Raw genomic sequence first — 141081 nt, 5'->3', positions numbered from 1 at the left:
TGATAGCCTAAATTTAATGTATGTTTACATTATACCATATTTAAAAAGTAAAGCTGTGGGAGTCTTCCCTTTGGCAGTGCATCTGCTAAAATTGGAGCAATACAGAGAAGATTAGCATGGTACTAGCAAACCAAATTCAACAGTACGTTACAAGCATTGTACACCATCACCAAGTGGAATTTATTACTGAGGTGCAACATATAAGAATCAATCAATATAATATGCCACATTAACAGAATAAAGGACAAAAACCACATGATCATCTCAACTGATGTAGAAAAGTTAGTTGACAAGATTTGACACATTTTCATGATGGAAACACTCAACAAACTAGAAACAGAAGGAATCTACCTCAAGATAATAATAAAGGCCATCTATGAAAAGCTTATATCAGCCAGGCATGTGGCTCACGCCTATAATCCCAGCACTTTGGGAGGCCGAGGTGGGTGGATCACCAGAGGTCAGGAGTTCAAGACCAGCCTGGCCAACATGGCAAAACCCCATCTCTACTAAAAATACAAAAATTAGCCAGGCGTGGTGGCACATGCTTGTAGTCCCAGCTACTCGGGAGGCTGAGGCAGGAGAATTGCTTGAACCCGGTAGGGAGAGGCTGTAGTGAGCTGAGATTGTGTCACTGCACTCCAGCCTAGGTGACAGAGCAAGACTCCATTTCAAAAGAAAGAAAGAAAAGAAGGAAGGAAGGAAGAAAGGAAGGAAGGAAGGAAAAGAAAAGCTTATATTGAGCTTCATACTCAATGGTGAAATACTAAAATCTTTTGTTCTAAGGTCAGGAAAAAAGCATGGATGCCCACTTTCACCACTTTAATTCAACATAGTATTGGAAGTAGTGGCCAGAACAATTAGACAAGAAAAAGAAATAAAAGGCATTCAAATTGGAAAGGAAGAAGTAAAATTATCTTTGTTCACAGATGACATTATCTTATATGTAGGAAATCTTAAAGATTCCACAAAAACTGTTAGAACTGTTCAGCAAAGTTGTAGATTACAAAATTGATATGAAAAAGTCAGTTGCTTTTCTATACACTAACAATGAACAATACAAAAAGAAAAGAAAACAATTCCATTTACGATAGCATCGAAAAGAATAAAATACTTAGGAATAAACCTAACCAAGGAGGTAAATGATTCGTATAATCAGCTGGGTGCGGTCGCTCATGCCTGTAGTCCCAGCACTTTGGGAGGACAAGGCGGGTGGATCACGATGTCAGGAGTTTGAGACCAGCCTGGCCAACATGGTGAATACCTATCTCTACTAAGAATATAAGAATTGGCTGGGCGTGGTGGTGCACACCTGTAATCCTAGCTACTCAGGAGGCTGAGGCAGGAGAATTGCTTGAACCCATGAAGCAGAGGCTGCAGTGAGCTGTAATCATGCCACTGCACTCCAGCCTGGGCAACAGAACGAGACTGTGTCTCAGGGAAAAAAAACCAAAAACGATTTGTACAGTCAAAACTACAAAACATTGCTGAAAGAAACTAAAGGAGACACAAGTAAATGAGAAGACATCCCATGCTCATGGATTGCATTACTTAATGCTGTGAAGATATTCATGCTACCCAAAGTGATGAATAGATTTCAATACAATCCATATCAAAATCCCAATAGTATTTTTTTTTTTCAAAATAGAAAAAAAATCACCCTAAAATTCATACAAAATCTCAAGGGACCCTGAATAACCAAAAAAAATTTGAAAAGGAAGAATAAAATTGAAGGAGTCACACTTCCGGATTTCAAAAGATATTACAAAACCACAGTAATCAGAACAGTGTGGTACTGGCATAAAAACAGATAAATGGGCCAATGAAGTAGAATAGCCAAGAAATAAACCCTTGTATATATGGTCAAATGATCTTTGACAATGGTGCCAAGATGACTGAATGGGGAAAGAACAGTGTCTTCAATAAATGGTTTTGAGAAAACTAGATAGCTGGGCCCTTATATTACACCATATATAAAAACTCAAACTAGACTAAAGACCTAAATGTAATACCCCAAACTATAAAACTCCTAGAAGAAAACATGGGAGGAAAGCTTCCTGATACTGGATTTGGCAATGATTTCTTGGATATCACACCAAAAGCATAGGTAACAAAAGCAAAAATGGACAAATGGAACTTAAAAACTTTTGTGCATCAGAAAACATAATCAAAATGAAAAGGCATTTTCTTCTCCCTGTGGAATGGGCAAAAATATTTTAATATTATATATCCGATGAGGCATTAACATTCAGAATATATAAAGAACTCCTGCAACTCAACAACAAAAAAGTCAAATGACCCAATTTAAAAAGGGACTTGAATAGGCATTTCTCCAAAGAAGATACACAGATGGCCAACAAGCCTATGAAAATATGCCCAACATCACTAACCATTAGAGAAATTCATACCAAAACCACACTGAGATATCACCTCAGGATAATAGGATGGCCATTATTTTTTTAAAAACAGCAAAACCCAGAAAATAGCAACTGTTGATGAGGGGATATCACCTCAGGATAATAGGATGGCCATTATTTTTTTAAAAACACCAAAACCCAGAAAATAGCAACTGTTGATGAGGATGTGGAGCAACTGGATCCTTTTGCATTGGTGGTAGGATTGCAAAATGGTGCAGCCACTATAGAAAATAGTATGGCAGGCGAGACGCAGTGGCTCATGCCTGTAATTCCAGCACTTTGGGAGGTCAAGGTGGGCAGATCACCTGAGTTGGGAGTTCGAGACCAGCCTGACCAACATGGAGAAACCCTGTCTTTACTTAAAAAACAAACAAACAAACAAACAAACAAAAACAGCTGGTAGCACATGCCTGTAATCACAGCTACTTGGGAGGGTAAGGCAGGAGAATCGCTTGAACCCGGGAGGTGGAGGTTGTGGTGAGCCGAGATTGCAGCATTGCACTTCAGCCTGGGCAATAAGAGTGAAACTCCATAAAAAAAAAAAGGAAAGAAAATAGTATGGCAGTTCCTCGAAAACTGCCAGACTACCGTATGATTCAGCAATACCACTTTTGGTTATATATCCAAGAGAATTGAAAGCAGAGTCTCAAAGAGATATTTAAGAGATATTTGTGCTGTCATGTTCATAGCAGCACTATTCACAGTATCCAAGAAATGGAAGCAACCAAAGTGTCTACTGAGGGATGAATGGATAAACAAAATGTGGTATATACATATAATAGCATATTATTTAGACTTTTAAAAAGGAAGAAAATCCTGTTACATGCTACAACATGGATGAACCTTGAGGACATAATGTTAAGTGAAACAAGCCAGTCACAAAAAGACACATACTGTATGATTCCATTTATATGAATTATCTAAAATAGTCAAATTCATAGAAACAGAAAATAGAATGATAGAAACTAGGGTCTGTGGGGAGGAGTAAGTGAGTTGTTTAATAGGTAGGGAGTTTCAGATTTGCAAGATGGAAAAGTTCTGGAGATCTATTTCACAAAATGTGAATATGTTTTACTGAACGGTACACTTACTATGGTTTAGGTGGTAAACTTTTTATGTGTTTCTAAAAGTCACAATAAAAAAAACCCCATAAACCCATGTAAGCTCCATGATGACAATAGTTTTTTGTCTGTTTTATTTTCTTCTATATGATCAGTGTTTAGAATAGCATCTGGGACAGGGTAGCCTCTCAGTACATATTTGATGAATGAATGAATGAGAAAGTACAAAGACTAATGTGTTGCCATTACTTTTTATCCTCTTGTTAAGTGAACTACAGCAAGGGAAAGTTAAGTTTAACTGAAGATATTATTAGCATAGATGAAAGACACAGAGACAAAGGCATTTAGAAATATCACTTTCAGAGAGGAGAAAGGAAAGTTGATAAACACTTGAAAAGTTGTTCAACATCATTAGCCATTAGGGAAATGCAAATCAAAACCATGAGATACTTCTTCACACTTATAGGATGGCTATAATAGAAAAGTCAGACAATAATGAGTGTTGGGAAGAATATGGAGAAATTGAAATCCTCATACACTACTGGTGGGAATGTAGAATAGTGCAGCCACTTTGGAAAACAATTTGGCATCTCCTCAAAAGGTTAAAAAATATAGTTACTATATGACCCTCAATTCTACTCCTAGAGAAAAGAAAACAAGAGAAAAGAGAACATATGTTTTATAAAAACTTTTACACAGCTGGGCATGGTATTGTGTGTCTATAATACCAGCTATTCGGGTGGCGGAGGCAGGAGGATTGCTTGAGCCCAGGAGTTTGGGACCGGTCTGGACAACATAGGAAGACGCTGTCACACACATAAAAATCTTTACAAAGCCAGGTGTGGTAGCTCATGCCTGTAGTTCCTGCTACTTGGGAGACTGAAGTGCGAAGATCACTTGAGCTCAGGATTTTGAGGCTGCAGTGAGCTGTGTTAGCACCACTGTACTCCAGCCTGGGTTACAGAGCCAGACCCTATCTCTTAAAAAAAAAGTCCAAAAAGCTTTCACATAAATGTCCATAGCCATATTATTTATAACAGCCAGAAAAAAAAAATGGAAACAACCCAAATGTTGGATAAATAAAATGTGATGCATCTATACAATGGAATATCATATGGGAGTGAAAAAGAGTGAAATACTGATTCATGCTACTATAGTACATGAAAGAATCTTGAAAATGTTAGTAATCAAAAATACTATGTATTGTGTGATTCCATTTATATAAATGTCAGAATAGGCAAACTCATTGTATTGCTCCATTCTTGCACTGCTATAAAAAACTACCCGAGACTGGGTAATTTATAAGGAAAAGAGGTTTAACAGTGCTAAGAGTTCTGTGGGCTGTACAAGCCTCTCCTTTTGAGGAGACCTCAGGAAACTTACAATAATGGCAGAAGGTGAAGGGGAAGCAGGTACATATTCACTTGGCCAGCAGGAGGCAGAGGAAGGCACTACACACTTTTAAATGAGCAGATCTTGGGAGAACTCTATCACAAGAACAGCAAGGGGGAAGTCCACTTTCAAGATTCAATCACCTCCCACCAGGCCCCTCCTCCAACATTGGGAATTACAATTCGACATGAGATTTGGGTGGGGACACAGAGCAAAACCATATTATTCTGGCCCTGGACCCTCCCAAATCTCATGTATTTCTCACATTGCAAAATACAATCTCTCCTTCTTAACAGCACCCTAAAGTCTTAAATCATTTCAGCATTAACTTAGAAGTCCTCAGTCCAAAGTCTCATCTGAGACAAGGAAAGTCCCTTCCACCTATGAGCCTGTAAAATAAAAAACAAGTTAATTACTTCCAAGATACAATAAGGGTATAGGCATTGGGTAAATACTCCCTTTCCAAAAGGGAGAATGGCCAAAACAAAGGGGCTACTGGTCCCATGCAAATTCAAAACCCAGCAGGGCAGTCATTAAATCTTAAAGCTCCAAAATTACCTCCTTTGACTTCATGTCTCACCTCCAGGCCACATTGATGCAAAGGGTGGGCTCCCAAGGCCTTGGGCAGCTCTGCCTCTGTGGCTCTGCAGGGTACAGCTGTTGTGGCTGCTTTCAGAGGCTGGAGTTGAGTGCCTTCAGCTTTTCCAGGTGCATGGTGCAAGCTGTCAGTGGATCTACCATTCTGTGGTCTGGAGGACGGTGGCCCTCTTCTCATAGCTCCTGTAGGCAGTGCCCCAGTGAGGACTCTGTCTGGGGCTCCAACCCCACATTTCCCTTCAGCACTCCCCTAGTAGAGGTTCTCCATGAGGGCTCTGCCCCTGCAGCAGATTTCTGCCTGGATATCTAGGCATCATCATACATCCTCTGAAATCTAGGCAGAGGCTCCCAGGCTTCAACTCTTGCCCTCTGTGCACCTGAAGGCATAACATCACATGGAAGCAACCAAGGTTTTTGGCTTGCACCCTCTGGAGCAGTGGCCTAAGACATATCTGGGGCTATTTTAGCCATGGCTGGAGCTGGAGCCCCTGGGGCACAGGGCACCATGTCCCAAGGCTGCACAGAGCAGTGGGGCCCTGGGCCCAATCCATGAAACCATTTTTCCCTCCTAGGCCTCTAGGCCTGTAATGCGAGGGGCTGCCATGAAGGTCCCTGAAATGCCTTGGAGACATTTTCACCATTGTCTTGGCTATTAACTTTCAGCTTCTCTTTACTTATGCAAATTTCTACAGCCAGCTTGAATTCCTCCCCAGATAATGGGTTTTTCTTTTCTACCACATGGCTGGGTTACAAATTTTCCAAACTTTTACACTCTGCTTCCTTTTTAAATATAAGTTCCAATTTCAGATAATCTCTTTGTGCATGCATATGAGTGTATGCTGTTAGCAGCAGCCAGGCTACATCTTGGAACACTTTGCTGCATAGAAATTTCTTCTGCCAGATACCCTAACTCATTTCTCTCAAGTTCAAAGTTCAACAGGTCCCTGGAGCAGGGGCACAATGCCGCCAGTCTCTTTGCTAAAGCATAGTAAGAGTAATCTTTACTCCAGTTCCCAATAAGTTCTGCGAAAGAAAAATACACTTTGGGGCCCCAAAATCACTAAGCTAAAGGGAAAAGTCAAGCTGAGAACTGCTTATGGCAAACCTGCCTTTCATTGCATTCAAAGTCATCCTTATGCACACTGAGATAAATGCATATTTGATTGCCTCCTTTGGAAAGGCTAATCAGAAACTCAAAAGAATGCAATCACTTGTCTCTCACCTACCTGTGACTTGGAAGCCCCCTCCCTGCTTGAGTTGTCCTGCCTTTTCAGACAGAACCAATGCTTATCTTACATATATTGATTGATGTCTCATGTCTCACGTCTTCCTAAAATGTATAAAACCAAGCTATCCCCCAATGACTTTGGGCACATGTTGTCAGGACCTCCTGAGGCTGTTCATGGGTGTGTGCCCTCAACATTGGCAAAATAAACTTTCTAAATTTACTGAGACCTGTCTCAGATATTAGGGCTTCACAGTTTCTCATCTTCATCTGAGACCTCCTTAGCCTGGACTTCACTGTCCATATCACCATCAGCATTTTGGTCACAATGATTCAGCAAGTCTCTAGGAAGTTCCAAACTTTCTCCCATCTTCCTTTCTTCTTCTGAGCCCTCCAAACTTTTCCAACCTCTGCCTGTTACTCAGTTGCAAAGTTGCTCACACATTTTCAGGTATCTTTATAGTAATGCCCCTCTTCTGTGGTACCAATGTTTTGTATTAGTGCATTCTCACAATGCTATGAAGAACTACCTGAGACTGGTTAATTTATAAGGAAAAGAGGTTTAATTGTGCTCATAGTTTTGCAGGCTGTATAGTTTTCTGCTTATGCAGAGGTCTCAGGAAACTTACAACATGGCAGAAGGTGAAGGGGAAGCAGGCATATCTTCACATGGCCAGTGGGAGTAGGAGGAGGTTCTACACACTTTTAAACAAGCAGATCTTGGGAGAACTCTATCACAAGAACAGCAAGGGGGAAATCCACCCCCATGATTTAATCACCTCTCAACAGGCCCGTCCTTCAACACTGGGAATTACAATTCGACATGAGATTTGGGTGGGGACACAGAGCCAAATCATATTACTTATAGAGACAGAAAATAGATTAGTTACTTCTAGAGCTAGGGGTGAGGCCATATGTGGGAGATGGAGAGATATGGCTAGTGGGTACAGAGTTTCTTTTTGGAGTGATGAATGTATTCTAAAATTGATAATGGTGATGATTACACAACTCTAAAGAAAGTAAAAACCATTGAATTGTACAATTTAAGTGGGTTGAGTTGTGTGGTATGTAGATCATATCTCATTAATACTGTTTTTTGGTGTGTGAAAAAAAGATATAAAGGAGTCAGACTTTAGGAAGATCAACTCAAATATCTGTGCAGCATTTAAAGGATTTTTAGGTTTTTAAAGAAAATAAAAAGCAGGTAAGATTGCCAGTTTGTATCTATCTGTTCATGGTGGAAAATGGTAACTTTTTATCTTGTTCATCCTAGTCACAAACATTGTGATGTTACTTCATACATAATCATTCTAAAAAGCAGAGATAAACTTCATTTTTTTAAAGATAAGGAGTGAACACTTACAGGAATTACTTAGTTTGGGGACTAGAACTAGATGGGGTGACCTCATCATTGTTGTTTCATCTAAGGGTACAAAGTACTTATTTTTCCTGACTCTGGTATTTCATAATGGAAGCAGGGCAAAGTGTCAGTTGGGCTTCTACACTGGGAGCAATAAGAAATTTCTAGAAAAACATCTGAGATGTTTCTGTAAATAGCAGAATTAGCATGTGTGCTAAACTAGTGGTTTTTACACTTTTTTTGTTCATGTGTTCCCTAAAATAATTTAGAATTCTTGACTGTGAAAATTCAAACATATATAAAAGTAGAAGCAGTAGTATAATTAGCACCAATATGCCCGTCACTCAGATTTAATGACTCTCAAGATATTGTCATTTTTGTTCCTTCCTTCTTTTTCTTGTTTTCTTTGCCAAAAGATTGTAAAGCAAATCCTGGACATCATGTTAGTTCTCCCCATACGCCTCAGTACACATCTCTAAACACATCATTTCTTAACCACAGTGCCACATCATATCAAATAGTAAGATATTTTTGGTTGCCTCCAAAATGTCTACTTAGTTGGTTTATTTGGATCAGGATCCAAACAAAGTTTAAGCATTACTTTTTAGTTTTATGTCTTAAGCTTAAATATCTCTTACTCTAGAGAAGGCCCCTGTTTTTTTCTCTTCTTTTCATACCATTGACTTGTTCAGGAATGGCTGTCTTATAGAATGTTCTACATTCTGGATGTGTTTGTTTGCTTCCTTGTGGTGTCATTTAACTTGTTCATTTAACTAGAGCATGCATTTTTCAACAGAGATGATATTGGATATTTACTAGAAAATTACCTTCTTTTTTTGTTGTTGTTGAAACAGGGTCTTGCTCTGTTGCCCAGGCTGGAGTGCAATGACATGATTACAATCACAGCTCACTGCAGCCTTGACCTCCTGGGCTCAAGTAATCTTTCTACCTCAGCCTTCCCAGTGGCTGGGACCATAGGCACATGCCACCATACCCACCTAATTTGTGTATTTTTTGCAGAGATGGGGTCTCACTATGTTGCCCAGACTGGTCTCCTGGGCTCAAGTGATCCTTCTGCTTTGGCATCCCAAAGTGCCAGGATAATTTTTTTTCTTAATCTTGTATTTCTGTTTTATGTTTTACCCCAGTTTTATGTTAACGTTATCCTTATCTTTGAAAGTATTTTATTGATCATACTTCTTTGCCACAAAATTACTGACTAATATGGCAGGTTGCTAGATGTTCCCCAATGCCTTTCTCTCCTTCTTTTGTAGTATTAAAACTGCTGATGGGGCTGGGCGTGGTGGCTTACACCTGTAATCCCAGCACTTTGGGAGGCCGAGGCAGGCAGATCACCTGAAGTCAGGAGTTTGAGACCAACCTGGCCAACATGGTGAAATCCCGTCTCTACTAAAAATATAAAAATTAGCCAGGTGTGGTGGCAGGTGCCTGTAATCCCAGATCCTGGGGACGCTGAGGCAGGAGAATTGCTTGAACCCGGGAGGGAGGTTTCAGTGAGCTGAGGTCGCACCATTGCACTCCAGCCTGGGGAACAAGAGCAAGACTTCATCTCAAAAAACAAACAAACAAAACAAAACAACAACATCAAAACAAAACAAAACAAAACAAAAAACTGCTGATGGAATGGATCAGGATCACTTTTCAGTGAATTTGTCAACTTTGGGGTTTCCAGACCATACAGGTAGGTTACATTTGAGCACTAAACCCATGTAAAGGAATGCCTATGCTTATAAACTGTCATGAGAGAGTTTTCTTTTTTTCTTCCCAGGGGCCAGAAAAAGAAATATTTCTTTATAATCCATCTTGTTACTCAACCTTAACATTTGGAAGGGCTTGGCTTTGTGGAGAGGTCTAAATTTTAAATTCCTGCCTTACATGGGTCTAAGTCCTCCTCCGCTAGTGTTAAACTTTAAACCCATGATTACTGAGAGAGTACGAGCATAAGCATACTCTTATTTTCCAAATTTTCAGGCCTCTCTTTGTTTTTGCTTCTTCGGGGAATTCCCTTACTCTCTTGCAAGCGTGGATCTGAATTTGAAAATACGTTTGTTAGATTTTATCCATAATAACTAGATGTTTTGAAGCCCAAACATTTTCGTATGATCTTTCTTGTGATGTTGCTTTGGAAGTCTCCATACTTCTCTTATATCCCTCCTTCTGTTCTCCTCTGCCCAAAATATTTGTTCCATAGCAGGTACAATTATCTACCATTATCAAACTGTTTACTTCTTTGCCTTAAGTGTAACTTGGCTCTTCCCCTAAAATCACTGTTCACTGTTTGTCCTTTTTTTTTTTTTGAGACAGAGTCTTGCTCTGTCGCCAGGCTGGAGTGCAATGTTACCATCTTGGCTCAGGGCAACCTCTGCCCTCAAGTAATTCTCCTGCCTCAGCCTCCCAAGTAGCTGGGATTACAGGCATGTGCCACCACACCCAGCTAAGTTTTGTATTTTTAGTAGAGATGGGGTTTCACCATGTTGGCCAGGATGGTCTGGATCTCCTGACCTCATGATCCGCCCACCTCGGCCTCCCAGAGTGCTGGCATGACAGGCATGAGCCACCGTGCCCGGCCAACTCACTGTTTGAAATAGCTTTTTTCCCCACATAGTCCAGACTCTAACTTACTGTCTTTTTTCATATCTGTACTCCCCTAGACTCACACAATAACCAGCTTCCTTTAAAACATGTGCTGAATTACTTTATATCCTTTCTGTGCACACTCCCTTATTTATTTAGGGCCTGATATGTGGGAAATTTCAACATCTCTGTGGATGGCCTCACCCACACTCTAACCTCAAGGCCTCTTGCTTATTCCAAACATGAGGAGCTATGCAATCTACTCCACGATGGCCACCCACTCCCAAAGCCACACCTGTGTTCCTTGTCGTCACCTGAACTAGACTATTTTAGAATTTGTAATCCCGGACATATAATTTACTAACCGCAAGCTACTCACCCTCCAACCGACTCACAATCTGACACCTGCACATTATTCAGCCGTTTAATCTCCTCAAACATTTCCCAAGTCCATTAACTCCCTTGCATTGTTCCACTTCTTTTTTTCCCCATGGTGCTATACTCTGCCCACATTCCTGCCAGCAACCTTAACTTCTTAGCTTCCTTATCATTCCACAGCATCTACTGTGCATAGCCTCTACATGGGATTAATCTGATCCTGAACCTTCTCAATTTCTATACTTAAAGTAAAAATAAAGGTAAATGGGTGCCACTGGTACACGGTCTCTGGCCTCGCTAGGGTCTCAGGACTGTTTTGGTAATCCAGACACTGGACCAGTGCTTCCTTGAGTTGAAGATGGCAGGCCCATAGAATGAGAGGACCCTGGGTGCTTCAATTAATGCTCAGAGAAGAGCTATTTACTGACCATGTTGGTCTTCATTTGAGCAAGAAAAAAACTTCAATTGTGTTTGAGCCATCAAGCATTTGGTATCTGTTTGTTGTAACAATTACCATTACTTTAATGAATACAATGAGATAATGTTAATTTTCATCAGCAATAAGAGAAAATGTTATTTTATTCATTTATTTATTTTAGATGGGGTTTCACTCTTGTTGCCCAGGCTGGATTGCAATGGCACAATCTTAGCTCACTACAACCTCCGCCTCCTGGGTTCAAGTGATTCTCCTGCCTCAGCCTCCCGAGTAGCTGGCATTATAGGCATGTGTCACCATGCCCAGCTAATTTTGTATTTTTAGTAGAGAGGGGGTTTCACCATGTTGGTCAGGCTGGTCTTGAACTCCTGACCTCAGGTGATCTGCCTACCTCGGCCTCCCAAAGTGCTGGGATTACAGGTGTGAGCCACTGAGCCTGGCTGAGAAAATATTATTTTAAACCAGCAATATAAAATTTAATTTATTTCTTTCTTTTATTTTTCAGGCAGGGTCTCACCCTCTCGCCCAGGCTGGTCTCGAACTCCTGGCCTCAAGTTATCCTCCTGCCTCAGCCTCCCTAAGTGCTGGGATTACAGGCGTGTGCCACCACACCTGGCCTAGGAAATGTCCTTTCATTTTTGCTTCTCATCTCCCTGGTCCTACCTGCCTTATCCCCTATAGGGCTCACTAGTTTTAGTTTCTCATGTATTCTTCAGAGTTTCTCTATGAGTATATAAGCAACTTTGAGTATAGTTTTATTCTCCCTTAAAACAAAAGATAGCATGTAATCCCAATTTTATACTTTTCTTTTATTTCTCCTTTTCCTTCTCCTTCCTCTTCCTCTTTCTTTTCCTCCTTCTTCCGCTCTTCCTCTTCCTCCTCCTTCTCTTTCTTCTTTACCTTGCTCTGTTGCCCAGGTTGGAGTGCGATGGTATGATCATAGCTCGCCGCAGCCTTGAACTCCTGGGTCAAGTGACTCTTCTGCCTCAGCCTCCCAAGTATCTGAGACTACAGGCATGTGCCACCATGCTCAGCTAATGTTTTTAATTTTTTTTTTTTTTTGACGGAGTCTTGCTCTGTTGCCCGGGCTGGAGTACAGTGGCGTGACCTCGGCTCACTGCAAGCTCCTCCTCCTGGGTTCACACCATTCTCCTGCCTCAGCCTCCCGAGTAGCTGGGACTACAGGTGCCCGCCACCACGCCCGGCTAATTTTTTGTATTTTTAGTAGAGACAGGGTTTCACCGTGTTAGCCAGGATGGTCTTGATCTCTTGACCTCGTGATCCACCCGCCTCAGCCTCCCAAAGTGTTGGGATTACAGGCGTGAGCCACTGCGCCCGGCCTTGTTGTTTTTAAATTTTTTAATAAAAATGAGGTCTTGCTGTGTTGCCTCAGCTACTTTCAAACTCCTGGCCTCAAGCAATCCTCCTGCCTAGGCTTCCCAAAGAGCTGGGATTACAGGTGTGAGCTGCCATGCTCAGCTTGCCTTTTTGTCTTTAACAAAATATATTGGGGAATTGGGGAGTTTTCCATATTTACACACAGAAATTTCTCTCTCTGTCCAGCTGCACAATATTACAGTATGGTTATACCATAATTTTTGCCAATCACTAAGAGATTGGTTGATAAGATAATTGCTTAATAAAGAAATTAGGGTATACTTTGTTTCATAGCTTTGGGGAACAGAAGCCCAAGGGAAGAGCAGCTTGCCCAAGAAGCAGTAGCAACAGACACGTGCCTGGAGGGAGCATGATAGCATCTGCCACGTGGAGGAGAGCATGAGCCATTCTCCAGCACTAGAGAAGATGGCATTGCAGCCAGCAGGAATGTGGCATCATTCTAAAAGCAGTGAGAATGACACTAATGCTGTCTCCGAGTTCACCACTTCCCTCTCAGGCCTGCACTCAACCCCTCTACTGCTTATTTCCAGTGTTTCTGCATTAACTACCACCTTCTTTTTAAGAACCAATGAATCTCAGACATTCCCATGGCCCAAACTCTCCCTTTCCGACACCATCTTAACCGTGCTTCAGTAAACATGAGTTGTCAACTCTCAAATGTGTGTCTCTAGTCTAGACTTCCCTTCTGAACTTTAGACTTGCACATCCAACTGCCTTCTCCCATCTGCACTTAGAGGTCGCTAAAGTTTTACCAATTCATCATTTCCACGCTCCCTCCAGGCACCTGTCTGTTGCCACTGCTTCCTGGGCAACATGATTCCTTTTTTTTTTTTTTTTTTTTTTTTTTTTTTGAGACGGGGTCTTGCTCTGTTGCCCAGGCTGGAGTGCAGTGGTGCAATCTCGGCTCACTGCAAGCTCCGCCTCCCGGGTTCACGCCATTCTCCTGCCTCAGCCTCCCGAGTAGCTGGGACTACAGGCGCCTGCCGCTGCGCCCGGCTAATTTTTTCTATTTTTAGTAGAGACGGGGTTTCACCATGGTCTCGATCTCCTGACCTTGTGATCCACCCGCCTCGGCCTCCCAAAGTGCTGGGATTACAGGCGTGAGCCACCGCGCCCGGCCAATTCCTTAGGATTTTCTACACATAAGACTATGTTATCTGAAAATAGAGATCATTTTACTTGTTCTTTCCAATCTGGATGCCTTTTATTTCTTGCCCAATTTCCCTGGATAGAATCTCTGGTATGATATTGACTATAAAGATGAGAGTAGGCGTCCTTGTCTTATTTTTGATCTTGGGATAAAACATTCATTCTTTCATCGTTAAGTATGATGTTAGCTGTGGGTTTTTCACAGATGCCCTTTATCAGTTTGAGGAAGTTCTATTGTTGATTTTTAAATAATGAAAAGTTGTTAGATTTTGTCAAGTGTCTTTCTGCCTCTATTGAGATGGTCAAGTGGTTTTTATCCTTTATTCTATTAACATAGTGTGTTATGTTAATTGATTTTACAATGTAAAACCAATCTTACATTTCTGGACAATTCCCAGGTGAAAATGGTGTATAATTCTTTTTACATGTTACTGGATTCCATTGACTAGTATTTGGTTGCTTTTACATCCATAGTCATAAGATATATTGGTATGTAGTTTTTTGTGTAATATGTTTGTCTGGTTTTTGTATCAAGGTAACATTGACTTCTAGAATGAATTGGGAAATGTGTAATATTTTTCTGTGTTTTGGAAGAGTTTGAGAGGATTTGTAGAAATTATTTAAATATTTGTTAGAATTCACCAGCAAAGTCATCTGGGCTTGGGCTATTCTTTATGAGGGTGTTTTATTTTATTTTATTTTTTTAGACAGAGTCTTGGTCTGTCACCAGGCTGGAGTGCAGTGGTGCAATCTCGGCTCACTGCAACCTCCGCCTCAGGGGTTCAAGCAATTCTCCTGCCCTAGCCTCCTAAGTAGCTGGGACTACAGCTGCGCACCACCACACTCAGCCAATTTTTGTATTTTTAGTAGAGACAGGGCTTCTCCATGTTGGCCAGGATGGTCTCCATCTCTTGACCTTGTGATCTGCCTGCCTTGGCCTCCCACAGTGCTGGGATTACAGGCGAGAAGTTTTAAATTACTAATTTAATCTCTTTACTTGTTATAGGTGTTTTCAGATTTTCTATTTCTTCTTGAGTTAGTTTTGGTAGTTTGTATCTTTCTAGGAATGTGTCCATTTCATCTAAGTTATCTAACTGGTTGTTTTTAGTATTCCCTGATAATTCTTTTTTATTTTTGTAAGGTCAGTAATAATGTCCCTCTTTCATTTCTGATTTTAGTAATTAATCTGCTTTCTTTTATTGGTCATCTAGCTAAAACTGTCAATTTTGTTGATCTTTTCAAAGAACCAGATTTGGTTAGACTTTTTTTTTTTTTCTCTCTCCCCCTTCTCACTCTCTATTTCCTTTATTTCTGCTCTAATTTTTATTGTTTCTTTCTCTCTCGCTCTCTCTCTTTTTTTTTTTTTTTTTTTTTTTTTTTAATGAGATAGGGTCTTGTTCTGTTGCCCAGGCTGGAGTGCAGTGGTGCAATCATGGCTCACTGCATCCTCGACCTCCCAGGCTCAAGTGATCCTCCCACTTCAGCTTCCTGGGACTGCAGGTACACACCACCATAGCCACTAATTAAAATTTTTTTTTTTTTTTTTTTTTTTTAGAGATGAGTTCTCACTATGTTGCCCAGGCTGGTCTCAAACTCCTGAGCTCAGGTGATCCTCCTGCTTTAGTCTTCCAAAGTTCTGGATTATAGGCATGAGCCACCATGCCTGGCCTATTGTTTCTTTCTTCTTGCTCTGGGTTTAGTTTTATTTTCTTTTCTTGTTTTCAAGGTGGAAGTTTAGTTTATTGATTTGAGATTTTTCTTCCTTTTTTAACATTGACATTTATAGCTAAATACTTCCCTTTAAGCACTATTTTAGCTCTATCTCATAAGTTTTGGTATGTTGTATCTTCACTTTCATTCATTCTTTTAAAAATATTTTCTATCTCTCTATTGATAATATTTGTTGGATGAGACATTGTCAACATACCTTCCTTTAATTTTTTAAGCATGGTGTCCTTTAGTTCTTTGAACATATTTACAATAGAGGCTTTGAAGTCTTTGTTAAGTCCAACATCTGGGCTCCTCAAAGGCATTCTGTTGCCTGATTTCCCCCTTTTTTTTTGGGTCACACTTTTCTATGTCTTTACAAATCTCATTATTTTTGTTGAAAATTATGCATTTCAGATAAATTTTATAGATTCTGGATATTAATCCCCCTCTCACCTGGGGCCCGTTATTTGCTTTTTTATTTCTTTAGTGACTTGGCTGGAACAGATTATTGAAATCCATTTCCCTCATAGTGTAATGTTGCTCCTTAGAGAGTGAAGCCTTGGCCATGCACATAGTCCCTCTGATGAGCTGAGATGACTGGAATTTTAGCAGGGTTCTCTTTAATTATGTCTTCTCTGGTTCCCTGTTAAGCTTCTTTCTGGGCTGACTTTATTGGTAACATATCCAGCTGTTAGCCGCCAATAACTAGGGCATAAATTGCTCCATCACCTGATTCAACTAGTCAGGTCCCTTTGCTGGGGCAGTCTTTGAGGCTTGCTTCGAGCCCAGGAGAGCTCTGCTTAGCTGTCTCTTTCCCTGGTTCTCTGTTAAACTTCTAGCTGGTCTACCATTTTATTTGTTGCTAGTAGTTTAATGGAGCTAAGAGCCTCCTCCTAATTGTTTACCACAAAAATCTCCACTGTTTTTGACAGCACACTTAGGCATGAACTTCCTCACATTTTCCTCTAAATAAAGTAGTGAGTCCTTTTCTTTTCTTTTCATTTCATTTCATTTCATTTCATTTCATTTCATTTCAGACAGAGTCTTGCTCTGTCGCCCAGGCTGGAGTGCAATGGCATGACCTCGGATCACGGCAACCTCCCATCTCCTGGGTTCAAGTGATTCTCTTGGATCACCCTCCCGAGTAGCTGGGATTACAGGCGTGTGCCACCATGCCTGGCTAATTTTGTATTTTTAGTAGAGGCGGGATTTTGCCATGTTAGCCAGGCTGGTCTCAAACTCCTGGCCTCAGGTGACCCGCTTCCATCGGCCTCCCAAAGTGCTGGGATTACAGACATGAGCCACTGCACCTGGCTCAGTAAGTCCTTTTAGAAAAAGCCTCTGAATTTTTTATTCTTATGGCCTTCTCTCCCCCTGGACAGAATCTCTACCACTACCTCAGAGTAGGGGTCCACTTCTTCTGAAATGATACACCTGCCTTGCTCCACAAGTGGAGCCTTGGATTTGGATGGTAGCCCATAGTCTTTCTAGCCTGCTCCTCCTGGCATAAAACCTATGAGTGAGCTGGTGTGGAGGTAATTGAGACACAATTTTCTGAGTCTTCTGTGCCTGGAAATAGCTTCTGCCATACAAGAGGGGACTGGCTTTTGGAAGGAAACCCCAATTGAATCCCCTACCTCAACTTCCGAATAGTAAAAGAGTTTCTGAATAGTAATGGAAGGTGAAGTATGCTGAAAGAAAAGAGATGAGAGACCAGTTAGGAGGCTCTTGTAGAAGTTCAAGAGAGATTTGAGGTTTCTTTGGATTTGAGGTTGAATCCAAAGATCCATCTCTAGCAGTAGAGATGGTTAGAAGTGGTCTGATTCAGGGTATATTTTGAAAGTTGAGCTCACAGGACTTGCTGATGGATAGAATGTAGAAGGTGAGAGAAAAGATCAAAGATGACTATTCTCCCAAGCCATTCCTTTAACCATACTTGGCCATTATGAGAGTGGAGAAAGAAAACAAGCCAGAAACTTTCTTCTTGGAGATTTGGCTAAAAACCAGGTTGTAAAGCAACCAGTCAGCAAGTATTTGCCAAATGCTTGCAGGTGGCAATCGATTCGTTCATAAGCTTCACCCTGTGAACACATGTGTTGCCAGAAAGGGGTCCTGATCCAGACCCTAAGAGAGTATTCTTGGACCTCATGCAAGAAGGAATTCAGGGAGAGTCCATAGAGCAAAGTAAAAGCTAGTTTATTAAGAAAGTAAAGGAATAAAAGAAGGGCTACTCCATAGGCAGAAGAGTGGCATGGGCTGCTCAACTGAGTATACTTGTAGTTATTTCTTAATCATATGCTAAACAAGGGGTGGATTATTCATAAGTGTTGTGGGAAAGGGGCAGGCAATTCTTGGAACTGAGGGTTCCTCTTACCTTTAGACCATATAGGGCAACTTCCAGACATTGCCATGGCATTTGTAAACTGTCATGATGCTGGTTGGAGTGTCTTTTAGCATGCTAATACATTATAATTCATGTATAATGAGCAGTGAGGATGATCAGAGGCCACTTTCGTCACCATCTTGGTTTTGGTGGATTTTGGCTGGCTTCTTCACCACATCGTGTTTTATCAGCAGGGTCTTTGTGACCTGTATCTTGTGCTGACCTCCTATCACATCCTGTGACTAAGAATGCCTAACCTCCTGGGAATGCAGCCCAATAGGTCTCAGCCTTATTTTGTCCAGCCGCTATTCAAGATGGAGTCACTCTGGTTCAAACACCTCTGACACATGCAGCTCTTCAGAAAACCAGCCATCATTTTCAGCCTCTCTTGCCACAATAATATTACTATAAAAAATACAAGTCAACTTCACTTTTTGAGTCTCTGCTTTGCCCACCCCCTCACTTGTGCTAACCTACTCGATCCAGCACTTTTGAGCTGTTGGCTTTAAGATTCAGCTTCCCTTATTTCTCTTAAAGAGGAAACTTTTAAATGGTGGCTCTGTCTTACCTGGATCTGTAAGGATGTCACTGTGTTTCCCAGAGTAAAAGCTTCTGTTATTGGCTGAATATGCCCTTTTCCCCCCAAATACTATATAAAGGATGAGCCCTTTACATATAATGCAGATAGAATCAAAGTCTTCATTCACTAAGCAAACATTTATTGGGTGCCTACTATGTGCCAGGTATTGTGCTAGGCATTGATTATACCATAGTAAATAAGACAGTCTTTTCCGTCAGAGAGTTCAAAGAACATGCAAACTGAATGGTTTGATAACAGTGTTATATTATATAAACTATGATTATGTAAATCGTATAGCAGTGACTTCCAACAGGGAGTGGGGAGGCAAGGCAGGCAAGACTTTCAGAGATGTTGAAACATGGAGGATCAAAAATATTAGCCAGAAAAGTTGGGAGTGGGACAAAGTAGGGTACTCTACGTAGGAGAAATAGCATGATCTAAAATCCAGAGGAAGATGTGTATATGGTAACTTGGTAGATCTATGGATATGAGTTGGGTAGAAAGTAGAGTCTAAGAAGGAGGGATAAGAGAGGGAGACAAGGGTCAGATCATGAATGTAGCTTTCTAAATGACATTAAGCAATTTAGACTTTCTGAATTTTTAGTACAGTGTAGATACTGGATTGATGTTGGCAGTTTGGAGGCAGGATGACAGTCAGGGAAGAGGTGATGGTGGCAGGAACAAGGCAGGGAGGAGGAGGTGAAGGGAAAAGAGAAGCAGATGAACTTAAATGCTGACCAGGTAGAATCAACAGTTCTTGGTGAATGACTAGGGGAAGAAGTCAAGGGTAAAGTTCAGGTTTTGGACTTGGCAAAAAGTTGGAAGGTAGGAAAGAGACCCAGGAAGGATGAGGAAGCTTGGCATGGTCTGGTCTGGAGGAGGGGAAAATCATGAATGCAGTGTTTGGACACTGAATCTGAGGGTCTTTTGAGATGTCAAATCAGTGATAGGATATACAGATCTGGAACTTAGAGAAACCTGAGCTGGGGATATACATTTGCAAGTCATCCACATGTAAGTGGTGTTCAAAATCATGGGGATGGGTGAGATTGTCTAAAGGGAAAGCCTACAGTGAAAAAAGAAGAGGCTCTTCTATGCCTGGGCCTTGAGGAACTCCAACACTGAATAGCTGTGTAGAAGAGGATATTCTATAAAACACTGAGAAGTGTCCAGAGAAGTGGAAGAAAAATTGGGATACAGTGTTTTAAGGAGAAAATGGTCAATAAGGTTAATTGTTGCTGAGAGTTCAGGTGAAATGAGAATTGGAAATTATCTGTTGGAGTGAGTGAGCACCATGGAATTTAATTTTTATTGTTTCCTGGAGCTGGTTCAGGGGACAGAAGGGAGCAAAATCCAGATTGGAATGGGTTGAGGAGGAAGTGGAAGGTGAGAAAATAAGGCCCATGAATGCAGACAACACTTTAGGGCAGTTTGGCCATGAAGGTGAAGAGAGAGAGGCTAGTAACTGGATCAGGATATGGGAACGAGGGTGGGGGCAGGGTGGGGGGGTTTCAAGAAGGAAGATCATTAGGTTAAAAAAGCCAAAGAGAAGGATTTAGTGGAAGAGAAGTTCAGCAGAGAAGAAGCGAATAATAAAAATGTTCAGTTCTTGAGAAGGTGGGAGAGGATGGAATGCAAAGCCGTAATGGTGGGACTGGCCGCCAACAGCATATGGAACATCTGTACCATAATGTGGTAGAAGAGGGAAGACGGGCTATGAAGGGAATTTATATGTTTGGCATTGGAGAGTTGAGAAGTTCCTGTCTGATGACTTTTTTTTCCCCTCTGGGAAGGAGCAGAAGAAATGTGGTCAGGAGATGAGGAATGAGATGATCCATAAACTGAGGTAGGTGATCATAAGTTTCACATGAAGTAAGCTTCCCTTGCATGTGGGTCTCTGTATTCAGCATTTGCCTTGCTGGGGCTTAAGAGAAGACAGGGCGTTAGGTCCATCCAGGATTATGATTGCTGGAAACAATTCAGCATTTCCCAAACGAGTCTTTCTCAAAATACTCTCCTGACAGATTGTAATAGGTATGTTGAGAAAACAAAAAATGTTCCCTGGTCAAAGTTTGGGAGAATCGCTCTATTCTCTATTCTCTCTCTCTCTCTCTCTCTCTCTCTCTCTCTCTCTCTCTCTCTCTCTGCTTCTTTATTTCTCTTTCTATTTGATGGAGTCGTGCTCTGCCACCAGGCTGGAGTGCAGTGGCCAATCTCAGCTCACTGCAACCTCTGCCTCCCAGGTTCAAGCGATTCCCCTGCCTCAGCCTCCCAAATAGCTGGGACTACAGGCGCGTGCCACCATGGCCAACTAATTTTTGTATTTTTAGTAGAGACAGGGTTTCACCATGTTGGCCAGGATGGTCTCAATCTCTTGACCTCGTGATCCACCTGCCTCGGCCTCCCAAAGTGCTGGGATTGCAGGCGTGAGCCACCGCGCCCGGCCACTCTACTCCTTACTTAATGTAACTCCAGTTAAATTTAATATAATCAAGTTTTTCAAGTTTATTTGCATCCAGATTGCTTTGTGTGCTGCATCTGTAAAGGCTTCATAGCTTGGTTTATGATACATCATGAAAGAACCAGGGGCCTTTTTTCCTTTGAACATGTTTCCATCATCAGCACTTAACCATCGAAATCCACATTGATTTAGGGCAGAGCAAGAGCTAAGGCCTGAAAGATGCCTCAGTCTTTTTTTTTTTGAAATAGAGTCTCGCTCTGTCCTTCAGGCTGGAGTGCAGTGGCGTGATCTCCACTCACTGCAACCTCCGCCTCCCGGATTCAAGCGATTCTCCTGCCTCTGTCTCCTGAGTAGCTGGGATTACAGATGCCTGCTACCATGCCCGGCTAATTTTTGTATTTTTAGTAGAGAGAGAGTTTCATCATGTTGGCCAGGCTGGTCTTGAACTCCTGACCTCAAGTGATCCACCTGCCTTGGCCTCTCAAAGTGCTGGGATTACAGGTATGAGCCACTGCGCTGGCCGGTACCTCATTCTTCATGAAGAGCAGCTTCATGTGTTTACTGCATGTACGTTTCTGTCATTAAAACACAAACAATAAACTAGCCTCCTTATTGTCCTTTTAGGTTCATAAGAAGCCCGCTTGAAAACTGGTCAAGGGGCAGGCACAGTGGCTCATGCCTGTAATCCCAGCACTTTGGAGGACTGAAGCAGGAGGATCACTTGAGCTCAGGAGTTCGAGACCAGACTGGGCAATATAGGGAGACTCCCCCATCTCTACAAAAAAGAAGAAAAAAAAAAAAGAAAACTAGCCAGGAAAGCAAGCCAATGCCCATCCCACACGGTTAGGTTGAGGGTTGGGGATGGGGAGAGGACACTACTCAGAGTTACTTGTATTGTTATTATTTTTTTATTATTGAGAGAGAGTCTCCTGCTGTCATCCAGGCTGGAGTGCAGTGGTATGATCCCAGCTCACTGCAAACTCTGCCTCCCAGTTTCAAGCGATTCTTCTGCTTCAACCTCCCGAATAGCTGGGATTACAGGTGCCTGCCACCGTGCCCTGCTAATTTTTGTATTTTTAGTAGAGATGGAATTTCGCCATGTTGGCCAGGCTGGTCTCGAACTTCTGATCTTAAGTGTTTCACCTGTGTCAGCCTTCCAAAGTGCTGGGATTACCAGCATGAGCCACCGCACCTGGCCACTTGGGTTATTTTTTTACTACTGCAACTAACTGACGTTGTCATAGGTCTTTACGGTTTGAAAATTGCTCTTCTATGTGTGACTTACTTAATTACAATTAATTATTGTTGAGCAAGGAACATAGTTGGGGGTTTGACAAATGAAAAGGTATGTTGAGAAAAAAAGAGAGGGGCTGGGGAAGGAGCTGAAAATATTAGGGACAGTGGATTCAATCATACATTCTCAAGGGAAGTGACCATGGAGTGGTAAAAGTTGGTTCTTGGGCAGGGGGCAAAAACCCTTAGATATTACAATGGTTTGTAGTCCTTCAGAGGGCCAAAATACATAAACAAATCGACAGTATATTTGTTTTGTTTTGTTTTGTATTGAGACAGGGTCTCACTGTGTTGCCCAGGCTGGAATGCAGTGACACAATCACGGATCACTGCAGCCTCGACCTCCCAGGCTCAAGAGATCCTCCCACCTTGGTCTCCTGAGTAGCTGGGACTACAGGTGTGCACTAACACTCCTAGCTAATTTTTGTATTTTTTTGTAGAGACAGGGTCTCACCGTATTGCCCAGGCTAGTCTTGAACTCCTGAGCTCAAGCAACCCACCTGCCTCAGCCTTCCAAAGTGCTGGGATTATAGGTGTGAGCCACTGCGGGGCCCAGTGGTATATTTGTGATATTAAAATTTTGTATGGGGCGGTGGTGGCGATTAGGAAAACAATGTCTGCAAGGCTTGCTGGAGTGGTGATTGGGGATGATAATGAGGGAGAAAAAAAAAACAAAAAGGTTGAGAAACACTAGTCTCAAGCCTGCAGTGTCTACAGAGCTTTTTGGCATTCATGAATGGTGTCTCTGTTCCCAGTCACTTATACATGTTTGTCTAGCACATTTGCTTCAGGTTTCATTCATCCTGCCCATTTTCCCTGAGGCCCTAAATGATCACGTTTTGCTTCTTTAAACCCTTTCCTCTTCTGGCCACAGGTGCCTGAATTAGGGTGGACATGAGCCATGACTAGTTAAGGCACAGCAAGTGACTGGTCCCAGGAAGGCTGACTGCACCTCACTTCCTCTCCTCAGTCTTTTCTTGGTTCACCTTGTGTGATGCAGCTCTGTGGTTTTGTAATAGCTACTCTACTACTCTCCTCTTGAGATGGTTACCAATGGAGTGGGTATCAAAAAGCCCTGGTTATATCTCCCCAGTCAGGACATTTGGGCTGGTGGCACATCCATTTGAATGAGGTTGGATGAGATGAAAGGGAAATCCATTTGAGTCATCAGCTCTTTATCCTTATCCCTGGTTGGTGTAGAGTGGGGGTTTTCAACAACTGCACGATTGACGTTTTGGAACAAATAATTCTTTGTTATAGGAAACTGTCGTGTGCTTTGTAGGATGTTTATTTAACAGCATCCCAGGCCCCTACACAGTAGATGCCAGTAACACCGAATCGCCCGCTCTCCAGTTGTGACAATCAAAAATGTCTACAGATAAATAGATAAAATTATTGTCAATTAAAAATAAAATATAGTCGGGCTTAGTGGCTCATGCCTGTAATCCCAGCACTTTGGGAGGCTGAGGAGGGTGGATTGCTTGAGGACAGGAGTTCAAGACCAGCCTGGCCAATATGGCAAGACCCCGTCCCTACTAAAAATACAAAAATTAGCCAGGTGTGGTGGTGCACACCTGTAGTCCCAGCAACTCAGGAGGCTGAGGCAGGGGAATTGCTTGAACCCGAGAGGCAGAGGTTGCAGTGAGCCGAGATCACATCATTGCCCTCCAGCCTGGGTGACAGAGTGAGACTCCATCTCAAAAATAATAAATAATAATAATGATAATAATAATAATAAAATAAAAAAGTCTCCAGACATTGTCAGGTGTTCCCTGTGGGACAAAATTGCCTCCAGTTGAGAACCACTGTTGTAGGTAGAGAACCTAGAAGATCAGGAAGTATAAATCTCATCATTTCAGTATGATCAGAAATGCCATAGAGGGGTTCAGATCAGAAATGGGAGAAAAGCATTGTAACTATGATAGTCACAGCTAATGCTGAGTGAGTGCTCGCTAAGGATGTTCCACACATTGACTCATTAGCCCTCCCAGCAACTCCAAGGAGTTGTCCTGCTGTTATTCCACCCATTCTATACTTGAGGGATTTAAGACATGGGGATGTTGAGGGAGCTTGCCTGAGATCACCTAGCTGGTAATAGCGGAGTCACCCAGGCAGCACGGTTCCAGTGCCCAAGTGCTCGCAAGTGCATAACCTCTCCTCTTACTATCACGGTTCTACTTCCTTATCCTCCAGGGGGCGCAGCACAGTACCAAGCACACAATAGGTTCTCATTAGACTCATTGATTCTGTCCATATTGACTTTGACATCTCCTGGGGCACTCTGTTCCCAGATCTCTGCATGGCAAAAGCTCCCTTACTTGGAGGGGGTCTCTGCTGCAATCTCACTTTCTCTGCGAAGAGGTCTCCTATTGCCTCTGTAGAATAGCACCCTCCTTCACTGCCAAGCCCCTTCTCTTTATTTTTCTTCATAGTACTTAGCATCTGACATATATTTTTTGTTCTCTTGCCCCCAACAGACTAAAATGTCTGTTGTATGAAAGGAGAGGCTTTGCCTGTTGTGTTTGCTGCCGTATCCACAGCACCTAGAAGATTCCTAGGCATATAGTAGATACCCATTGGTTGTGTGAAAAAAATGAAAACATCCCTTAGCCGAGTGCTGTATTCAAATTTCCTTACTCTGGTTATTGGTTACACTTTTCCTTGTCACTGCATTGAAAAAAACAAAGCAAAACAAAACAAAACAAAAAAACACAAAAAAACCTTTCTCTGAATGACCAGGGACCTTCATCCAGAAGTGGGGCATAACCCTTGACACGAGGGGCAGTGTGTTGGGGACCCTCAACTAATGCCTATCAGAGGTCTATTGTTAACTGGACTAGGTCACTCAGAGTTCATTTTTACTTTTGCTTTCTTGGTCTGTGAAAGTTATTCAACAGAGTCGTGATAATGTACATAGTTAATGAAGTCAATTTATATTTAGCTTGGGTATAAATCACATAGTAAATTATAAATGATATTTTGAGAAACATATTACAGACAATTCAATGGCAGATTTTTGCATAAAAATTAACAGACATTGATTTTCTCTCTCTCCATAACCACTATTCATAAGCTGAAAAAATGTAGTTTTAATGAAAGTGTATTAAAAACTTAGCAACTGCTCTCATTCTATAGAACATGAAGTCACGGCTGGGCATGGTGGCTCATGCCTGTAATCCCAGCATTTTGGGAGGCCAAGGCAGGCGGATCACCTGAGGTCAGGAGTTCAAGACCAGCCTGACCAACATGGCGAAACCCCGTTTGTACTAAAAAATACAAAAATTAGTCAGGCGTGGTGGCGGATGCATGTAATCCCAGCTACTCGAGAGGCTGAGGCAGGGAGAATTGCTTGAACCCAGGAGGCAGAGGTTGCAGTGAGCAGAGATCACGCCACAGGACTCTAACCTGGGTGACAGAGCGAGACTCCATCTCAAAAAACAAACAGAAAGAAAGAAAATGAAGCCACATAGTAACTACAGATGGAAACAGAGTTAAGTTACTGTTGACACCCCTTTGCCTAAAACCTATTCCCCTTTCACCATCCAGATAATTACTTATAAATTTTGAGACCTCCACTCCCCGACTCCCAATTACAAACAGTAGGAGTTGGAGGAGTTGCCTAGTTTGGGATTTTGTAAAGAAATCTATTGCTGCATTGCAATTAGGCAATTCAGGCTGTTATGGTTACATTAGACTTGAGAGAGGCTCATTCCCTAAACCCTAAAAATTAGCTTTGAGAAATTTGATCAATTCACCCCTAATCTGGGTTTAAACCCATGTACAGACTCTATGCAGCTAGACAGGCTGAGGTGGAAACACCTTTCTGTTGTTGGGGGTTGGGGATGGGACAGATGTCTCTGAATTAGGAGGGATGTCTTGTAGAATACCATCCTGTATGCTTGTCACCAGTTCTCATGTCCCCAGACGCCTCATATCTCACAATTGTTGCCACTCTCACCACTGAATCCCAGTTCCAGCCTCCTGAACACTTCAACAAGACACTGTGCCATTGTTCACTGCAGTCTTGTTCAACACTGGGTCAGGCTTTTAAGATTATATAGCATTTTTTTTTTTTTTTTTTTAGGCAGTCTCGTTCCGTCACCCAGGCTAGAGTGCTGAGGCGCTGTCTCAGCTCACTGCAACCTCCGCCTCCTGGGTTCAAGCAATTCTCCTGCCTCTGCATTCCGAGCAGCTGGGATTACAGGTGTGCACCACCACACCTGGCTAATTTTTTGTATTTTTAGTAGAGGCATGGTTTGTCCATGTTGGCCAGGCTGGTCTCAAATTCCTGACTTCAAGTGATCTGCCCACCTTGGCCTCCCAAAGTGCTGGAATTACAGGCATGAGCCACCACACCCAGCCTATATAGCATGATTTTATATTATGCACTCTATGCTGTATAAAAATGCCATGATATTATATATTCTTTAAACTTTTTGGCCTAGGAGGATGGGGTTGAATGAGGGATTAGATGATACACATATAAAAATGAATTTAGACCAGAGTTGTCCAATCAAACTTTTGCAATGGTGGACATTATATCTATGCTGCCCAATATAGTAGCCACTAGCCTCACGTGGCTATTGGGTCCTTGAAATGTGGCTAGTGTGACTGAGGAGCTAAAAATTTATTTTTAATTAACTTAAATCTAAACAACTATTGGTGGCTAGTGGCTACTCTATCAGAGAGCACAGATATTTTCTTCAAGGGTGTGGCTCTTAGATTCTGGACCTCATTGGATATCTCAGACTTGGAATGCAGGCAATTTAAAGCTGTTCTAAAGTGGATCTTGAATAACTCTGAGACTTCTGTGTGGCTAGTCTCTTTTCTTGTATTAAGATGGGGTGATCTTTTTGGAGAAGGACAAGCAGGCATCACATAGGGATGGCTCATAAAGAGGTTGCTAACTTTAAAACAATTCAGACAGAGACCAGACTTTCAGAAGGGAAATCAGAGGTAGTTGAGTCTACCACTGTCTCTTTCCTCACTGGCCCTCTTCACTGTGTTCACACCGTCATCTGCTGTTCTGGTTTTATTTTTAATGCTGGGAAATTTTACTCTGACATTGTTTAGGGGGTAAACATTTGCCTTGTAGAGGCAAGCGTTTGCCTGGGAGATCCTAGGCTCTTAGGAGTTTTTAAAGATTTGGACATTAGAATAAATTAGCTTCTTTAAAGCCACATGTAAATTAACTTCAAGAGACCCAGCTGGGAAAAGTAGCTACTGAAGTATCTCAGGCAGTGGAGAAGCTCAATCACTACTCGGCCGAATGGAGTGCAAGAGTTCTGACCCGACATCCAGGACGCTTTATGAAGCTCGTCAAAAGGTGGCAACAAAAAGAAAGAGAAAATGACACAATCTCTCAGACTTGGACAAAGTGAGATATTTAAAAAGTCAGGACTCAGAGGTCCACGGAATTCCAGACATATAGGGAGCTTCTTTCTATTCTTTCCAACACACGGACATCACCCGTGTCAAGAGCAAGTGGCATACATACTCTGCGTTTGTGGAAGAGTCACCTTTCTTGGAGCAAGAAGGCGAACAGTGTTGCTGCCTGGTGCAAGGTGCGCTAGTGCCAGGCTAGCCATGGAAGAGTCACCAGAACTCCAGCCCCCATACTGGGGGATTCTGATTCTAGCAGATTTGAGGCAGTGCCTGGCAATCTGCATTTTTTAACAGGTGAGATTCTATTGTAAAACTAGATCTGGGGGCTCCTGCCAAGATTGGTAGTAACAACTTTTCTTATTGGGAGAAGTGGCCAGGAGGAGCTAAATAGCACCAGTCATACTAGAACTGAGGTCCTCTGGCTAAGGGATCAGAGTAAAAAAACTCTCTGCCCAGACCCTAGGTGACACATATGGCATTATCACAACTTATACCTCATACAAGAAAGAAAGGGCTTAGCTGCTGATTGTCTCTTTTCCACCAGTTCTTGAGAGGGCATAGACTTAGTTCATCATCTGAAACCAAACATTATCTTAGCAACTTTCCATATAAATGGGTGATAGATAATAGCAAAGGTGTTTAAAAAAACCAATAAAGATGATTACATCTATTCTTAGCTTAGGATCCCATAAGAATGAACATTTACTGCTAATAATTAAGAAACATCAAAAGGGACATTCTAAACAGAATCTTATTTTGGAATTTTAGTATTAACAGATGGCAGCTTCACAGGTCAAATTCTCCTATGTGATAGGAAAATGCAGAGGGGAAGTGACATTCAAATGCAGCCCAGGCACCCTGTGAACTTAAGAGCTTGCTCTTTTGTGCAGAGATTTTGTTTCATATTTCTGATTACCGATAGCTGTGATGATCAAGCTCACAAGTAGGCATCCAACCTTGTTCCCACTTCCTTCCTTGAATCCACTGGGAACTCCGAGGGCTCAGAATTTGCATCTCTGTGGAAAATGCTGGTGAGCTCTTTGGTGAAAGATCCATTCCCCATTGGGCAAGATGTGGACAGGGAGGTTTATGGATCAATTCCACTGATACCGTGTCATGCTTAATAGGGCTCCAGGCCACAAAGTCTCTGAAGTCTGCCCAGACAGGAAGATCAAGAAAAGAAGAAGAGCAATACCCTGTTTCACTGGTGGGATGTGCTGCTCACATAAGGTTCCCGAGTCTGTTTTCTAGACACAAGCATGGACACAAAAATCCTTCTGCTTGAGCATGTGTGGGCACAACTCACACTCAGTGTGATACCCACAGACATGTAGTTAAGGCTCAGAGATGTAGGCAAGGCTCAGAATCATTCAGAGAAAGTGACTGAGGCTGACACCAGGTGGAGGCAAAGCCTTCTCAACCCTCTTAGTGGTTTTGCTCAGGGACAGTCCATGTAGACAGAAGATCCAGCAACAGGTTTCTCTGTTCTTGTTCAGATCTGACGTGGTGGTAGCCCAGCAAATTCATGGCATCGCCACAGGCTTTCTGAAGTCGAGAAACCTTTTCATAGGGCAAAGACCAGCGCCAAGCCTGGGAGACATTTAGGGCATCCCTGGCATTTGTTTGGAAGGCGTGGTCACCCATGCCCTTGCCTCGGGTGATGTTATGCACCCAGGTATGAAGATGGGGCAAGAATTCCAACCCCACGAATTCATACATTCGGGAAGTCTGGGCCACAGGGGCTCGGACCAGGTCCTCATAGCGCACGAGCAGGTAGCGTTCCTGCAGGGCCTTGGGCAAGGACTGGATGGTCTTGTAGATCTCCAGGTGGCTTTGGCAGATGACCTGCATCACATAGTAGGGTTGGTCCTCCTCCTTGAGTTTGTGCTCATGCTGCCCCATCACAATGCGACTGTCAATCATGAGATCTCCCTTTGTGCGTTCTCGGGAACGGAACACGGCCCGGGGGTCCCGGACCAGGTGCACGATGTGCAGGTTGAGGGAAGGGTCTTTCAGCAGCGGGTAGAGGGACTGCAGGTTGAAGAAGCGCACCTCCTTGAGCACCACGTGGCTGTAGGAGTGGCAGGCCTTCTCCACCACCTCAAAGGGCTGTTGACTGCACAGGAGCCTGCAGTGAGCCTGGGGGATGATTTCTTCTTGTGGGATGATGTCACAGGCAGGTGCTGAACACAGGGCCCGGCTGGTCTCCCACTGGAAGAGGCTGGACTGTCTCCGGGGACCAGGTTCCATGTAGGCATCAAAGACGCTCATGTCACACAAGAACACGGCCCGTATCAGATCCCGCACCGCCATGTGAAGCGTCCAGGCGGTGCTCTGCTTGAAGGTCATCCACACATGCCAGGCAGGCTCCATCAGGTAGAAGACATCTGGGTGCTGCCCAAAAAGCTGCCCCACAAAAGAGGAGCCAGAGCGCCAGGAAGACAGAACCAGCACGTGCACGTGCATGCGCTTGGGCTGTTCCTTCATAGACAGGGAGCTGATGTTGTGGCTGTTCATATAGAAGAATAGAGCCAAGATGGCCATCTGGAAAACCAGAAATAGCAGGAGCTTCATTTTTTTAGGCAGTAGCATTGTGCTGAAGTGGCAGACCTTTAAGGAACAAATAGAAAGGGTGGAGTTGGGCTGCTGTTTTACTGTTTGCCTTCTATTCCCCTTCTGGCCAAAGCCACCTGCTCTCTGACCCTCCACCAAGGAGCAACATGGGAAGCCAGAGGATTCCTGCCAACAGTGGCGCCAATTCCTCTCCACATCATTTCCTGTCCTTTACACTTAGTGTGTTGATACATTCTCCTTCAGGGTCTTTAATTCCTCCTTCCTGGTCTTTCTAAACCAAGCCGCCTTGCCCATTGGTTTACCAAAAATATCTGAACTGAGCCATATGTAATCAACATAAGGAAATGGCTCCATCATGGTGCCCTGCCGACAAGGATGTCTTCAGACAGGCCATGTAGGGGAGGCTTCACCTCAGTCTAACTCAACTCTTGGTTGAATGCCTTGTGATTCCTGCAGAAACAGAGGGAGATAAGCCACCTAGTGGAGAACTGCCTCGAGGCCACTGCTTACTCATCCCTCCATCATAAGGGAGACTGCAGCCAAGACTGTGTCTCATCTCCCTCCCTCACTGCAATTAAGCACAGGACTTTCCACTCCAGTCCCTCAAAGGATAGGGCTGCAGGCTGTACAACTGCTTGGCTTTAGTTGGAATTGTCTCCTCAAAGGCAGAGCCAGGTGCTCATGGTGCCTGTCACCTATTTATCTGCTAGCTGGTGTTCTGCCATCAGTGTGCAGTGAAAAGTCTACTTCCAGCACCTGACCTCACCTGCCCATTTCTCACCCTGCCCTAGATAGCAAATCCTTCTGATTTGGTGTCATCCCGTGGGACCAAGGCCATGGGGAGTTGATCCAATGTTGACCTTGTATCTGTGTAGGTAATAAACTGTCTGACTCTATTTGAGCTGAATTAGAGTTATTTGAGCTATTAGAGTCTCCTTACCTGCCAACTCTAAGAAAGCATGGCAAGTCAACCTAAGTGCCACAGATCTCAGAGCTGTGTCACTCTCACCGGTGATACTTGTGACCCATGACTCCCACATTGCTGCTTGAGGCATGCTTGATTACGTGGGACAGCCTACTCAGGGCAGCTCAGTAGAGTTGGGCAAGCGTGTATCACACAACCCTAGGGAGTGCCATCCCATCAATAATTTAGATATTTATTTTCAAAATGTTTTTTTGTAGGTGACAGTAAAGTATCTTGATCCAACAAAATAAATATATTAAGGCTAGGCGCAGTGGCTCATGCCTGTAATCCCAGCACTTTGGGAAACTGAGCTGGGCAGATCACTTGAGGTCAGGAGTTTGAGACCAGCCTGGCCAACATGGCAAAACCCTGTCCCTACCAAAAATACAAAAATTAGCTGGGTGTGTTGGCGCATGCCTGTAGTCCCAGCTACTTGAGAGGCTGAGGCAGGAGAATCGTTTGAACCTGGGAGACAGAGGTTGCAGTGAGCTGAGATCACGCCACTGCACTCCAGCCTGGGTGAAAGGCTGAGACTCCATCTCCAAAAAAACCCAGAAATAAAACAAAACAAAAAAAAATAAGTATATTAAGATGGTTTTCCTGTTGATAGACAGTAAATATCTAGAGAAAGGAGTCTCACTTTGTGATTCGTACGAAGTCTCATACTGACTGAAGGCAACATTTTGCCATCAGGGCTTGCTTTGTGTGAAAGGACCGCGGTTCCCAGTGCTATGCTAGAATGTTATTCCAAGGGAGATTTTAACCTCCTTCCCACATGACTTTGTCATTCTGGGTGACCTTCTGACATAAATAACTATTGGGAGAGAGAATAGCTATTGCACATAGTAAAATATTCATAGTAGTAGTAAGGCATTCATTTGTATATCACCATATACACAAGAAATTCTCCCTTCTGGCTTTAGTAAAAAATAGAGGCTAGATTTCCAGATGGTAACTGGGGCTGGGTTTGGGGGTCAGCTATTTTTGTGGTGGCAGGTCTTATACCATTTTTTTAAAAAGTTTTTATTATTTATTTATTTATTTATTTTTGGCAGAGATGAGGTCTTGAAATGTTGCTCATGGCTGAGCACAGTGGCTCATACCTGTAGTCCCAACACTTTTGGAGGCCGAGGCAGGTGGATCACATGAGGTCAGGAGTTCCAAGACCAACCTGGCCAACATGGTGAAACCCTGTCTCTGCTAAAAATACAAAAATTAGCTGGACATGGTGGCTGGTGCCTGTAATCCCAGCTACTTGGGAGGCTGAGGTAGGAGAATCACTTGAATCTGAAAGGCGGAGATTGCAGTGAGCCGAGATTGTGCCATTGTACTCCAGCCTGGGCAACAAGAGCAAAACTCTGTCTCAAAAAAGAAAAAAATAAAAATGTTGCTCAGGCTGATCTTGAATTCTTGGCCTCAAACAATATTCCTGCCTCAGCCTCCCAAAGTTCTAGGATTACAGGCATGAGCCACCATGCTCAGCCTAAAAAGTTTTTAATAGGTAATAGTCACATGATTCGAATTGTTTTGAAAAGTATCTACAGACTTGGAATTTAAAGCAAGTGTTTTCTCAGATTCTGTATGCAGGAGGGAGAAAAGTGCCTGCCAGCCTGCAGCTCAGCCTGACACACCCCAGGCTTTTAACGTATGTCACTGTGGAGGGGAAATCTTTTTTTTTTTTGAGACGGGGTCTTGCTCTGTCGCCAGGCTGAAGTGCAGTGGCGTGATCTCGGCTCACTGCAACCTGCCGCTCCCGGGTTCAAGTGATTCCCCTGCCTCAGCCTCCTGAGTAGCTGGGACTATAGGCTCGCGCCACCAGGCTCGGCTAATTTTTGTATGTTAGTAGAGACGGGGTTTCACCATGTTGACCAGGATGGTCTTGATCTCCTGACCTTGTGATCCGCCCGCCTCAGCCTCCCAAAGTGCTGGGATTACAGGCGTGAGCCACCGCGCCCAGCCAGGAGGGGAAATCTTATGAGAAGCACTTGTGCCTGTGAGAGAGGCCTGTAGTCAGAAATTAGGAACTTCTAGAGCTATTTGTCAACATGGGTAGTGACATATCTTTAAAGGGGTCATAGTATTTTTCCAGAGGAAAGAAAACCTAAGAATTTTACTAGCTGACAAATTAGTCCTCTCTTCTTTACGTACTGACAGCTGCTATTTATCTGCTAGCTGGTGTTTTGTCATCAGTGTACAGTGAAACGTCTACTTCCAGCACCTGACCTCACCTGCCCATTTCTCATCTTGCCCCAGATAGCAACTAAGTTTGTTTGTTTGTTTGTTTGTTTGTTTGAGACAGAGACTTGCTCTGTTGCCCAGGCTGGAGTGCTGTGGTGTGATCTCGGTTTGCTGAAACCTCCGCCTCCCGGGTTCAAGCGATTCTCCTGCCTCAGCCTCGTAAGTAGGTGGGACCACAGGCACACACCACCACGCCCAGCTAATTTTCGTATTTTTAGTAGAAACGAGGTTTCACCATGTTAACCAGGCTGGTCTCGAACTCCTGACCTCAAGTGGTCTGCCTGCCTCGGCCTTCCAAAGTGCTGGGATTATACAGGTGTGAGCCACTGTGTCTGGCCTAAGTTCATTTTTTAATGTGTCTTTTCAGTTGCTTTATGTGTACACAAGAACATTCAAATGTGTATGTGTTCTTAATTTTTTTCCTCTTTAAAATGTAAAAAAAAAAAAAAAAAAAAAAAATTCAAGTTATCTGTTCTGTGCTGCCCTTCATTTTTAGTTGTCAATATGTCTTAGGGAGCATTCCAGGGCAGCTTGTAAAGCAGTTCCTCGTTCCTTGTTGCTTCGAAGAAGTATTATATGGATTAACCACAGTTTATTTAATCAGTTTCCTCATTGATGGGCTTACAAGTTGTTTCCAGTCTTTTGCCATTTCAAATGCTTCAGTGATGACCTTTATGTTCACACACCATCACACATGTATGTAAGATCACACATGTATGAAGGCAGCCTTCATACTGATCAGAAACTATTATCTATGTCCAGGGCTCCAGAGACCTGCGAGAGTGGATTTTAGGAGAGAAACTGGGCAGCCACAAAGGAGACTCTTGGCCCTTATAGCTTTCTTCCTGAAGGGAGAGCATGCCTTGCCAGTTCGTGGGTTTTCCTTGGAAGTCCCCTGAACCTTCTGGGAAGTATGAAATGACTCAAGCCAAACCTTGGGTGGCAATAGCAGAAAAACCCCTTTTCTTGCATTCATAATAACAGTGCTTTTCCTCTGGGTGTGCCAAAAAGATCCAATGAGGATCATCTCACCTTCATGCCTGAAAATCACTTGCTATACGCCAGGAAAATGTCAATGAGTGGTCATTCCTGCCCTGTAGTCTTAGCCCTGTAGATTAGAACAGGACCGGCTAGGCTGGGCGTGGTGGCTCACATCTGTAATCCCAGCACTTTGGGAGGCCTAGGTGGGTAGATCACGAGGTCAGGAGATCGAGACCATCCTGGCTAACACGGTGAAACCCTGTCTCTACTAAACATACAAAAAATTAGCTAGGCGTGGTGGCAGGCACCTGTAGTCCCAGCTACTCAGGAGGCTGAGGCAGGAGAATGGCGTGAACCAGGGAGGCAGAGCTTGCAGTGAGCCAAGATCGTACCACTGCACTTCAACATGGGTTACAGAGCAAGACTCCATCTCAAAGAAAAAAAAAAAAAAGAACAGAACCAGCTAGGATGTGCTCCTAGTTCTTAAAACTTGAGTGCAAGAGGAAAATGATTAGAAACTAGGCTATTATTGATCATGGTCCAAGGATGTCCTTCCTCCCCGCAAAGACTGAAGAGGTGACTTTAGCAAGAGACTTCTCCTAAGGGCAATGTGAGTACGAGAAAAAGTTTGGAACAAAAATAGGAAGCAATGGAGCAAAACCAAAAGGAGAGGAAAATGAGAAGAACTTAACCTGTATACACTTATAAGGAAATGGTGATAGAATTTTATAAGCAGGGCTTATAATTAGGAAAAAGCTAACATTTCCTAGGGATTAGGAGAATAGACCTTTCAAAGCGACACCCTCCCTTCCTCCATCCAACTTGGGGCCAGTTCTGAGTCCTGTGCGGGGGCTTGATGGCTATGGGCCCTCCTTGCCTGCCAACTGCTGCTGGCCTGAAGCCCGTTTCCTCCCCAAGCTGGAGCTGGGCCTTCTAACTGCCCCCAGTTGTTCTCAGGTGTTAGTTGTCCACGGTTCTGAGGCACTCCCATGGAAATCCTCTGACTTATTTTTCTTTCCGTGAGCACTTGCCCTGGCTAGAAAGCGTAGCTTTTGTGAAGCAAGTTCCATCCCTTGTCACTGAGCCTCAAGACACATCAGGATCTAGACGACACATGATGGGCTGGCCAGAGAGCCAGGGGATACTTTAGGATGTGTCTTGGGCAAAACTCGTTTCTGAAGACTGTAATGAGCAGCAGAGGCAGATGCTCCTGGGCCCGGGCAGAAGCGAGGTGATGCGAGTCAGGGCGCTTCATGGAAGGGGACTCTTCAATAGTGTCCTCGAATCCCGCTCTCCCATTGCCAGAATTCCCAGCTGTTCGTCTCTAGGGTGACCTTTGACGTCGACCTTTCTATTCTGTCTCTCAGCATCTCCCCATCACCCATGGCTGCCCAAAACTACCTTTTTCTTTTTTTTTTTTTTTAATTACTATTTTTTTTGAGATGGAGTCTCACTCTGTCAGTGATCTCAGCTCACTGAAACCTCTGCCTCCTGGGTTCAAGTGATTCTCGTCCCTCAGCCTCCCAGGTGACTGGGATTACAGGCGCCCGCCACCATGCCCAGCTAATTTTTGTGTTTTTAGTAGAGACAAGGTTTCGCCATGTTGGCCAGGCTGGTCTCAAACTCTTAACCTCAAGTGATCCACCAGCCTCAGCCTCCCAAAGTGCTGGGATTACAGGTGTGAGCCACCACGCCTGGCCCAAAATCTTTTTGTTTTCCTTTTTTTTTAGAGTCAGGGTCTCACTCTGTCGCCCAGGATGGAGTACAGTGGTGTGATCATAGCTCATTGCAGCCTTGAACTCCTGGCCTCAAGTGATTCTCGATCCTCCTGTCTCAGCCTCCCCAGTAGCTGGGATCACAGGTGTGTCCAATCACACCCAGATAATTTTTTTATTTTTCACTAGAGACTGGACCTCGCTATATTGCCCAGGCTGTTGTCAAACTCCTGGCCTCAAGCCACCTTCCAGCCTTGGCCTCCCAAAGTGCTGGGATTACAGGTGTGAGCCATTGCACCTGGCCAAAAGTATCTTTTTAAAGCACAAGTCTATCAACTTCCCTCTTAAAAATCCTTCAATAAATTTCCAGTGTATATGGGATTAAATAAACATCCCCACGCTTTGCACCTGGGGTCCTTCATGGCCTAGTCTTGATTTCGCATCACTCCTCTCTGTTTTAGTGCCTTAGGCTCCCGACTTTCAGTTCTTCCCAACTTGCCTTGTGATTTAAAAGCCCTGAGATTTTTGCAGGACAGCCACTGTTCCTTCAAGAATCTGACCACAGCCTGCCTTCTCCCTGAAAGAAATTCTGTCTCTTCCTCCTGAGATTTTTTTGTTTTAATTTTATTTTTTAGACAGAGTCTTGCTCTGTCACCCAGGCTGGAGTGCAGTGGCACCATCTTGGCTCACCACAACCTCCGCCTCCTGGGTTCAAGTGATTCTCCTGCCTCAGCCTCCCGAGTAGCTGGGATTATAGCGATGCCCAGCTAATTTTTGTATTTCTAGTGGAAACGGGGATTTGCCATGTTGGTCAGGCTGGTCTTGAACTCCTGATCTCAGGTGATCCTCCCGCCTGGGCCTGCCAAAGTCCCGGGACCACAGGTGTGAACCACCGCAACCGGCCCCCTCCTGAGATTAATTTGTTTCCCAGACCTTCTATTATCAGCCTTCCATCTTGACAGTAAAAGGCTGTATGAGTGCCTCTCTTTTCTCTGGGCCGCTATAGCTTAAGGGAAAGGCTGTATCTTATCTTACAGGTAAATAACAGTTCTACAAATGATCAGGGCTCGGCTTATTAAACACTTGCTAAATAAATGAGTAAGTGAGTAAATAGATGAGCGTGGGCTCAATCTCCTGATCAAGATCGCGCCACTGCACTCTAGCCTGGGCGACAGAGCGAAACTCCGTCTCAAAAAAAAAAAAAAAAAAAAAAAAAGCCACACAGCAATTGCTAGAAAGCAGAAAACCAAAGGAGCTCCTTTAAGAGAATGAAACGTAAGTATCCGTTTCTGAAATGCACACGGGACACTCTTCAGCATCACTGACTAAAATTTAGGCTGTTGAATGGAGCAGTGAGCACATAACCCATGCCGTCTCAGTTACTTGGACCAAGCTACTAATAAAGTCAGAGGCATGGGTTGGATGCAATATGGCACAGTAACCCTCAGTCCAAAAAACAGTTACTATACCAAGCATTAATTAAAACCAGGAGGGAAATTATTTTTCTCTCCCTGTATGAAAATTAGTTTTAGAAAACATTAAAAATATAAAAACCGCATTGCTGGGTGACAGGCTACCTTGCTGGAATCAGCTCAGTTACTACGCTGACAAAGCAAAAGCAAAAAACAAAGCAAAACAAAAAACAAAAACAAAACAAAACCCAACCTCAGCACATTCCATCATCACCACCCCAAAAAATTAATTTAAAAACATGTTGCCCCAATGATGGGTGAGCGGTATCATCTTAAAACACAAAGGACAGCCATTTCTGAGGAGTCAAGAGAACCTCAGGATCTTGAAAACACCACCAAAGAGGTGGTGAGAAGGGAGAATCTATGTTTGGCACAGGAACCACGAAGGTGCCGGATGGGTGACCTCAAGCAGCAGCTGATTAGAGAGAGCTGAATTATAGATGTCCCCCAAATCGGTACCATGTAGCCTTGTAGAGACAAAATGGGAAATTCTGAGGCGGGGCAGGAAACCAGACAGATATTAATTTAAGAAGTCTGGATTCCAGTCACTGGATACATTCCTAACTTACACTTCCCAAGAGATTATGCTCCTTACAAGTAGAAATTAGATACAGCAGAAGATACCTTGAGCAAAGAGAGAGAGAATGGGGTTGGATTGGGGAAACTGGCATCCTCACAAATAGCCTGAAGACCTAGGAAACCTCTGGATATAGGCACCTGGGTAAAGGGTGTCCATATAACAAACTCTCCCTAGACAGTGTCAGGAGGATTGGACCTGGGTCCCGCCAGGGCTGTGCGACTAGTGCCAAGGACAGTGCATGGCACATAGTAGGTGCTCAAGGAACATCTATCAACAAATGACAAGTGAACATATATTGTGCAGTGTTTTTTTTTACTATATGAGACCCAGAAAGGAAGATTGAGCAAGATACTATAAACCAAAAATAAAATTCTAAGTTCCCCCAACCATCTGAAAGGACTTCCTCCTCAGCCAGGACTTTTTTTTTTTTTTTTGACATGGATTCTTGCTCTGTTGTCCAGGCTGGAGTGCAGTAGCATGATCTCGGCTCACTGCAACCTCGACTCCCCAGGTTCAAGCGATTCTCCTGCCTCAGCCTCCCGAGTAATTGGGATTATAGGCACGTGCCCATGTAATCCCATGCCTGGCTAATTTTTTGTATTTTTAGTAGAGACGGGGTTTCACCATGTTGGCCAGGCAGGTCTCGAACTCCTGACCTCAAGTGATCCACTGCCCCAGTCTCCTAATAGTGCTGGGATTACACCCGTGAGCCACTGTGCTCAGCCAGGGGTCTTTTTAAAATTTAACTTGAGAGACTGTTTCAGGCCATGACAAGAAGTGGGGGTCTGACATGCCTCATTATACCTCTCCAGCATTAACACCAACACAGACCTTAAGTCTGATAAGAAACATTTTACAACCTATTCTCTCTGAAGCCTACCACCTGAAGGTTTCCTCTGCAAATAAGAACTTGGGTCTCCACAATCCGTTATCTTAACCCAGACATTCCTTTCTATTGATCTCAGGTCCTTAGATAAACTCAACCGTCAACTAGAAAAATTTTAAATCTACCTATAAGCTGGAACCTCCCACCCATACTTTTTTTCTTTCTTTCTTTCTTTTTTTTGAGATGGAGTTTTGCTCTTGTTGCCCAGGCTAGAGTGCAATGGCAGGATCTCAGCTCACTGTGGACTCCACCTCCCGGGTTCAAGCGATTCTCCTGCCTCCACCTCCCGAGTAGCTGGCAGTACAGGTGACTGCTACCATGCCCGGCTAATTTTTTTTGGTATTTTTCGTACAGACGGGGTTTTGCCCTGTTGGCCAGGCTAGTCTTGAACTCCCGGCCTCAGGTGATCCACCTGCCTCAGCTTCCCAAAGTGCTGGGATTACAGGCGCGAGCCACCGCACCTGGCCAGATGTATTTCTTAAATGTATTTGATTGAAGTCTCATGTCTCCCTAAAGTGTATAAAACCAAGCTGCACCCTGACCACCTTGGATACATGTTCTCAGGACCTCCTGAGGGCTGTGTCACGGGCCATGGTCACTCATATTTGGCTCAGAATAAATCTCTTCAAATATGTCACAGAGTCTGACTCTTCATCGACAATATTACATTTATTTTACACATAGAAAAGTATTTCAGTTCCAATTAGAAGTTTCAAACTTGTCCAAGGCCATGCAAGATAGACGTATCTTCTACCTTAGCTGATATGCTGGCACCATAACTTAATCATATTGCACATGGGCATGGTGTTCCCCATTTTTAAAGCCCTTTTAGCTGCAATTATGATAATGATCCAGTTAGATATTTTAGACAGTGATGAGCCATTTCCTCATTTTTCAGAATAAATAAACTAAATTTTAATTGGCTCATCCGGGATAATAGCCCTTTCTGGATCAGAACCCAGGTTTTGGGGGTCCCAGGGCTGAGAGTTTTCAATGGTCACACTATCCCTCACCTGAGCTAGAGAAAACCTACAGTTCCTTACACCTCCTGCCTTCCACTCCCCAGCAGAAAACAGAGGAGAAGCTGCAGGAAGTACAGAAATGTGAGCTCCAAAGCCGGGATCTGAACTAGTCTGTTGCACCAGGGGACCATCTACAAAATATACATCAGAACAGCCTGATCTGCTTTCTGGGCTCTTTTGGACCCATTTAGGGATAGAGCTGGTGGGGCTCGGGGCTGCTGGTGAGCAGCTTGTGTTTTAGTTTGCCCAGAAAATTCCCCAGGTGATCTGATTTATCCCCTCTACGCAAACCGCCTTCGCCACTGTAATCTCCAGCTTAGCTGCCAGAGGTTATCTGTTACTCTTGCTCAAGCAGCTCTGGGATAATGGCTCTGCATTGGAGTCGTACACAGAAATTCTCTCCTTACCTTGTGGCTTGGGCTTCCCTGCTGCTTTTGAGAGGCTCACTGCTAGCCGGGCCGTGCGCTTTTCTCCTCTGACTCACCAACTCCCCTCTTGGCTTCCTCCTCCTACTTGCTTTTGCATAACCGTCCCTACTCAGAGCACATTTCACTGTCCTCTCCCTTCTGCCAAAAACAAAAAAGGACCCACCTTGCAAGATGGGCTTGAGAAAGCACTCGCTCCCAGGAAGCTGTGAAAGTAACAGCTTTAACACTGGTGAGACTCGAGGGGTGGGGAGACTGCTTGAGGTGGGCTGGGAGAAGCAAAGGAGGAAGCATTTTCCCCCAGACTGGAGGCATCCTGGGATGTTGACTCCTGAAAGGCAACTGTGAAGGTCAACTCCCTTGGGGGAGAGTAGGGAGGGGGGACAAAAGGGAAAGAAAGAGGGAGAGAGACCCAGGGAGAGCTAGTAGATGAGGCTGATAGGGAAATTTCTTGACACTTACAACCGGACAGGCTACAAAATCTCAAACCTGATTCCTAGACCTTATCTTACCTCCGAGGAGAAAATGTGAAAGTTATTTCTTGCATTGCATCTGCCTGCTCACTCCACCCTGGGTCTAGGGAGGTAACATTTCTCAGCCTCTGTGTCGTATTCAATATCTTCACCCTTTCTACAAGAGGTAATAAATATTTTCTGGGAGGACCTAGATGTACTGGCTTGGTGGTACAGGAGAAAAAAAAATCCCATTTAAGAAAAAAAGAAACAAGTTATCATTAAAGATTACAACCTCTCCCTTGCTGTGTGCCCTTGGCCAATCACATACCTACTCTGTGCTACTTTACACGGTTGTCATGAGTCTGAAACAATGGATGCCCATGAATGAACGTAAATTGTGGTGGAGAATGGAAGCCTCAGACTTTCAAGTCCAAGATCTTGCCGGGCAAGTCATACCACCTCTTTGAGCCCTAGAATATTATCAGTGTTAAATAAGGGTAACAATATCTATCTTACAGTATTGTTGTGAATGTTAGGATTAATGCGTGAAGCTCCTAACACAATATTATGACAATATAAGAGTTAAAAAGTGGTTGTTACCATCGAATAATAATGCCTCCCCACCCCCGCACAACTCAGCTGCCAGTTCCTTTTCCAGACCTTGGAAGAGAGAGAGCAGGCAGGGATGTGTGAGCTCTGAGATGATCTTTGCCGACTTCCATCAGCTGAGTCCACTAAGCACAAATGACAAGAACCTGTGGTGCTTGCCTTGAATTGATTTCAATTGTGTGGCTCTTCCTCCCTTCCTGTTTCTCTCTGGCAGAGAGAAGAGAAATTTCTCTTCCTCCAGTGAAGGACTTTGGGCAGAGGTGTAACTGGAAGCGCTGGAACTGGGCAGTTGGTAGTTTTGCTTTTATGGACAAAGAGATGATTCAGGTGCTGGCACGACACAGCGAGATGGCACAAGGCTTCATCACGCATACTCAGAATAGTATGTAATAAATGAAGTTTATTTCTGGAATTTTTCCATTTAATATTTTCAAATCGTGGTTGATGATGAGTAGCTAAAACTGGGAAGCAAAACCGTGCATAAAGGGGGACTCCTGTAGTTTTACTCCAGCCCTTTCTAACGTTCTTTTCGTGTTTTTTCAGAGCCTTCCTAAATATAGTGAGGTCACTCAAATACACCATAACCCCAAGTAATTCAGATCACCTGCCATCTTTCCCTTGCTAGGAATTCATGCTGGCAGAATGCCATCAGCCAAAGAAAGGCATCATCTGGCCACTAGTATACAGTGGTGACCAGCATATTCAGATACTGGACTTCCAAGGGTCTACCACATTCCACAGCACTGGGAAGAAATTTGAATGTTGGTGTCTGATATCCAGGCCTTCCTGTGGAAGTCCTGCAGCCCACGTCTCTAAGGCAGCACTGTCCAATAGCAGTCTCTGTGATGATGGAAATGTTCCATATCTGCACTATACAGTAGCCACTGCCCACCTGAAACGTGCCTAGTGCTACCATATTGGATCATGCAGTCAAGTAAGAGATCTGATCTTTTTCTTTTTGAGTTTCCAAAATCTGATGACAGATATAGACCTCTGTAGAAAAACGTACAGTTGCTCATAGTAGAAAAATGTACAGTTGCTCATTTACAAACACAAAATCATATGCAATGCCAAGGAATCCCAAGTTTAAAATCCCTACAAAAATCTGTGTGTACTTGAAGTGATTTAGACAATTATCTCCTGGGGACCACTATTCAGCAGAGTGGCTATTCTCATCTTTGCCCTTGGAAGTTTACCATCTTTACTGTCTGGGGACCCACCTGAGTGGTGAAGAGGCCTGGGGTCAGCTACTGACCTAGACTCTGATTTTCTCAGGGGTCAAAAGGATCTTTCTGCTGATTATACTACCTACTTCTGCTACCTTACCCTGACCATCACTCCAAATGAGAATGCAGTTTCTTCACTTCCACACTTACCTACATATATTTTCTGTCCCTATTGACACTAAAAGGACAGTGATGCTTCCTTGAGTTTCTTTTCATGTAGGGGCTCTAGCATTCCTCATTTTTTTACTCTGAGCATCAGCCTGCAATGCAGATATCCGGGCCTGAAACGGTTGAGGAACATGTCACTCCCTACATTGGTCACCAACCCTGTTTTGCTTACCAAAGCCAGTGTCAGGCCTGACTAGGTCACTGGCTAAGTGGCTGAGTTTAGAGAATAGATTCTGGAGGGCTTTGTAGTTTGGCTAAGTTTCTGAAGGCTGTAGAGACTAGATCTTAGCATCATAGGGAGCCAGAACCTTTGGAAGAAGTGTCTGCAAGCCAGGAAGGAAATCTTGGTTGCTGTAAATCCTATTATCAAATGGGTAATTGCTTTCAGTAGAACTTGCTTCCTTGAGCTGGGCCCTGGTGGTGGACATCTGTGTAGGGAATCCGCCAGCAATAGGATGTCCCTTATCTGTGTTAGAAATATTTATTTCAACAGTGGGAGAATAAGTTGGACTAGAATAGATCAAGATTAGCAGAAAAATGAACACAGTTTTAAGTTTTTCACTGGTTCTTGCTTTCTTGTTGCTCCTTTGTAAAGAAGAGAGGATAGGAAAATAGGAAATAATGAGCTAGGAGTTCCTAGTAAAGTTCAGGCATCCCTTGTATGTCTTTAATGGTTCAGGAACATAACATTGCTGCATAATTGTGGCTTTATCTGGAATCAGTCTCCTGAAATTCTATCTCTGGTCTTCCAAAAACTGTCAGAGACGGCTTCAGGTGACCCGTGATGATTTAGTCAAGGAGTTTCTGGAGAGGAAATCTGGGGAGACTATCAGTGTGTCTTCCAGTGGACTGTCACCTCATGTATCACATTGATCACCAATGTCTGTCTAAAGGTAAAATAGCCTTTAAATAGCTGTCAAATTTGCCCTCCTTCTTTTTATGTCAACAGCCACTGTCTTCGGTCTGCCTTTCCATTTTTTGTTTGTTGCTTGAATTTCTGCCAACAGCCTCTCACTTTTTCCCATATCTCCAATCTTACCCCCTCCAGCCTTCCCACTCTACCCTGCAGCTAGAGTGATCTTTCCTAGGATGGATCGGATCCCCAGCATTTCCCTGATGAAAATGGTGCAAGGGAGCTCATTAGAGACACAGTACAAATTCCTCGAGATGCTTAGTTAGGCACCTTTTAAGAGTTGGTGTCTCTCGGCCGGGTGTGGTGGCTCACGCCTGTAATCCTAGCACTTTGGGAGGCCGAGGCGGGCAGATCACCTGAGGTCGGGAGTTCGAGACCAGCCTGGCCAACATGGCGAAACTGCGTCTCTACTAAAAATACAAAAGTTAGCTGGGCATGGTGGCATACACCTGTAATCCCAGCTACTCAGGAGGCTGAGGCAGGAGAATAACTTGAACTCGGGGAATGGAGGTTGCAGGTAGGTGGGTAGATGATGTGCTGGGAATTTATAGAAATTCCCTTTTTATTGCTTTTATTTTCCTAGTGAGTGAGGGGATAAGGTTGTCAGCTGAGTCTGAGGATGGGGAAGGAGTTATGGAAGCTTGAAGAGAGAGAGGAAGGTATGGAATGGCAATCTATGAGAATACGTCAGTGACTCTGCTAGGGTAATGAAGTAAGATAGACGAGTGAAGCTGAAGGCCAGTGGTCATAAACTTAAAGTGAAAGCAGATAGCAGAGGTGTGTAGTTTTTCCAACCAAGTTCGGCTACTACTTCTTGTGTGGGGATAGGTGGAGAGTTAGATTTGAGTAAGACCTCTGCGTTTCTGGAAAAGTACAATGAAGTATTAGAGAGGCAAGGGAGCCTAGGGGATATTCAAGGGCATAATTATAATAATGAACCATGGACTCTAAGCTGGTTAAGAGGAGAAAGAAGGACAGAAAGTTTATAGCTGAGCTAAGTTGGAGGGCAAGTTGCTTGGGAGTGAGGAGGTCAAGGATTTGAGACATCAGGGCTTTGAAAGTATCATCTCTAAGGATATTGAGTTCACGTAGAATTGTCCCAGGAGTAGAGTTGGAGAGTGGCAGGGGTCATATGACTGTAATGAGGGCAGTATAGTCTGGTTAATATCAGAGTCAAAGCTGGAAAGGTTTAAGAAGGAGGGAGCCAGAATAATCTGGAAGCAGCAATGAAGAACAAGAACACCTATTCCACTGTGGAGCGTAAGAGAGAAACAGACACCATCTGAGAGGACTGCAGAGAAAGCAGTGTCTTCAAAGGAGACCTAGTTTCCTTTAGAGCAAGAAAATGAAGAGGAAATGAAGAGACTTTGAGAAAAGATGGATTTTGTGGATCCCAACAATGAATTATTGAGGGTGTCAGGGGATGGGGAGGGTGGGAAATGGGGTTAGAAAATGAGATGTTTGGAGCCATTTGGGATTTGGGATGAAATGCAAAGGATCCTGGGCTACTTGTGTGACTGGCATAAATCAGAATAAAGGAAATAATAACAGATAATGATGGCCTCCAGGAAGATAGTGGTGGCCAAACTGAAAACTTGGGGAAGGGCAGTGTGAAGAACCTGCCGGGAGAGGCTAGGGTGCTCCCTCTTTACTCTTGGCAATGGTGATGTGGAGGCCACGGTAGAGGTGTTGTTGAAACTCTAGACATTGAGAAACCACATTACTACTTCTCCAAACAATGCAAAGCATCTGGAGTCAGCTTGGTTGAAGGAACAAGAGTTTTGGGCCAGGCACAGTGGCTCATGCCTATAATCCCAGCACTTTAGGAGGCCAAGGCGGGTGGATCACCTGAGGTCGGGAGTTCGAGACCACCCTGACCAACATGGAGAAACCCCATCTCTACTAAAAATACAAAATTAGCCGGGTGTGGTGGTGCATGCCTGTAATCCCAGCTACTCGGGAAACTGAGGTAGGAGAATTGCTTGAACCTGGGAGGCGGAAGCTGTGGTGAGCCGAGGTCACGCCATTGAACTCCAGCCTGGGCAACAAGAGTGAAACTCAGTCTCAGAGAAAAAAAAAAAAAAAGAGTTTTGAGGGAGAAAGAGGAGATAGATCATGGAGCACTGAGGGAGTAGGTAGTTCTCCAGGGGATATCACAGGAGTTCCTGGGTGTTGACCTGTGTGACATGAAGTCATGTAGTCATACAGTTGGGGCGGATACAGTGGCTCAAGAATACCATCGGGTGACTTATTTCTACGGACCATCAACTTCATGCTTATTGCCTCATGGCCAGGAGACAGCTGTGCACATCTAGGGCTCACATCTACATTCCAGACAGGAAACTGCAGAAAGGTTAATAGCTGCAGGGCATATGCATCACATAAAGTAAAGATGTGAAAGCACTTCAATCTCCAAAGCTCTTGGTTCATGTGGGTTGCTCTGCTTAAAGCGCCCTCTCTCCTTTATGGCCTGGCTAACTTGCATCTTCTCTTTCAAGATTCAACTCAAGTCAGCATCACCTTCTCTGGGAAACCGTTCCTCATGTCCCTAGGCTGAGTTAGGCGCCCTGGTCTCTGTGCGGCAGATTGCCATGATGACCTCCATTCTCCCATCTTTTTATCCATACCCTATGATGTATAACTCTGCCTGGAGTCTCAGCTATGCCACTCGCTTTGATGGTTGGGATTTTTTTTTTTTTTAGATGAAGTCTTGCTTCTTTACCCAGGCTGGAGTGCAATGGTGCGATCTCGGCTCACTGCAACCTCCGCCTCCAGGGTTCAAACAATTCTCCTGCCTCAGCCTCCCTAGTAGCTGGGATTATAGGCATGTGCCAGCACGCCCGGCTAATTTTTGTATTTTTAGTACAGACAGGGTTTCACTAAGTTGGACAGGCTGGTCTTGAACTCCTGACCTCAAGTGATCCGCCTGCCTAGGCCTCCCAAAGTGCTGAGATTACAGGCATGAGCTACCATGTCTGGCCTGTTGGGATGTTTTTAAGCAGAGGCTTAAAAGTAACTTGTGCAGTTGGATGTGTTCTTGCTCTTGTGTCTAAGTCACTGCCATGAGATCATGCCTGCTGGGTGAAAAGCAAGGGAAGCACATCCAAATTACCACAGTTGTCCTAGCTGAAACCATCCTAGATCAGCCAATGGCAGCTAACCACCAGACACTTCAGTGAACCCAAGCCAAATCAGCAGAACCTCCTAAGCGACCACCCTAGATGCATGAGAAATGAGATTTTTATTGTATACCACTGAAGTTTCATGGCTGGTTGTTACTCTGCATTCTGGTAGCCTTAGATAATTGTTGCAGAGTCCCTTCAGCATAGCTGTGTCACAAGCCTTAGCCATGTCTGTCTTCCCAACTCATGTTGGGAGAGAATCACCTTTTATCTGTGTATATCACCTCTTGTCTGTATATATCTAGCACTCAGCACAATGCTTGACCCATAGAAGGCACTTGGTGAAAGTCTGGGAAAGGAAGGAATGAATGAGCCTTTGTTCAACCTTAAAAAAGGAAACTTTTTTTTTTTTTTTCTTTTTGAGACAGAGTCTCACTCTGTCACCCAGGCTGGAGTGCAACGGCATGATCTCAGGTCACTGCAACCTCTCTCTGCCTCCTGGGTTCAAGCAATTCTCGTGCCTCAGCCTCTCGAGTAACTGGGATTACAGGCATGTACCACCATGCCCAGCTGTTTTTCTTTTTTTTTTTTTTTGAGATGGAGTCTTGCTCTGTCATCCAGGTTGGAGTGCAGTGGCGTGATCTTCGCTCACTGCAACCTCCGCTTCCCGGGTTCAAGAGATTCTCCTGTCTCAGCCTCCTGAGTAGCTGGGACTACAGGCGCCTGTCCCTATGCCTGGCTAATTTTTCTATTTTTAGTAGAGACTGGGTTTCACCATATTGGTCAGGCTGGTCTTGAACTCCTGACCTCAGGTGATCCACCCACTTTGGCCTCCCAAAGTGCTGGGATTACAGGCATGAGCCACCGTGCCCGGCCTAATTTTTGTATTTTTTTTTTTTTTTTTGAGACGGAGTCTCGCTCTGTTGCCTAGGCTGGAGTGCAGTGGCCCAATCTCGGCTCACTGCAAGCTCCGCCTCCCGGGTTCACGCCATTCTCCTGCCTCAGCCTCCCGAGTAGCTGGGACTACAGGCGCCCACAACCGCGCCCGGCTAATTTTTTGTATTTTTAGTAGAGACGGGGTTTCACCGTGGTCTCGATCTCGTGAGCTTGTGATCCGCCCGCCTCGGCCTCCCAAAGTGCTGGGATTACAGGCGTGAAAATTTTTGTATTTTTAATAGAAACAAGGTTTTGCCATGATGCCCAGGCTCGTCTCAAACTCCTGACCTCAAGTGATCTGCCCACCTTGGCCTCTCAAAGTGCTGGGACTACAGGCGTGAGCCACTGCACCTGGCCGGAAAAGAAAACAAAACAAAACATGAAACTGCAGAAAGGTTAATAGCTGCAGGGCATATGCATCACATAAAGATGTGAAAGCACTTCAATCTCCAAAGCTCTTGGTTCATGTGGGCCACCGCGCCTGGCCTTTATTTTTCATTTTTAAGACAGTCTCATTCTGTTATACAGGCTGGAGTGCAGTGGTGCAATCACAGTTCACTATCACCTTGACCGCCCGAGCTCAAGTGATCCTCCCACCTCAACCTCCCAAATAGCTGGGACTATGTGTTTTTATTTTTTTGTAGAGACAAGGTCTCACTCTGTTGCCCAGGCTGGTTTTGAACTCCTGGGCTCAAGTGATCCTCACGTCTTGGCCTCCTAAAGTGTTGGGATTATAGGTGTAAGCCACCGCATCTGGTTGCTTTCAACCTTTGAGCAAGGGAATGACATAATGAAGTGTTGGGTCAATCTAGCTGCTAGATTCTAGCAGTATGGTGGAATGGTTTTTGCAGAAACATGTTGAACGTCATATCAAATAATTTAATGCCAAAATACTATTATGCAGATGTACCCATTTATTTAAAAATCACGTATCTCTTAACGTCTAGATTGATGCGAGGATGCAAATGAACAAGAAATCATTTTAAGATCATAAAGTTTGCTCTTCTCTTCCTGACAGTCATCTAGTTTGTGGCCTATTGTAAGTCCATGAATTACTTGGTTTTTTTCCGGGTATTGGGTTGTCCTCATTTTCCTTTGTTGTGCCTTTGATACTCTCCCTTGGGTCCTGTTGGTCTAGTTCCTTGAAAAAATAATTATAGTCAGGGGTAGAGGTCAGAAGTAAGAATGAATGAGACTCCATGAAGCCAAAAACTAGAATCAACATTGGGATAAACTGTTCTAAGCTCCTTTTCCAAGGACACAGTTCACCCGAGTTATTATAGCATTTACCTTTTGGGTGTGAGGATATTATTTTGCCTTTGAAGTGTGTTTTATAATCCACTGATTGGACACGTTGCTATATTGCTGTCACTATTTCTTTTTATTCAAGAGGAACTTACAGTTAGGAAGGATAAATAACTTTGTCCAAATTATTTTGTTATGTTAGTCACAGAAGCGTGTCTTTTCATACTCCATGCCTCTCTAAGACCTGCTGTTTCTTCTAGAATGTTCTCTTCCCCACCTGACTCTTATGCCACCTGCCAAAAATTCAGCCTTCTAAACCCTGTTCAGACATGCCTTTCCTGCGTAACCTTCCCTTCTCCCCGTGCCAGTTCTTTCTTCCTGCCCCCCAAAGTAAATTGTGCAAACCTCTGTAATGATGCACATGCGTTTAATAGGGGTCTTCCCTTTTGTGCTCCTAGTACCAGCATCTAGTACACAGTAGGTGCTTAATTAATGTCGGATACAAGGGGAGAGAATCTAAAGGCAAAGAGGAAAATTTTAAACTCTTCCAAAATCTAAGCAAAAGGTAAAAGAGGCAGCACCTAAAACCAGTACCTCTTGGATTAATTTTTTTCTTTAAGATGTTGGGGAAGGAGGCTTCTCAGTCCTCCCGCAGCCATCAGGGGGTCGTCGTGGGGTCGCTTTCCCGGCTTCACCTCAGGGGCTCCCACGCGATCTCCGCAGCCTCCCTGACACCTTACCAGGGCGTGATCTCTCCCAACACCTCCCCGCAGCCCCTGTGCTCTACACAGTGCACATGCGCTGTGCGCCTTGTTGCGTTTCACACGCTGATGCACCCTCTTCTTTATTCCTCTTTGTCCTTTTCTCACATTTCCTCGCCCAGGAACTTTATTTTCACCCTTAGAGGACATCTGCCTTTCTGGCCACATCCTCCACCCAGCGCCTCCCTGGAGAGCTGGCAGAGCCCCACTGCGGCGCCGGGAGGGGGCTTCTGAATCCTGGGCTGCGCTTTCTCTTGGCACGAGGCGTTTTCCTTCCAACTTCTCTAATGCTCAATCGGGCAGTGAGGACTCAAGGAACGTGAGCACAATTTGGTTAGGGGGCGAGGAGGAGGCCTACCCTGGCAGGGAGGCCGGCTTTTCCAGCTACTTCTAGCTCCTTGCAGACAAACCACTGGTACCCCAGGCTTAGGGCTGAATCCTGTAGGTGGATAGTCCTGGGGTCTCACGCACAACCCATGCCAGAAGAATGTTTTTATTTTCTTATTTTTGCTCACTTGCATTTTTTGGGGGGCAAGGGGGTAGGGTCTTGCTCTGTTGCCCAGGCTGTAGTGCAGTGGTGTTGTCATAGCTCACTGCAACCTTGAACTTCTGGGCTCATGTGATTTTCTTGCCTCAGCCTCCCAAGTAGCTGAGCCTACAGGTGTGCACCACCACTGGAAAGAAGATTCTAGAAGAAACACCTGGCCCCCCCCCTTTTTTTTGGTTTTTGGTTTTTTTTTTTGGAGAGATGTAGTAGTCTTGCTATGTTTGCTCAGGCTGGTCACTCCTGTATTTTCTAATTTTTAAAAGTGCACATGTATTTCTTATGTGATAAAAACCCTTAAATGCAAAAATATCTTCTTTGGTAGTAGGGATCCTTTGTGCAGCAGACTTGGCGGAAATCTCAAATATTCGTTGAAAGCGCATAAAAGAAAGTGTGCATCAACTTTATCCCGAATCCCGCCTCTTCTGAAGTTGTAACTCAGATGCAGCCTTCTCATAAAACATTTCCTTATATCCTCAATTACATGGGCCTACAAAGCCTTATCTGATCTGGCCACGCCCAGCCCATCCCTCACTTACCCGCTCACCTCCTGCTGTTTCTCATTCCTGAGGCTCTGAAACCTTGGCCTGTTCCTCTGGGTTGTTCCTGGCACACTGGAGAAAATTGATTAATATTTGTTGAATGAGTGAATGAATGTGACCTCTTCCTGGTTTGTATCATTCGGACAAAATCTGTTCTGTTCTATAGTTAGGTATTTGTCCTGTGTCCCCTACTGTTAAGCAACTCGAGCCCTCTTACACCCTGTGATATGACCCACGCGGTGCCTGGCACAATGCTTGGTATGTAGTAATAACAAATATTAACAATAACAGTAGGAAGAGTTGTTACTTGAGTGATTACTAGGGGCCAAGTACTGTATTAAACATTTATAAGTATTACCCCATTTATATATTTAATGACCATGAAGATACCCAGATTATAGGAACGCATACAGCCATAAACGTAGACTTCTATTCTTAGCGCTGCTTTACAGTGGAGGAAGCTGAGGCTTAGAGAAGTTAAGTAGCTCACCCAAGGTCACATTGCTAAGACGTGGCATTACAGGAAAATGCAATCCTAAATTATTATCAGATCCATAGTTTTCAAAGTGTGGTCCAGAAACCTTTTCAGAAACCTCCAGAAACCCTTTCAGGAGGTCTGTAGGTGCAAAATCATTTTCATAATCATGCCAGGACATTGTTTGCCATCTTCATTCTCGTGTGTGTGTATGGTGGTTTTCCCGACGCTATGTGTCATGTGATATCAAATCACCTTGAACGCAGAAGCAGAAAGGAGAATCCCGCTGTCTTCTATTAAGGCAGACATTAGATTTTCAAAAATGTAAAATAATGCTAATCATTCTGCTTAATTTTTAAAAGATAAAATATAGTTATTTTTAATAAAAGCATTTATGTCAACATGTAATATGTTCATAATTGTCATTTTTCAATAAATTAATAAATATTTAAAAATTGTCAGTTTTGATTTCCAATGTGGTAAGTATCTATAGAGAGGAGCCCATATAAACAAAAACACTATAGGATTCTCAGTATCTTTCCAAGTATTAAGAGGCCCTGAGACCAAAATGCTTGAGAATAGATGTATTAGATAATATTTGTTTCCTCACAGCTCTAAAATTTAAAGGTTCTCAACTCCTGGGGCAGTTTAGATAATTTGTAACTGGTCTAAATTCTCAGTCTGCAGATCAGCTTGGAAAAGAGGGGTAGCCCTGGGGTCTGTCTCCATGCCTGGTCCTGTGTGGTCTTGGCTACCTGGATTTATTCTGGTCTTAACTCCTCTGTGAACTTCTGGAAACTCCCATTCCTGTCTTGGGCTCACACATAGCTCCCGAGAAGACTCATTATTTCATTCCTTTGTGCCCCATATCCCCCATTCTCTTTTATGCTTATGTGACATGTCAGATTTTACCTTGATCCTGGAATAGACCTTTCTCCTAACTTTCTATACTGTCTTACAGAACAAAGGTTTTTTGTTTTTGTTTTTCCAATATCCAAACACTTTCTGGATTCTGGATAAGCCCTGAATGGCTTATTTCCTGTTGCCATGGTATGTATAGAATTATAACATATCTTACGTTCTAAATTATTTCTCATTGATTACCTCTGGGAAAAGGAACTGGGTGGCAGGAGAAAAGAGGTAGGAGGAAATCTTACCTCTTTTGTAAAGCTTTTGTATTACAGAAATTAAATTTAAAATTTTGTTCCAAGCAAAGCAAAAACAACAAACAACAACGAAAAAAAACCATACACAAATATCTCCTGAAGGCCAGGCGCGGTGGCTCACACCTGTAATCCCAGCACTTTGGGAGGCTGAGACGGGTGGATCACGAGGTCAGGAGATCGAGACCATCCTGGCTAACATGGTGAAACCCTGTCTCTACTAAGAAATACAAAAAACTAGCCGGGCGAGGTGGCAGGCGCCTGTAGTCCCAGCTACTTGGGAGGCTGAGGCCAGAGAATGGCATGAACCTGGGAGGCGGAGCTTGCAGTGAGCTGAGATCCGGCCACTGCACTCCAGCCTGGGTGACAGAGCGAGACTCCGTCTCAAAAAAAAAAAAAAAAAAACTCCTGAAATGTGATTATGTCTGGAACTTCCTTGTTTGGTGGGGCACTCCTTTCAGGAGAGGATCATTTTACAGGGTGGATTCAGAAGTACAAAGCATGTCACAGGTCACTGTACTGTGAAGAAGGAGGTGCCGTTTAGAATGGAGACTGCCTTTGGGAACTTCAGGTTTTGGGTTTTTTTTCCCCCTTCAGATATCTGAATCATAGTTTCCTGGAATAAACTAAGAATATGAATTGGCCTCTCTTTATGAACATTATTTAAAAAAGTCTTCGCCCAGGCGCAGTGGCTCACGCCTGTAATCCTAGCACTTTGGGAGGCCGAGGCAGGCAGATTGTCGGAGCTCAGGAGTTCAAGACCAGCCTGGGCAACCATCTCTACTAAAATAGAAAAAATTATCTGGGTGTGGTGGTGTGTAACTGTAGTCCCAGCTACTCAGGAGGCTGAGGCACGAGGATTGCTTGAACCCGTAAGAGTGAGGTTACAGTGAGCCGAGATCGTGCCACTGCACTCCAACCTGGGCGACAGAGTGTTTTAAAAAAAAAAAAAGTTTATGTGCTATAAATTTAGATATACAATTGCTTCTTGGCCTTTTGGCTAACATCAAGTGTAAACTTAGATATAAACAGTACTATATATTACATATAATCTACATACTGAATCTACTTTATACTTTTTATTTATTTGTTGGTGTTTAATTTAATCAGTGATTTCTTCAGGTTTTGCTTTTATTGTTTTCTCCGTATTTTCCTGTGCTGATGCATTTGGAGAAAGCAGGTAAATGCAGGTTCTATTCCCAGCCAGGTCACCTATTTGCTGTGTGATCTTTGGCAAGTCTCACCATGGGTCTCCATGACCCATACCTGTTGCACAAAGGTGAGACTTGCCTTTGAGGGACATTTGAGAGGGAAACAGAAGATCCAGGCAGCAAAGTCATTCAGAAAGGCAAAAGTGCTATTCAAAACCTAAGTAGTACTGCTAACTCTTCTTCATGCTGAGGACTAAACTATGATTTTTAAATCTTGCCCAAATTCCTATCTAAGAGTTCTGAGAATCATGCTCTACAAACCATAAATTCTCATCAGATGGGTTTTATTTAACTTTATATATCATGACTTACTTTCCAATCTGATTGTGGCATAACATTATGTGACAAAGAAGAAAGTCAAAATATTTTACCCCAAAACTCGTTTCTTTGCCATGTTTTGAAATGGTCCTGCAAAGCTGTCCTTTGTGGGGGAAAATGTGCATCTAAAGAATCTCTATTAACATAGTTAGATCTTTTTCTTCCAGATCCTCCCAATCTTGAAGAGATTAAGTAAGAGTCTAGCACCTTTTAAAGGTCTGAATAGGAAACAATTTGTCATCTATTGTCTCTAAGGGCAGCCACTATAAGACTTCAAAAGAACCTTGGTCTCCACAATCTTTTATCTTAACCTGAACATTTTCTTTCTATTGATCCCAGGTCTTTAGACAAACTCAACCAATTGTCGATCAGAAAATGTTTAAATATACCTTTAGCCTGGAAGCTTCCCACCTCTCAACCCGCTTTGAGTTGTCCTGCCTTTCTGAACCAAACCAATGTATTTCTTAAATGTATTTGATTGATGTCTCATGCCTCCCTAAAATATATAAAACCAAGCTGCACCCCGATCACCTTGGGCACATGTTCTCAGGACCTCCTGAGGGCTGTGTCATGGGCCGCGGTCACTCATATTTGGCTCAGAATAAATCTCTTCAAATATTTTACAGAGTTTTGACTCTTTGTGTTGACAATGCTTAATTCTCGAAATACCTTGAGAAAAAAACAGGAAATTAGATATTGATTCCAATTTCAGATTAGCACAGTAAGACATTAAGGAGTGTTCTCCAAGTTTCAAAGCAAGTCAGTAACGGTTGAGACTGCTGTTATCTGCCTTTTCCCAGTCTTTTGAGGAAATATTCTCAAAGCAAGGGGTCAGCAGTCAGTGGTCTTCAAAGTGGGAAGAGCAGAGTGGACAGTTCTAAGGGACTCCAGTTTTAGATCCTCAGCTTCATGTGTGGTCTTCTGGGAATGGCCCTGGTTGCTTGTGCAGATGCTCCTTTCCCAAGTGCCTCCTGTAATCTGTTCTCTTGCTTTGCAAAAGGAGTGCATACCCTTACCCTGCCCTGAATTGCCCCTGGGAGGCAACAACTCTGGGGCACCAAACAAAGGGACACTTTCAAATATGGACTTCTGAAAAGGCTCCTTTAATAATCAAAGGGGAAGGGGGGAAAACTTGCCTACCATTTACCTTCCATTGTCTTGTACATTTTCCTATTGGGAGGAATTGGCCTGCAAGTGGATATTCTGAATTGAATATTGTGGAGTAGGAATAGTGGAATAGAAGTTATTTCACCTCTTCTGAGAGAGGTTCCAAGATGGCCGAAGAGGAACAGTTCCAGTCTACAGCTCCCAGCTTGAGCAATGCAGAAGATAGGTGATATCTGCATTTCCAACTTAGGTACTGGGTTCATCTCACTGGGGCTAGTCAGACCGTGGGTGCAGCCCACAGGGTGTAAGCCGAAGCAGGGCAGGGCATCTCTTCACCCCAGAAGTGCAAGGGGTTGGGGAATTCCCTTTCCTACCCAAGGGAAGCCATGACAGATGGTACCTGGAAAATCAGGACACTCCCACCCTAATACTGCACTTTTCCAACAATCTTAGCAAATGGCATACCAGGAGATTATATCCCATGCCTGGCTCAGAGGGTCCCATGCCCACGGAGCCTTGTTCACTGCTAGCACGGCAGTCTGAGATCAAACAGCAAGGCGGCAGTGAGGCTGGGGGAGGGGTGTCCACCATTGCTGAGGCTTGAGTAGGTAAACAAAGTGGCTGGGAAGCTCGACCTGGGGGAGCTCACTGCAGCTCAAGGAGGCCTGCCTGCCTCTGTAGACTCCACCTCTAGGGGCAGGGCATAGCTGAACAAAAGGCAGCAGAAACTTCTGCAGACTTAAATGTCCTTGTCTGACAGCTTTGAAGAGAGTAGTGGTTCTCCCAGCATGGAGTTTGATATCTGAAATGGACGACTGCCTCCTCAAGTGGGTCCCTGACCCCTGAGTAGCCTAACTGGGAGACACCTCCCAGTAGGGGCCGACTAAAACCTCATACAGCTGGATGCCTCTCTGAGACGAAGCTTCCAGAGGAAGGATCAGGTAGCAACATTTGCTGTTCTGCAATATTTGCTGTTCTGCAGCCTCCCTCCACTGGTGATACCCAGGCAAACAGGGTCTGGAATGGACCTCCAGCAAACTCCAACATACCTGCAGCTGAGGGTCCTGACTGTTAGAAGGGAAACTAACAAACAGAAAGGACATCCACACCAAAACCCCATCTGTATGTCACCATGATCAAAGACCAAAGGTAGATAAAACCACAAAGATGGGAAGAAACCAGAGCAGAAAAGCTGAAAATTCTAAAAATCAGAGCGCCTTTTCTCCTCCAAAGGAACGCAGCTTCTTGCCAGCAACAGAACAAAGCTGGATGGAAAATGACTTTGACGAGTTGAGAGAAGGCTTCAGACAATCAGTAATAACAAACTTCTCCGAGCTAAAGGAGGATGTTTGGACCCACCGCAAAGAAGCTAAAAACCTTGAAAAAAGATTAGACGAATGGCTAACTAGAATAAACAGCATAGAGAAGGCCTTAAATGACCTGATGCAGCTGAAAACCATGGCATGAGAACTACGTGACTCATGTACAAGCTTCAGTAGCTGATTCGATCAAGTGGAAGAAAGAGTATCAGCGACTGAAGATCAACTGAATGAAATGAAGTGAGAAGAAAAGTTTAGAGAAAAAATAGTAAAAAGAAACAAACAAAGCTTCCAAGAAATATGGGACTCTGTGAAAAGACCAAATCTGTGTTTGATTGGTGTACCTGAAAGTGACGGGGAGAATGGAACCAAGTTGGAAAATACTCTTCAGGATATTATTCAGGAGAACTTCCCCAACCTAGCAAGGCAGCCCAACATTCAAATTCAGGAAATACAGAGAACACCACAAAGATACTCCTTGAGAAGAGCAACTGCAAGACACATAATTGTCAGATTCACCAAAGTTGAAATGAAGGAAAAAATATTAAGGGTAGCCAGAGAAAAAGGTTGGGTTACCCACAAAGGGAAGCCCATCAGACTAACAGTGGATCTCTCAGCAGAAACTCTACAAGCCAGAAGAGAGTGGGGGCCAATATTCAACATTCTTAAAGAAAAGAATTTTCAACACAGAATTTCATATCCAGCCAAACTAAGCCTCATAAGTGAAGGAGAAATAAAATCCTTTACAGACAAGAAAATGCTGAGAGATTTTTGTCACCACCAGGCCTGCCTTACAAGAGCTCCTGAAGGAAGCAGTAAACATGGAAAGGAACAACTGGTACCAGCCACTGCAAAAACATGCCAAATTGTAAAGACCATCAATGCTAGGAAGAAACTAATGAGCAAAGTAACCAGCTAACATCATAATGACAGGATCAAATTCACACATAACAATATTAAACTTAAATATAAATGGGCTAAATGCTCCAATTAAAAGACTCAGACTGGCAAATTGGATAGAGTCAGGACCCATCAGTGTGCTGTATTCAGGAGACCCATCTCACGTGCAGAGACACACATAGGCTCAAAATAAAGGGATAGGGGAAGATCTACCAAGCAAATGGAAAACAAAAAAAAGCAGGGGTTGCAATCCTAGTCTCTGATAAAACAGACTTTAAACCAACAAAGGTCAAAAGAGACAAAGAAGGCCATTACATAATGGTAAAGGGATCAATTCAACAAGAAGAGCTAATTATCCTAAATATATATGCACCTAACACAGGAGCACCCAGATTCATAAAGCAAGTCCTTAGAGACCTACAAAGAGACTTAGACTCCTGTACAGTAATAATGGGAGACTCTAACATCCCACTGTCAACATTAGACAGATCAATGAGACAGAAAGTTAACAAGGATATCCAGGAATTGAACTCAGCTCTGCACCAAGTGGACCTAATAGAACTCTCCACCCCAAATCAACAGAATATACATTCTTCTCAGCACCACATCACACTTATTCTAAAATTGACCACATAGTTGGAAGTAAAGCACTCCTCAGCAAATGTAAAAGAACGGAAATTATAACAGACTGTCTCTCAGAGCACAGTGCAATCAAACTAGAACTCAGGATTAAGAAACTCACTCTTTGTGGCAATAAGATACCAGATTATAAACAGGACCTAATGCTGTGCCAGGCAAGGGTTAAGTTATGCACTCCTACACTTAAAAAATCAACTATGTAATCCTTTGGGTATACCCAGTAATGGATACGCTAGGTCATAACATATGGTACATCAGGATTTCACTTTGAGGAATACGCCATACTGTTTTTCCATAATGGTTGAACTAGTTTATCCACCAACAATTAACAAAAAGTGTTCCTATTTCTCACATCCCCTCCAGCACCTGTTGTTTCACCACAGGCTTTAATGATGTGCCATTTCTAACTGGTGTGAGATGGAGTATCTCATTATTAGTTTTGATTTGCATTTCTCTGATGGCCGGTATTGATAGGCATTTTTTCATGTGTTTGTTGGCTGCTTATGAATGCTGCTTTTGAGAAATGTCTATTCATATCTTTGCCTTACTTTGATGGGGTTGTTTGTTTTTTTTCTTGTAAATTTGTTGGAGTTCTTTGCCTTGGGTTCTGGATATTGGCCCTTTGTGGATAAGGTAGATTGCAAAATTTTCTCTCCCATTCTAGCCAGGTTGCCTGTGCATACATTATTTGGTTTCTTTTTGTGTGCAGCCTCTTTAGTTTAATGAGATCCCATTTATCAATTTTGGCTTTGCTGCGTTACTTTTTAGGTGTTTTCAGTGATCTTTTGCCCATGACTATGTCACAGATAAAATTACTACCTACGGTTTTCCTCAGGATTTTATGGTAATGGAGTCTAACATTTAAGTCTCTAATCCATCTTAGATGTTACAAGTATAAGGAGTAAGGAAAGGATCAGTTTCAACTTCTACTTATGGCCTGTAATTTTCCCCAACACCATTTTATTAAATGAGGAATCCTTTCCCCATTTCTTGTTTCTCTCAGGTTTTGTAAAGAGATCAGATGGCTGTGGATGTGTGGTATTTATTTCTGAGGACTCTGTTCTGTTCCATTGGTCTATATCTCTGTTTTGGTGCCAGTACTGCTGTTGCGTTGCTGCGCCCAGCCTTGTAGTATAGTTTGAAGTCAGGTAAGCGTGATGCCTCAGCTTGTTCTTTTGACTTAGGGTGTCTTGGAGATCACGGGCTCTTTTGGACATATGAACTTTAAAGCAGTTTTCCAATTCTGAAGAAACTCATTGGTAGCTTGATGGGGATGGCATTGAATCCTATAAATTACCTTGGGCAGTATGGCATTTTCGATATTGATTCTTCCTATCCATGAGCATGGTATATTCTTCCATTTGTTTATCCTCTTTTATTTCAGTGAACTTGAGTGGTTTGTAGTTCTCCTTGAAGGTCCTTTACATCCCTTATGAAGTTGGATTCCTAGGTATTTGGATTTCTACTTTTTGAAGCAATTGTAGATGATTCATTCCTTGGTTTGGCTTTCTCTGTTTGTCTGTTACTGGTGTATAAGAATGCTTTGTGATTTTTTGCACATTAATTTTGTATCCTATGAGACTTTGCTGAGTTGCTTATCAACCCAGGAGATTTTGGGCGGCTGAGACAATGGGGTTTCAAATATACAGAGAAATCATGTCATCTGCAAATTAGGGACAATTTGATAAATTATGCTGCTCTAAAGAGACACATGCTGCGTATGTTTGTGCAGCCACTATTCACAATAGCAAGACTTGGGAATCAACCCAAATGTCCATCAGTGACAGATTGGATTAAGAAAATGTAGCACATATACCATGGAATACTATGCATGCATAAAGGGATGGGTTTGCTTTGTCCTTTGTAGGGACATGGTTACGACTGCGGAATCCATCATTCTTAGCAAACTATCACAAAGGAACAAGAGAAAACCAAACGCATGTTCTCACTCATGGTGGGAACTGAACAATGAATCACTTGGACTGGGAGGGCATCCACACACGGGGGGGCCTTCTATCATAGGAGGAGAGGAGGGATTGCATTGGGAGTTAGCATACCTGATGTAATGACAGGTTGATGGGTGCAGCACCAACAAGGCACAGGAAATATACATATGTAACAAACCTGCGTTATGCACATGTACCCTACAACACAGTATAATAATTAATAAATAAATTCAAAAAAAAAAAGAAATCTAAAAAAAAAAAAAAATCCAACTATGTTCTAACTGACACAAGGTTTTTCTTTTTCTCTGGCAGTTAAACAAGCACTGGCCTCAAGATAAGCAATGTTAAAATAATCTGCAGCTCATCTACCACCAGGCACCAACTTACTGAGTCCACCTATTCCACAAGCCATAACTACAGCTTTGATTGGACAAGAGGCTGATTTTAGTAACTTTCTCCAGCTAAGAGATCACAGACCATGGACTGGTTCTGGCTGGTTTACAGAGGTTGTGCACTTGAGGGCCTTTATGTCCCAGCTTCACCTTTTTATGTAACTGTAATAAATTTAAATGTTAAGTCTCCACCCCAAGGTGAACATGGGTCATAAGTTACATGCATGTTTGTTCAGTATGCATGCATTAGGATCACCTTCATGAATATCCATAGTTCCTCCAGTAACCTGTCGAATATATGTAATTGGCCAACCCACTCAGCTCAAATTCCTGCCTTACCCCTCCCTCCCTCAAAATGCCTGCTTCTGGGCTTTGACAAAGGCTACATTCCCCAGCCTGTTAGGATGCAGGCTGTAACCCTTTATAAGAAATAAAGTCTCCTTTCCAAATTTGGAGATCTTATGATTTTTCAGTTAATACAGGAAAGATTAAAATAATGTAGCTCTTGCTGGATGCAGTGGCTCACACCTGTAATCCCAGCACTAATCAGTCAGTCTTATGATCTCGATCTTAATATTAATGCTGGTCAGTTGTGAATAAACTACAAAAGGGAGGGGATATAATGGGGCATGTCTGACCTCTTGTCCCATCATGGCAGGGAACTCAGTTTTTAAGATTTCTCTGGGGTCCCCTTGGACAAGAGAGGGTCTGTTCAGTGGTTAGGGAGTGATATAGTTTGGATGTTTGTCCCCTCCAAATCTCATGTCAAAATGTGATTCCTAATGTTGAAGGATGGGGCCTGGGGGAGGTGTTCGGGTCATAGGGGCTGATCCCTCATGAGTGGTTTGGTGCTGTCCTTTCCATAGTGAGTGAGTTCTCATGAGATCTGGTTGTTTAAGAGTGTGGCACCTCCCCTCTCTCTCTTGCTTCTAGTCTCACCATGTGATATACCTGCTCCTGCTTCACCTTTCACCATGATCATAAGCTTCTTGAGGCCTCACCAGAAGATGAGCAGATGCCAGCACCATGCTTCCTGTACAGCCTGCAGCACTGTGAGCCAATTAAACCTCTTATTATTTATAAATTACCCAGTCTTAGGCATTCCTTTATAGCAACACAAGAATGGCCTAATACAGGGGGCTTAGAATTTTTTTTAGTTTAAATTCCTCCTACTTTTATTTTTTATTTTTATTTTTTTGAGACAAGGTCTCACTCTGTTGTTCAGGCTAGAGTGCAGTGGCGTGATTTCAGCTTACTGCAGCCTTGACCTTCTGAGCTCCAGTGATCCTCCCACCTCAGCCCCCCAAGTAGCTGGGACTAGAGGTGCACGTCAGCTCATCTGTAAGCTCTTCTTTTAGTAATGTATCTTACAAGATGTGTTCCATAATTTGTTTCTCAGTAATTTTAATAGTATTCCTCAATAATGCCTATTAACACTTTGCTATAGTTCGTTTTCCCTCCAAATCTCATGTTGAAATTTGATCCCCAGTGTTGGAGGTGGGATCTAATAAGAGGTGTTTGGGTCTCGAGGGCAGATCTCTCATGAATAGCTTAGTGCCATCCTCAGAGAAACACGTGAGTTCTCAACCTCTGGATTTCTGCAAGAGCTGGTTGTTAAAAAGAGTCTCGTATCTCCCTCTCTTTTCTCTTGCTTCCTTTCTTGTCATGTGATCTCTGCACATGCGAGCTTTCTTTTGCTTTCTGCCATGACTGGAAGCAGCCTGAAGCCCTCACCAGATGCAGATGCTGGCATCCTGCTTCTTGTCCAGCCTGCAGAACTGTGAGCCAAACAAACCTCTTTTCTTTGTCAATTACCTGGCCTCAGGTATTCCTTTAGAGCAACACAAACAGACTAAGACACACATTTATTTGAATTTTAAAAGTCAGTGCCGGGCGCAGTGGCTCGTGCCTGTAATCCCAGCACTTTGGGAGGCCAAGGTGGGCGGATCACCTGAGGTCGGGAGTTCGTGACCAGCCTGACCAACATGGAGAAACCCCATTTCTACTAAAGCTACAAAATTAGCCGGGCGTGGTGGCGCATGCCTGTAATCCCAGCTACTCAGGAGGCTGAGGCAGGAGGAGGCGAGGTTGTGACGAGCTGAGATCATGCCATTGCACTCCAGCCTGGGCAACTAGAGTGAAACTCCATCTCAAAAAAAAAAAAAAAAAAAAAAAAAAAAAAAAAAAAAAAATTTCAGAGAGAAATTAACTCTGATTATTTTATTGGTTTGAAAATGAGGATCAGAGTGTCCAATTAGGTTATATGCTGGGTATTTTTCATAGGTGAAATGAAATAGGTTTCCAAGGCTTTTTAACAAGAATGTATTTAAAATATGGGATGAGATAAAAATATTTTTATTGAAAAAATATTAAATTGGTGATGGTGGTTTGATATAAATATTTTGATTTTCCAAGATTTTTTGAGGATTATCAGGTTAAACAAGATATATCTTAAGTGAAAGAATAATAGCAGGCTGATGCACTGTAATCTTAGTGCTTTGGGAGACTGAGGTGGGAAGATTGCTTGAGGCTAGGAGCTCAAGGCGAGCATGGACAACATAGTAAGACCCCCATCTCTACAAAAATAAAAATAAAACAATTTAATGGGGCGTGTTGGTGCATGCCTGTAGTCCTGGCTACTTGGGAGGCTGAGGCAGGAGAATCACTTGAGCTCAGGAGTTCAAGGCTACAGTAAGCTGTGATTACACCACTGCCCTGCACTACAGCCTGGGTGATACACAAGACCTTGTCTCAAAAAAAAAAAAAAGAATAACTGATATAATTAACTATAATTACCTGTCTCAAAATTAATAATTAATAAGTCTAATTAATAAAATAATTCTCAAAATTAATAATATAATAATGATAATTTCTGAAGTTGAGTATACTAGTTTCTAAAAATTAAGAAAGTGGTGACTCTAACAACTAGGGAACAAATTCTTTTGCAGGTTTCCATTTACTGACTTTCATGAAAATTGAAGGAGGATCTCTATTTCATAATGATGGATCCAGGTCATATCATTGATAGCTGCTGAAACCATTAGCTGAAAAGCTAATAACACTGAACCCACTGCACACACCACCTGGGAAGGATTCTTGCCAAAGTATAAAATCTGAATCTGACCAAGCCTTGAGATCTAAAGATCAATTTTCAGGAAATTCAGGGGCCAGAAGAGCATGTTAAACAGTAAGCCAAGGAGATGCAAAGAGACTTAAGAGAAATATCAGCCAAATGCAATTTGTGGGCCCTGTTAGGGTCTTGAGTTAAAAAACCAACACTAAAAAAGAAAAGAAAAGAAAAGAAAGAGAAGAAAAACCAACACTAAAATCTAAACCAAACCAAAACAAAAATATGTGTGAGCCAATTAGGGGAAATTTGCACGTTGGATGGATATTGAATGACTTGCATTTCTTAGGTGTACTGGTTTATAGTTATGTTTTCAAAACATCCTTATTTTTAAGAGATATACATAAAGTATTTACAGATGAAGTAAAGGTATGTAACCTGGGATTTGCTTCAAAACAGTTCAGCAGTGATGAAGTGGCGTGTGGTGGAGAGGAGATGGGAAAGGTAGAGATGAAACAAGATTGGCCATGGGTTGATGATAACATTGTTGACTCTAGTGATCGGCACATAGGGATTCTTTTTATTTTTCCATATTTGTGTAGACTTGAGCTTGTCAATATAAAAATTAAAGAATAAATAAAAACAAGCCTAAAAAACAAATTAATGCATTGAAAGAATACCTAATCTAGCCATGAGCTGATAGATCACTAAAGATACATTTTTGAGGAGGGGTGTGGTGGCTCAGGCCCGTAATCCCAGTGCTTTGGTAGGTGGAGGTGGGAGAGTCACTTGAGGCTAGGAGTTGGAGACCAACCTGGGTGAGACCCGTTTCTACAAAAAAACTTTTAAAAATTAGCCAAGTGTGGTGGTGTGTGCCTATAGTCCCAGCTACTTGGGAGGCTGAGATGGGAGAATCGCTTGAGCCCAGGAGTTCGAGGTTACAGTGAGCACCATGGCACTCCAGCCTGGGTGACAGAAGGAGAGACTCTGTCTTAAAAAAAGAGATAATTTTTTTTAATGATTAACAACTGTGTGATTTGGGACATAAAACTCAAAAGGATTGAGTGACTGACACTGACATCTCAAAACTCTCCATTTCCATCTTCTTGTTTGTGTAGACACTGCTTATATTTCTAGAAACAAAATTTAAAAATAGAGTTTATGCTGAACTCTCATTCTAGCGTAATATTTATCCACAAATGTGTAAAAAAAACAGAAAAAATCCCCACCCAACCCATTAAAACATCTGTATTTTAACAAATTTTTTATTTTTGTGTTTAATGATTATTTATGTTATTTATCTAATACCAATAATAATAACCAATCCAGAATAAGTTTCCACTATTTGAAGACTCTGGTGTCAGTAGAGTTTTTAAAGGTTTCTAATTTAAATTATATAGATATTTTATATATGATAAGATAATTGGGAGAAGACTTTCAAACCTAAAAAATTATACAAGGTTGAAAGTTTGTGGAGTGGTGTAATGGAAACATAATTTCAAGGAGGAAAAGGAGTGATATAAAATGACAGTTAAAGAAAAGATTGTTCATATACTTTTTAAAATAGGCAATCAAGTCTGAAATTAATAGTGCATTAAGATTGTGTGGCTATATTTAAAAGAATGATGCAACAGTTTTATTTTAAATTAAATCCTTTGCAACTATTTATACTTATGTTTGAAAATATTAAATATTAGCTAAAAACACATGGGGGATCTGGGTTTATTTTCTTTTATGGATTTTTAAAATTGAATAAAATTCATATAACATAAAATTAACCATTAACTATTTCAAAGATTACAATTCAGTGACATTTAGTACATCCACAGTGTTGTACAACCATGATCTCTTATTTCTGAGACATTTTCATCACCTCAAAAGGAAACTCTGTACCCCTGAAGCAGTTACTCTCCATTCTGTCACACCCCCCGCACCCCACAACTGCTTGTTTGTTTTCTGTCTTTATAGATTTATTTGTTCTGAACGTTTTGTATAGGTGAAATCATGCAGCATGTGGCCCTTTCTGTCTGGCTTCTTTTGCTTAGTATGTTTCAGTACTTCATTCCTTCTTATGACTGAATAATATTCAATTGTATGAATACACCACATTGTATTTGCTCATCAGTTGATGGACATTTGGGCTGTTTCCATCTTTTCGCTATTGAGACTGGTGCTGCTGCAACAAACATGCCTCTACAAGGTGTTTGTTTGAATACCTGTTTTCAGTTCTTTTGGGTACACAGTATTCCCCCTTTCTGCTATTTCAGTTATTCTTGGTCATCCATGGCCTGAAAATTTCAGAAGTAAACAATTTCTAGGTTTTCAATTGCATGTCACTCTGAGTGGTGTGATGCAACCTCTCCCTGTCCCACTCTGTCCTGCCTGGGACATGAGTCACATCTTTGTTCAGCGTATCCACACTGTCGATGCTACCCATCTGTAAGTTACTTGGTAGCTGTTTTAGATATCAGATCGACTTCATCACATTGCAGAGCTTGTATGCAAGTAACCCTTATTTAATGGCCCCAAAATGCAAGAGTAGTGATGCTGGCATATTATTATTGTTCTATTTTATCATTGTTGTTAATCTCTTACTGTGCCTAATTTATAATTAAACCTTATCATAGGTATGTATGTATAGGAAAAAAACATGGTGTGCTATGCACGATTTGGTACTATGCATGATTCCACGTATTCACTGCGGGTCTTAGAACCTGTCCCCTGAGGATAAGGGGGGACTACTATATACTTAGCAGTGGAATTGCTGGTAATTTTATGCTTAACTTTTTGAGGAACCACCAAACTTTCCCACAGCGATTGCACTGTTTTACGTTTCCACCAGTGATGCACAAGGGTTCCAATTTCCCCACATTCTCCACAACTCTTGTTATTTTCCATTTTAATTATGGCTGACCTAGTGGGTGTGAAATAGTATTTGTCTCTTTTTTTTTTTCTGAGACAGAGACTTGCTCTGTTGCCAGGCTGGAGTGCAGTGGTGCGATCTTGGCTCACTGTAAACTCTACTCCCCGGTTCAAGCGATTCCCTTGCCTCAGCCTGTGGGCAGCTGGGATTACAGGTGCCCACCACCACGCCCAGCTATTTTTTTTCTTCTATTTTTAGTAGAGATGGGGTTTCATCATGTTGTCTAGACTGGTCTCGAACTCCTGACCTCAGGGAAGCCGCCCACCTTGGCCTCCCAAAGTGCTGGGATTACGGGCGTGAGTCACCACGCCCAGCCTCTGTTTTGGTTTTGATTTGCATTTCCCTAATGACTAATGACATTGAGCATCTTTTCATGTGTTTGATGGCCATGACTACTTAAACTAAATTTTTAATGAAACTGTTTTAATTGGTATGAAAGCAAAAAAAGGTTGCAGACCATGGCTTATAAGTGAGAACATTATAATTTGGTTTTCTGTTCCTGTGTTAATCTGCTTAGGATAATGGCCTCAAGCTCTATCCATGTTGCTGCAAAAGACATGATCTCATTCCTTTTTATGGCTGTGTAGTATTCCATGGTATAGATGAACCACATTTTCTTTATCCTGTACAATGAAATTTGAATGTCAAAGTGAGTCCCTTGCACACAGTGAATGTTTCCCATACTGGTTTGTTAGTTTGTCGTGACAACCAGAAGGGACCTTCTATCCTTGCAGATATTCTTTAGTGAGAGTTCACTGGGAAAGACACTTCTATGCCAGGCTGGAGGAAAGTGAGGGAACCAGGAAGCATGTGGGCAAATGGATTTGTGGCTGGCCAAAGAGTTGTGAAAGTAAGAAAGGAGAGTCTCCAGACTCTAGGAAAGCAGGGAACACCGTGAGTGGCAATCTCCCCAGGTGCATTGCTAGATCACTGGATAGCATCCTACTCCTATATCCCTACGTGCTCCCTAACACGGAATCTGGTGCATAGTAGGTACAGGTGTCTGTTGAATCAGGCTGGTCACTATTGATCTCTGTCCCATGATGGCTCTGTCGACTCCCCCTTGTCTCCTTGATAGGAATTAAGAAGTAGACATCTTGGGTGCTGCTCCTACTCTGCCCTCATCCCTGCCCATCTCAGTCTGACATCCTCCATGTTTCTGCATGAGTTCCTATCAGTGTGTCCCTTGGATCACTAGTTTTAGTGCTAAATATCCCCGATACTTTTGATTTCATTATTTCTAGAAATCCTCTTCTTCCTTGTCATTTCTATTATGTTTGTGCTACCTATAGGCATGGCTGTGTTTGGGATCCTAGAATCACACCCAGTCCTCTGTGGTAAAGAAGAAATTGTGAGACTATGGCATTTTTTTTTTCTTTTTGCTGATAGACCTTTACTGCAGATGTTTTGTAGGTTTATCTGGGGTTATTCACTGCCTCTAAGGCTCCTCTGCAGAGGGTATAAGCCTGCTTGATAGCGTTTTGAGAGCCAGGTGGGAGAATGGGGCTGGGGCAGTGGAAAGGCCTTGTGATGTTTGTCTGTTCAGCATGCACACTTTTAATCATCTCCTTGTTTTAAATCCACTGTCTCCATCTGGCCCTCTGCTGGTTTTTTCCCCAGAGAATAAAGCTCCTGTATTGCACGGTTTGGGAGGAGAGGTGTCTGGCCTTTGTAGGTGGAAATGAGATCGGCGGGTCCAGTTGATCCTTATACATCTGTCACATGGCTCGCCTCTGCCTTGTGAAGTCTCTGATGCCCGATCCCTGAGCCTTTCCACTGGGTGAATCAGCTTGCTTCCTGGTATCACCCAAACTGTGTGAACATCTCTCATCTGCATTTGTCTCCTTTCTCACTCTCTTGTCCTTGTGAATCTGCATCCTTTTTGTCCTTTAAGTGTCATGTTATGGGGCTCAGGAAATGCCCGTGTTCATTCCACTCATATCTAATATGCAACTATTCCTTAAAATCAAGTCCATGCAATGTAATATTCTGCAGCTGTTATGGGAATAACATATATCTACATGTCTGGACATGCTAAGTGGGTAATATAAAGCGTTAAGTGAAAAAAGCAAGTTGTAGGTTGGCTTGTATAATACGACACGATTTGTATTACAAATTTTAAATATTATCTATAAATACACATGTGTATACACATATAGTGTATATATATACACATATATAGAAAGTAACATATATTTTCCTAGCATTATCTGAGATAATATAAATAAATGTCAAAGTACTTATGGAGAGCTAGTGGAGTATTTTCAGGTAGCCAAGATATTTAAATATTTCATGTAGCCTAGACTGGGCCAGGCGTGGTGGCTCATGCCTGTAATCCCAGCACTTTGGGAGGCTGAGGTGGGAGGATCACTTAAGGCCAGGAGTTTGGGACTAGCCTGGGCAATATGGTGAAACCCTGGCTCTACAAAAAAATTTAAAAATTAGCCAGGCAAGGTGGCATGCACCTGTAATCCCAGCTACTTGCAAGGCTGAGACAGAGGACTGCTTTAGCCCAGCAGGTCAAGGCTGCAGTGAGCGGTAATGGTTCTCCAGCCTGGTCAATAGAGTCTCTCTCTCTCTCTCTCTATATATATATATATATATGGGACTGATTTAAAAGGCTAGGCATTCTGGTGAATGTAAAATTAACTCTGAGGGTCATGCAGCCTGGGAGCCTCATTCACATTGTGTTCTATATGCCTGGTTCGCCCTAGAGTTTCACAATCGCAGTGGCCCTTCCTGGGAGGTCCCCAGTGGGAGAAGCTGTCATTCTGTGAAACATTAGGGAGTGTCCATTTGCAAAGGAGTTGCTTCTCTCACATGTAATTCCGAGTGACCTGTGCCCCAGGATGTGTGTGTTTCACTGTGGTTAATGATCCTCTTGAGCTATGCCAGGGAGGCCAACTCACAAGGTGAATAATGACAGCTAGACTTCTATTTACAGAGATGCCAATTCTAGCACGTTGTGGGAAACCTAGATTTTCTCATGAAAGCAACTAGCTCTTCCTTCCTCCAACCACCCTCACCTCCCAAACAAACAACTCCCATATCAAACAAGAAGAAATGGAAAATTTTCAGTTCAAGCTCAATGGCACGAGGTTGAGAGGAATTTAGCCACATAATTGAATGTTCTCTAGGAACAGGTCTCTAGCAGTGGTTCTCAAGCTTTACTGCATAGTATAATCACCTGGGGAGGTTTCAAAAATCCCATGCCCAGGCCGAATGCATATGGAGAGTTGTATCTTTGGACAGGGTTTCTCCACGTTGGCACTATAGACATTTGGGAACAGATAATTCTTTGCTATAGGAGCTCTCCTGTGCACTGTGGGTTGTTGAACTGCACCCTTGGGCTCTACCCACTAGATGCCAGTAGCACACTTACCTAGTTGTACTGACCAAAAGACATATCCATGTATTTCTAGTAGTGGGGCAAATCACCTAGTTGAGAATCACTGTTTTGTGGGGTGGGTCCCAGGCACTATATTTTTTTTAAAAAAACTTCCGGCCGGGCGCGGTGGCTCAAGCCTGTAATCCCAGCACTTTGGGAGGCCGAGACGGGCGGATCACGAGGTCGGGAGATCGAGACCATCCTGGTTAACACGGTGAAACCCCGTCTCTACTAAAAAATACAAAAAACTAGCCGGGCGAAGTGGCGGGTGCCTGTAGTCCCAGCTACTCGGGAGGCTGAGGCAGGAGAATGGCGTGAACCCGAGAGGAGGAGCTTGCAGTGAGCTGAGATCCGGCCACTGCACTCCAGCCTGGGTGACAGAGCAAGACTCCGTCTCAAAAAAAAAAAAAAAAAAAAAAACTTCCTAGGTGATCCCAATATGCAGGCAAGTTTGAGAACCAGTGCTCTGATGGATTTTTCCCTTCAGAAGCGTAGCCTGGTGGTAAGTCCCAGACATTTTGGAGTACGTTTTTATAAACTGTGATATAATATTGATTCAGTAAGAACGGATATATTCTGAGCCAGATGAGTGGATCCACTCATCCTATCTAGTAGACGTCTGTTCCTTTCCATCAAGGGCAGTATGGAAAACAAACAGGCTGTGAACAACTTGATGAGCCAGATGAAGGGTGTCATGAGCCAGATGAAGGGTGTCATGAGCCAGATGAGCTTATAGAAGACAGAGAACCTTTACAGCGAACAAGGTATGCAAACTAATGAAAGGCCTAAGCAACACTAGAAAACCACAGGGGGTACGTTATTGGTGACAAGATAATGTCTATCACTGACTGGAGGTCCTCTGTGGATCAAAGTCTTCTGCTAGAGAATCTATTTACATGTCATCAAATAAGAAGGAATCTAAGTTAATAATAATAGTAGTAGTAATAATAAATAGGGCTGATGTAAAGAACACGCATGTCAATACTTCTGAAACATGTTTTAACCTTAACTGTTGTATATAAGCACTTACATAATTTGAGTGCTTCTCAGTCTCACTGTGGCAGGAATTGTAGATGGGCTCACGCAAACCCCCCCTTTCCATCTTCTTACTACTATGGAAGCAAGAAAGTAAAAAAACTTCCCTTCCAGATTCTTCTGCTGTTAGGAGCAGCCATGTGACATAATTTTGGCCATTAAGAGTGTAAGCTCTATGAGGACCAGGGTTTTTAAATTTTTTCTATTTTGTTCTCTGCTGGCCAAAACTCATCACATTGTACACTCTAAACATCTCTGGTCTATTGTACATTAATTTTAAACCCAATAATGTACAAAATTAAAGAGCAATTGTTAAGAAAATCCAAAGGCAAATTACAAATTGGAAGGAAACATTTTCTTGGCCCTGAAGGAAGTTGAGGTAAGGATCCCGAGGCACTGAGACCCTGTGCTTAAATTTCAGGTGAATTGCAGAGCTAGCTGAAATTTATCCTGCTGACACTAGATGTCACCATTGTGCTATGTAAATGTAGCTGCTGTTCAGAGTGCTGTTTAATATTCAGGATAGAGTCAGGCTCTTCAAATGGTTGAAGATTGTTAATTTTTATTCCCTCTTGATGCCAGAATATGGACTGGTTCAAAAATGATGACACTAATAATGATGGAGGAGAGCAAAGATCACCTGGTGGCCATCAAGCAGACCATCCGGAGGCAAAACTCCTTGTCTGAGGAATTAGGAAGTAATTAGACTTCCCTATTATCTAAAGCTGGCATCTGGTACCAGACTTCTTCCCCCTAAATTTATAAGTAACCAGGAGTTCTATACATCTCCGAAATCCATGCACGTTGAAACTCTAGCACCTAATGTGGTCCAAATTACCCTTAAGCTCCTGCTTTAAGGTCCATAAATACCCCTAAGGAAAATCCACCAGCACGCTCAGTCCTGTCTTGCTGAAGTGCCCCACTGCACTCTTCTGCAGTGCTCTTCTATCTAATAAAACTTACCTTTTCAAATCTATACTGTAAATTCTTTTTTATCACCTGTAAGCCAATCACTTTCCATTGCTGGGGCTCTGATACCTCGCCTGGCAGGGATCAGAGAAGTTTGTACAAGGAGCAACAAATAAGATAATTCTACCCAGTGTGAGACCACATTTACATTATTAAAGCAAATAAATATGCAAAAAAGATTCAAGCTATGTTGGAAAAGACCTAAAATTAAATATTTGAGATGAAGTAGGCCGGCCGCGATGGCTCACACCTGTAATCCCAGCACTTTGGGAGGCCGAGGCAGGTGGATCACGAGATCAGGAGTTCGAGACCAGCTTGACCAACATGGTGAAATGCTCTCTCTACTAAAAATACAAAAATTAGCCAGGCACGGTGGTGGGCGTCTGTAATGCCAGCTACTTGGGAGGTTGACACAGGAAAATCACTTGAACCCAGGAGGCAGAGGTTGCAGTGAGCTGAAATCGTAGCACTGCACTCCAGCCTGGGTGACAGAGTGAGACTCAGTCTCAAAAAAAAAAAAAAAAAAAAAAAGATGAAGTAGGGCATAACATTGCAAATCACTAACTAGATGCAAACTTTGGGTGTGCTTGGGGAGAAGAGAAGAGGGAAGAGAAAGATCTCAGGAATGAACAAAGAAGCTCAAGGGAAAAGTAGCTCAGAACACCACCAATGACAATTAAGTAAAATAAGAAAAAGTATGAGGATGGTTAATTACTACTTCAAGGTAACAGGCTTGGGAGGGAGAAACAGATTAAAATGGCATGTTGAAATTCTGAATGAAGTTGCTAAGACACTTGAACAAAAACACAGTCAATTCACAGAATTGCAGAACTTTGTGTACAGAGTGAAAAGATGGGAAGAGAACAGTGCTAGCACACTGCATTGGGCTGTTCTTGCCTTGCTATAAAGAAATACCTGAGACTGGGTAATTTATACAGAAAAGAGGTTTAATTGGCTCATGGTTCTGCAGGCTGTACAGGAAGCATGATGCTGGCATCTGCTCAACTTCTGGGGAGGCCTCAGGAAACTTACAATTATGGCAGAAGGTGAAGGGGGAGCAGGCACATCACATGGAAGGAACAGGAGCAAGAGCAAGAGACAGAGTGAGGAGGAGCCATATCCTTTTAAACAACCGGATCTCAGGAAGACTCACTCACTATGGCAAGGACAGCACCAAGGGGATAGTGCTAAATCATTCATGAGAACTCCACCCCTATGATCCAGTCACCTCCCACCAGGCCCCACCCCCACCACTGGGGATTACATTTCAACATGATATTTGGGCAGGGACAAGTATCCAAACTATACCAAACACCATCTTTAGAAAACAAGGCACTGGAGCCCAAACTCCACACATGCTAACTCTCCATGAACTGCCAATATGTTCAAGGAGCCACTCACTCTCTCACTTGCAGGTCTAGCATCCAAATCTGTACATGATAGGGATCTTCCACAAGACAGGAGCATGAAAAAGAAATGTAAGAGATAAAAAACAAGAACGTATAAAAATAAAAGCTAATGTACTTAGCTCAGAACAAAGAACTAAAAACCAAGGTGTCACTTTGGTCTGAAACTTTTTTTTTCTTTTTTGATGGAGTTTTGCTCTGTTGCCCAGGCTGGGGTACAGTGACGTGATCTTGGCTTACTGCAACATTCACCTTCTGGGTTCAAGCCACTCTCCTGCCTCAGCCTCCTGAGTAACTGGGACTACAGGCGCACACCACCATGTCCAGCTAATTTTTATATTTTTTAGTAGAGATGGGGTTTCACCATGTTGGCCAGATTAGCCTTGAACTCCTGACCTTAGGTGATCCGCCCGTCCCGAGTGTTGGGATTATGGGCATGAGCCACTGTGCCCAGCTGGTCTGAAACTTGTAGGACAAAGATATGTAATGAAATCTCTGCAAGTGAGCTGACCAAAGGCCCTTCCTCCTGTTTGGTGTTGATTAGATTCCAGAAGATTTTTTTGGGGGGTTGTTAGATTCCTGTAGCTCATTTTCATTTTATTTCACCTTACTATATGAATCATGTTCTCTGTGAGTAGGCCAAATCCTGAGGATAAATTATTTCAAAGGATCATCTTGGAATCAGAAGAAAACTATTTGGTAAATTTCTGTTATAATACACTTAATCTGATTCCAGTGCTGAAGGGCCTAGTCTAGGGTTTTCAACTCTAACTTTTTTGTTTGTTTGTTTTTTTGAGAGACAGAGTCTCGCTCTGTTGCCCAGGGTGGAGTGCAGTGGTGTGATCTCAGCTTACTGCAAACTACACCTCCCAGGTTCAAGAAATTCTCCTGCCTCAGCTTCCCAAGTAACTGGAACTACAGGCGTATGCCACTTTGCCCAGCTAATTTTTGTATTTTTAGTGGAGATGGTGTTTCACTATATGTTGGCCAGGCTGGTCTCAAACTCCTGACCTCAGGTGATCGGCCTGCCTCGGCCTCTCAAATCAAATCTTACTTTTTAATAGAGGCTTTTACTGGTATAAGCAGAAGAAAGAGAAAACAATTTTTCTAATACTGTTTGATTTCATTTTTTACATTTAAGCCTACTGTGATAATTTATTTAGCTGTTAAAAAGTCTTAGTTTTTCATAAACTTCCATAATTTTATAAAACTTACAGTTATCTTCCAAAGTTAATTTGGAAATTAATTTTACACCCCAGAATGCTATTTCCAAGTGAATTAGCATCTTAGGTGGTGGTTAAGTCCCTACGTGGAAATGAAAATCAGTTTTTCCATAATGGAGCAATTTTGTTATATGTATATGTCAGTGCAACAAAACAATTACAATATTAGCAAATACCAAGTAAAAAGTTTCTTCCATTTCATTCTCTTTATTAAGACAGCAGGTATAATGCAAGAGAAATTAATTACAATATAATGCAAGTTCTATACATGTAAATATTTTTTGTCTATTTTATTCACTGCTTTATCCCCAGAACCATACTTGGCACATAACCAGTAAAATCTTGATAAATATTTGATGAATAGATAGCCATTGGAGAATTAGGAGTTTATTGAAGATGTTATGGAGGAGGCCTCCTGGGAATGTCTAAGGGCTTTAAAACTTGATCTCTTAAACTATGGTCATTAATAACAAAATATAGAGAAAGCCAAAGGTTGGTTAATGGATACAAAAGGAGAACTAGATAGCAGGACTGAGTTCTATCTTTCTAAAGCATAACAGAGTGATTATAATTAACAACAATTTATTGTATATCAAATAGCTAGAAGAGTGGATTTTTAATGTTCCCAGCACAAAGAAATGATAAATGTTTGAGGTGATGGATATACTAATTACCTGGATTTGATCATTACATAGTGTATATATGTATTGAAATATGACACAGTATCCCATAGGTATGTACAGTTATTATATATTAATTAAAACTAATAACAAAAGCAAAAATATAGTTTTGCATTCCACATTCAAGTTTTATCTCTAGTTCGTCTACCATAATTACCCATTACCAAGGTCTTTTTTTTTTTTAATCCAACACATTTAATGAAGAGGCAGAGAGGGAGACTGAGTTTTCTGAGAATATTTAGTAAATATTGAAAAAGAGAAAAGGGAGAACAAAGATGTTTAAGAAGAGTGTGCGAGGAGCCCCTAGAGTTGGACTTGAATAAAATAAAATCAAGCTCCTGGATCAAACTACCAACTCATACTAAGCTTGGTGGGGAACAAGGCAAGATGTTAAATAACACCACAGCCAAACACAGAATGGGAGAAATTCTGTAGGACAAATAACCCAGTGTCTTCAAAGAACAAATGTCATTTTTAAAAGGAGGACAAATTGTTATATATACTTAAGAGACTTAAGAGACATATTGCTAAATGAAGTATGATGGCCTTGTTTGGATCATGATTAGAAAGAGCACCTGTAGACTGGGCTAGGTGGCTCACACCTGTAATCCCAATACTTTGGGAGGCCGAAGTGGATGGATCTCTTGAGGTCAGGAGTTTGAGACCAGCCTGACCAATGTGGTAAAACCCTGTCTCTACTAAAAAAATACAAAACCATTAACTGGGCGTGGTGGTGCATGCCTGTAATCCCAGTTACTTGGGAGGCTGAGGCAGGAGAATTGCTTGAACCAAGGAGGCTGAAGTCACAGTGAACCAAGATCGTGCCATTGCACTGCAGCCTGGGGAACAACAGCAAAACCCTGTCTCAAAAACAAACAGACAAAACAAAAACAAAAACAAATCCACCATAACAAAAAACAAACAAAAAATCCACCTGTATAAAGACATTTTTGAGACAATCAGAGAAAATTGAATATGGCTGGGTATTAGGAGGTATTAACAAGTCTTAATATAATTGTATTATCTTTATTCCCTTATCTTTATCTCCTAGAGAAACACAGTGAAGTACTGACAGTAGAAATGATATGATGTCTGAGATCAACTCCAGCAAAACAGATAAACAATAACAGCAAAAGTGTGTGTACGCATGTTTACGTGTGTGTTTGTAGGAGCAGATGCAATGAGATGGGCACCACTGTTGAAGTTGGTGATGATGGATGGGCACCAGCGGGTCCATTATACTACTTTACAGTGTAACTTTTAAAAATCTAAAATTAAAAGTTTAAAAAGTATGGGCCAGGCACGGTAGCTCACGCCTGTAATCCCAGCACTTCGGGAGGCTGAGGTGGGTGGATCACCTGAGGTCAGGAGTTCGAGACTAGCCTGGCCAACATGATGAAACCCTATCTCTACTAAAAATACAAAAATTAGTTGGGTGTGGTGGCGGGTGCCTGTAATCACAGCTACTTGGGAGGCTGAGGCAGGAGAATCTCTTGTACTCAAGAGGTGGAGCTTGCAGTGCTGAGATCGTGCCACTGCACTCCAGCCTGGGTAACAAGAGTGAAACTGTCACAAAAAAAATTTTTTTTAAATAGTAAGGAAAACAAGAAAGAAAAAAACTCCAGGCAACTCTAAAATAATAAGAATGCACACAGAACCATATTTAAATATATATATTTTAAACGTGGGCATGTGTATATTTGTGAGAAAGGGACAGAAGTGTGGCCTCAGAACTTCCAGTTGTGAAAGGTCAAAGAACATAGGCAAGAGGAGCAAGAGGAAGGACGGCTGATTACATCTCCCAGAAGTTTCCGCTAGGTGGTACTGTTGTGGTCCTTATTTTATTAATATAATTTTTTATTAAAACTCTGCTGGTTTGACACAGTTGAACTCCCATTCCATAAAACCCTACTTCTGTGTCTTCCAAGATTCTACGTTCTCCTGGTTCTCCTCTCTTAATTTGAACCTATGTCATGAGAGGGTTCCTCTTCCTGTTTCCTTGTAAAATGTCATTGCTTTCTAGGGTTCCTTCCTTAACCCACTGCTTTCGTCTGTGGTGCTCAAACACTAAAGTGTGTCATAATCATCCAGGGTACATATGAAAAATACAGAAACTTAGGCCCCTATTCTATTTAAATGAACCATCTGGGTCTTTGAAATTGTAACCGAAGGCAGGTCTGGTCGCTTGTTGCTTACAGAATCCAATAACAAGAGCGAGGAATGGTAGAAAGAAAGTGACATTATTTACCAAAACTTGCAGTGGGGAAGTGGCCAGATTCACATCCAAAGTAACCACTTCAAATTTTAGGCTGAGGACAAGGGCTTAAAAAGGGGAACTTGGAATGGGAGGCATGTGAAAAGGGTACTGAGTACAAGGTCTGCGTGTCTTGTTCCAGTGGCTATCTTGAGCTGTGGTCCACTTGGAGTGTGGGCTGGTATCATCTCAACAATGGCCAGGTTGTTGACTAACTGCCTTGAATTTCTGGAATTTCGCCTCTAGGTCCCTATGCTTGGTCTGTTTCAAGATTAACCACTGGAATTCCTAAGTAATCACATAATTAGATACCAGCATATAGTTAGATAAATGTGCATGTTGTAAGGAAATGTATGGTGAGAAAGCGAGGGACGTGGTGTTTCAAAGAAAGTAAATTTCAAGGCTATATTTTAAGACTAAGGAGAAGAAAACAATGATACATGCAGTAAGCTTCAAGGTTATATCTTCTTTATTTTTTGAGACAGAGTCTCGCTCTGTCGCCCAGGCTGGAGTGCAGTGGCGCGATCTTGGCTAACTGCAAGCTCCGCCTCCTGGGTTCATGCTATTCTCCTGCCTCAGCCTCCCGAGTAGCTGGGACTACAGGTGCCTGCCACCATGCCCGGCTAATTATTTTTTATTTTTAGTAGAGACGGAGTTTCACCTGTTAGCCAGGATGGTCTCTATCTCCTGACCTTGTGATCCGCCAGCCTCAGCCTCCCAAAGTGCTTGGATTACAGACGTGAACCACTGCGCCCGGCCAAGGTTATATCTTGAGACTAGGGAAAGAACAGAAAAAAGAAAAAAAGGTTTTAAAATGCATTTTCAGGCTAGGCTGTTTGGTTACAAATTCTCTGTTGGCTTGGTGTGATCCCATCTGGTCTTACATCTTTATCCACCCATATCGGGCTTCAGACGATATGTCCAACTAGATGTGTTTCCATGCAGACACCAAAAATTCATTATTGCTTGTCCACCTCTCCCTTTGAAACCTCACCATCTACTCAGTTATCCCAGGCAGAACCCAGTATAATTTTAGCCTTCCTCCTCTGACTCACCGAATAATTAGAGTTACAATTCTGATAATGGTTTATATTAATTGAGTTTGATGTAGAACAAGTGTACTCTCATATGCTGCTAGTAAAGGGGAAATTGGTACAAGCGTGCTGAAAACCTGCATCTGACACAGAGACTTAAGAGACATATCGTTAAATGCAGCATGAGGACCTTGTTTAGGTCATGATTAAAATAAACCACCGGTAAAAATATATTTTTGAGACAATTAGGGCAAATGGATTATGGCTGGGTATTAGAGGATATTAAGAATTGTTATTAGCTGGGCATGGTGGCTCATGCCTGTGATCCCAGCACTTTGGGAGGCTGAGGCAGGGGATCGCTTGAGCCCAGGAGTTCAAGACCAGCCTGGGCAACATAGCAAGGCCCCATCTCTAAAACATTAAAAAAGGAAAAAAAGTATTAATAGTAATAAAGTTGTGTTATATTTTTGCTTATACCACCTGGTCTGGTGTCAGTTATTGACTGAGGCGAAATGTGTGATATCCAATGACTCAGCAAATTCACTTATAGGTATATTTAAGAAAGATAAGAGCTTATAATTATCTTATCGTTAAGAAAGATAAGATAATTGACTTATAGGTATGTTTAAGAAAGATAAGAGCTTATGTTTAAGAAAGATAAGAGCTTACCAGATGTGTTAAAATTTTTATTGCAATTATTCATAAATAATCTTCAAGGTTATCCATAAGAGCCAAAAAGTAAAAAAAAAAAACTATATGTCCATCACAGTAGATTTTTTTGGGTAAAAAAAATGTGGTTTATTTAACAATGAACCATTAAACAATGATAAAAATGAATGAACTATAGTTATATCCAATAAATGAATCTCAAAGATATTATATTAGATGAAAGAAACAAGCTGCATGGTTCTATTACAATGTGGTTCCATTTATACAAAATTTAAAAACAGGTAAAGCTAAGGTGATGGAGGTCAGAATAGCGATTATTTTGGGGAGGCTATTAACTAGGAAGGGGTATAGGAGAGAGATTTCTGGGGTGCTGGGGACGTTCTTTATCTTGATCTGGTTGGAGTTACATATATAAATATTCATCAAGTTGTACACTTGAGATTTGTACTCTTTACTGAACTTAAATTATACCTCATCTGAGCACAGTGGCACGTGCCTATATTCCCAGCTATTTGAGAGGCTGATTGGGGAGAATCACTTGAGTTCAGAAGTGCAAATCCAGCCTGGGCAACATGGAGAGATCCCTACTCTAAAAAATAAAAATAAACCTCAGTAAAAATGAAACAATCAATTAATTAGAAATGTAGTAAATATTTACAATAAGTTAGACATGAAAATAAGTTATTTTCATATGTTGTTTAATCCTCTCAACAGCCTACAAAGTAAGTATTAATATTGTACTTATTTTATAGGTGAGAAAATTGAAGGCACAGAGAATCTAGGTAGCTTGCCCCAAATCACAGTTAATCAATGGAGGCTTGGAAACATTAGTTTGACTTAACATATTTCAACTTCTTCACTATGAGACATAGAACTACATATCTGAGGCAGTGATAGAGTGCTTATGTGTGTATACTGAGGCCAAACTACCATGGTTTGAATTCTGGCTCTGCCACATAGGAGCTGTGCATGACTTTGAGCACATTATTTAATCTTTCTGTGTTCAATTTTCTCATCTGTAAAATGGGAATGGTATCATCATATAAGGTTCTTTGGCCCTTATTTCAGAATTTGATGATATTTCCTCTTACAGTTACTGTTGCTCTTCTCTCTTCCTGAAGGGACTGAGGTCAGAGAGCTTGTGTCCATGGTGTGAGAGCATAGAAAGGCATATTGGGACTTGGAATACCATCTAGTATATTGTTCTGGAAAGCCAGTTTGATATGTTGGAAAGAATCTAGGGTTTAAGTCTTAAGTCTGCTACCTATTATATGCTGTGGCCTTACTGAAACTCTTTGAGTCTTGATTTTCTCTTACTCATGATTCATTCTGCATTGAGTGCCTATATTATCTGTCTTACTCTCCCTTACAGTAAGGGAGTATAATCATTTATGTCCAACTCTTTATTCATCAAAAAATGCTTATTGATCATGAACTGTGTTATAAACACTATTCTAGAAACTCGGGATACAGTCATGGCCAAGATAGAAAAGCTTCTTTCTTGAGGAGTTTACATTCTGCAGAAAGCCTGAGGGTTGCTCGTGAAGACCTGGGTCATGGTCCCATTTGTCCAGACTTGTGTTGCGGAAGTCCCAACCAAACAGCAAGTCCAGCTCGTCATCCCCTCATCCTGGAAGTCGTCAGCTCATGATGAGCTAGCCATTTTGGCACTCTGATCTCCTAAGAACCAACCCTGAACTGCCACCAGGCTTTGCTTATACTATCTGGTCTGGTAGTAACAAGTGTACAGATGCCCAAACCCACTGAGGTTTATAACCATTTTCAAATGTTTTAATTAAAAAGGTTGAGCACTGGATTAACTCCAGAGCCTATTCAGGCTCAATTCCTAAGCTATTAATAATCAGTAATATATAGTGAGTGTAATAATTACTAATATCCAGTGAGTGTTTAGTATGTACTAGACACTGTACTGATTTACATGTACTAACATCTAATCCTCACAACGATCCCGGGAATAAATATTATTATTATCCTAATTTTAGAAATAAGGAAATAGTGACACTTACAGGTTAAGTAATGTACCAAAGGTCACAGAGTGGTCCTTTGGCCTTTGAAACAAAGCATCCTGATGCCAGGCTGTGCTCCTTACCAATGTGTCATACTGTTGTAAAGGAGATGGGACTGAGAAACTCTAAGTCCCCTGTTTGTTTTGTAATTCTGTGACAGTGATCACAAACCTTTTGACAGTCCAGCAAAATTCTGGCCAGAGTTCTCTTTTGTGGACCCAGAAAGCCATAGGCACTAACACTGTAGAGCTATCTCTCTTACCAAGCCTGGGATAGCATATGCCCTGTGCTTTTGGCATTTTCTTTTTCATTTAGAGGGCAAGGAGGGCAAGGGTCTGAGGAGTCTTGAATGTTGACTTGGACTCCAGGGGTAGTGGCAAACCATTGGAGGTTACAGCGCATAGAATTAAAGACTCCCCGAATGGTATAATCTGACTGGTTCATTTTACAGAAAACAAAAGCTGCTCACAGACACAAGAATCTTCGTCAATGGCCTGTGAGTGGCAGAGCTTGTGAAAGGAAGTTGATTCACTGAGAGTGAACCAGAACTCAGGAAGACCAGTAAGTATCCAGGAAACAACACCACCATCTAGGCCTGTGGTGATGGCGGTATTATCATGAATTCCTTCCTGACAGTCAAATGCTTCCGGGCAGAGGCGATAGTTTTCCTGACCCACCCAAATGGATAATGACCCAGGCGTGATATTCCTCAGGAGAGAAAAAAGTGTGTACGAGGAAAGGAAAGGGATGTCTCCCGATCGTAAACACCGATATGCGGACAAGTTGCACCTTAGAAAGAGCAGCCGTGCGCATGACGCACTTCCGGCCTCCAAGCGACCCACGCGGGTGACGCACTTTCGGCTCCTAGCGCCTCTGGCTAGTAGTGCACTTCTGGCCTCTGTTTTGAGTACGCGCTCAAAGGGGCCAAGGTGCGAGGACTCACGGTTCGGCGGAGCTTGGGTTGGGAGTGAGACAGCATAGCAGTCCAGACTGGTCCCTTGAGCATAGCTCACACAAGGGGACGGGGAAGGGCGTCACTGTACAACTGTGGCTGTGTGGGACCTGGGTTTGCTTCTTGGAGGCTGTACAGCTGCAAGCTTTACTGCGCACACACTGGAGCTACAGAAAGAAGCCCCCAAGGATGGGAGGATGACAGAAATGTCTGCAGATGGCACTGGAGCCAACTAAGAGATGGCCCCACTCTTAGTTGGGGACAGCTTAAGTCTTTAACCAAGGCTGTTACAGTGTCCGTTTCTTTTGAAGAGGCAGATTTGGAGACCTGTGTACAAACAAATATCATTGTCTCGTAGTCTTTTTTATGTTTTTGTTTGTTTTGTTTTGTTTTTGAGACCAAGTCTTGCTCTTGTCACCCAGGCTGGAGCGCAATGGCACCATTTCTGCTCACTGCAACCTCCGCCTCCTGGGTTCAAGTGATTCTCCTGCCTCAGCCTCCCGAGTAGCTGGAATTACAGGCGCCTGCCACCACACCCGGCATAAGCCACCGTGCCCGTCTAATTTTTTGTATTTTTAGTAGAGATGGGGTTTCACCATGGTAGCCAGGATGGTCTCGATCTCCTGACCTTGTGATCTGCCCACCTCGGCCTCCCAAAGTGCTGGGATTAGAGGCGTGAGCCACCGTGCCCGGCCACAAGATACTCTTTAGAAGGGAATCTCTCAACATTTAAAAAAATCTAAGCAATAGGCCGGGCGCAGTGGCTCACGCCTGTAATCCCACCGGCTGGGCGTGGTGGCGGGTGCCTGTAGTCCCTGCTACTCGGGAGGCTGAGGCAGGAGAATGGCATGAACCCAGGAGGCAGAGCTTGCAGTGAGCCGAGATCACGCCACTGCACTCCAGCCTGGGCAACAGAGCGAGACTCTGTCTCAAAAAAAAAAAAAAAAAAAAAAAAAAGCCATAATCATATACCATACTCTGGGTGTCATGATGTGATAATACTCATAGCTTCAGTTAAAGATAGTGTAAGAGTTAGAGGGAGAGCTGGATAGTTAGGCTGTGAGGTAACCAGAAAGAAAGGTGGTTCCCATTGGAATCTAAGGAATGGTCGAAGCTTGAAAGTAATTATGTTTGATGGTAGAGACTGTGACAGACATGAGTATGAGTATTGTATTAGTTCGTTATCACAGTGCTATACAGACATACCTGAGACTGGGTAATTTATGGAGAAAAGAGGTTTAATTGGCTAACAGTTCCATGGGCTGTACAGGAGGTATGGCTGGGGAGGCCTCAGGATACTTACAATCATGGTGGAAAACAAAGGGGAAGTAGGCACAATCTTCACATGGCCACCAGGAGAGAAATAGCAAAGGAGGAAATGCAACACACTTCAAAACAGCCAGATCACATGAGAACTCACTATCATGAGAACAGCAAGGGGGAAATCCGCCCCCATGATCCAATCACCTACCACTATCCTCCTCCCCCAACACTGAAGATCATAATTCAGCATGAGATTTGCCTGGGGACACAGTGCCAAAACATATCAAGTATACATTTCCTTAGAGGTGATATATTGGCTGGGGAGACATGTTGATGTGAATTAGCTATTATTATTAATAATCTTGAAAACTCTGGGAGACTTTCTAGACAAATGAGAGTGGAAATTTTCTTCCTTCCCACTCCCTGCAAAACAAAAACAAGTTATTCCCAACTCTTTTTGTTTTTTATTTTAGCGTTCTCATCTTCTGCCCAATAATATATTCAATTCTTCACCAAGTAAACACACAGGTTCCCATGTTTCTAAAGCCTAATAAAATTAACAATAAAGACTTGTTTTTGTTTTATATCCAGACTTAGTAGTCATTTATGTAATGTAAATATCCAGAATAGGCAAATTTATAAAGTAAGAAAGTGGTTGTCTAGAATTGGGGGAAGAAGAGAGGTGTGTACATGTGTGTCTGTTAATTTTCTATTGCTGCTGTAACAAATTGCCATTAGTGGCTTAAAACAACACTAATTTATCTTAGAGTTTTGGAGGTCAGAAATCCAAAGTGGGTCTCACTGGTATAAATTCAGGATTTAGCCTAAGGAGAGAATCTGTTTCCTTGCCTTTTTCATCTTCTGGAGGCCACCCACTTTCCTTGACCCTTGGCCCCTTCCTCCATCTTCAAAGGCAGTGAAGTTGGGCCAAGTCCTTCCTGTGCTGTCATCTTTGTGGTTCTCTTTCAATTCCCTCTTTCACGTTCAAGAACTCTTACGATTACTCTGGACCCACCTGAATAATACAAGATAATCATTTTTTTTAAGACAGGGTCTCGCTTTGATGCCCAGGCTGGAGTGAAGTGGCTCAATCAAGGCTCACTGCAGCCTTGACCTCCCAGGCTCAAGTGATCCTCCCAACTCAGCTAGTAGCTGGGACTGCAGGCATGTGCCCACACCTGGTCAATTTTTGTTCCTTTTTGGAATTTTTTTTTTTTTTTTTTTTTGGTAGAGACAAGGTTTTGTCATGTTGCCCAGGCTGGTTGGAACTCCCAGGCTCAAGTGATCTGCCCACCTGGGCCTCCCACAGTGCTGGGATTACAGACGTGAGCCACTGTTCCTAGCCCCAAGATAATCTTAAAGTTGGCTGACTAGCAACCTTAATTCCACCTGCACCTCAATTTCCCTTTGTCATGTAACCTAACATACTCACAGGTTCTAGAGATCAGGACATAGACATTTTTGAGGAGAACAAAATGCCATTCTGCTTACCAGAGGGAAAGTGAACAGTGACTGCTGATGGTTATGCGGTATCCTTTGGGGAGATGAAACTGTCCTGAAATGGATTGTGGTGATGCTTGCACAAGTCTGTGAACATACTGAAACCTACTTAATTTTATACTCTGCATGGATGAATTGTATGGTGTGTGAATTAAATGTTAATAAGGCAGGTGTGTGTGTGTGTTCAGTATTTCTAAAACTAAATTCTTTCCCTTTCTTGTCTGAAACCAGCTCCTCTTCTTCAATTCCTGATCTCAGCTAATGGCACCTTCATCTATCAGGTAATCCAGAATTCATGGCCATCACAAATTTCTCTGACTGCCTTGTATTCAGTCATTTTAAAAAATGTCCACCGTTTTCACTTCCTAAATAGTTACTTAATATATCCCTCTTCAGACCTGGTCTGTCTGTCTTTTTTTTTTTTTTTTGGAGATGGAGTTTCGCTCTTATCGCCCAGGCTGGAGTGCAATGGCGCAATTTCAGCTCACTGCAACCTCCACCTCCCAGGTTCAAGCAATTCTCCTGCCTCAGCCTCCCAAGTAGCTGGGATTACAAGCGCCCACCATTACGCCCGGCTAATTTTTGTATTTTTAGTAGAGGCGGGATTTCACCACGTTGACCAGGCCGGTTTCAAACTCCTGACCTCAGGTGATCTGCTGGCCTTGGCCTCCCAAAGTGCTGGGACTACAGGCTGAGCCACCGCGCCTGGCCCACTGACCTGGTCTTTCTTAATGTGTCTGGGTCTTTACCTCTAAGGAGGGCAGCTTTTTTGTCCAACTTCCCTTTGGCAATCTGATGACACCTTCAAAACCAATGAAAATACAATTAAACAGTTTTTTAGAATTTGTGATACAGAAATGTAAGTGCATCTTTACCAATGTGATGAAATGAAATGACAAGACTTAAAAGGTGGGCCTCTAACAACAAGAATAATTTCAAATTAGTGACGAGAATAGCCATATTCTGAGATCTGCATCAACTGTAATGTGATATGAAAATATCTGTGATTTCTATCGATGACAGTCACATGTGCGGCCGATACTACTGTAGTTTGTTGCCAACATATAACAGAAGAAAATGCTAAATTTCGGTTAGAGATTAGCGAAAACAATGATATATTTTTTTTCCTATTCAAGGTCTCTGAGGATCCCCGGGGGTGAAACTCCTCCTGGCGGGTAAAAGCACACAACCACTGAGAAGAGCGCTGCGGCATCCTAGAGAGGACGCGTGTGAGGCTGGGTGCAAGGCCAACGTAGTGACGCACTTCCGTTCACGGACCGTTTTCTGTTTTTCCTGAGGTGAGTGTTGGGATTTGTCGCCCAGGAGTCCTTGCTAGGCTCAGGCACTTCACCTGTAGAGAAGGCAGTCGGCTTCGTCCCTGATGCCTCAGTGGAGGGAGACAGGGCGGCCCCTCCAGGTCCCGGGAGCGGAGGCTGCTCGCGGCCCGTCCCGGTCTCCATCTGATGCCTTCGCTCCCCCTCGCCCGCGTCGGCGCCTTGGGAAATGTAGGCTGTGGATATGGGTGGCTGGATTGAAGGGATGCCTGTGTTCTCGACGCCGCCTAAACCCATCTGCTCATTGGGCCACAGCTGCTTGCTGAGCAGCAATGTGCCAGTTGCTGCTCTAGATTCCGGGGATGCAGCGGTGAATGAGGCGGGGCGTGGGCCCCGCCCCCAGGAAGCTTTCCGCCCAATGGTAAAGTCATATATTAATCAAATCTGGTCATTTCACTCCACCTGCCCGTGACTTAGTGCATGTAGATCGAAGACCAAGTTCTTGACTTGCGCAAAGCGTGGCTTTGTCCCTTGTGACTTCTTCAGCAACATCTAGCAGCACACTCTCCCTTGACTGCTACTACAGTCTTCTTGATCCTTGACTTCTAGAACATGATTTTGCGTATGCTGTTATTTTGTAAAGATTTCCTTCATACCTTAGTTAATTTATATTCTTAAGCTTTCCCATCCAGGTTAGTTTCCCCTGGCAGTGATAAGTTGTGAACTTAAAAGTTATTTGAGAGAATCTTGATTAATGTGTCTTTCCTTTAGACTAAGCTCTGTGCGGGACGGGGTTGTGCCCCTTCTCTCTACTTCATCTCTTGTGTGTCACACGTGGCCTTGTATGAAATATGTATGAAATAAATATTTGTTGAATGAAGAAAGCACAAATCAATATATAATTTCAAGCTGGGTTAAGTGGCATATAGGAAAAGGAATACGGCATGAGTGGAGCGTTTAACAAGGGCACCTGACCTGGTCTGTAGAGAGATCATGATGTGAAGATGAAGGGTGGCTAGATTACTGGAGAGAATGGCAGGCGGAGAATCTCAGTTACAATGGTTCTGAGGTTGGAGAAGAGTAGTTCATACAGAAGAAACAGCAGGTATGAAGGTCTTGAGTTAGCATAGAGGAAACAAGGCCATTGTAACTAAACTAAGGGAAAAGAGGAGGGTAGTACAAGATGAGGCTCACAGAAAACAGCATCATGCATTGAGTCCCTGTAGGGAAGATAATGGCTTTTTATAGAATATTGCTGTTTAGAATACAAAGTGTCTGTAAGAGATGATATAGTTAAAACAATAACCCAGATGTCTTAGTGTGTTGAGGTGGCCCTTCAGGGTCCTTTGGTAATCAGTTTCTGGTTTTCACAGCCCTTGAATGGGGCAGTGAACAAAAAAGATGCCTGCTCCAGGTCCAAGTAAAGGAAGACTTACTCTGAGATTTTTCCTGAATTTTCTTGGCTATTCTTGTCTATTATTTTATATTAACCTTAAAATCATTTTGCCAGCTTCTAAAAGCATTCCTGTTAGGATTACTATTGGATAGAATTTAGTATAGTTATTAAAGACATGACTTGATGGGGTGCGGTGCCTCATGCCTGTAATCCCATCACTTTGGGAGACTGAGGTGGGCGGATCGCTTGAGGCCGGTACTTTGAGGACTAGCCTGGGCAACATGATGAAACCCCGTCTCTACTAAAATTACAAAAATGAGCCAGGTGTGGCAGCACATGCTTGTAATCCCAGCTACTTGGGAGGCTGAGGCAGGAGAATTGCTTGAACCCGGGAAGCAGTGGTTACAGTGAGCTGAGATCGCGCCATTGCACTCTAGCCCAGGTGACAGCAAGACTCTTGTCTCAAAAAACAAACAAAGAAACAAACAAAAACATGACCTTTGAAGCCTGGTAGATCTAGTGTGGGATCTGAGTTCATCCATTCACTAGCTGAGTGATCTTGGTAGAAGAAATTATTCTGTTAGCCTTGTCTTCTCATTTGGGAAAAATTAAAGGTTCAAAAGATTGTTGTGAGGACTAAATAAGAGAATATGTATTTTTCATCCAAAAACATGATACTTGCTGTTTTTAACCTTTTACGTTCTCAGTCAAATTAATTTTAAAAATAGAGGTCTGAGATTCTTCTTGTTAGGTTTTGCTCTGAGTTTATTGGTGTCTTTTGCTTGTTTTGCTCTTCATTTAGCTTGGTGTTGGTGAGGACATGCTCTGGTGTCCTAGGACAAGTTACTTATTCTTTCAAAATCTGTTTCCTCAGAATTAAAAACCTCATGGTATGATGTGGATTAAAAAGTACATATTTATACACCACTTACCCTGTGAGCATTTAGTAAGTGATTGCTGCTTGTTATTGGCAGATTTATTGCTTTAAAGAGAGCATTTTACTGGGCTGAGCTCACTGTTGGTTCTCTCTGTTTCTTCCTTCAGCCTTTGCCTGCTAGAGGGAGCCCAGGTCATGGCAGCCATACCTCTGAAAACTCGACACCAGGTGAGCAGTGGATTCCTGAGGTCAGCTTTATGGAGGTCTGATTTGAAGGAAATGAGGGGTGGTGGGAGGTGGATAAAGGTGATTCTGGCAAGTCTTAGGGCCAAAACAGTAGGAAAACCCCTGAGCCCAGGAGTTTGAGACCAGCCTGGGGAACGTGGCAAAACCCTGTCTCTACAGAAAATACAAAGATTAGCCAGGCATGGTGGTGTGCACCTATAGTCCCAGCTACTCAGGAGGCTGAGGCGGGAGGATCACCTGAGCTGGGAGGTCGAGGCTGCAGTGAGCTGAGATTGTGCCACTGCACTCCAACCTGGGTGACAGAGCGAGACACTGTCAAAAACCCTATTCTTTTCTGTTCAAAAAAGAACAACAAAAAAAAAAAGAGAGAGAGAGAGAGAGAAAGAACCGAAACCAAAAGAAAAAAAACCCAAGAAGCATGAGGCTTGGTTGGCAGAAGCTGTTACAGATTGTCTTGGAGCTATAAAGATGAGCTAAAAGAGCTACCCAGCAGCAGTTTAATTCTAGAAGCATCATTTTCTAGGAAAAGCCATCGAGGAGCAGAGTGGATTGTGCCAGGAGAGTCTGAGCTCCCTCTACAGGATGCTCTTCAGCACAGGCAGCGCAGCCCTTTGTACAAGAATCGAATGGGAGTTGGATGAGATAGGCCCATCAGTGCAAACCATGACTCTGTGCTTGTTTCATGGGCATAAGGTTTGGGGCAGGGTGAACACATGTGGGAACAGATAGATTGGCTGGGAATAGGGAGTACCTAATAGGAACAGATGGGTCCTGAGATACCATTTGAAGCAAATTGTCCACTTGTAGGTACAACACTAAAAGACTGAAAATATTTACTAAATCAAAAAGATTTTTGCCCTAGGAAGGTTAACTAATAAGAGACTTTTTTCCTAGAGTTTAACAAATGTTAAATAACATTTTATGACAGTAAATTTTATATCCTAATGGAAGCTTTTCTGGTAGTGAGAGAAGTTCCAGATTTTTCGTTGTAAAAATAGTCATATAATGGTCTAATATCCAGTTCTTTCACCTTTTCTCATTACCCATCCCTCACAGGACTTTCCCTCAAGCCCCTACCTGTCCCCTCTGCCCCACAGTCTGGCCCGGAGCCAGAGGATTGGCTCTGTGGCAGCAGGAACCTGTTGTTTTAGGAGATGGTGACCTTCGAGGATGTGGCTGTGCACTTCACCAAGACAGAATGGACTGGACTTTCCCCTGCCCAGAGGGCCCTGTACAGAAGTGTGATGTTGGAGAATTTTGGGAACCTGACTGCTTTGGGTAAGGCCATTTTCCTCCTAGGACTCAGATCTGCACTTTTCCAGTTTCCTTCCTTCTTTTACAGCCTGGGAGGAGGGGTGTGGAGTGGAGAGGAGAGGTTGTCTCTTGTGTCCTCCACTGAGTGACTGCAGAGCTGAGGCTCAGTGACCAACTTCAAAGATTGCTGGGTAGGGAGAGGTCTTGGGTCACTTTGGTCTCTCAATGAAGGGAATTACTGTCCCCTGGTAAGAGTATGTCCCATCTTCCATGGAGCTTCCAAGGTAGTAGTTGTTGTCTGGGGAAGGGCGTGTCCCCTTCCCTGTGTTTGCTTATACCTTGTGGATCTCACTGACTTACTTATCCTTGAGTGTTTTTTTTAGGAAGAAGTAACAAATGCTCAGTTTCCTCTTGATCAGAATCTCTTTGGCCTTCTCCAGTTGAGAACCCTCTTCTATGAGTCTTATTCTTACTGAGACTCCTGGGATTTTCCTTCTTTTGACACAGCAGATACAGGGCTGAAAAGTACCATTTTCTTCTGTTTTCAGGGTACCCAGTTCCCAAACCTGCACTGATCTCACTTCTGGAGGGAGGGGATATGGCTTGGGGCCTGGAAGCACAGGATGATCCCCCGGCAGAGAGGACCAAAAACATCTGTAAAGGTAGGTGAGGCAGATTTAGAACCAACAACTGTAGAGTTTTATGGAGCACTATATTTTAAAATGAACCATGCTGGGCAGGATTTAAATAAAATAGATGATTTCACCTAATAGGTAAAATATGAAACCTTTTCCACCAATCTTAACTCTTACCAACATGTAATCACTCAGTATGTCTCATCTGCAATCCTTGAATCCATTGCTCCTTTCTGAGTTTCAACATTGCCTACTTTAGTTGTCCTCCTTGGTTGGGATGGATTTATTCAGGAGCAGTGTTTGAGCAACTTGCCATGTACCGAACTTTGTTGAAGAAGTTCTGGAAGATACAAGTTATGGAGACAGATGTAAAAAGCGAAAAAGAAAAGTATTAAGTGCTATTGGGAATGGGATGGAGAATGTGAAGGTAAAATGGGCAAGATCTTCCCAAAAGTTGGCCATAAACGGGGAGAGTTGCGTCATATAACACTAGGAAGTCATGGCATGGGAGGAGCTTTTTGAATTCATAGAAATTCAAAGCTGAGCACAGAGTGTGAGGTTCCTTTAGAATAGGCAAGTGGATAACTAGAGCAGGCCATTGAGAAGGTGGGTGGAGAGTCTGAGATAAAAGACAGGTCTGAAAGGGTACTCTAACACAGCTGGGTTGAAATGACCCCCAGGAAGAAAAAAGGAAGGCTGAATCTTAACCATTAAGGGATATTTAATTTCAGTGAGAGAAGGAAGAGAAAGTAGACAGTCAAATAGTCTGATGGGGGCCACCAAGAGCAAATAGTGAGATTGAAGGCAGAGGCAGGAGTTTCAGAGCAGGTGGTTTGCAGAGAGCAAGTAACATGGAAAATGGTGAAGCTGGCACAGCACTTCAGCCTCTTATTCTAAGAATCTGAAAAAGAATCATCAAGACAGACAATTGAGAACCTGGTGGTCTGTTCTCACATGCTTCCTCTCTCTGGTGATGATTCTTTTTCAGACTCTTGATTACCATGTTTACTTCAATCTCAGATTACTCCTCTCCCAACATTCTCCTTCGGGGTTCCCTTACTTACACTCATACGATGAACTTGATTAACCATCACATGAGTCCCAGGTAACCCAAATTAATGTTAAAACCAAGCCCAACATTTCATATAAAATAGATTGACTTTAACTCATTCAAAATGTCATCCAATCTTTACGAACACAAATGCCATTTTATGGGCTGTTTGTCTCCTTTTTGCTGATAGGAGAAAGAATACTATCAGTCTAGGTGTGTCTAAGTAAACTGTTCATCCCTTTTCAAATAGTCTAGGATGGTAGTTTCTCTGCATGTTTGAGTTTCAGCAGTTTTAGGGCATTTCCTCATCGTATGTAGTCCATCTGTGGGTCTGCAGTTAAGAACCTCTGGACTAGGTAATCTTACAACATATTAAGAATAATGCTCTCTAAGCACTTCTATGTTTTTCTTTTTCTCTGTCTTGCCACAACCCAGTGTCCTTAATGTTCAATGTCTTAAGTCTTTTGGGACATCTGCAGGGTGTGAGTTTTTAAAAAGAAAAACAATTCATCCTTTGCCTTTGCTTTCTGATTGATGCTGTTCTGTTTCACTTTCTGATGCTGAGTATTGCCAGCCCCAGCGTCACTACTTGTTCTTAAGACCTGTGCCTTTGGCATTTTGTAGGCTGTAAGTAGCATCAATTCGAAAGATATTAGATCATGCCAGGGACAACCAGAAGTCATTCAAATATTAGAGTGGAAAAGCTTAGGAAGGAGTCTCATGTGTGATGTGTCCACTGATACTCTGTTCCACCTCGATGTTCTCTGCCTGTGTGATACTTGGCACTTTCATTTTAACAGCCTTTTCTTCCCAGCGTGCTGATGTGAAAGTTGAAATGATCTCTTTTAAAGCCTTACCATTTTCAATGCTCTATTGTTTCTAGCATAGTTCTCAGGTGGCATTATTTGTGTTTTCTATCTCTTATGTCAGATGTTGAGACCAACATTGACAGTGAGTCCACATTAATCCAGGGAATTTCTGAAGAAAGAGATGGGATGATGTCACGTGGTCAGCTGAAGAGTGTCCCTCAGAGAACTGACTTCCCAGAAACATGTAATGTGAAAAAGCACCAGAACATCCCCACAGTGAAAAATACCCGAGGAAAGGTTCCAAGAATCCCCTGTGCAAGGAAACCTTTCATATGTGAGGAGTGTGGGAAATCCTTCAGCTACTTTTCTTACTATGCTAGACACCAGAGAATCCACACTGGGGAGAAACCTTTTGAGTGTAGTGAGTGTGGAAAAGCCTTTAATGGCAATTCTTCATTAATTCGGCACCAGAGGATTCACACTGGAGAGAAACCCTATCAGTGTGAGGAGTGTGGGCGAGCCTTTAATGATAATGCAAATCTGATCAGGCATCAGAGAATCCACAGTGGGGACAGACCCTATTACTGTACAGAGTGTGGAAATAGTTTCACCAGTAGTTCCGAGTTTGTTATACATCAGAGAGTCCACACTGGGGAGAAACCCTATGAGTGTAATGAGTGTGGCAAAGCTTTTGTTGGTAATTCACCCCTACTTCGGCATCAGAAAATCCACACTGGAGAGAAACCCTATGAGTGTAATGAGTGTGGCAAAAGCTTTGGAAGGACTTCCCATCTAAGCCAACATCAGCGTATTCACACAGGGGAAAAGCCTTATTCTTGTAAAGTATGTGGACAAGCCTTCAATTTTCATACAAAACTAACTCGACACCAGAGAATTCACAGTGAGGAGAAACCCTTTGACTGTGTAGATTGTGGAAAAGCCTTCAGTGCTCAGGAACAATTAAAAAGGCATCTGAGAATTCATACTCAGGAGTCTTCCTATGTATGTGATGAGTGTGGAAAAGCCTTCACTAGCAAAAGAAATCTTCATCAGCATCAAAGAATCCATACTGGAGAGAAACCCTATGAGTGTAGTAAGTATGAGGAGGCCTTTGGGACTTCTTCCCAGCTAGGTCTTCTTGAGCATGTCCACTCTGGAGAGAAGCCTGTGCTGGACATTTGTCGTTTTGGCCTCCCAGAATTTTTTACCCCCTTTTACTGGTAATAGTATACTCCAGTAAAATGTACTGAGTGGATTCCATCTTCTACTCAGGAATGGAATGTGTGACACAGGCCTGACTCAGCCTCTGATCCATCCCTCAAGCCACAGTTACTGATGCAGATGTCAGTAGATGCTCCAGTTAGAGTCCCAGGATTGCAAGAGCTAATAGGAAGAAATATTCTCTGCGCCCCCACACCCCCATTGGTTTTAACGCTGAGAAGAACTCCTAGACTCTCACAGAGGCTGAGAATGAAGTCCTCACAGCAAAAAAGCCATCTGAGAATTGGAGAGCAGTCAAAGACTGAAGATAATGTTTGAACAGCCACATTAAACCATGCCTGAAGCTAAAAATACATACGGGTTTTTGAATTGCAGCAGCCAATAAATTCCATTTTCATTTGTTTGGTTTTGGCTTTGGCACGTTTGAGTTAGGTTTTCTTCCTTTGGAACAGAATTTTGACTTAAACAGTGTTGTCAGTGTAGCAGTTGTTTGAAGTCTTCAGGGATAACATACCCGATGGAGAAATGTTTTGTGTGTATGATATGTGGGAAAGTCTTTAGTTATAGTCATGGCAGCTCCTAAACCCCATGATTGTGATGAGATTGGGAAGCCCATTGTAACACTGGAGAGCCCAGGTTATATCAGACACCACCAGTAGATAGAAGTTCTAACAGCTGTGTAACAAAAATCTCATTGTACTACAAAATTATGTCTGCACCAGTGACTCCATTCTCAGGAAGAGTCTTAACTAGGAAACTAAAAGCTTTCACTCTTAAAGCTTTCATTTTCTGTTTATTCAGTTTTTCATTTGGAATGGATGCTACTCTAGGCCTTAAACTGGGAAATGCCAGGCTATTGTAGCTATTATAGCTTGGCATTTGCCATCTTAATTCCTAGGACAGCATGCCCGCTTTGCCCTTTGCCCTTTGCCCTGGCTAGGGAGCCAAGGAAATGCCACGGTTCTCGGTCATAAGACATACTGCAGAGATCTCTCAGTAGGAAAACAGCTGGCCCTTTGGTGATGAATGTAAACTGCACCCTTTTTTTCTCACATGTGCCCTTCTGCTGCCAGCCAGTGTTGGAATCTCCCTACCCAATTCCAGACTTACTTACTTACTCAGTCTAGCACCTGGGTGGCTTCACCACCTCTTCCTTACTTGTCAGCAGATGGATGAGCAGTTGTATCATGTGCTTGGGTTGATCAATGAATGATAGACTTGGGGAATTAAGTAAACACTTTTTAATTGAAGTATAACACAAACACAAAAATGCATGAGTCAGCCAGGCGCGGTGGCTCACACCTGTAATCTCAGCACTTTGGGAGGCTGGGGTGGGCGATTCATGAGGTCAAGAGATGGAGACCATCCTGGCCAACATGGTGAAACCCCGTCTCTACTAAAAATACAAGAATTAGCTGGCGTGGTGGTGCGTGCCTGTAGTCCCAGCTACTCGGGAGGCTGGGGCAGGCAAATCGCTTGAACCTGGGAGGCGGAGGTTGCAATAAGCCGATATTATGCCACTACACTCCAGCCTGGCGACAAAATGAGACCCCTTCTCAAAAAATAAAATAAAACCGTGAGTCATGGTTGTACAACTTGAATTTTTACAAAGAACATAGCCTTATACTCACCAAGATAAATTAATAGAACACAGCACCTTACAAGTCTCCCCGTACCTTATTATAGTCCGTACAGAACCTCTACCCTGACTTCTATCACCAGAAATTATTTTGCCTGTTTTTGTTCTTTTGTGTCAATGGAATCATCAGTACAGATTCATTCTCATTGCTATGTAGTATTCCATTACATGAATATACCACAATTTATTGCTTATTGTTGGTGGGCATTTGGGTTATTTCTAGGGGGATCTTTTTGAAGGCAGAAAATCTGAAAGCCACTCAGAAAAAAAACCGGTTAAAGTAACCATGGTTAGGGACTGCTTCAAATGGTGCTGCATCAACCCAGCTGCCCTGTAGTAAATAACAGCAGATATATATATATATATATATATATCTTTTTTTGGTACTTAACATGTGACAGAGACTTTCCTAGTCACTACACACATTTACTCTATATGATGACTTTATGAAGAGTGTGCTATAATTAGCTCCATGTTACAGCTGAGAAGACATTAATTAGGTTTCCTAAGGACACAATAGTGGAGTAGGTATTCAAACACAGGTAGTCTGGTTTCAGAACTCATGTTCTAGCTGTTGTGCAGTATGGCCCTATAGAAGTTGTATGTAAAGTATGTGACACTGTGTCTTGGTAAAGGAAGAGAGATTGTTGGAAGAAACAGATGTGGTCCTTAGGGGTGGAGGCGAATATTAGGATCAAGTCAAGATGGGGAGGCTGCATTTGGTTTCACACAATGGGAGGTGGAGAATTGGCATCAGAGAGGAAATGATAGGTTGAGATAGAATCATAAAATATGTCCAGTACAAACTGTCCCACTAGAGTTGTCATTGAGGGAGGTAGCATGCCTCTAGTGGGGAGAGGATCTGGTTCTTAGTACTGCCTCCCTGTCTTATTGGCTGTGTACCTCTCAGCACCGTCTGAAAATGGGTGTCTTCATATCATGTACCTGAACCAGAGAGCTGGCTCTGCTGAGGTCCAAGTGAGCTTTGTACCTGCCGCCCCAACCACCCCACTTCAGCTTTGAGGTATAGGGATAGCTAAGTGAGGTTTGTTTCCTTTTCTCTGTTCTTCACTACTGAGTAGTTAGCTCCCTTGGCCCCTGACCCCAGTGCCACTGTCAGGAAGCCCCCTCAAATTGAGTAACTGTCCTTGAATCAGTTATGATTAATGTATTAGTTTGCTTTGGCTTAACAGAAATCGATTCTGTCAGTTCTAGAGGCTAGAAGTCTGAACACAATTTCCCTGGGCAGAAGCAGTTTGTCAGCAAAGCTACATTCCCTCAGAAGGCTTTAGGGCAGAATCTGGTCTGTCTTTAATCTGCTGGTGGCTGCCGGCATTCCTTAGTGGCAACATCACTCCAGTCTGTGCTGTCTTCACATCACCTTCTCTGTGTCCAATCTCCCTGGTCTCTCTCTCATAAAGGCATTTGTGATAGCATTTAAGACTCATCCAAATAGTCCAGGATAATTCCTTATCTTAGGACCCTTAATTTAGTGACCCTGCAAGAACTTTGCCATTTAGGGCAACATTCACAGGTTCCAGAAATCGGGACCTGCTATCTTTGGATGGCTGTTACTCAGCCCACCACCGTCACTGAGGTTCGTCTGTATATATCAGAAAACCCTAAACAAGACACCCTAATACAAGATAGAATTTTTCTCAGGAGTCTCGAGATAGCCCAGGGCAGCTAAGGGAGTTCTACAGTGTTAGTGGGGACTGAATCTCCTTCCAAAGTACCACTTGGCCATCCTCAATGGGGCCATTATCCTCATGGTCCAAGGTGGCTGCTAGAACTCCAGCCATCAAGGGCTTGTTCCAGACAGTAGAGGAAGGGGAAGAAGAGCATGCCACTTTGCCTTAAAGAAGACTTTCTGTAAGTACCACAGAACACTTCCAGTTAAATGTTTATTTCAAGAACTTAGTCACATGACTATACCTGGCTCCCGAGGACACTATATCCTTCAGTTGAGTGGCAGTGTACTACATCAAATAACTTCGAGACTTTGTTTAGGAGGAAGAAGGAGAACAAGTGTTTGAGTGGGTAGCTAGCAGCCTCTGCCATGGCGCATGACTGCCATCGAATTCTACATGTCTAAAAGCTTTGGATAAGGAAAAAAAATTGGTGTACAGTTGGCTGTGCTATTTGAATTTCAGTGTGCATAACAACTCTAGGATAGGCGCTATATTTATCCCCAGTTTACATGTTGGGAACAGTGAAATGCAGCAGATTGATGGGAGAACAGAGCAGATGCCTCTGAGATGCACGCCCATCACTTTGGCACACCTCTTGCTTTTGCTGTAGCTGTGGTGAACAGTTGTATGTGAACTTAGATCTCCCCTTGCACTGCTCAGACACTCCACATGCCTTCTGACATTCTGCCTCAGGCACTTTTCCAGAGCTCACTCAACTAGGAAGCACAGCCTGTGAATACATAGGGCAAGTTAGCAATCCCAGAAAAACCCTTAATGATGCTGGACAAGAGCTTGAGGATAAAGGTTCCAGTTTCCCATCTTTCAAGTGGACAATTAGAGGAGGAATTCTTTATTCTTTTCTGGAGGTCCCAGTGCTCATAGCATCAACCTTTAGAACATTTTATATTGTCATTTCCTCCTATCCTGTCTCACTCCTTGGGCTGTTTTAGTCCTGCTTCCTGGGATCATCTCCTGAATAAATGTGCATTCGAGTCCTTGTCTCAAGCCCTGCCTTCAGGGAAACCCAAACTAAAGGAGTGAGACAGAACTTTCAGGCAATAAGAATGTGTCTTATATTCCAGTAGTGAATATTAGTCTACTCAACTGAAATTCTTTAGATGTTAGAGGATGGCCCAGATGAGCATTTTTGTGATGAAATCCTATTCTGTTTTCAGTGGTGGCTGCACATTTCTGATTTCTACTTCAAAGAAGCTTCCTCTCAGAGCAACTATGCTGTGGGGCACAAAGTCTATCTGTGTGTCACTGAAGTGCATAATCTTAGATAGACTAAGTTGTTTAAATAACTGTAGCTCTGTGTGGCCAGGAGTTAAAACATGGTAAATATCACAGTTATCAACTTGTAAGGAGGACCTGGCAATGAATGTCCCTCAGATTATCAACTAAAACAAGCACTTGGAGCCATGCAGATAAAATAATCCTTAGAAGTGTGCCACATACAATAAATGATTTTATTATTACTCACTTTTTTTTCTTTTTTTTTTTTTTGACACAGGGTCTTGCTCTACCACCCAGGCTGGAGTGCAGTGGCACAATCATGGCTCACTGCAGACTTGACCGCCCAGGCTCAAGTGATCCTCGTACCTCAGCTTCCCTAGTAGCTGGGACTACAGGCATGTGCCACCACACCCAGCTTTTATATATATATATAAATATATATATATATATATATATATATATTTTTTTTTTTTTTTTTTGAGATGGGGTCTCACTTGTCACCCAGGCTGGAGTGCAGTGGCATGATATCGGCTCACTGCAACCTCTGTCTCCGGGGTTCAAGCGATTCTTTTGCCTCAGCCTCCTGAGTAGCTGGGACTATAGGCAAGTGCCACCACGCCTGGCTAATTTTTGTATTTTTAGTAGAGATGGGGTTTTACCATATGGGCCAGGCTGGTCTCGAACTCCTGACCTTGTGATCCGCCCACCTCGGCCTCCCAAAGTGCTGGGATTACAGGCATAAGCCACAGTGCCCAGCAGTTTATGTATTTTTTGTAGAGACAGGGTTTCACTATGTTGCCCAGGCTGATCTAGAACTCCTGAGACCAAGCAATCCTCCCACCTTGGCTTCCCAAAGTGCTGGAATTACAGACATGGGTCACTGTGCCTGGCAACAATTATTTGGTGACTTCTGTGTGCTAAGCAACATGCTAGATGATAGCACATGATGACAGAACATGTTACTGATGAACAACATGGAACTTCTCTCCAGTTCCTGGTGCTACTGCCCTGTTCTGAGCCACCAACATTTCTTTCCTAGACTACCACAATTGCTCATAAGGAGTCTCCCCACTTCTGCTCTTGAATCTTTCTAATCTGTCTGCCAGTCAGCAGCCGGAGTGTGCTTTTTAAAATATGAAACATAGCATGCTTTTCTTAAAACATTTCAGTGGGTTTCCATTGACCGTGGAATAAAATCCGAACTCTTTAACATGGCCTGCAAAGCTGTAATGACATCGTGGCGTAGCACTTCATCCCTCTTCTCTCCCCATGATGTGTCAAGCTTTGTTTTTTTTTTTCTTTCTTTTTTTCCCCCACTGAAGGGCCTACACATGTTATTCCTCCTGCCCGGAATGCTGTCTCTTTGATTATGTGCCCAGATATTTCATTCTTATCTTTCAGGTCTCAGCCCAAGATGACTTCCTCAGGTCTTTCCTTACCTCCAAGTTAAAATGGTATTCCCTTCATATTATCTCCTAAACACCTTGCTCTATCTCCTAAACACCTTGCTCTTTACCTCCCTCACACAAATGAAAGTTTACAGTAATATATTTATCCAGGTGTGGATTTACTGAAAACTTGTGTCCCCCACTACACTCTATGTTCTACAAAGACTGTAACATGTAAGCTTTGTTTTTTTTTCATCTACAAAATAGATATAATACCTTTTGGATCTTCTTCAGTATGGATGTGAAGAAAGCATTACATAATAAACATAAATGTGTCTAATAATAAGGTGCAATTCCGATGAAAGATGTCTTTGGGCCAGGCATGATGGCACATGTCTATAATCCTAGCACTTTGGGAGACTAAAATGGTTGGATCACTTGAGGCCAGGAGTTCCAAACCAGCCAACACAGCATAGTGAGACCCCATCTCTACAAAAAAGAGAAAAGAAAAATGTGTTTCCTTGGCTCAGAACACCTGAATGCAAGCTAACTCACTAGCAAAGGAGTATAAGGTAGTTGAATAAAGCAATTGGGACACACGAAGTTTCAAATTTTATTACATTTTTATTATGTTCAAATAGTGTTGAGGTAATTTATTGTTAACAACAAGAACAATACATAGTTCCTTGTCTTTTAAATCTTTCAAATACAAATAATTTATGTTTACAAAAATTTTTACGATGTAAGAAAGCTTCCCAAAAGAGCCTCTCTTAGCCATTTGGGTCCACAATAAATTCCCATCCTTGGAATCTCTGGATTTTGAGGCAGAGTGATAGAGAAGACAAGTAGAAACTGGGGCACTGGGTGATATATGTCAGGTTCTGACCAAATGAGTTCAAAGAAAGGACTAGGGTGAGATTAAGTATCTGGATATCAGGCTTAAAATATAGCCAGCAGGAGGCCGGGCGTGGTGGCTAATGCCTGTAATCTCAGCACTTTGGGAGGCCGAGGCGGGTGAGTCACCTGAGGTCAGGAGTTCTAGACCAGCCTGACCGATATGGTAAAAACCCATCTCTAGTAAATGTACAAAAATCAGCCAGACGTAGTGGCAGGCGCCTGTAATCCCAGCTACTCGGGAGGCTGAGGCCAGAGAATCGCTTGAACCCGGGAGGTGGAGGTTGCAGTGAGCTGAGATCATGCCACTGCACTCCAGACTGGGTGACAAGAACAAGACTCCTTCTTAAAAAAATAAAAATATATATAGTAAGAGGGGACCAACACACCAGGTTGGAGGACAATGGTTCTGAGGCCAGCCCCAGAACCTTGGAGAGCTCCACAGACACCGTACTGAGTCGGAGCTAGCACCTTGGACAGCACCACGGTTTTTCTGTTTTCTACTGCTGTCCTTTGTACCTGGATGACACTATAAACACACGTTGCAGTGGTCACTGTTAATTTCCTGGGACTTTCGACTCCTGTGTACCTGGCAATTGTAATCCTCTAAAATCAGCAGTCTTTTAGAAGGTTCTTTATGACACGGTGGGGGTTGAGATTCTTTCTCTTCCTTCTAGGAACTTCAGCATCAGAGCTGATAATTGGACCAACTCCCTTGGGAGGTCTATGGGATTGGTACCTAGTATCATTGTGTTATTCTGGAGGCCAACATCCTTCAAGTTGGGGGGAAATGTGTAATACCTGGTTGTACTATGTAAGGAAGAATGCTCAGGGCTCTTCCTAGGGACATATAAGCAAACTATCAGGCAATACATGTGAGAAAGATGGTATGTTGTATTGATTTGGAGACAGGGCTTGATTCTTTTTCACACCCTCTCCTCACTTGTTAACCCCAACCTGTTAACCTATTTTCAGAAACATACAATGGATTGGATCTGCTTTCTCTGGTAAAAAGCTTCTGAACTTGATTGTTGTTAGCAAGTTTCTATGAGGTTATGCACAAAAAACTTTGAAGGAGTTTGGCACTGTAGATCTTTCTCCTAGTTATAATATGTCATATTTACAAACTTATGCATTAGTAACGTCCTTATTGACAAATAAAAAAGTGTAATCAGGTCCGCAAATAATTTAGAGGAGAGGAAAAGTTAATATTAATTGAGCAACTACTGAATCCCAGTCTCTGTTGTATGTACTTTAAGTAAAAAAATATATGTAGTATTTACAGCAACTGTGCACTATTATCTCATTTTTCAGATGAATCAATGGAATTTCAGAAAAGCTAAGTGGTTGTCCAAGGTCTCATAGCTAGTAGGTGAAGAAATCAGGACTTCTCAGTCCTGTACATTTTTTTTTAATTTTCTTTTCTCTGTGTTTCTTTTTGAATAGTTTCTATTGCTATGTCTTCAAATTCACTCATCTTTTTTCTATAATGTCTAATCTGCTGTTAATCCCATCCAATGTATTTTTATTGCACATTATAGGTTTTCATCTTTAGAAGTTTGATTTGGGTCTTTTTTATATCTTTCATTTCTCCACCAAAGTTTTAGATGTATCAGATGTGGTTGTAATAACTTTTAAATGTCATTGGCTATGAGTTCTCTTGTGACTATTTCAGAAGTCTCTCAGGATTAGTTTTTAATGTAATTTCTTGAATGGTAAGTTACTGGTCCAAGTAGGTAGTATTAATTTAAACTCTATACTTAATGATGCAAACTATGAGTATAAATTTTTAGAAGACATTTCTACTACCACTTCAAAGCTTAGGCAAGGATCACAAGATTCTTCGTTACCTCTCTTTGTTCATGAGATTTAAAAAAAAAATTATCCTTTCATGAGTCCAGGCATTTGGATGAGTATATGTGTGTGAGAAAAGTCTCTGTTCCTATTCCTTGTTCCTATAATATGCCTCCTGCATATTATAATTCTTTCTCAGATATCAAGACTTACAACTCTTCACCATTCCCACTCCTGTTGGCCAAAGCATCAGCTGAGCTCTTCAGTCCAAACCAACCCCTCTGGTTTTAGTTTCTTGTTTGGTTTTGGTACCTGGGTACACTTTCCTGTGAGTTAAGTATTTAAAATCATGTTGAGTGTTATATCTTATTCTAAATTTCTAGATTCTAGTTTATATTATTTGCTACATTGCCCTCATAGAATTCTGCCTAATAATATTTATTGTCTTAAACTTATTGTTGTGAGATACTAATATAGCTATGCCATTTTTCCTTTAACTTAATACTTGTCAGATATATCTATTTTCCATTCTTTGACTTTCAATACTTGTGCATTCCTAAGTTTCAGTAGTACCTTATAAGCATCTTCCTTCCTTTCTTCCTTCTCTTTCCTTGTCTTTTCTTTCTTTTCTTTCTTTCTTCTCTTCTCTTCTCTTTCTCTCTCTCTCTTTTTTTTTCTTTTTTTGACACAGTCTCACTCTGTTGCCCAGGCTGGAGTGCAGTGGGATGATCTTGGCTCACTACAATCTCCGCCTCTTGGATTCAAGCAATTCTCCTGCCCCAGCTTTCTCAATAGCTGGGATTACAGGTGTGTGCCACCACGCTGGGCTAATTTTTGTATTTTTAGTAAAGACAAAGTTTCACCATGTTGGCCAGGCTGGTCTCGAACTCCTGAGCTCAGTTGATCCACCTGTCTTGGCTTCCCAAAGTGCTGGGATTATAGGCATGAGCCACTGTGCCCCGCCACTTCTAATATTTTTTCTATGTAAACTTTAGAATCATTTTCACAAGTTTTAAAACAAATCCTATAGGGATCTTATTTAGTATAACATTGGACTTATGGATTAAATAAAGAAAACTATCCTTCTTACTGAAGGATTACCTGTGCCTTTCCATTTACACAAGGGGTTTTCATTGGTTTAGTCCCCAAATGTTTAAAATTTTCTTGATATATGTCTTATACATTTATTCGTAAACTTATTCCTATATATGTTTGGTTGCTTTGAGAATAAGACCTCACCCTACCCTAGTACATTTCTCCACATAGATTAAATGATTTGTTCACAGAACTCACAACGTCAATAAGTAAGTAAAAATTTTATAGCATGAAAACAGCCTTGAACTCCTGGAATGAACATCAACCAGACTGTTGTTTTGCCACAGTTTTAACAAGAAGAAGCAGGCAAAGCCATCTTTACTCTGTCCCATTAAAACTGGAAACAACAAGAAAGATTTTTTCTTTTTTGAGACAGAGGTTTGCTCTTGTTGCCTGGGCTGGGGTGCAATGGTGCAATCTCAGCCCACCACAACCTCCGCCTCCTGGGTTCAAATGATTCTCCCGCCTCAGCCTCCCGAGTAGCTGGGAATACAGGCATGCGCCACCACGCCCAGCTAATTTTGCATTTTTTGTAGAGACAGAGTTTCTCCATGTTAGTCAGGCTGGTCTCGAACTCCCAACCTCAGGTGATTCCCCCCACCTCAGCCTCCCAAAGTGCTGGGATTACAGGTGTGAGCCACCACACCCTACCAACAAAAAAGATTTTTTAACATGAGAAGATTGTCAGCTTTCCCTGGTGGTCAGAGAGGAAGGGCTTTGGGGAGGTCTTGGGGCTGTAGGACAAAGGGTGCAGGAGAAGAAGCCTTAGAGCTGAGCAGGAGGAAACTGATACTACATGGCTGCAGGCCTGGTGTGGAAATGAATTTCTAGAATGCTGTGGTCGAAGAGCCAGCTTAATTTTTTAACTGTTGTGTTGTGTGACTTTTCCACCCTTCCTCATTCTAGGGGTATTAGTTAGACTATGGGCTTGGAAATTAATTTGAAGAACCCAAATAAATGTGGTTTAAATTTGATAAAAGTTTATTTCTCTCTCATGTATCATCAGAAAATAAGCCATCTGGGGCTGATACAGCAGCTCTGTGGCTCCTCCTTTTGGTTGCTCTGTCATCCCCAGCAGCCACACCCTTATTCACATGGTCCAGAATGCTCTGATGCTCTCCCTTGTCAACATTCCACCGGGTCGATGAAGGTTTGGGGCCAGGGAGGGCATGTCCCTTGTCTTTAAGGACACAGCATCACATTTTCTTACGTTTGCCAGAAGTTGGTCACATGGACACACTTTGCTTTAAAGAATGCTGGAAATGTGTGCTTTTTCCCTGACCTCTTACGTTCCTTGTTAGAAATTCTGTAACCATATAAGAATGGACAGGGTTGACAGACGAGAACTGATCTCTATCTCTCCAGACCTACCGTAGAGCTTTTGAAACTTGGTTTGTGCATTATTATCTCATTTTTCTGATATGTCTGAAGTAGAGTAGGAGTTTTGTGGTTATTTAGAGAGCTTTATGTTCTCATCTGTAAAATTATGCAATGGGTTCGTGATGCAAACATTTGGGGCCAGCATTTATGTGATCTGCTGATTCCTTTCTATTTCTTTCAACAAATCCTCACTCCTGATTTCTGACCCTAGAAAGACGTCAAAACCAGAAATTATTGACAAGAGCAACGTAATCCCCAGCTATTACTCTGCCCAGTCATTTTCTTAGTGAGCTCATTTTGGAAAACAGTGAAGATCAGGGTCAGGGCAAGGCAGAGAAGGGCACCTGCCCATGGTCACTGTCATGGTCCAAGGCATAAGACATATACTACCCTTGGGGACACACAAAGTAGGCTTCTGCCTAAGAGTTAGGGCTGGAGCCTTTGGACCATTGTCAACAACAAATGTTTATTGCTCTCCTTCTTTCTGCCAGGTTATTCTCTAGCTGAGGATGATGATGTTGAACAAGATAGACATAGTGTCTGTTCCCTGAAGCCACCAGAGAAGACAGACATATAAATAAGCTATCACCTTAAATAAGTACACAATGCTGTGATGGCACATAAATGAGTGTCCTGCCTTATTCTGGATGATCAGGGAAGGCTTGCTTCCCATGCAAAATTGGATTTGAGCTCACACTTCCAGTAACAGTCAAGAGGGAGGGTAGGAATGGGAAGGGAAGGGCATTCTAGATTTAGAGAACAGCATTTTTAGCATGCAGGGCTGAAGTGGAGTCAGGGAATGAATGGGAGTGATAAGAGGCCACAGAGGCAAGTGGGGGCCAAGTACCAGTCTCCCAGTGCAGCAGCGTTGGATGGTTTTGGTACCTAGTGCTGGAAGGAAGAAAAGCCTACCTTACCAGGGTTGGGGGGGGGGGCGTGTGAGGGGGTGGGGAATTTAAGGGTCGTTCAATCCAGTGGCTTTTAGTACTGTCTGCCTTCCCCCAGAGCTCATTTTGGAATTTTATGGTAGGTATTTTGTTATATTTGGTGTCAGTGGTAACATTGCTACTAGCGTTGTGGATGGGAGCCAGGATCCTGCAATGTACAGGACAGTCCTGCCCATTGAAAAAAATGTTCACACTTTCAAATGTCTTGAACATTCAGGTAGGTGAAAATTCTATGTCTAAATTATCTGAATCTAAACCTGTTTTCTGGATAAACATGTATTTTTGCACAGTTTTAACATACACTGATGTTCCAGGAATGTAATTATTGTATAATCAAGAGACGATTGTCCTGTGTTTCATTCAGAACTTCACCAAAACGTGTTTGCCACTTTGGATCACAATTTTGTGATTTTTGAAACAATATAAGTCACAGCTTTGTGGCTGTGGCATTCAGACAACGTCTATGTGTAAAGGCGACCACCTCATTAGGTCTCCTGCAGCAGCCAAGACCAAACACATTGAAGTATGTGACAGATGACGTTCCTCTTTTTTTTCTATTTCATTACACTTAAGGCATAACATTACTTTTTAATATGTAGGTATGTATGTTATGTATGATTTTCTAGGCCATTATGTATGAGTATCAGGTCAGGAGAATAAGATGGACATTACAAACTATTTGTTAGCAAAAGGGGGCAGTGGGTGTGAGTGACAGCGCGCCATCCACTCGTCCAGTTCCAAGACTCCCACACGTGGCCGCACCTGCAGCTTCACCTCCCCGGGCTGGGTCCCTGCTTGGCTCTAATTATTACCTGCCCCATTCCCCAGGGGTAACAGTCCGCGTGGGCCAGACCCGAGCTAGCCGCCCGGGCTCCGGCCACAGCTGGCCGGGCGTGACCACCGCCGAGGCGGAGAGACCTTGCTCCTAGAGAGGCTCGGCCGCCTAGTGACGCACATCCGGCAGCGCCGGGGAGCAGCCCGCTGCGGAGGTGAGTGCAGGGCTCCGGGCGCCGTGGGCCGTGCCCTGTCCCACAGGCTCTGGGGTATGGCTGAGACGCACTTCCACCCTGGGTGCAGCTGGGTCTCCAGTGGCCTACGCTGCCAGGAGGCCCAGGCTGGGAGAGGGAGCAGGGCGGCGGCCCGGGGTGCTCTTCCGCGCTCCTCAACTCCAGCTTTGGTCTTTGTGGCTCAGTAGATTGCGCCCATTGGAAGGGGAAACCCGTGTTGCTGTCCCAGCCACGAGGCCCCGAGCATTTAGCACTTGATCAGCTGGGGGAAGATGTGTCGGTGCAGCTAAAGGGTGGAATATTTGTGGGCATGAAGCGGCCCGAGGTGATAACACAAGTCGTTTGACATGCTGAGGTCTGGCAGGAACATTAACCTATGTGCATCCCAAGTATGGACTCTGTGCTCCCAGGCTCCTGACATAGGGTCAAGAATTAGGGCCGCGTGGGAGCGCAGAGCCCCTCCCAGTCACCCGGCAGCAGAAGCCCGGCTTTTGGAGGACACTGTCTCCTGGAGCAGTGTCGGCCCTAAAAGGTAACTCAGCCCTACTTCTGTCGGCTCTGGGGTGACAATGACCTGGGAATGACTTCTGCAACGTAATTACGAGTTCACTCAGTTTTAGAATGTATTTAATAGTTTCAGAATCGCTAATTCACACCCCCATGAAAAGCAAATTTACTACCTAAAGTACAGTACTTGAATACAGGTCTTTTTGTCTTTAATCTTATGGTGTTTAGTCAAAATACTGTTTTCTAAAGTTGCTTACCCCTTTTCTTTCCTACCGCTTAGGTGTGGTTATGTTCATTGTAGTATAGTTAGGCACATTGGTTGTTCTTTGTATTACATTTTGGGTCCTCACTTTCACCCTATCCTTGCTGGTTTATATATTTATTTAAAATATATATTTATATGTTATATATAGTAATAAAAAGCATCCATGAACATACCACTCAATTAAGAAAGAGAAGATTGCCAGTACTGCTGAATTTATCAATGTGTTCCTCCTCCTCAACCCAACTCCCAGCCTTCAACCCCTAGAGGTAACAGTTATCTTGAATTTTGTGTTAATGTAGCCCTATTATTTTAAAAAATAAGTACATATGCATGTATCTGTAAGCAATGTACTTAAATTTTTTTTTTTGAGCTTCATATAAATGACACTATTGTGTGTATGAGTTATCTGGGACTCTCATAATTCAATGTTGAGTTCCCAAATTCTTTCTGTGTGTAGCTTCTGGGTAATGTTCCATTGTAAAAACTGTATGAAAATTTATCGGTGTATTTTCAGCAAACATGTGGGTTGTTTTCGGTGTTTTGTTATTAAAATGTGCTGATAACGTTTTTGTACATACCTCCTACGTATGAGAGTTTCTCTAGGATGTAAATATTTAAAATTAGGCACAAATGTTGAATTATGTTAAACACCTTTGGTATCTGTTTTGTTTTTTGGTTTTTTTTTTGAGACAGAGTCTCACTCATCGCCCAGGCTGGAGTGCAGTGGTGCGATCTCGGCTCACTGCAAGTTCCGCCTCCCGGGTTCACGCCATTCTCCTGCCTGAGCCTCCCGAGTAGCTGGGACTACAGGCGCCCACCACCACGCCCGGCTAATTTTTTGTATTTTTAGTAGAGATGGGGTTTCACCGTGTCAGCCAGGATGGTCTCGATCTCCTGATCTCGTGATCCGCCCTCCTTGGCCTCCCAAAGTGCTGGGATTACAGGCGTGAGCCACCGTGCCTGGCCTGGTATCTGTTGAGATGGACAGTGTGTTTATCTTTCTTTGATTTATTAATGTGAAAAATATACTAATTAATATCCTAACGTTGAGGTTTGTTTATCTTCGTGGGATAATCCTACTCATGATGTATTTAATGAACTACTGGAGTCTACTCCTTGATAGAATTTTTGCATTAGAATTCATAAATGAGGCTAGTCTATAGTTTTGTATCAATATTGTGCTGGCACCATAAAAAGAATTGGGAAACTTACTTTGCTGTGCTCTGCTGCGGTTTACATAGTGTTAGAATTACTCATTTCTGAAACATTGAAAGGATTCGCTCATGACACATCTGAGCTCAGTGTTTTGTGAGAGTTAGTTCTTCACTGGCCATCTTGGTTTAATTAGGTAAAAGTAATCAAGGATTATGTAGAAAATCTGTGTAATGTCATAACAGGAAGAAACCCGGAATCGTATTTTAAAAAAACTTTCCCCTTGAGAGGGAACCAAGAGACCAAAGAATGCCTTGGACAAGTCCAGCTTGGCAAGTAGATGAGTTTATCAGGACTTACATACTTACTCCTGGATGGCAGCAGGACAGCTTTAGAGACCTGTGCTGCCCCTCGTCTCTAAGTACTTTTAAGAGAATTTTCTGGCTCTCTGTCTACTGCATTTAAACGATGAGACTTTTCTTGGTAGGTTCTCAATACTTTCTAGGATGTTTACGTTCTTGCAGACACCTGCTTCTCTGCTGAGCCCCATGGTCTTGACTCACTGCCTGGCCTTCAAGGTTCAGGCAGCGGGTATACACCCTTGACTAGCTGAGTGGGGTATCTATCGCATACTACATATGTAACTGGTAGAGTTGGTTTATCTAAAAATAGAGTTGTATATTCTCCCATCACAGAATAAGTTTTCTCTTTAAACACCAGATAATATATTTTTTTAAAGGGACACGAGTCATAAAAAAATCCTGAAAAATGTGTAAAGTAGAAGTTGGTAGATTGAATTATATAACCAGCATGCAATAAAGCCAGAACTTATAAACAGAAGAAATTAGCAACAGCAAATGATCCTAAGCAATTACTAGGTCAGAGACAAAACAGAATTGCTGACTGACTATAAAACAGTAATTAGAACATGAAATATAAAAACGTCTGGAATGTGGCAAATAGTGTATCCTGAGGAAAATTTGTGGCCTTATAGGCTTTAATTGCCAAACAGGAAAGAATGAAAATAAATGAATAAGTCAATAGGAAAAAAGCCTTTTGTAGTCTAAGCTTCCCCAAAAGCAGAACTTGGAACAAAGATTTGTATGTAGGAATTTATTTAGGAATGTGGTCGCAGGGGTAGAGTGAAAGACAAGGGGAGTGAAACAGAGATGGGAGAACTGGTACGAGGATGCATTGGTATGCTCGGCCCTCAACAGGCTCTGCCTTGCAGGGCCTTTGAGGAGCCTTGGAGTCTTAAGGCCGCCCCGCTGGGGGATCAATGGGGAAAACATTTATCCATTGGTTTCTCTCCGTCATTGGTCAAGGGGGTCCCACAGGTGTTTACGCGTCTGCACTTCAGGGCCTAGCAGGTGTCCACAGGTGTCCCACATAGGACACCAGAGAAGCCCCAGGGCAGGAACCAGGTATAGGTGATGTAGGTGCTTGTGAAGGTTCTGGTAGGTTGCAGCTTCACAAAGCTGACTAAGGCCTCTGTAGAACTGGACTAAGGATGAGATAAGAGGATTGGAGTGGTGCTTACACTGCCCCTTACAGAGTTGAAGGAAGAAACTAAGACAGCAGAATTAGTGAATTTAAAACAAATACAAGAAAGTAGTGTTGCTCAGCTAGAAAAGCTGGTTCTTTGAAAACAAAAGGAAACCACATTAAAATAAGTAAACCACTGCTCAGCCTAACTGTATTAGTCTGCTTGGGCTGCCATAACAAAATACCATAGACTGGGTGGCTTCACCAACATACTTACTTCTCACAGTCCTGGAGACTGGAAGTCCAGGATCAAGGTGCCAGCTGATTTTGGCTCCTGCCAGGGCTGTCTTCCTGGCTCATAGATAGTAGCCCTCTCATTGTGTCCTCACATGGGGGAGGTAGGGGGTGAGTGGGTGCGTGGGCTCTGGGTCTCTTCTTCTTCTTGTAAAGGCACCAGCCCTATTGGACCTCATTTAACCTTAGGACCTTTAGTCCCACCCTTAGGACCTCATTTATCCTTATTACGTCCTCACAGGCCCCGTCTCCAAGTACAGTCACTTGTCTCATGAAGCTAGAGCTTCAACATATGAATTTGGCAGGGACATAAATGTTTAGTCTCTAATCTAACCCTGGGAAAAAGGTCTAGAAAGCACATATATTCAAAAGAAGAAGTGGGAAAAGCAAACTAGCTCTGGATATGGAGGAAATGGAAAGAATCATGAACCAGTATTTTCTGCAAGTCTGTACTTGTAAAGTTGAAATCCTGGAAGAAATGGATAATATTTTTTAGGAAAATGTAATTTCAAGAATGACTTTAAGGGCAGTAGAAGTCAAAATCACCAGTCCCTGTGTTTTTGAATACAGTGAACAAGAGGTGCTGGGTCACGGGACTGGCTGCTACAGTGATCTCTCTCAGGAGCTGAGGCAGAAGTGCAGGCCTTGGCTCATTCACTATCAGAAGACTGGAAAGTGTGGGAAACAGCCTGGTCCCTTACTTCCAGCTCAGCTTCCTAAGGACAGCCTGTGCTGTCCTGGGGAGGACTGACCTCCCAAGACCTCTCCAGTGGTGTTAGGATTCTTGAAGACATTCAGAGCTCTGAGGAAATGGGGCAGGATACTGGGGGCAGCTTTCCTCTTCTCCAGCTGCTGCCTCCCTGAGGCTTGACTCCCCAGACCTGTGTACTGGGGCTGCAGCCCAGCCAGCCCAGCTTTTCCTGCTGTGATACTGAAGATGATACTTGTTTTGAGAAAGAGAAATAAGTCAAAGATCTTGCTATTGTCCTATTTCTTGAACTGAATTGTTGATACATGACTCTTTGCTTTATTTTTAGGTTCTGCCTACATTTTATTTTATTTATTTATTTATTTATTTATTTATTTATTTATTTATTTTTTTTTTTTTTGAGACGGAGTCTCGCTCTGTCGCCCAGGCTGGAGTGCAGTGGCCAGATCTCAGCTCACTGCAAGCTCCGCCTCCCGGGTTCCCGCCATTCTCCTGCCTCAGCCTCCCGAGTAGCTGGGACCACAGGCGCCGCCACCTCGCCCGGCTAATTTTTTGTGTTTTTAGTAGAGACGGGGTTTCGCCGTGTTAGCCAGGATGGTCTCGATCTCCTGACCTTGTGATCCGCCTGCCTCGGCCTCCCAAAGTGCTGGGATTACAGGCTTGAGCCACCGCGCCCGGCCTATTTTATTTATTTTTATTTTTTATTTTTTTGAGACAGTGTCTCACTCTCATCACCCAGGCTGGAGTGCAGTGGTGTGATCTTGGCTCACTGCAGCCTTGACCTCCTGGGCTCAAGTGATCCTCCTACCTCATACTCCCGAATAGCTAGGACCACGGGCACATGCCACCACTCCTGGCTAATTTTTGTATTTTTTGTGGAGACAGAGTTTTGCCATGTGTCCAGGCTGGTCTTGAACTGAGCTCAATTGATCCACCCGCCTTGGCCTCTCAAAGTGTTGGGATTATAGGCACGAGCCACCGTGCCCAGCAGGTTTTATATGCACTCTTCTTATTATTATAATTTTTAAATTTTTGTTTATTTTTAAATTTTATATATACACTCTTCTGTGTGTGTGATATGTATCAGAATTGTAAAGTCCTAGGGTTCCTGGCAGTGAATTTCAGTGTCATAGCCTGGAGTCCTAGGCACTGAGCCAGTGAACAGATCACTCCCTTCTTGGGCAGCTCCTGTTCACACTCTTATTTGGATGCAAGCTGCCTGTGTCTTGCATTTTCTGTGAGGGGCTGTGTTGCTCTGGTGGGGGTGGCTTGCCTCACACTTGTTTCTCGTTGTGTTTCTCCTTAGCTCCAGTCCTTCTCTGAGAGGGGGACCAGGGAATGGCAGCCATGCACCTGACAGCCTGGTCCCAGGTGAGCTATTGGTCCTTCAGCTCTTCTTCTGGGCAGTTTCAGATTGAAAAACATTGAGAAGGGGAGCTGGTGAGCCTCGGGATGACAGCTGCTTCCACCTGCTGGACTGCAACTTACAGGAAAGAGGTGCAGGGTGGGTGGCAAAGACCAGGACAGTAGCGAGTGGAGGCAGCGGGAGAGTGAGCAGGAGAGCAGGAGGGTGGTGGTCTTCTGCACACTGAGGGTCTCTGCTCCTCTTTACAGGAGCACCCCCAGCATAGGGCTCTGGGTGAATGGGGACATGGAAGCTGCCCCTGTGGGATGTTCTGTGCAGGAGTGTGAGTGGAGGACAGTCACAGAGGATTGGACTATCTGTGGTGGGGATGTAGGAAAGAGGAATAGCAGGACCTGATCAGAGAAGGATGGCTGTGCCTCTTAATTCAGGCATAAGAGAAGGTCACAGGGAGTGGAGTCAAGGGAGGGGAAAGAGAGTCACATGGGATGAAATGTCTCATTGTCCTTGTGAAGCTTTCAAAGCTTAGCATGCAGACTTTAGGTATCTGAGAAGAACTTTCCACCCTGTCCTGCAGAAAAATAAACCTGCAAACCAAATTTTCCATACACTTTCAGGGACTTCACGGATCCCCTGAAGCTCATCCATGGACTTCCATGGACTACAGGTTGGGAACAATCATAGCCACATCACACTAGTTGTATTGTTGGAGGCTTACTATGCTCCAGGCGACATGCTAAGCCCTTTGTATGGCCGTTTGCTCCTGACAGCCGCCCTCTGTGATAAGTGCTGTGTTGTACTCTTTCCACCTAAAAAGAAAAGGCAAAAGGGGAGTAGAGTAACTTGCCCAGGATCACAGAGTTATTAAGTGATTCAGAACTGCTCAGCCATAAGGCAGCTGTGGAACCAGTGATGTTAACTTGGTCAGGTTTGTGATGTGTATGGAATAACTGGTAAGGAAGATTCAAAAACACGGTGACCACTTCACAAAGAAGAATCCCACTGGTCCCGTGACATGGGCTTCATCAAGGAAAGCCATCATTAAAGAGGGATCCGATTCAAGTAATGCTTAAGAGAAAAATCACGGCCCGGTGTGGTGGCCCACGCCTGTAATCCCAGCGCTTTGCGAGGCTGAGACGGGTGGATCACTTGAGGTTAGGAGTTCAAGACCAGCCTAGCCAACATAGTGAAACCCTGTCTCTGCTAAAAACAGAAAAATTAGCTGGGTGTGGTGGTGCATGCCTATAGTTCCAGCTACTCAGGAGGCTGAGGCAGGAGAATCGCTTGAGCCTGGGAGGCAGAGATTGCAGTGAGCTGAGGTCACGCCACTGCACTTCAGCCTGGGTGACAGAGTGAGACTCCATCTCAAAGAAAAAAAAAATCTTTCAGACATAGAGAGTCAAAGGATTCATGATAATAAGGAAGGCGGGAAGTCAAGAACAATTTCCAGGTTTCTGGCTGGGGTTTCTTGTATGGATGATTCTGACCCCATCTGAGGTGTAAATTCAGAAGGAAGTGCCAACTTACTGGGGTTGTGGTGGCAGCACACAGTGAAGACATTATATTTTGTGCACAGAAGTTACTTGTTGAAGGTCACACAAAGAAGACTCACAGAAACACCTAGCGGTTGGACTAGAATTGCTGTTGGGTGGAGGTCAGTAGACTCCGGGAAGACACATCCTGGCAGAGAACAGTTGAGCAGCAGATCCCTGCCAGTGAGTCCCTGTGGTTGTTAGAGCAGGTTGAGGTGGGCAGAGGGTGAGCCTGCCAGAGGCTGCAGCTGCCCAGGAGGGGTGGTTGGGCCTGAGAACGACACGCAGCATCCCTGAGTGGTGAAGCTTGTGCCAACCACATAGCTTAGTGATGCAAAGGGAGAGTAGCCGGCCAGTGGGAAGGCTGATCTCCCTGCTTTCCCAAATGTTCTTGGAGACAGTGAAGCTTTCGGAGAAGCTGGAAAGGATGAGACTTGAATAGGAGAGGGACAGGAAAATTCTGGCTTTCCAGGAAGACCCCGCAGCCTGGGCAGCATGGAGCATCCGTGGCTGGAGGTGCTCAAGCAGAGGCTGCACAGCCCCTTGTTAGGGGGTGTGTGAGGGGAATCCGGTGGGGCTGAATGAGACAGAAGCCGTGGCTGATCTTTGGGGGTGGCTTGAGCTGTGAGGATGAAGGCGATGGGTGGGTAGCGGAACAGGGCTGAGGTTAGGCGCAGGGGAGCCAAGACCTCAGGGGAGTGGTGTGGGAACTGCTGGTGGATCTGCCCCGAGTTTGCTGAGAGGGAGCAGCTTATCTAAAAGAGTGGAGTTGGCTTTAGAGAATTTGCTTATAGAAATTTTTTTTCTTTCAGCCTGTCTTATGTTACTTCTTATTTGTGTGAAAAATGGCATGAGGTTTCCCTGCTGTGGGAGAAGTTGGATACTCTGTAGTTTACTTTCTCGATGTTTTTTCTGAGATGTTTCCCTTGTTGTTAATATTTTGTGCTCTCACAAGCACCCTCCCCAAGCCCTTATACTGCCCTCTGCCCCTCACTTAGGGCCTGAGCCATGGAATTGGCCCTAGGGCAGCAGGAACCTGTTGTTTCAGAAGTTGGTGACCTTTGAGGATGTGGCTGTGTACTTCACCCAGGCGGAATGGGATGGTCTGTCCCCTGCACAGAGGACCCTGTACAGGGATGTGATGCTGGAGAATTATGGGAATGTGGCCTCCCTGGGTAAGTCCTCTCTCTCCTGGGAATCTGGACTCTGCCAATTGGGGTTTCTGGCTTGCTTCTCCCTTACAGGTTACTGGGGGGATCTCTGGTAATCCTTTACTGAGTGAGAACCCCAGAGCTGTTCCTAATTTCCTAGACTAAGAGGTTACTGGCAGGGGCAAACACCAAGCTTTTTGTAGGCCTATATAGGACTTTGCTTGGAACTGGTATGTACTGTTGATCCAACACATGAAAGCTATATTTTGGAAACACTGGAATCCAGTGACTTCCTGTTCCATAGTGGCATCTTTAGTTCCCCCCTCATCTTACCTGTCTTGAGTCTTTTCAAGGATCTCAGTGTACTCTGGATATTTCAGGCCAAGGTCAAAAAGTGGTATCCCTTTGGGCAGAATCTCTCTGCTTGCCCTGCATGAGGTCTCCTAGGCCTACAGTCTGGGCCCTTCCCAGGCGCTCCCACACTTTCCCAAGCCTTCACTCCCAACCCCCACACTTGCCTCCCAAAGCCTTAGACGTCCCCAAGGTCTCTGTAGTCCTTCCTAAGTCCCACAGTACTTTCCTATAGTCCTGAGGCTTGGGACCTCCTGGGGTTCTTACCTTCTCTCCCCACTGCTGAGACAATCTGAGAAGAGGCTTAGGAATTTATCTGTGGGAGATTATTCATCTGTCTCTCCTATTTACCTCTCCCAAACCAGGATTTCCACTTCTCAAACCTGCTGTGATCTCACAACTGGAGGGAGGAGATGAGCTGGGGGGCCCATCTCCACTGGCTGCAGGAACAGGCCTCTGGGGCCTCCGGACTGGTAAGGAAGGTACATATTTCCCATTCTGTTGGAATTTAGCACTTTAGGCATAAAGCCAACTTTAGCAACATATAAACATACTATGTTTATTGGCCGGTCATACAGAGTAAAGTTTAAGTACATTTTGATGATTCATAGAGATAGGTAGTCCTTATCTGTCTTCAAAGTTTGTTGTGTCTAATTCCAAGAACAGATCTTTTTTCAAACCCTTCATTCTGACTCTTTTCAGTTCTTAATTTTGGAATCCTGCCTTTCTCAGACAAAATTAATGGACTCAGTAATTTGGGGGTTCCTTGGCATTTCTAAGCATTGTTCACATAGTGTGGAGGATACAGAATTAACAGCCTTTTCACACAGACAGAAGTGGTTAAAAGCACAGTCTTTAGAGGAGACTTTTCTGAAGTCCAGTCCCAACTGTGTTGCTTCCTAATTTGTGTGACTTTGAGTGGGTTATTTGAGTGTTCTCATCTCTGAAAATGGGTTAATAATAAAAGAAGGTAATAGTACTAGTCTTGTGGGTTGAGGATTAAATGAGATAACACATATCAAATGCCTAGCTTATAGTGCATGCTCAGTTCAGTATTTTTATTTTGGTGTTGGGGAAGACAGCTGTACACAGAGAAGGTAATGTGGAAGGGAGGAAGTGCTCTTGATTTTTGCTTCTTAAATGTGAATGTGTAAATGAATCCTGAGGTCTTACAGATATGCAGTAAGTGTGGAGTCTGCATTTCTATGAAGTTCCCTAGTGATGTGGTAATGCCAGTACTTCTGGTTACCAGACCACACTTGAAGGAGCAGGGCTCCAATTGGTGCCAACAGAGTAGCTGCCAAATGACTTCTCATTCCCCCGAGGTCCCCTGTTATTTCTTGCATTTAGGGTCTGTGAGATTCTCTTGCATTTTTCAGTGAGTCTTCACTTTTCTTAGATGGTTTCTGTGGGTTTTTATTCCCTTTGATCATTCTATCAGATGATACCTGACCAAGGAAGGCATGCTTTGGAAATGGAGAGTTTGCCATATAATGGGCTTGACAAATACAGGAAAAAAAGTGATATTGTGAGGTCCTTAATCAAAGGACCCTGTATTTTGTCCTGTAGGCAGCTGACTGTCCTGAAGTCTTTGACTTTTCCAGGAAGCCCATCATGATCCTAGCTGGGGATAGAAACATTAATGTAGTCAGTGTGTGTGGGTTAATTGGGATGAGGAATCAAACAGGCTCTAGGCAGGCAGAAGGGAGGGCAAAGGGCATGAGGCCCATGGCAGCAGTGTTGACTTTCTTTTTAAAAATCTTCAGAAGCCCACTCAGTGATATCTGTTTAAGACTCGTTTGCTGGAACCGTGTCAAATGGCCATCCTCACTGCAAGAGAGGAAAATGAAAACAAGGAGAGATATTTCACCTGTGATATTGAGAATAATTAAATTATATTCAGTGTTGGTGAGAATGCAGCAAAACAGGAGTAGACTTCTGGAGAGGATGACTAGACATCTGATAGAATAGATGTCTTAGTCAGTTTGGGCTACAATAACAGACTGCCATAGATCGGATGGCTTATAAACAACAGAAATTTATTTCATATAGTTCTAGAGGCTAAGAAGTCCAAGATCAAGGTGCAGGCAGGTTCCTTCTGGCAAGGGCCTGCTTCCTGGCTAATAGACAGCCATCTTCTCACAGTATCCTCACATGGTGGCAAGAAAGGGAGCTCTCTGGGATCTTTTTTAAGGTCATTAATCCCATTTATGAGGGTTCTGCCATAGCCCAACCTCCTAATACAATCACATCAGGGGGGTTAGGATTTCAGAGTATGCATTTGTGGGGAGGACAAACATTCAGTCTATAGCAACAGATGAGTATTATTTTTTTAGTTGGGAAGAGACCAATATTATTTAGAAAGTGCTTGCTGGGGAATCCAGGCAATTGGAGGGGCTTATTGAGAGCAATTATGAAATATTGGGGCAGGGGGCATATTACATATGGTTGAGGAGTGATGAAAGATGAAAAAATATGAGGCAGCATTTTGGGACTCAGCTTTTGAGAAAGTTGGGAACAAATGCAGAGATCAGTAGTTCCAGTTGTAAAGACTATTGGTATTATGAAAAGACTTTTAGGGTATGATCAAGTTTAGGATTGGAGGAAGAAGTGAAAGGAAAAGGCAAGGTTAATGCAGTATTTGGAAGAATAGGAAGAAATGGGATGAAATGGCCCTTAAATAGAGCCTGTCTAAAGTAGAAATGAAGTTGAAGGAGGAATTTTGGAAAGCCCACAGTTAACATTCTAAGGAAAGAAACAAAATTATTTCCATTTTGCTCCCTGGTGCTGCTGACTTTTGTCATCCCCCAAGTTGCCACATCCTGTTGGATCCTGTGCCTTTTCCTTCTTCAGCATTTTCTTTTTTTCTTTTCTTTTTTTTTTTTTTTAGGTAAGGAACTGAGTGCCATAGGAACAACTAAGAAGAAACTGCAGGGTGTAGAAAAGCATGGTGTGATTAAAGAATGCTGATCTGGTGGACAAGACCTAGAATTTTATTCCACTGCTGTCACTGTTTTTTTTTGTTTTTTTTTTGGGGGGGGGATGGAGTCTCGCTCTGTCGCCCAAACTGGAGTGCAGTGGCATGAACTTGGCTCTCTGCAACCTCTGTCTCCTGGGTTTGAGCAATTCTCCTGCCTCAGCCTCCTGAGTAGCTGGGACTATAGGTGTGTGCCACCATGCCCGGCTAATTTTTTGTGTTTTAGTAGAGACAGGGTTTCACTGTGTTGCCCAGGCTGGTTGCAAACTCCCAAGCTCAGGCAATCCGCCTGCCTCAGCCTCCCAAAGTGTTGGGATTACAGGCGTGAGCTACCGCGCCCAGCTGTCACTTTTAACCTTCATGTGATTGGTTATGTTCTCTACAGTGGCCTTGCTTTAGGCACAGTGAGACTGGTGATTTTTTTTTTTTTAATCATTACTTTCATTGCTTTATAATATTGACACCGACTCAACGATACAGAAAGTGTATAAAGTGGGGAAGCAAGTCCACCAAACTTCCTATGCTAGTTTGTTTAGTTTCTTATGGATTCTTCTAGAAGTTTTCTAGATATGTACAAGTATATATATCTGCCTTTTATATTTTTCTTTACACAGATGAAAATCTATATACCGGTTTTTCAACTTGTATTTCCGTTTGATTGTATCTTTGATGTCTTTTTATGTCAGCATGTATGGATTTATTGTATTCTTTTACTAGTTACATATTAGTTATTCCACCTTACGGAGAAACCCTAGGTTTTTTGAACTAGTCTGATGATTTTAAGGAGCCCCCGATTATTATGGTCTTTTATAGCACAGTTCTCTTCTTTTTTCTAACATGGTTCTTACATGACATTTTATGTTTTGTTTTTTATAGTAGATATTCAGACTGACAATGATTTGACAAAGGAAATGTATGAAGGAAAAGAGAATGTATCATTTGAACTTCAAAGGGACTTTTCCCAGGAAACAGACTTTTCAGAAGCCTCTCTTCTAGAGAAACAACAGGAAGTGTACTCAACAGGAAATACAAAGAAGGAGAAGAGCAACAGCATTGATGGAACAGTGAAAGATGAGACAAGCCCCATGGAGGAGTGTTTTTTTAGTCAAAGTTCTAACTCATATCAGTGTCATACCATCAGGGGAGAGCAGCCCTCTGGGTGTACAGGATTGGGGAAAGCCATCAGCTTTGATACAAAACTCGTTAAGCATGAAATAATTAATTCTGAGGAAAGACCTTTCAAATGTGAAGAATTAGTGGAGCCCTTTAGGTGTGACTCTCAACTTAATCAACATCAAGAAAACAACACTGAGGAAAAGGCTTATCAGTGTTCGGAGTGTGGCAAAGCTTTCAGCATTAACGAGAAATTAATTTGGCATCGAAGACTTCACAGTGGGGAGAAACCCTTCAAATGTGTGGAGTGTGGGAAAAGCTTCAGCTACAGTTCCCATTATATCACACATCAGACAATCCACAGTGGGGAGAAGCCCTATCAGTGTAAGGTGTGTGGGAAGGCCTTCAGTGTTAATGGAAGTCTAAGTAGGCATCAGAGAATCCATACAGGAGAAAAGCCCTATCAGTGCAAGGAGTGTGGAAATGGCTTCAGCTGTAGTTCTGCATATATTACACATCAGAGAGTCCACACTGGGGAGAAACCTTACGAGTGTAATGACTGTGGGAAAGCTTTCAATGTTAATGCAAAATTAATTCAGCATCAGAGAATCCACACTGGAGAGAAGCCTTATGAATGTAATGAATGTGGAAAAGGCTTCAGGTGCAGCTCCCAGCTTAGGCAGCATCAGAGCATCCACACAGGAGAAAAGCCCTATCAGTGTAAAGAGTGTGGAAAAGGCTTCAATAATAATACAAAACTCATTCAGCATCAGAGAATCCACACAGGTGAGAAACCCTATGAATGCACTGAATGTGGAAAAGCCTTCAGTGTCAAAGGGAAGTTAATCCAACACCAGAGAATTCACACAGGCGAGAAACCCTATGAGTGTAATGAATGTGGGAAGGCCTTCAGGTGTAACTCCCAATTTCGGCAGCATCTGAGAATTCACACTGGGGAGAAGCCCTATGAGTGTAATGAGTGTGGAAAGGCCTTCAGCGTTAATGGGAAACTAATGCGGCATCAGAGAATTCACACTGGGGAGAAACCTTTTGAATGTAATGAATGTGGGAGATGCTTTACTTCTAAAAGAAACCTACTTGATCATCACCGAATCCATACTGGAGAAAAGCCCTATCAATGTAAGGAATGTGGGAAAGCCTTCAGTATCAATGCCAAACTAACTAGGCATCAGAGGATACATACTGGGGAGAAACCTTTCAAATGTATGGAATGTGAGAAAGCGTTCAGCTGTAGTTCTAACTACATTGTGCATCAGAGAATTCACACTGGAGAGAAACCCTTTCAGTGTAAGGAGTGTGGAAAAGCCTTCCATGTTAATGCCCATTTAATTCGGCATCAGAGAAGCCACACTGGGGAGAAACCCTTCAGATGTGTGGAATGTGGCAAAGGCTTCAGCTTTAGTTCTGACTACATTATACATCAGACAGTCCACACTTGGAAGAAACCCTATATGTGTAGTGTGTGTGGGAAAGCATTCAGGTTTAGCTTCCAGCTCAGTCAGCATCAGAGTGTCCACAGTGAAGGAAAATCCTAATAATGAGAAAGATGTAGAAAACTCTCAAGATTAATGCCAAAATGGATCAAGTATCATCAGATTCGCCCATTGAAAAACCCCCAAGAGGGAAAGAGTATGGCAGAGTCTTCATATGGAAACAGTTTTTATTCTGTTCAGTTTTTAATCAGGAAAGGATGACCACTTAAAGAGAAACATCCAAGAATAAATAGCTTTGTTTTGTACTAACAGGAATTAGAAAATATAATGAAGGAAAAGATTTCATTCCCAGAAGCATCAAGAAAAGTAGATTTTCTAGAAATAAACAGTTATGGAAGACTTGTATGGAGAAATTTAAGTCTTCACTGAGAGCCACTTTAGAAAGGAAATTTGAATAAATGGAGAGAGAGAGAAGCCTTGTTGTTGAATAGGAAAACCCATACTAAAGATACTCACTCTACCCACATTAATTTATTTGTTTAATTTTTGACAACAAGCATGTATTACTTTTGAAAAGATGAAAAATAAAGATTTATTTAAAAAAGGAAAAAGATATGAGTACATTTTTAATTTTCATGTATTGAGAAAACCTTTCTAAGCATTAGATGAAAGTCAGAAACTAGCCACAGGGTATGTACTGATAAATTGACTACTGAAAACTAAATATTCATATATGTTTTTGTTTTAAAGTTTAAAAGATAAAGCACAAAATGTGGAAATAGTTTTGTAAAATTTGTGATATAAAAGTATAGTATTTGGGCATGGTGGCTCAGATCTGTAATCTCAGTGCTTTGGGAGGCTGAGACGGGAAGATTGCTTGAGGCCATGAGTTCCAGATCTGTATGGGCAACATAGCAAGATCCCATCACTACAAAAAATAAAAAAAGTTAGCCAGGCATGGTGGTGTGTGCCTGCAGTCCTTGGTGCTTGGGAGGCTGAGGCAGGAGGATCACCTGAATCCAGGAATTCAAGGCTGCAGTGAGCTATAACCACCACTGCACTACAGCCTGGGTGGCAGTAAGACTCTGTCTCTTAAAACATTAATATCTAAAGATAAGTAATTTAGACACTGATACAAACAGGCAGCTTTTAAACAGATATAAAAAAAATGACTTAAAGTAAGAAGAGAGACTCAGTCTTGTTAGTACTCTAAGGAGTGAAAATTAGTAAGTTTTTTGCATATTACATTGTTATATATGCATACATGGAATACTATGCAGCTGTCAAAAATGACATTTACTATAGATGCCCTTTATGTAAGTATAAAATGTAGTCAACAAGATAGCATGTTACAGCATTTATATTTTGTAATAACTGGAACTCTTGCATAAACACATGGCTTTTCAGGTCCTGAAGGAAGGTGGCTGCCTTGGATTCCCAGTCTCATTGATGGTTTTCAAGGTCTCTGATGAAAATCTTGGAAGCCTCAAGATACTCTTTAGAAGGGAATCTCTCAACACTTAAAAAAAAATCTAAGCAATAGGCCGGGCGCAGTGGCTCACACCTGTAATCCCAGCACTTTGGGAGGCCGAGGTGGGTGGATCACGAGCTCAGGAGATTGAGACCATCCTGGCCAACATGGTGAAACCCTGTCTCTACTAAAAATACAAAAATTAGCCGGGCATGGTGTTGCATGCCTGTAGTCCCAGCTACTCAGGAGACTGAGGCAGGAGAATCACTTGAACCCAGGAGGCGGAGGCTGCAGTGAGCCAAGATCGTGCCACTGCACTCCAGCCTGGGTGACAGAGCGAGACTCTGTCTCAAAAAAAAAAAAAAAAAAAAAAAAATTCTAAGCAATAATAGGAGCAGGCAAGCTAATTCTCAGGAAGCCAAAGAACAGCAGGCCCAATAGTAAGTAGTAAGAGAGGGACCAGAAAACACAGGCAAGAAAAGGACAAGATAACTTCTGCCATCCCCCAAGTGCCACACACCCTCTCCTCACCATGCCCACCTGTGAGCTCTGTAAGGCATATGCTGTCTCTGGCCCCCAGGCTACTTAGAACAGAAGCTAGTCTGCATTTAGTTTAGAATGAGGTTCAAAACCACTGGAGGTTTTCTGAATGTGGGACAGTTATTTAAGATAATTGGACTGGGAGCATCACTGTTCCTTCAGATCCTCATGTTCCAGGTCTTCTGACATGCCACAGATAAAAACAGGAGAAAAGCAATCGCTAGTAAATGAGACTTAACCATCACCAGCAAACTCCAAATCCTCATAAGCATCCCTGCAGGCCCAGAGATACTCAAATGTCCTCAAAGTCAGATAGATGAATGAGGCTGCTCAGAGTGACAAGAAGGAGTAGGCAGGGTGGAGAATTGAAGAGTGCATGTCCTACCTAAAGAAGGCAGCCTCTACTCAGCTGTAGCAAATTCTGGATAGGCAGCAAAGCAATTCCAGTAATGCCAAATATTGAGTCTTTAAGAAGTTAGAAATCAGATTTTTAAAAATCTGAAATCTCTCTGTGTCCCTCTTTTTGCATGTTAAGATGAGGATTTATTGTCCCAGAATCCTTGAACAATTTTTAGTAAAAGTCCATTTCTAGGTGATGGTTTTCTTCAATAAATCCTACAGCAGAATCTATTTGTGGACACCAGGACAGTATAACAGTATGGAGAAAATAGGGTCATCACCTGTTACTGGTAGTAAAGAAAAACTGCTTTTCACAAGACCTTTGAGACCAAATGTGTTGGTTTTTCACACGATTCTCCAATTCTCTGCAGACACCAACTGGGTGTCCTACAGTTTTAACAACTGACACTTCCAGAGTTAGTGAAGACACCACAGGTTAAGGGCTCAGTTCCACATGACTGCCCCACACTTCAGACACAAGTTATAAGTAGAGGGTCCCCAGGTTACCCATGCTTCTGTGTGACATGGCTACAAATTGGGGGTTCCCATGACTCCCTCTTCCAGTTCAGTAATTTGCTAAAACAGTGCACAGAACTCAGGAAAACATGTTACGATTACCATTTTGTTGTAAAGGATACAAATGAACAGCCAGATGAAGTAGTACTTAGGGTGAGGACTGGAGGTCGGGTTATCTTCTCAATCAGACAAATGACATCGTCCCACCCTTAAGTTTGCTGTAAGTTTGCTCTAAGTTCGCAGGGCTGTGAAAGGGCGGGGCCCCAATCAGAGGTAGTCAAACTGAATTTTATCCCTGGGAGAGTCCGAGGACAGCTGGGGGAGAAATGCATAGAAAATGTATAATATATACTTTTAAAAGCAACAAAATCATCATTTTGCCCATTTCCAAGTTTTGGATACTTTTTTTTTTTTTTTTTTTTTCTTCACACAGATGAGAAAACAGATCTGAAGTGTCTTCACATCTCTGGGCCTCCATTTGATCATCTGTAAAACGGGGTAATAGAGAACCTGCCTCCCACGTACGGTTGTGAGGCCTGAATTACTTGCTGCCGGGAAAGGCTCAGCCAGAGCCTGGCCCAGAGGTGGTGAAGGGGGTGGTGGTTTGAGTGCATGCACATCTGATATACAGTCATGCACAGATGCACACATGCAGGAGGCCCCCAAATCCTTCTCCCATGGGCACAAGCAAGATGCACACGCAGACCCTCCCATAGACACACCACACAGTGTACCCCACAGACCTCCACATCCACAGACACACATGGACACACATGGACCCCCACATAGACACACACAGTGCACCTTGCAGACCCCCACATCTACAGACACATATAGATCACAGATACCCATGCACACATAGGCACACGCACAAGGACACACACAGATCCCCCCAACATACATAGACACACAAGACACATGCACATAGACATACAGATCCCCCCACAGACACACACAGAGACCCCTTCCACACCCATAGACACACATAAGATGCACATGCACACATGACAGACACAGACCCCTCACATACACAGACACACATGGAGTACCCTGCAGACCCCCCATCCACAGACACACCTAGTGGTACACATGGTACACCCTGCAGGCCACACCCTCACACAGATAGTCCTGCACCAGCTCTCTGCAGCTCGAGGGCTGGTGTCGGCCAGGAGTGCTGCCTTGAGTATTTCAAAGGAGCCATTCGTATCCGAAAGATTGTCATGTGGCACAGGACCTTGGTAGAGTGTCCTAGGGATGCCATCATGTAAGTCTGCTCCACCCCAGGCATCCTGGGAGCTGGGCATGGGAGGAGGCAGCCCCTGGAGCCCCCAGACCACACCTTGGGGAGAGGGGAGAGCAGGATTCTTCTTCCCTCTTCTCTTTGACCAGCCAGCCCTGTTCCTCTGGGCTGTTCCAGACCACGCACTGAGACCCTGGAGGGACCTGGCCATGGGGTCCAAGTCCTGGATTTACATTTTGAGAAAATGAGGCCCAGAGATGGATGGGATGACCCCTTGGTCATGCAGCAAACCAGGGGCTGATATGGTCTCTCACCAGGGCCAGAGGAGAGTTCAGAAGGCCAGGGCTCACCCCAGCCTTTCCAGCTGATGGACAGCCTCTGTAGGTCTCTGAGACATGACAGTCCGTAGAGAGGGACAAGCAGTCCTGCAGCCCTGGCTTCCCGCAGGGTCCACAGTTTCTTTGCCGTGGCAGGATCAAGGCTCGGACTCATGGAGGATTGAGAATCCCAGAGGACATAACCTGATATCTCAGATCTGCCATCAATGTCCCATGTGACCCTGGGCCTCAGGCTCCTGGTCAGTGCAGGGTGGGGATAGTCCTAGGACTCTGATGGTTTCTCCCTCTCCGTAGACTGGTTACTGTCCAGGGCAGGTCATCTGCTCAGACCCCAACGACCAGAGGGTGAAGAAGGCAGTCAGACACCTGCAAAGCCTCGTGAAGTCACGTGACCCCACCACCCAGGAGACCTTGTAGCTTTGGTGTTCACCACACCAGTCTTGAGCCATGTGGGTGCAGTGGAGGCCTTACCAGGACAGCAAGAAACCTGAGCACAGGAGACTCCAGTACCACGCACAATAGCACTTCTGCTTGTCTTAACTGGAGCCCTGGGCCTGGAAGGGGGAGGATTAAAGTCTTTCTCCTTCAGTCGGGATCTGCATGTTCTGTCCCTGCAGTGCAAGGTACACACACCCACCTCGGCCTGTCACGTTGGAAGGGACGTCAGAGAACACCTGGGCCTGCTCTGGCCAGGTCGGGAGGGGAAATGGAAGCTCAAAGGAAAACATGGCTGTCCTGTCTCAAGGCACCCGCAGGTAGAGGGGAGAGCCTGGTGAGAGGCCTAAGCAGGGCGTCCATGTGCTGAGGAGCAGAGCTCCTGTGTCATCTGCACAGCCTCCCGGAGGCCTGGGGGTCCTCTCTCTGCAGGGGCTGGGGGTTCTGGGAAGAGGCTTCTGGATTCTCTCTTGTTCTGTCTCTGAAATCTCCACTCCTGCACATCTGTTATCTTCTGGCCTGGAGAGGATGAGGACATCCTCGGACACATTCCATTGCACTCCATTCCATTCCAGCACTGTCCGCAGGCCCCGTCCACAGGCCAGGGCTTGACCACCTGCTGGGGAACCCTACATAGGCCAACCTTGGCCTTCTCCTGGGGAACGGCCCAGCCTGGGGGAAGGCGGGGATCCTGTAGCCCCTTCCCCTAGCTCGCAGGCCCGGAGACTTACTACAGACCAGGTGGTCCTTAGCACATCCTGTACCGGCCAGGGTCTCAGAGGCCTTCCCTACACGGTCTGGGCCACCTCTGCTCGCTTTCCGGCTTTCTCCTCCTCCTGGATCTCCCATTGTGCCGCCAGTTCCCCAAGTGGCTCCAGTGTTCCTGAGGCGTGGCCCCCACCCCCTACCAGCCACCGAAATCCCACCCACCCTCGGCTCAAGCCCAGCCTCCAGGAAGCCTTCCCGACTGCCCTGCGGCATCGAGCCTGTGTCCTCTGGTTGCCCCGAGGGACCCCAGCGCCCCCGCCACGGTAAGGGGCTGTTCTGCCGTGGATCCCCGCGCGTCTGCTGGTCCCCACCCCGCCATCGGCCCGCAGCCCCGCGGCCCACGTGCTCCCAGGCTGGGGCCTCCCGCGGAGGTGCTGGCGCCGGCGAGGCCGGCTGGAGTTGGAGACTGCGCGTGAGCGCCCGAGGGCCCGTCTGCCCTTGCGTCGGTCGTGGGCCCGCGCTTCTGACCCTGGGCCTCTGCTCCGGCCTCGGTGTGGAAGGGGGCAGGGGAGCGGGGCCCTGCGTATGGAGGTCTGCGCCCTGCGCGGTGGGTGGAGAAGCCAAAAGGAGTCTTTGCTGCCCCCGGCCCTTGGTGCCCCCTGGCGGCCGGCGCGCTCGCTGCACCCCTGCCCGCTTTCCGGGAGCGCAGGAGGAAAATCCAAGAACCAGGCCCTGGGGCGCCGGCCAGGCGAGGGCTCGACCCCGTCCGACCCGGAGGAGTAGCCCTATCACAGCTGCCCACGGCCGGAGTCCTGGGGTAGCGGGGCCGAGCTCCTGGTGGGAAGCTTCCTGTGGATCCTCCGGGCGTGGGGGCATGGGGGTCTGTGGGGGGCGGAGATGACCTCGGAGACCCTGGCGTAGGAAGCCTGGCCGTGCACGCCGCGCCCTGCAGGCCAGAATCCCAAGGACGCTCTGTGCGGTTAGTGCAGCCATTGCAACGCGGTGGCACACGCCTGTGATCCCAGCACTGTGGGAGGCCGAGGCGGGAGGATTGCTTGGGGCCAGGAGTTCAAGACCAGCTTCAGCACAGTGAGACCCTTGTCTCTACCAAAAGCAACAAAAAGTACCCTTTTCTTACAAAACAAATCGAGTGAAATCCTGCTCCGAGGCCCACATTGTAGAGTTGCTGTCGAGGACTGTGGGGGAGGCGGAAAGTTGCCGGCGGGCTCCTGAGAGTGACTGAGCAGGGGGCTTTGGTAACAGGTCACTGGGGAGATAAGAGATGGACCCAGGACAGAAATCAGAATGCAGGACTTGGAATGCAAGCTCCCCATGGCAGGGACGGGACGTGAGGTGGGTGGGAAGAGCAATGCACGATGCGGGAGACGCCACCGTGCTTGGCAAGGAATGCGGAGTTGGGGCTCCCCGTGACAGGGAAGGAGGAGGTGGGAAGAAGCATCAGGGACTAGGGGAGCAGCGAGGAGGGGCCGGGCCATGCATTACCTCTCCAGGTGCCCGCCAGAGGGCGCGCCAGCCCTCAAATAAAGATCTGGAGGCTCACAGTCGCAGTTCTGCCCAGATGACCCCATCTCTGGCCTTTGTGTTGGCCCACTAGGTGCTGGGGCCCCACCTGCCATTTGACTGCAGCTGCCCATAGCCTCCGGGCTGGGGCACCTGCAGCTGAGTGGCTCTTCTAGGGGAGCAAAGGGAAGAAAACCACCAGCTAAACTGCCTGGAGTTTGCTGGCTAAAGGGGAAGAAGGAAAAACGCTGTTGGGATTTGCAGGACCCCTAACTCATGACCCCATGTCTGGTTTTGGGTCTTTCTTGTAAAATACACTTAACATGAAATTTAACATTTTAGCTTTTTTTTTCCCCCCCGAGGCGGAGTCTTGCTCTGTTGCCCAGGCTGGAGTGCAGTGGCCTGATTTCGGCTCGCTGCAACCTGTGCCTCCCGGGTTCAAGTGATTCTCTTGCCTCAGCCTCCCGAGTAGCTGGGATTACAGGTGCCCACCACCACGCCCAGCTCATCTTAGCTATGTTAAAGTGTACAATTCAGTGGCATTAGGTACATCACAATGTTGCACAACCATCACCACCCTCTAGTTTCAGAACTTTTTTGTCACCCCAAAAGGAATTTCAGACCCATTAAGCAGTGGCGTCCCATTCCCCTTTGCCAGCCCCTGGCAATCATTCACCTGCTTTCTATCTCTAAGGATTGGCCCTTTCTGGATATTTCATGTAGATAGAATCATGCAGTATTGGCCTTTTGTGTCTGGCTTATTTCACGTAGCGTAATATTTTCAGGTTCACCCTTGTGGTAGCGTGTATCAGAGCTTCATTCTGTTTGATGGCTGAGTAATGCTCCATTGTATGGTTACACCACATTTTGTTGATCCATTCTTCAGTTGGTGGACACTTGGGTGGTTTCTTTTTGGCTATTGTGAATAATGCTTCTGTGAACACTGGTGTACAAGCAATGTTTAAGTCCCTGTTTTCCATTTTTGGGGCATATACTTATGAGTGGAGCTTCTGGGTCAGATGTTTAACTCTGAGGAGCTACCAAACTGTTTTTCACCGTGGCTGCCCTGTGGCATTCCTATCAGCAACGTAGGAGGTTCCACTTTCCCGACATTCTCACGGAAATTTGTGATTTTCTGTGGTTTTGGTGGCTGTCATCGCCATCCTGGGGTGTGTGAAGTCATCTATTGCATGTGGCTTTGATGTGCATTTCCTGGATGACTGGTGATGTGGAGCATCTTTCTTTTAGCTGGGTCCCAGCCTCCAGTCTTGTTCCCTCCCCCCCAGTCGATCCATAGAAGAACAGGCCGAGTCCTCCTTCTGAAACCCAACTCTGATTATGTCTCCCCAGCTCAGAACCACCCCCAAATGCCTTCCAACTCTCTCTGGAAAGGAGGACACATTCCTGCCCACCCTGCCTCCAAAACACACACCCTCTGTGCTCCAGCCCCTAGAAAATTCTCCTAATTGGTAAAATCCAATCCTTTGCCTCTGCCCTTCTGTCTGCCTGGAACATTGTCCTATGCTCTCTGCTACCCCGCTTCCCCCGCTGAGTCCTTCCATCCTTCCGACCTTACCTACTCCCTATCACCTTTCACTTCCAGGTTATGTGACTTTTTCTGGGCTCACACACCCTGCCCCCCTACAGCCCTCCGCCACCATGTCACTTTCCACTCTAACTTGTAATCTCCAGTTCAATGGTCAGTTTCCCTTCAAAGAGGGAATTCCACACGGGTTATGGTCAGCACTGTGGGCCCGGCCTCGTCTCCTCAGTGCCCAGCACAGCAGGGTCAGTAAGACTGTGCCAACTGACCACGGGAATGGAAAGGTGGTGGGGAAGGGGCACAGGTGTGTTTGATTACTATCATCAGCCCTGTTTGCTTTCGCTGCGTGGAATCCACTTTACCCTGATTCTGACAGTTTTGGTCAAGGGGGTCCCACCTGTTGCCCACATACACCTGAATTTCAGCTATGGCACATCCTGAGCTCAAGCTGGGTCCCTCTATCCAGGGCTGAGGGACAGCAGGATGCACTCTCTCTCCATCTGGCTATTTCTAAAGCACCAATTGCCTTTAACTTGCCTCTGGGTTTAAGAACCATGGCTCTCTGACTCTTGCAACTCCTCAGGCTGTCCCCATTTTCACTTTTTTTTTTTTTTTTTTTTTTTGAGACGGAGTCTCACCCTGTCACCAGGCTGGAGTGCAGTGGTGCGGTCTCGGCTCATGGCAACGTCCGTCTCCCTGGTTCGAGCGATTCTCCTGCCTCAGCCTCCCGAGTAGCTGGGATTACACGTGCCCAACACCACGCAGCTAATTTTTGTATTTTTAGTAGAGATAGAGTTTCACCATGTTGGTCAGGCTAGTCTCCAACTCCCGGCCTCAAGTGATCTGCCCACCTTGGCCTCCCAAAGTGCTGGGATTACAGGCATGAGCCACTGTGCGGGCTGCCATTTTCACTTTTATTCAAATGTGTCAGTTGAGTCCCCTACCCCCATGTTCCCCAACCCCACTTCCATGTCTTCTCAGCATCTGACACTTCCATTCTTAGCAGTGTATAGTGTCTGGCCCAAGAGTGGACAGAAGCCGCCCTGTCCAGATTGTTGAAGGCAAATGGCTCAGTTCCTTCCGCTCCTCTCCCTGCAGCCTGTAGAGGGCCATGTGGGGTTGTGGAGGCCTGGGCTCAAACCCTAACTCCACCACTTCCTTGCTGTGTGGCCTTGAGCAAATTACTTCAACTATGTGCACCTCAGTCTGCTTAAATGTAAGCTTCCCTCCCAGGACAGCTATGAGAGTAGACTACGAGAATTCAGACAAGGCCTGCCAACCGTGATCCAGACCCGATGCCCCTTCTAGAAATATCTTCTAGGAGCTGCCCTCGCTCACTATAAGGGCCTTCTCACCAGCCTCACTTTACTTTTTCTCCTCTGAAGCCCCAGAGAATTGCCAACCCTTAGTGAGCATTTACTTTTTAAGAATAAATTTTACTTTTCATTGTACCTTGTCTAAGAATTGAGCATTTACTTGAAATCCGGCACAGTCAAAGGCCTTATTAACCTCTGGGTCTGACTACAGCTTCAGGAAGGATCTAATCTTGTCAACACCATTTCACAGATGAGAAAACTGAGGCAGCGGCTGGTAATCCATCGAAGCTCATACTGCTTGGAGGTGGCAGGCCTGGGGTTTTCACCACCATGCGTGCTGCCTCTGCTTAGGCCCAGGATGCTGTCCTGTGTCCTTTGTTTTCCCTGCAATCTATTTCAGATATTGCCAATGTCCTGAATTTCATAGACATAAATATGAAAGGTAAAATAATGAAGCTTCAGGAGGAAAACCAAGGAGCATATAGCTTCATGATGTTGGGATCTGCAAACGTTTCCCAAATAAGACTCAAGAATTCACCTTAAAAGAGAAACAGTAGAAATAAAATTAAGAATTTTTTTTTTCAGTTTTTTTTTCACATGTGCGGAATGTGCAGGTTTGTGACATGGGTATACATGTGCCATGGTGGTTTGCTGCACTTAGCAACCCGTCATCTAGGTTTTAAGCCCTGCATACATTAGATATTTGTCGTAATGCTCTCTCCCCCCTTGCTCCCCACCCACTGACAGGCCCCAATGTGTGATGTTCCCCTTCCTGGGTCCATGTGTTCTCATTGTTCAACTCCCACTTATGAGTGAGAACATGCAGCGTTTGGTTTTCTGTTCCTGTTAGTGTACTGAGAATGATGGCTTCTAGCTGCATCCATGTCCCTGCAAAGGACATGAACTCGTTTTCTTATGGCTGCAAAATTAAGAATAATTATTCATCCAAAGACACCATTAAAAGGCAAACCACACACTGGCAGGAGATCATTGTCACACGAGTGTCTGGTGAAGGATTCGCACTCAGAATAAAGAACCCCTGTGTTAAGGCTCGCTCATAAACACACATTTTAAAAAGTCCTACAGGCCTGGATTTGTAGCCTAGCTTGCTCTTCTGCCCATTTAGGGAGATCTTGGACAAGTCTCTTTGAGGGACTGAGCCCTCTAGTTAATGATCCCATTTCCAAATTTGGGAATAAGACCCGTGCTTTGTGTGCCTCACTGTTGTGTTTCTTATGAGAATGAAAAAAGAGAGAATGCACCAAAAATGGATCACGTGTCAGGATGGGGATTTATGTATATGTGGCCCCCTCGTCCCTACTCTCAAATTGGAGCTCCTCAAGGACTTGGGCTGGGCCTTAGCCCAATGTCTGGTCCCTGGTACCTGGCACGAGCCTGGCCCAGAGTGCATGGAAACATACATGTGACCCATGTCATGAATCATACATGTGACCCATGAGTGGGTAATGAACAGTATTCCTGTATGAGGGAAGCACATGAGCAAAGCATGAGTGTGGAAATGTACAGTTCAGTCCATTGGGAATGAGCTTTGGTGGACACAGAGTACAAGCCGGGGACGAGTGGATGGGGATGGATCTTCCATACCAGGCTCAGGAGTTGGGATTATTGGTAGAGGAACCCTGGCTTACCAGGCCTCTGGTTTAATAAAACATGACTAAAGTGACTCCATCTTGAAGTGAGCAGCTTAATGCTTATGGTCTGAAAATAGCCACATCCAAAGCTGACCACCAATTATAATTACAGAAACTTTATAGCCATGGAGAGCATCTCCCACTAAGCCTGCAGAATGTCCAGGTGTCCTAAGAACACAGCCCACTTTAATTAAGAGTAATGTAAACAAGTGTGTTTAGGTTGAAGGGTTAATGGTCACTGATAGCACCAATAGCCCTTACCTTTAGCGAGCACATCTGCACGTTCCAAGTTTAATTACAGCTCCTCATGGTTTCTTTTCTTTACTTTACTTTTTTTTTTTTTTTTTTTTTTTTGAGATGGAGTCTCGTTCTGTCACCCAGGCTGGAGTGGAGTGGCACAATGCTGCTTCAGTGCTCTACCTCCTGGGCTCAGGTGATTCTCCTGCCTCAGCCTCCCGAGTAGCTGGGATTACAGGCATGCCACCATGCCTGGCTAATTTTGTATTTTTACTAGACACAGGTTTCACCATGTTGGCCAGGCTGGTCTCGAACTCCTGACTTCAGGTGATCCACCTGCCTCGGCCTCCCAAAGTGCTGGGATTACAGGCGTGAACCACTGTGTCCGGCCACTCCTTACGGTTATAAGTAGAGACACTAACAAAAGATGGTGTGTTCTTCCTCCTGCTTTCTGAGGATGCTCCACTCTACAACAGAGTGGTTTCTAATAAACTTCTTTCTTTCATACTGCGCTCTGTGACCTGCCTTTAATTCCTTCCTGCATGAGATCCAAGAACTCTTGGGGTCTGGATCAGGACCCTCTTTTTCCAGCAACATTATCTTGAAGGCAATAGGCAGCCACAGATGTTCTGGGGATAAGGGGTGTGTAAGTGAGGTGGAGGGGAGAAGAGAGAGATGGAGAGCTTTGGAAATTGGGGATCAGGGTTAGTAAAAGATTCCTCTGTAAGTAGCAGCCATCTCAGGACTTCTTCAAAAGAAGGAAGCCAATGAATGAGAAAGAAGCCAGAGGAGAGGAGAGAGTAGATTCAGTGGGGGAAAAGGGGTGATCAGGGAATGGAGGCAAAAACAAGGAGTGGAGGAGGAAAGGGGTCCAGCTTCATCACCCCTTCCTCTCCTTCCAGAAAGGGACCGTCAGACTAAAGGGTTCCCGCAGTGCCTCTCAGATGCGGGTCCCCAGCCTGGTGGCAGCAGCAGCAGCATCACCAACAGCATCGGGAACTTGTTAGAAACACAGTCTCGGGCCCCACCCCATGCCTACTGAATCAAAATCCCTTCCCTCCCCTCCCTTCCCTCCCTTCCCTCCCCTCCCCTCCCCTCCCCTCCCCTCCACTCTCCTTGCCTCTCCTTCCCTTCCTTCCTTCTTCTTTCTTTCTTCCTTTCCTTCTGTCTCTCCTCCCTCCCTCCCTTTCTTTTCTTTTTCTTTCTCTTTTTTTTTTTGAGACAGAGTCTCACTCTGTCACTCAGGCTGAAATGCAGTGGTGCAATCTCAGCTCACTGCAGCCTCCACCTCCCAGATTCAAGTAATTCTTGTGCCTCAGCCTCCCAAGTAGCTGGAATTACGGGCACTCACCATCATGCCCAGCTAATTTTTGTATTTCTAATAGAGACTGGGTTTCACCATGTTGGCCAGGCTGGTCTCAAACTTCTGACCTCAGGTAATCCACATGCCTCAGCTTCCCAAAGTGCTGGGATTACAGGTGTGCACCACCATACCCAGTTAATTTTTGTATGTTTAGTATAGACGGGGTTTCACCACGTTGGACGGACTGGTTCTGACCTCAAGTGATCTGCCCACCTCAGTCTCCCAAAGTGCTGGGATTACAGGTGTGAGGCACCGTGCCCAGCCCTGAATCAGAACTTCTGGGAATGGGTCCACCACACTTTTAACAAGGCCTGCAGGGGATTTGATGTGTGCTGCAATGTAAGAACCACTGGCTGAGACAGCCACGAAAAAGAGAGGGTTCCTCAGTCTTTGCTTTCAGGGACACTGGTAAAAGATGGGAGGCCCAGAGCCAGGCAAGTTGGGGCCAGATCAGGGGAGGAAGAGGAAAGTGGCCCCATGTCCCTCCCACAATCACCCACTATTGCCTTCAGGCCAAGATCAGCCTTCTCAGGCAAAGGAGATTCACCTGGAGCTGAGAATCTGACTCTTGGCTCTGGCGAACAGCTCAACTCAACTCCCCATCTTTGCACAGACACTGGCTCTTGTAGGGTGGTTTGAATCCAGTCCAAAGACGTATCCCCCTAAAAATGTCTCCCTCTATCTTGCCTTCTGCCATGAAAATACTTGGTGGATCCCTGTCTTACTATCCCCAATTCAAGGACTCATAGGTTAACTTGAGATACCACCAACAGCAGCTTGGCTCAGCTGGGTTGGTTGTGTGACCACACCTGGTGATTGATTGACAGCCTTTCAGGGCCAGGATACCTGACTGAGGTTCTGACCCAGGGGTGGATGATCCATTAGGCCCGCGTTTAAAAGCAGCAGCACCGCGGGATAGGGGCAGCACCTGGGTGTGGAAGGGAGGGTCTGGGGCTGGGAGAGGGGTGGGAATTCTTATGCCTGGCTGGGTCTCAGCTTGGCTGACTTCCCATGTCTAAGGTTTGACCTTCTTCCTTCAGAGGTGAGTTTCCTGCCATGGGGGTTTGGGTGAGCCCCCAGCACCAGCATTTTGGGGGCTTTGAAAAGAGAGTTGTCTGGTAAGGGGGTAGGGATCTCTGTGTTCCTAGCTCTGGGAGAGAGAAGAGAAGGGAATCGGTGATAGTGACTCTTCTTCCTGCTCTTTCTAGAAAGCCTTGTTTTATTCTTAGGGTGAAATTCTGGCGAATTTGGAGTCTGAAGCCCTGGTTAAATAGCTTCACTGCTTTTAAGCTTTATGTAGCCTGCAAAAGGGGGTCTGAGCAGTGGTAGTCTCTGCTGGGAGTTTCTCTGCTCTATACTCAGTCCTGGTGTCTCCAATTAGAGGAGCCTGATGCCAGTCAGGCAGAGTGTGTTAAATTGTTTAAACAACTAAGAATCAGGAGGATCAACATTTGGGGCAAGATGAGAAAGGCTCCAGATCCAGCCATTTTTAACATAGGTTTGAATATCCAGAAATGCAGAAAAGGTACTGAGTTACGCAGTAACAAATCTCCCTCCCATGCTTCTTTCCTATTTGCCAATTTCCATCTCTGAAAGGCAACCACTGTTTCTAATTTCTTATGTACAAAGATGAATTTAATTTCCATTTTTCTTTTACATAAAAGTTGCACCTTTGGCACATTTTTCTGAACCTTGCAGTTTTCACCCACTTATTAATACACCTTGGAATATTCCATATCAATGTATATGTCCTTGTTATTTTATTTTATTTTATTTATTTTGAGACAGAGTCTCACCCTGCCACCCAGGCTGGAGTGCAGTGGCGCAATCTCGGCTCACTGCAACCTCCGCCTCCCGGGTTCAAGCAATTCTTCTGCCTCAGCCTCCTGGGTAGCTGGGATTACAGGTGTGTGGCACCACAACCAGCATATTTTTGTAGTTTTAATAGAGACGGAGTTTCACCTTATTGGTCAGGCTGGTCTCCAACTCCTGACCTCATGATCTGCCTGCCTCAGCCTCCCAAAGTGCTGGGATTACAGGCGTGAGCTACTGTGCCCAGCCATGTCCTTGTTATTTTTAATAGCTGCGTACTATTCTACCACATGACTATACTCTAACTTACTGCACCAGTCCCCTCCCATGGCCATTTGGGCTTTGGTCAGTCATCTGCCAAATCCCTGGCTGGAATGCAGTGGTGCAATCTTGGCTCTGCAAAGGTTATAACAAACAAACAATGTTCAAACATTGTCACAGTCAATGCTGCTGTTCTTCAGCTGGTGCATCTATTATTTTGCATATATCCAAGTGCACCTCTAGGGTACATTTTTCGAAGTGGAAGTACTAGGTTAAAGGTCACTGCATTGGTAATAATGGTGGATATTGCCTTCCTTCTAATAGAGAGGTAGGAAAGGAGGTGGTTTAGAGCTATGCAGGACAGGGTTCGAACCTCCTCTCTCTGTTTTCTCGCAGTTTGATCATGGACCCAATGCTCTCTGAGCTCCAGTTTTAAAATCTATAAAATGGGGCCCATATAGTTGTGAGCATAAAATGAGATCAGCTATGTAAAGCATTTAATTCAGGGCCAAACACACAGAGAAGTAAAACTCTCCCCTGCATCTTCCCAAGGGCAGGCAGCCTGCGCCCCCCACTCCCGCCCCGCCCCGTACTTGCCATAGAGTTCGTGGGTGTTTGAGAGGCAGCTATTGAGCCTCGCGGTCAAACTGGTGGTTCTCAGTGGAAGATCCTTTCCCCGCCCATTGTCTTGTCCCATCCCTAAGGCTCCTGATATGCTCTGTTCCTAGAACCCTGGGTGTCTTCAGGGCCTTCCTAGGGCTGGCTGTTGGTCAGGAGCCTTCCTGAAGGGAGGGTGTTTGGTCTGCTTAAATCTTCAAAGCTCTGGTCCCTGACAGAGGCCTCAAATAAGTGTACTACCTTCCACTGATTGTTTACCACTAGCCTTGTACAATGCCGAGTGTTCTACTGGAGTGATTGTAGCCAGTTCTCAGAATTATCCCATAGTGTAGGAAATACTAATCACCTCCAAGCCAACTTCATCATTAGATATCCTTGCCGCGTCCAAGTAGGACACCTTATATTCTCATGGTCTCTTGGGGTTTCCTCCAACCCCTCTAGGAGGTGAGAGACACATGGTGTGTGTGGAGTTTCCTGTTGCCTTATATTTTATTTAGCTTAGGCATGAGCCCTCACTGGAAATATGTACAGCCCGATGAAAAGGTGAGTTTGATTTTTTTGAGACAGAGTCTTGCTTTGTTGCCCAGGCTGGAGTGCAGTGGTGCGATCTCACCTCAGTGCAACCTCTGCCTCCTGGGTTCAAATGATTCTCCTGCTTCAGCCTCCCAAGTAGCTGGGATTATAGGCATGTGCCACTGGGCTGGCTAATTTTTGTATTTTTAGTAGAGATGGGGTTTCACAATGTTGGTGAGGCTGGTCTCAAACTCCTGATCTTGTGATCTGCCTGCCTCGGCCTCCCAAAAAGCTGGGATTACAGGTGTGAGCCACCATGCCCAGCCAGTGAGTTTGGTTTTTAAATGACCAGAAATGCAGTCCATGTGCATGAAAGGAAAAACACAATGCCTGGCACTAACATCTCAAAGTGCCTGTGTGACAGTTTCACCCTTAACGTCATTGCCACCAACACCTAATAGAAAAAGTTAGTTGGCAACCAGTCTTGTGAATCTTTTCATCAAAGGAGCCATTCTCTGCCCCTTCTAAAGAGACCCTACAGAGTACATGTGCATAGCTGCCTCTCCTTTTTTTTCACCTTACAGGGGATCAGGACACATTGGGAACCCGGGATCTGTTTGGCGGGTCTCTTTCTCAAGACCTAGAACCAGGTGGTCCAGGCACCTCACTGATCTAAGAACGTGAGTGGCGAGAAGGAAGAGGCATCGTTCAGAATGCTCGGGGCTGATGGTGAGCCAGAGGAGAGAAGGGATGTACCAGAAAGCTCTGGCGTTTCCTCTCAGCCTGAGCCACAAGTGCAGCACCAACTGGGCAGTCTGTATGGAGTGCCCTGGCAGCCCCCGGGCCCCCCAATACAGCACAGCCCTGCTGATCAAGAGACAAGCGCGGTGACCCAGCAGCAGTGGCACCTCCAGGGCCTGGGTAGATCTGAGCTCCAGGCCGCTAGGCTCCCTGAGGCACAACTAGGAGAAGCAGCAGAGTCCAGCCCAAGCAGGTCTTGCTTGAACACGGCTGGGTGGGGATGGCCAACTGGCCTGGGGAAAGGAGATCCCAGCAGGAAGCTCTGTGGCTCACGCTCTGTCTCCCTCCCTCTCTCTGTGTGTCGTAGCTTCCTGCTGGGTTCTGAGGTTGGTGAGTACCAGTCATGGTGGTGCGTGTGGTCGCCCAAGCTGGGCCCCAGATGGGGGACTGGGAACGGGGGCCTGGTGTCAACAGTGCAGCCTTCTCCCTGAAGCGTGGGACTCTGTGAGCAGGTGGGCATTGCTCTTTCCCTGCAGGCCAGCCTTACTCTTCTTCCCCTCCCAGTGAAGAAGTCCTGTCATTGCTCAGAGCAATTGTAAGTGTCTCATTTTGTTTTGTACTCAGGATCTTTCCTTTCCCACCTACCCCCAATCAAGAAACCGTGTGTCCGCACTTCCACTCTCTCTCCCATAGGTAGGGGGGTGTCCTGGGCTCCTGCTGCTTTTGAGCTATGTTCCCTGTTCCCCATCCTGAGAAGTAGGTGTTCAGCTCACAGTGTCATTTCTTTAAGAGCTGTGACCCTGGGAACCAGGGGTTGGGTGGGTGAATGGGTGGATGGGTGGGTGGTTAAGAATCTAGCTGGAAGACAGGGGTAGGCTGTCCTATTAATGATAGCAGGTCAGGGCCACTGCTACCCACCCTCTCCTTGCCCAGCCCCCCATTCCAGATGAAGTTGTGGTCAGGCAGAAGAGGGCCCCACACGGCTCCTGGAAGGTTGGCACACTCCTCCATGGAAAGAGGGTCTACGCTGTGGCCATCAGCGGCTCAACCCACCACGTGTACACGTGTGGCTCCGGCTACATCAGGGTGTGGGATGAGAGTGCGCTGCAGGCGGGAGACAAGGCCCCTCAGGCCCAGCTGGATTTGCAGGTGAGGGGGGTCCAAAGCAGGACTCAGGGAACTCTGACAGGGCCTCTGATTTGAGACCCAGGGTCAGTGCCCTGAGGGGATACCAGTGTGTGAACCCTTCCTACAGGATCCCCAGGACTGTGTTGTCACCTGCAAGCTGTTCCCTGATGAGCAGAGCCTGATCACAGGGGGTGCATCCCAGGCCGTGACTCTCTGGGACCTGGCACCCACCCCCCAGGTCAGGGCACGGCTGACCTCAACGGGCCCCACGTGCTATTCTCTGGCTGTCTCCTCTGATGCCCATATCTGTTTGGCTTGTTTCCATGGATTTGTTGAGATTTGGGATTTGCAGAACCAAATCTTGATCAGGTGTGAGCTCCCTCCAGAGTCACTCGGGTGTACCTGGGGGAGGGCTTGCCAGTGAGGCTCACTCTTCCTCTCTTTGCATTAGGGCTCTTGGCATTAGGGCTGGGCGAGTCAGTGTAGAGGATATATCTGGGGTAGTCCTAGGGGCTTCCTGACCCTGAAACTTCCCAGGGGCCCAAACCACTCAGTGACCCTCTGCGTTGTTTTTCCACCCACCAGGAAGCACGAAGTTCCTGTATACGGGTCCCGATGTGTGGACATCACTGGCAATATATTCTGGACAGGAGGTGAAGACACCACCCTGTATTCCTGGGACCTGAGGAACTACCAGAGGCTGCACCAACACGACTTACAGAATGAGGTGCCTGGCTGGCCACCACTGGCAGAATGCCACCTGCAGTGGAGTCATGCATGGAGGCAGGGGTGGGAGTGTGAGCTTGAGAGGTGGGCACAAAGCATGGTGTTGGCAACTTTGAGTGCTGACCTCAAACCTGCTTCCACAAACAGATCCTCAGCATTACCCATGACCCCGGAGAAGAATGGGTATTGGCGGGCTTGAGAACAAGTGATATCGCATTCCTTCACACTCGTCGGAATGAGCAGTTTAAGGCTGTCATGAAAAAATACACCCGCCACCACAGCCTCAAGTTTGCCTCCTGTGGTGAGTAAGAAGCCAGGTGACACCTCTGGGTGTCCGATTGTGAACTTGCTGTCGTCTCTTCTGTCTCTATTCACCCCTCTTTCCTTTTCTGGCTCCCTCCGTAATGGGAGATCCTGCACAGAATGATAGCCCGAAGACGCAGGCAGACTGAAGAGGCATGAACCCAATCCGATTGTTCTGTTGTTCTGTGATAGCCATGATCCTGCGTGTGGTAGGAGGGTGGGGGCAGATAAGGGAATGGCTTGGGTTGTGTGTCTGATTTTCATAGATAGGGAAACTGAGGCAGAGAAAGACTTGCCCTTAGTCTGGTTGGGGACAGTGCTGGAACTAGAATGCAGGATTGGTCTCTGGCCTCTCATCTGTTCGTTCCTTCACCAGGGAGCTATTTTGTGACCGCGATAGATACGCGCCTCAGTGGCTTGGAGGCACCTTCTCTACAAAAGTTGTTTCAGGTACT

At 44.0% G+C, this 141081-nt stretch overlaps 4 protein-coding genes and 1 long non-coding RNA gene across 35 annotated transcripts in view; 3 read left to right on the top strand and 2 right to left on the bottom strand.

The window, feature by feature from the left end:
* Positions 1–20177: 20177 nt before the first annotated feature.
* Positions 20178–94241, top strand: ZNF19 (zinc finger protein 19). 11 transcript variants are annotated; one of them, XM_031658118.1, is made up of 8 exons: positions 20178–20527; positions 81795–81904; positions 85290–85339; positions 86195–86356; positions 88773–88833; positions 89908–90129; positions 90654–90767; positions 92722–94241. In XM_031658118.1, exons 6-8 carry the CDS (start codon positions 90006–90008, stop codon positions 93822–93824), a joined length of 1341 nt encoding a protein of 446 aa, XP_031513978.1. In that variant the 5' UTR covers positions 20178–20527; positions 81795–81904; positions 85290–85339; positions 86195–86356; positions 88773–88833; positions 89908–90005; the 3' UTR covers positions 93825–94241. The 11 variants fall into 11 exon arrangements, with proteins under 11 accessions (XP_031513978.1, XP_017809026.1, XP_009195086.1 ...); XM_009196822.4 differs by having other exon boundaries at positions 20475–20527; positions 90003–90129; XM_009196824.3 differs by lacking the exon at positions 20178–20527 and adding an exon at positions 61701–61720 and having other exon boundaries at positions 90003–90129.
* Positions 28494–41930, bottom strand: CHST4 (carbohydrate sulfotransferase 4). 2 transcript variants are annotated; one of them, XM_003917145.5, is made up of 2 exons: positions 40660–41930; positions 28494–30430 (listed from the first exon to the last, which is right to left on the bottom strand). In XM_003917145.5, the coding sequence occupies exon 2, from the start codon at positions 30410–30412 to the stop codon at positions 29246–29248; it is 1167 nt and encodes a 388-aa protein (XP_003917194.1). In that variant the 5' UTR covers positions 30413–30430; positions 40660–41930; the 3' UTR covers positions 28494–29245. The 2 variants fall into 2 exon arrangements, with proteins under 2 accessions (XP_003917194.1, XP_009195090.1); XM_009196826.4 differs by having other exon boundaries at positions 28499–30364.
* LOC116271271 lies at positions 49013–52673 on the bottom strand. Its single transcript, XR_004179731.1, has 3 exons — positions 52586–52673; positions 51196–51270; positions 49013–49247 (listed from the first exon to the last, which is right to left on the bottom strand). It is a non-coding gene; the product is annotated as an uncharacterized LOC116271271 (long non-coding RNA).
* A 12582-nt stretch (positions 94242–106823) lies between the features above and the next one.
* On the top strand, positions 106824–121856 carry ZNF23 (zinc finger protein 23). 18 transcript variants are annotated; one of them, XM_009196814.2, is made up of 6 exons: positions 106837–106874; positions 112611–112675; positions 113285–113334; positions 115248–115374; positions 116067–116183; positions 119555–121856. In XM_009196814.2, the coding sequence occupies exons 3-6, from the start codon at positions 113314–113316 to the stop codon at positions 121345–121347; spliced, it is 2058 nt and encodes a 685-aa protein (XP_009195078.1). In that variant the 5' UTR covers positions 106837–106874; positions 112611–112675; positions 113285–113313; the 3' UTR covers positions 121348–121856. The 18 variants fall into 18 exon arrangements, with proteins under 18 accessions (XP_031513974.1, XP_009195082.1, XP_009195079.1 ...); XM_009196819.3 differs by having other exon boundaries at positions 115198–115374; positions 116067–116174; XM_031658115.1 differs by having other exon boundaries at positions 106837–107424; positions 115198–115374; positions 116067–116174; positions 119558–121856.
* A 16137-nt stretch (positions 121857–137993) lies between these two features.
* TLE7 (TLE family member 7) overlaps positions 137994–141081 on the top strand; it is a 4962-nt gene continuing 1874 nt past the window's right edge. The window contains exons 1-8 of one of the 3 annotated variants that reach the window (XM_017953546.3): positions 137994–138722; positions 138837–138859; positions 139006–139064; positions 139403–139618; positions 139725–139966; positions 140183–140324; positions 140471–140624; positions 141003–141076. In XM_017953546.3, coding sequence (XP_017809035.1) covers positions 138442–138722; positions 138837–138859; positions 139006–139064; positions 139403–139618; positions 139725–139966; positions 140183–140324; positions 140471–140624; positions 141003–141076 — 1191 coding nt within the window. In that variant the 5' untranslated portion in view covers positions 137994–138441. Of the gene's footprint in view, positions 138860–139005; positions 139065–139402; positions 139619–139724; positions 139967–140182; positions 140325–140470; positions 140625–141002 lie in introns of all 3 variants that reach the window. The other 2 variants (XM_021932147.2, XM_031658111.1) reach the window with 2 other exon arrangements.

This window comes from Papio anubis, chromosome 18 (genome assembly GCF_008728515.1).
Source record: "Papio anubis isolate 15944 chromosome 18, Panubis1.0, whole genome shotgun sequence".
NCBI classification, from domain to species: Eukaryota; Metazoa; Chordata; class Mammalia; order Primates; family Cercopithecidae; genus Papio; species Papio anubis.
The sequence above is the reverse complement of the archived record's forward strand: the minus strand, read 5'-3'. Positions and strand labels throughout refer to the sequence as shown.

Bases quoted from the DNA above. Each gene is read 5' to 3' on its own strand.
- CHST4 (XM_003917145.5), bottom strand. From the start codon at position 30,412: ATGCTACTGCCTAAAAAAATGAAGCTCCTGCTATTTCTGGTTTTCCAG.
- ZNF23 (XM_009196810.3), top strand. From the start codon at position 112,643: ATGGCAGCCATGCACCTGACAGCCTGGTCCCAG. The intron at 112,676-115,247 runs GTGAGCTATTGG...CTGTTGTTTCAG, and splicing joins ACCTGACAGCCTGGTCCCAG to AAGTTGGTGACCTTTGAGGA. The intron at 116,184-119,554 runs GTACATATTTCC...TGTTTTTTATAG, and splicing joins CCTCCGGACTGGTAAGGAAG to TAGATATTCAGACTGACAAT.
- ZNF19 (XM_009196820.3), top strand. From the start codon at position 86,707: ATGAGGCGGGGCGTGGGCCCCGCCCCCAGGAAGCTTTCCGCCCAATG. The intron at 86,754-88,772 runs GTAAAGTCATAT...TTCTTCCTTCAG, and splicing joins AGGAAGCTTTCCGCCCAATG to CCTTTGCCTGCTAGAGGGAG. The intron at 90,130-90,653 runs GTAAGGCCATTT...TTCTGTTTTCAG, and splicing joins TGGGAACCTGACTGCTTTGG to GGTACCCAGTTCCCAAACCT.